Source organism: Mustela nivalis (genome assembly GCF_964662115.1).
Source record: "Mustela nivalis genome assembly, chromosome: 2".
In the NCBI taxonomy this organism is placed as follows: domain Eukaryota; kingdom Metazoa; phylum Chordata; class Mammalia; order Carnivora; family Mustelidae; genus Mustela; species Mustela nivalis.
In genome coordinates this window covers 48,330,477-48,443,450 of record NC_139021.1, presented here as the reverse complement: position 1 = coordinate 48,443,450, position 112,974 = coordinate 48,330,477, and the positions used below count along the sequence as shown (strand labels likewise).

Genomic DNA, 112,974 nt, shown 5'->3' with positions numbered 1-112,974 from the left:
CTCTTAAAAAGATTAAAGAGTATAAATGCTAGTATAGATCTCTCTTGTTTCCCACACATGTATTGGATTTATGTTCATTAAACATTTTGTATTTTAATTTAAGTTGGATCCAATCACAATAAAGAAAATGAGACAAACTTTGAACTGTATCAGGGACCCCCGTATATACAAGTCACAGAATGAGATTATATTTTTACACTTTTTTATATAGAAAATAATCCCAAACTCACAGAAAAAATGTAAACATAGTATATATTTTTATGAATTATTTGAGAGTAAGTCACCAACTGCTTTTGCTCTATCATCGCACAAACTTTAGTATATATTTTCTATGATTGTCCTACATAACTACAATATACTAAAACAACCATAAGAAGTAAAAGGCATCCAAATCATCAAGAAAGGAGTTAAACTTTCACTATTTGCAGATGACACCAAAAGACTCTATGTAGAAAACCCAAAAGACTCCACCAAAAAATTCATTAAAGTCACAGGAAACAAGATCAATGTACAGAAATCCATTGCATTTTTATACACCGGTGATGAACGAGCAGAAAGAGAAATCAAGAAATTGATGCCATTTACAATCACACCAAGAACCGTAAGATAGCTAGGAATAAGCCTAAGCAAAGAGGTAAAAGAGCTATACTCCTAAAACTATAAAATACCTATGGAAGAAATTGAAAATGACACAAAGAAATGGAAAAACATTCCATGCTAACAGATTGGAAGAACAAATATTGTTAAAATGCCTATACTACCCAAAGCAATCTACACATTTACAGCAATCCCTACTGAAATCCCACCAGCATTCTTCACAGACTAGAATAAATAACCCTAGCATCTATATGGAAACACAAAAGACCTTGAATAGCCAAAGCAATCTTGAAAGAGAAAAACAATGCTGAAGGCATCGTGTTTGCAGACTTCAACTTATATCATAAAGCTGTAGTGATTAAGACAGTATGGTACTTACACAAAAAGAGATAAAAGGAACAGAATAGAAGACCCAGAAACAAACCCACAACTATGTGGTCAACTAATCTTTGACAAAACAGGAAAGATATCCAATGGGAATAGGACAGTCTCTCCAATAAATGCTATTTGGAAAAATGGACAGCAACATGCAGAATTAAACTGGACCACATTATTACATCATATTCCAAAATAAATTCAGAATGGATGAAAGACCTAAATGTGAGACAGGAAAGCATCAGAATCTTGGAGGAGAACATAGGCAGTAACTTCTTTGACCTGGGGTGTAACAACTTCTTACTAGAAACATCTCCTGAGGCTAGGGAAACAAAAGCAAAAATGAACTGTTGACACCAAATCAAAACAAAACACTTCTGCACAGCAAAGAAAACAATCAACAAAATCCAAAGACCACTATCAAATGGGAGAAGATATCTGAAAATGATGTCTGATAAAGAGTTAGTATCCAAAATCTATAAAGAATTTATCAAACTCAACACCCCAAAAACAAACAAGCCAGTAAAGAAATAGGCAGAACACAGGAATAGATATTTTTCCAAAGAAGACATCCAGAGGGCCAACAGACACATGAAAAAATGCACTGCATTGCTCATCATCAGGGAAATACAAATCAAAACCACAATGAGCTAACATTTCACACTAGTCAGAATGGCTAAAAACAACACAGGAAACAAGAGGTGTTAGCAAGGACTTGGAGAAAGCAAAACTCTTACACTGTTGGTGGGAATGCAAACTGGTGCAGCCACTCTGGAAAATGGTATGGAAGTTCCTTAAAAAGTTAAAAATAGAACTACCCTATGAAAGAGCAATTGCACTGCTAAGTATTTATCCAAAAGATTAAAAAATACTAATTCAAAAGGATATGTGCACCCTGATATTTATAGCATTATCAACAATAGTCAATATGGAAAGAGCTCAAATGTCCACTGACTGATGAATGGTTAAAAAAATAGGTGGTATATATACACAATGAACTATTACTCGGCCATCAAAAAAAAATGAAATCTTGCCATTTGCTATGACATGGAGCGAGAGAGTATTATGCTAAGGGAAATAAATCAGTCAGAGAAAGACAAATACCATATGATTTTACTCATGTGGAGTTTAAGAACAAAACAGATGAACATATGGGGGGGGGGAAGGCAAACCATAAAACAGACTCTTAACTATAGAGAACAAACTGAGGGTTGCTGGAAGGGAGGAAGGTGGGGGGGGGTGTTAAATGGCTGATGGGGATTAGGTGTGTTAAATGGTTGATGAGCACTGGGTGTTGTATATAAGTGATGAATCACTAAATCCTGCACTTGAAACTAATATTACTCTGTAGGTTAACAAACTGCAATTGAAATAAAAACTTGAAGAAAAAACAAAGCAAAACAAAACAAAAAAACCCGTAAGATTAACATTGCATTATTATTACCACCTAATCCATTTGAGAATAGCTTGTTCATGCTGTCATGTTTCCTTCAGTTGGGCACCATCCTTTAGTCTTTTGGTTTCCATTACCTTGACATTTTTGAAGATTATAAGCCAATTATTTTATAGAATGCCCCCCCCTCCCCATTTAGGTTTGTTCAAGGTTTCCTTGTGAGTAGAGTCAGGTTATGTACCATTGGCAGGAATATCACAAAAGCAATACTGGATGCTGAGCTCTTCTCGTTCCATCATATTAAGCAACCGATTTTGATTTTTCCTCTTACAGAGACTATTCACTTCTATCACTTGATTAAGACAGTGTCGGGGTGCTTGGGTGGCTCAGTGGGTTAAGACAGTGTCTGCTAAGCTTCTCCATTGCAAAATTACTCCTTTAGCCTTTGTAAATTAACAAATAGTTGTGTGAGGATTTGCCATGAGACTATGTAGTTCCTCATTAAATCTTTAATTAATTTTTTTCTAGCATGGACTTAGCAATTCCTAATTTATTCAATGGGCTATAATCTGTTACCATTATTGCTATTATTACAATACCTCATTTATCAACTTTTTAAAAAAAGATTTTATTTATTTATTCGACAGACAAAGATCACAAGTAGGCAGAGAGGCAGGCAGAGAGAGGAGGAAGCAGGCTCCCTGTGGAGCAGAGAGCCTGATGCGGGGCTCCATCCCAGAACCCTGGGATCATGACCTGAGCCGAAAGCAGAAGATTTAACCCACTGAGCCACCCAGGTGCCCCATCATTTGTCAGCTCTTATTCACGATTTTTTTTTTTTTTAATTTGGTCAGTAGGAGCACTCTCAGGATGACTTCTGTGTCCTTTTGACATGTCCCTGTTTCCTGACTTTCTGACAGCAGTTTGATGTTCCTGGTTCATCTCAGTCTTTCCATACCCCAGGCTTGAGATCTACCATTTCTTCAAGAAATCCTGGCTTCTTTAAGTGGAGAATAGTATTGAGAAAACCAGTCTGGATACTAGATGATTTCATTTTTGTTGGAGTGTTACTACTCCTAAATCCTCTACATGGACAGAAGTTGGGAATGTGCACACACACATACACAAACATAGTGTGTATATACAGGTTCAACACCTATATTTCTATATTTATCGATATCACACTCATATGTCCAATTTCAATACAACACTTCAGGGTTCAGTCTAGTTCTTCGTTTCCATATATTTTTTAAAAAAGATTTATTTATTTATTTTAGGGAGAGAGAGGGAAAGCACGAGTTGGGGGGAGGGGTGGAAGGAGAGAATCCTCAAGCAGACCCTGTGCTGAGCTCAGGGAATGACGTGGGGCTTGATCGCAAGAGCCTGAGATCACAACCTGAGCTGAAACCAAGAGTCAGCTGCTTAACTGACTGAGCCCTCTAGGTGCCCCATCCTATTTCCATATCTGTAATTCCCTTTTCCAAAACTAAGAAACCAGACTTCCATTATCCTTAACACTTTACTTATCTGGCCAGTTCTTCTGCATGTAACCAGTATCCCATCACCGCCTCCAGCCTCTCACCCCCACATTGCTTGGATACCCTTCTCACTCAGCTTGGGCTGTAAGATCCTGTGCTGGGCTGTCTTGACTCCTGAAGAGAAGGGAAAGGAAGAACCTGGAAGGGGAGGGAACAGGAAGGAAAGAAAGAGGAAGAACAAGATACATCTTGAAATACTCACTGGGCTGTTCATAAGGAACTCCTTTATTTCTAACACAAGTTATTGAAAATGTAGCTTTACCTATACACATTTCACCATAAGTGGCAATGGAATAGAATAGTTAGTAAAAAAAAAAATTTAATACTTCAGAGTGGGGCTGCCAAAAATGTAAGCCAAGAAATAGTGGTCTTATTACAGAGGCTAGGAAGGCATCCTGGGCCTTGGATAACTACAACTTGCTCTCGATTCAAATCCTACTGAAGAAGATTAAATTTTTTATATTAAGATTTCAACACCCATCAAAATGCATACTCCTCTCAGAGGACAATTGTTTAAGTTGCCACCAGTCATTTGCACTTGAAGGTAACTGACTTTGGATGAGATAGTTTTTGGTGGGAATAGAGTCTGTGACAGAAGGAATGTTAACGTGATACAAGACAGCCAATTACCTGAGTGTTAGGATAATCAAGGTGAATTCCAACTACTTCACAATTTTGGCTACAGGTCTCATACTTACTTATACCCTGACACCTCACCCCACAACTGATGTGTAGCAAACCTATTGTGAATAGAATGCATTAGTTGATGTATCATGGCATTAGTGCATGTCGATGGGCATCCCAGTGAATTAAATGGACAAAAACAATTTACAGTTAACCATGAGGAAACTAGGATGATTAAGACATGGCTCTGGGGCGCCTGGGTGGCTCAGTGGGTTAAAGCCTCTGCCTTCGGCTCAGGTCATGATCCCAGGGTCCTGGGATCAAGCCCCACATCGGGCTCTCTGCTCAGCGGGGAGCCTGCTTCCCTCCTCTCCTTCTGCCTGCCTCTCTGCCTACTTGTGGTCTCTGTCTGTCAAATAAATAAAGAAAATCTTTAAAAAAAAGTTAAAAAAAAGACATGGCTCCTTCTCTTATCTCAAAATCTAAAATGAGTAGAAAAATAAATTGCAACATATGAAATGTTATTAAGTATTTTAAGTTCAGCTATCTGTAGAGTGATAAGGAAACATGGAGAAGATGGAAAAATTAATTCCGGATAAATTAATAAAGGCATGAAGATTTGCAAGTGTGATATTTTGGAAACTGGATTATCTAGTTCTCTGTGTAGATTTGCATTTGGCACTAGGGGGTGGGGAGATATTATCAGTGAAGACTCTTCTGTCTGAGAACAATAGGAACTCTAACACTACAGGGCTAAAGCAGTAATGTGAAGCTGGGGCTAAGATCAGGCCTCAATATCCCTCCCTCTTGGCTGTCTCTACCTCTGTGGGCTCCGTTAGCAATCAGGCTGTCCCTTCGTAATGGAGGGTTGGAAGCCTGCACCTCTGTACCTAAACCACCTGTAAATCACACCAAGAGTAAAGGAGACCTTCTTTCTTCAAAAACGTCAGAAAATGTTCTGGATTTCATTCCCATTTGCCTAGATTGAGTCATGTGCTCATCCTTAATTAAGACATCATGGCCAGCAGACAGAACGTCGGTTTGGGGAAGCAGGAGACATTGGCCCCTTCCCAAGCCACACAGACTAAGAACAGAGGAGGATTGGCTCCAGCAAAGGAAACTGGGATCTAGTACCTGAGAAAGGGAGAAAAGATTCTGGGTGGCAAAAACAATAAATGTCTAGTCTGTACTGAATGAATGGCTGAAGAGAAGTCTAAAAGAGTAAAGCTCACGAGCTCATTGAGACCTTTCAGGAAATCACCATTATCCACCTAAAAGAGAGTGAAATTTCTCAAGCCAAATGCAAGGTCAACATTTGAATAAGGGCACAAGATTTTTTAAAAAGTTGTCCTGCTAGTGCTTTGATACAATGATAAATCAATACTTCCCCACAGAAGTGAGGAAGGATGGGGATTGGCAGAGCGAAGGAGCCAACCTAGAACTGGCAAACCTGGCAGTTTCAGGGAGGAGGAGCTCCCTGTGGACCCAATTCAGTTCGGTGTTCCACATAGGGCTCACGCGTGGCCGTGGGATTCGGATCATTGTGGTCTGTTTGTTGCTGGCTTCTCTCTAGTTCCAAGGGGGCAGAGAGGTCTCTGTTAGCTGTTGTCCTCATCTCTCTCAGCCTTCTCTTTCTAGCAACCAATGTGGATTGATCATGCCTACGATTCACAGTGCCTCGGTCTTTACAGGTGACTCAGGAACTATTTGTTGAAAGCATTAATAAAGGAACATATGAGGGGCACCTGAATGGCTCATTCCATTACGCAGCCAACTTTTAGTTTCGGCTCAACTCATGAGCTTGTGGTCGTGTTATCAAGCCCTACGTGGGGCTCCACGCTCAGCAAGCGGTCTGCTTGAGACTCACTTTCCCTGCTCTGTCCTTGCCCTGTCTAAAAGAAATAAACAAATCTTTAAAAATAAATAAATAAATACAAACATGCATAAATAAAACATGAATGAGTATAAGTACTCTGATTACATGTAAAATTAGCACATCTTGGAATCCATTCTTTGATGAAATAACAAGTGTCCTTAGGTTACTCAAGCGGTTTGTTCCCTCAGGAAATGTTAGTTAGTTAGTTAGTTGTGAAAGTAATGCAAGACAAAAGGGGGTAGAGGTATATATTATAGTTGTTGCATTGTGATTAAATGGGCACGCCCTCCCTCAGGAGGGTCTCCAAACACATCATGCCCTTCCTTGTTAGGGCCACGGACCTTTCTTTCCTCTTCTTTCCATCTTCTAGTGCCGTCATCTGGACAACCAGATAATTTTCTTCCATAACCTGTGCTATGGACCAGTGAGGTTCAAAATGCTTTGCAGACCCCCATGACCCCTAAGACACTTCTAGGAGGTCAGTGAAGTCAAAATTATTTTATAATAGTACCAAAATATAATGGGGCAACTGGGTGGCTCAGATGGGATCTTGGGGCTGTGGGATTGAGCCCTTTGTCTGTCGGGCTCCTTGATGGGCATGGAGCCCGCCTGGGGTTCTCTCTCTCATTCTGTGCCTGTCCGCCATTGCCTTTTCCACGGCTTTGACATTTGCACTGATGGTTAAAATTGCTTGTTTCTTAGCATGATTGAGGCTGTGGCAGTAATGGTGACCGTAGTCATTTTTTTCTGTACCACCACGTACAGCTTTAAAATGCCAATTTTTCTTAAGAATGTCCTTGTTGTTAAGTAAAAATTATTAATTATACCCATATTATTGAAAATTAGGTTAACATTAATAGTCACTCTCAATTCCCGAGTACACATTCTTTTACTATTTGGTGTAACATAATGGAAAATTTGCGAGAACTTTTGCTGCAGTTTTCTTTCGGGAAAGCATTTATGCAAAGGTTTGAGCTGCAAATTGAGTTAGACATCCTTTTTTTTTTTTTCTTTTCTCTTTTAAGTAAGCTCTATGCCTAATGTGGGGCTTGAACCCATAACCAAGAGACCCAGACTCACATGTTCTACTTACTGAGCCAGCCAAGAGCCCAACACTCTTTTCATTGAGCATCATTTCTACTTAAAAGAGCGACTGACAAACTGGATACTCAGACTTGGATAAATGGCAAATATTTTCTTGGAAATGAGCAAAGTGAGCGTCTCATTTCAAGAAAAACAACTAAAGGCATTTGTTGGCAATCATAAAATTAGAACTTTAAAGGGAAAATTAGGATTTTGATAAACATATCTGCTCTTTAAGCATGCCAGCTTCTCAATGCTTAAAGATACTTTTGGTGAGAGCAGCGGTAATTTTTTTTAAATGTGATTTTTTTTGATATTGTATGATAAATTGTGCCAACACTTTGAAGATATGCATAACTTGGTGAACCAATATTTTCTAAATAAACAGTGCATGATGTTACAAATTCATGCACAGATAAAATATCTATTTGCAATGCAAGATAGACCCATATATTTTAGTAGAATAAAGTATGAAGAGTTTATTCATACAGTCTACTTTTATGTAATTTTTAAGAAAATATTTTAAGAAGATATTGTTAAATTTTGGTGTTTTACTAAAGAAGAATATCCACAATTATCCAAAAAGGCTTTTAATATACTCCTCCATTTTTTCTTTCTTTCTTTCTTCCTTCCTTCCTTCATTCCTTCCTGCCTTCCTTCCTTTCTTTTCTTTCTTTAAGATTAATTTATTTATTTGAGAGACGGAGAAAGAACAAGTGGGGTTGGGGGCAGAGGGAAAAGTAGGCTCTCTACTGAGCAGGGACCCAGATGCGGAGCTCAATCCCAGGCCCCTGGGAACATGACCTGAGCCAAAGGCAGACGCTTAACCAACTGAGCCACCCAGGCGCCTCAACTCTTCCATTTTCCAGCTACGAATCTGTGTGAAGCTGGATTTCCTTCAAGTAGTTCAAACATAACAGCTTATCATGACAGATTAAATGTAGAAACAGGTATAAGAATCCAGCTGTCTTCTATTTAGCCAGATATTAGAGAGATTTACAAAACTGCAAGTGGCACTCATTACATTTTTTGTTTTATAAAACATTATTTTCATAAAATCTGTGATGTTCACTTATTATTCATTATATGAATCCATCATCTTGAAATGAATAAATAAACACTTTTTAAGAAAGATTTTATTTATTTATTTGACAGACAAAGATCACAAGTTGGCAGAGAGGCAGGTGGGGAGTGGGGTCGGGGGGAACAGGCTCCTTACTGAGCAGAGAGCCTGATGCCGGGCTCCATCCCAGGACCCTGGGATCATGACCTGAGCTGAAGGCAGAGGCTTTAACCCACTGGGCCACCCTGGGGCCCCAATAAATACTTCATAATTTCTCACTTTTACTTCTAATACAGTGACTATCAATAGCTATAAGCCATAGTAACAAAAGTTGTTTGGGGTCTTCAGTAACTTTCAAGAGTAAAGGATCCCAAGACCAAAAGGATTTAGAGTTGACCCCGTGGACAATGCCATGATAGGGATCCCATCCTAAATAAAAAAGTAAGTAAGAAAGTTGTGATCAGATCTAGTAAACAATAGTTAAGTTCTATTAATGCTAAAATAAAACCAGATATGGATATGCATACATATTACTGAGATGTAAAAAGGTAAATTCTAGTCACACAGTCTCACATTATTTGACATGGGATTATTCATGCTACTTCAGGTACTTCCAGATGTCCTCCTTACTGCTCAACATCAGATCTAAGGCCAAGCAACTTGCACTCATTCCTGTTTAGGTGCTGAAGGAACAATGTAATTTCCTCTAAGTTTGGGTCACTTCTTGAATTCAAGTCCAAATGACTTACTGTAGTCACCTGAAGTCCCAATTTCATAGTTCCGTGGGTTCTGCTGATGGAAATTTCCTACCTACTCCTGCTGTCATTCCTCCTGCTATAAGCCCTCAGTTTTGAACAATTTCCGCTCAGCCCTTTGTCTTTTCCCTTTTGTGTATTATGGGATGGTTCTGACCATGAACTCCAGGATTCTTTATCCTTTCCCAGTTTCATCTTTTAGATTGATGGAACTTTCCCTTCCCCTAATCCCTTCTCTTCTACCCTTAGGGTATTACCTCCCTGCCTTCCAGTTCTTGCTTCTTCTCTTGGAAAAGAGCAATAATTTATCTTGGCACATGAGTTACAACGCAGCTTTCTTGCCAGGTCATAGCAGTGCAAGAGGGTATACATGGCTACATGTAGGCCAGATGGCTACTTTCTAAGGAGTCTCCTAAGTTAATATACCTTAATAAAGTTCTCCAGGTCTGGAGCCACGCCTTCAAAGTTAGAAGTCTACTTTGTTACTGCGATGAATTCCCTTTTCAGGTGCAGACTCATAATAAGTGAGGTCACAAATTTGACAGTATAAAGCAACAAAGTCAAGTTATCAATTTAGAGTGTTGTCTGCATCTCATACGAGCTGAAACACTCAGAGCACATGATTATAGTCAAAGAACATCTATTGAATTCCACTAGGAAGGTCACCACACAGAGAACACCAAATTGTGTTTGCTCAGCAAGTATGGAATTCGAGACAAAGAAGATAAATAGAAGTACAAGTCTTTTATCAGCAGACCTGGAATAGTTTTAACACAACCAGCTCACTAAAAGGGGTGATTTTCAAAGTGAGACGATAAAAATGGAATTTTGTTGGCTGTATCTCCTAGCCATTATTTCCAAAATATGGATAATTTTGTCAGGAGGACTAAAATACTCGATCTGTTGGCAAATGGTTTCTCAACATTGGGTCATGTTTGGATAAACCCTATTATTATATACCTTTGTAGTTTTCATTTTCTAATTTTTTTTGTGTGTGACAAATCAACCTTTTCCCTAGTTGGTACATCCTTTCTTTCAACGTGTCAGCATTCACCCAGTAAGAGTTTCAGATCTGAGGGTCATTCTGCCCTTTAAGAAGAGTCTTAAAATGTCTGTTCTTATCCATAATGTACAGATTACAAAGCCCAACACTTAGAGCTCTTTAGCTGATATACAGAATTTTTTTTTTTTTAATTTATTTGACAGAGATCCCAAGTAGGCAGAGAGTCCGACAGAGAGAGAGAGAGGAGGAAGCAGTCTCCTCCTGCGGGGAAAAGCCTGATGCGGGCTCAAGCCCAGGACCCTGAGACCATGACTGGAGCCGAAGGCAGAGACTTTAACCCACTGAGCCACCCAGGTGCCCCTGATATACAGAATTTTAAACTTCCTTTCCTTATTCTCAAGTTTTTGTTGGAAAGGTCCCAGAAAAACTCCCCAAGGACTGGAAATGGTATTTTCTACTCAATGAATGGATAAAAAAGAACACAAAGAAAGCGAGACAGCGTACCTACAAGAATTCAATATAGCCCTATAGTTTCTTTGTTTCATCCTGTTTCTTTTCATGGGAATTTTCTTTTAGGGAAACTTTGGCTTTTGATGTAGGTAGGTGCACTGTTTTCTCAGCCAGCTGGGACGAGAAGCAGAAGAACGAAATCAGGGATGCAGATAGTGGCACTGGCTGTGAGAAATATGAGTCAGACCCATCACTAATCCATGACGAAGCAGCGGTCGTGCAGTGATAAAAACTTCTGAAGACAATTTTCAGGGTTGTTACATAATGAAAATCTTTGGGATGCATGAAACTCCTGGAGCCCTGATCCCCAGGGGTCTCCCGAATATCATGTCCCTCACAGAGCCCCTTTGTCTTGGCACAGCGACTCTTCTGGCTTGGGTTTCTCCATCTGTTCCTTGGACATCCTGAGATCAAGCAGTGAAAAAACAGTTCTTAAATCCACATCTATTTGCTCCTTTTATTTGTTGTGTGGTTGATATACTTTCTGTGTTTTTCCCTGTAGAAACTGGAGCTTGGACAAACACAAGCTTGAAGTGCTCCTTCCTTAAACAATGGAGGGTTCTGTGTGCTTTGCAGCTACACAGAGGCACAGTTTAAGCTGAATTTGCTCACTGGTCACAGGAGTGTGAAATTTGAGCCCCAGTTATTCTTTTGCTTAAAGGATTCTATTAAGAAAACACAGAGCCAAACCTGACTTTCTAGCCAATATTTAGGAAGAAAGGAAAAGAGAGCTGTCTTTATTTTCCTTACAATGAGGATACATTTCATTCCTATCCAAGCAAGAACTCCTTGTCATATACAGTGAAAATGTATCTTTCTTAAAAATCAGTAAGATTGAGAAGGTTTAAATATTGAAATATTTTTAATAAAGGAACTCTCTCATATCTATTAATTGCTGATGTCCAATTACAGATTAATTCTTTAATTAGTCCCTATAACTGATGTTTATTATAAATGTGTCATTTTATCACCAGGTCAGACAGTATCTTTCAAATGTCTTGGCAAAATTTAATCACATGCTATTGTTCTGTAATAACTTCATTTAGGAAAGTTATATGCAAATATTCTCTAATTAAGTCATAAATCAAAGCCAACAAAATACCTTCTTCTCTCCTACCTTTCTTTATTCTCCTTTAGTCTTGGCGGCACAGAGTCAGAGAAATAGGGGCCCCTGGTTGGCTCAGTGGGTTAAAGCCTCTGCCTTTGGCTCAGGTCATGGTCTCGGGGTCCTGGGATCGAGCCCCACATCAGGCTCTCTGCTCAGCGGGGAGTCAGCTTCCTCCCCTCTCTATGCCTGCCTCTCTGCCTACTTGTGATCTCTGTCTGTCAAATGAATAAATAAAATATTAAAAAAAAGAATCAGAAATACTAAGTTCTTAGTTATGAATTTAATTATTTACTTGACATGAATACACTGGATAGTTACACATACATTCATACATAGATACATATACACATTCACACGTACACACCCCCCCCCACAGGCATGTACATGTATGTGTTTCTATCTCTTCACTTTTCTTCTGAGACATCCTTCCTAGTTTCTTCCCTCCTCTCCAGGTGCTTTTTTCACCTTCTCTTTGGGTGATTTTTTTCTAGTCCTATGACTTAAAACAACATTTAAATATACGGATGATACCCATATTTATATCTCCAGCCCCAACTTCTCCCTGAAAGTCTACTACATCCAACTGCCTAGAAGACAACTCCATGGGATTCCTGACACATCTCACAACGGACATTTCCACACAGATCCCTCGAGTCCACGTGCCTTCCCGTGTTTTTCCCTGCAACCCCCACTCTCCCAGGGCTTCATCTCATCTCTCTCCCTCTCTCTCTCTTTTTCTTTTTTAAAAATTTAATTATTTATTTGACAGAGAGAGACAGAGAGAGAGGGAACATAAGCAGGGGGAGTGGGAGAGGGAGTGGGAGAGGGTGAAGCAGGCTTCCCACAGAGCAGGGAGCCCGATGGATGTGAGACTCCATCCCAGGACGCCTGGGATCATGACCTGAGCCCAAGGCAGACGCCCAGCGAGTGAGCCACCCAGAAGCCCCTTCCCATCTCATCCCTTATATGGCACCACCAGTTACTCACAACAGAATCATCTCACTCCTCTCTTGAAACCATGTTAACGTGTTAGCAAGTGCTACAGACTCTGCTCTTAAAATACGGCTCCCCACTGGTGTCCTGGCTCTGGTCTTGCCCCCACAGTCTTCCCCATACAGCGGCCAGAGTGAGTCTTTGAAGAGTAGCTCTGAGGGCTTCATTGCCTTGAGCTCCACACTTCAGTGACTTCCTCACGCTCTGGATAACAGCCAAAGCCTGACGATGGCTCAGAGGGCTCCTGTGATCTGTGCCGGCTGCTGCCTTTGTCCCCTGCTCTCCTCCGGTGTCCCACCCCTTGCACTCCTGGGCAGACGCTGGCTATTTTGCCAACGGGCCTTTTCAAGCCTTCACATTTGAGATTCTCTTCACCTGGAATGGCCTTCCCTGATCTCTTCACAGATCACTTCCTTAATCATTCCGGTGTCACCTCCTCAAAGAGGCTTTCCCTGACCCTACTCTCTGAATTAGCCCTCTGTTACTCTCTTTCTCCTTACCTTGCTTGGCTGTTTTTGTCACTGCACTGAACCTACCATAATGGTATTTATTTCTAATGTCATCCATCCGCTGTTCTTTCTAGAATGTGCCCTTCCTAAGAACAGGGTTTTTATTTTGTTAGCCAGTGTTTCCAGCATCTAAATATTGATGCTAGACATGCTAGACATCTATAAATATGTATTTATAATTAATATGGCACATGCTAGACATCTGTAAATATTTATTCAGTGAACAAATGAATATATTTTCATGCATATTTAAAACAACACAGTTTGAAAAGTTAAATTTTTTTTAAAAAATTAAAAAATAAAATAGTACAGTTCATCAAAGTTTACTTCTGGAAGATAAATATGTTCTGGAGATCAAATTCACAGTCTAGTGATGAAAAGACAACAGGGCTGTATTTTACAACTTAAAGCTGCTTAAAGCTTAGACCTTGGGAGCCTGCTTCTCCCTCTGCCTCTGCCTGCCATTCTGTCTGCCTGTGCTTGCTGTCGCCCTCTCTCTCTGATAAATAAATAAAAAATCTTAAAAAAAAAAAAAAAAAGCTTAGACCTTAACTGTTCTCACCGCAAAAAAAGTAATGATAATTATGTAATGTGAGAGTGGCGTTAGCATATCTAAGGTGGGAATCATACTGCAATATATAAATGTATTAAGTCAACACATTGTACATTTCAAACCTTATACAATGTTACATCAGTTATATCTCAATAAGAAAAATAAATAAAATAACAGAGATTCACAATATAAAATTTGGTTTTCTGGATTAGTTTCGTGCTTCTGTAGAAAGCCAGGTGTAAAATTACATGTCAGTTTTGTTACTCTATATAATGTGCGTTCTTTCTTAGAGATTTTTTAAAAAAAGATTTTATTTAGTTATTTGAGAGAGAGAGAGAGCCCTGGAGAGAGCTTGAGCTGGGGGAAGGGCAGAGGGAGAGGGACAAGCGGACTCCCCACTGAGTGGGGAGCCCAAATCCCAGACCCTGAGGTCATGACCTGAACTAAAGACAGCTGTTTAGCTCCCTAGCCGACTGAGCCACCCAGGCACCCCAGAAAACTTTAAAAAATATATTGCAGTCTTCAAGATGTGAGTTGATGCAGCAACATACATATTCACAGACTATTTTCAGGAGTGCTTTAGTAATTCAAAAGGCTTCTAAAAGTTTTCACGCAGTGTTCAAAGGTATACATTTCCTGTCAAGTAGTTGATTCACTCAAAGACGCTCACTCAGTTTAATAGATGCCATATTTCCAAACTCAGGTGGGCGCTTTGCCCCGGACTCCGCATCTTCCAGAGCGCTGCCTGAGTGAGACACGAAGAGGAAGGAAGCACAGGAGAGAATGGTGAGAAGGGAAACGATGTTCTTGAAGTCAATGGTGTTTGAAAGGGAGAATACACAGAAGAAGAATGAGAGCATTTTTACAGGTATTAAAGAAAATCTAAACTAAAAAATTTATGTGAGGATAATCTCTGTAGTGGGTGAAATAGGAAGTTGGACAGCCATGAGTTGTTCCTCCTGTTAACCACCAGGTGGTGCTGCTGGAAAAGAAAAGCCGTTTTACCTTCCAGGGAGTGGACGGGCCAGCGCCAGATCTGGCACCACCGGTCTTTGAAACGCATAATCATTGCTTTACTTTCTTCTGCTAGTGCCGGATTCCAGTACTTTCCAAAGACTCCCACTCCTCCTTTACTTCTACGTGTTTCCAGGGAGTGTCTCGTTGGGTGCTCATGAATAAGACAGGTCGACTCATGCTGTCATTTCTTCTATTCTTAAACTTTTCTCTCCTACCCCAGGAGCATCTTCTGGCCACCATTCCCTCCGGGGGCATCTCTGCCACCTGCTCTGGATGTTGCTCAATCCTTTGGGCACCATACAGATTCCACTGGGCCCTGTATGTGCCGCTGCCAGGGGAGCGAAGGCTAAGGAAGTATTCACTAATAGTAAACGTTTTTGTATGCGCCCTCTGTTGTATACCTCTATTTAGCACAAAACCAGGGAAAGTGGCCGCAGCACAAACCAGGGAAAGTGGTGGAAGCAAATTTGGATGTAAATATCCTGGAGTCAAGTTTGCTTTAATGCTGGGTCACCCTTCTCTTCTATAAATATGTCATCGTTTCCTATGTTTTCTTTTTTTAAGATTTTATTTATTTATTTGACAGACAGAGATCACAAGTAGGCAGAGAGGCAAGCAAGAGAGAGAAGGTGGGGGAAGCAGGCTCCCTGCTGAGCAGAGTCTGATGCAGGACTCGATCCCATGACCCTTAGATCACGATCCAAGCCAAAGACAGAGGCTTTAACCCACTGAGCCACCCAGGTGCCCCTTTCCTATGTTTTCAAATGGGGTAGAGTCCCATCTGTGAATGTTGTTCTCCTTCTTTGCAAAGGAAATGGACTAGATTGAGGTCTTAAGCAATGCTTACGCTCTGTCAGTAGATGTGGAGGCCTTATTTATTAAAAGCGCTCTTATCAGAAACTTTCTTACAAAGGTCTCTTTGTCTTTTTTACCACACCCTCCTTCTCTTTCACTTGCCTCATTCTTAATGAGATTCACAGTGGCCTTTGGAAACAAGCTTATATTCTTTCTTCAATCCTCATTAAAGTCTAGGTTTTCTATTGGGTCAGGACTACACTGCTGCCTTCAAGGGTGGGAGATTTCATTAAAGACAGTCTACTGCCTTGTGCAGTTTGGCTTTCTTCCCTTAGATCACCTGTATAACCCTCCATCACCCACATGCTTCCATTCCTCAGAGGCTATTCCCACAATAAGGGGAATCCAAAAACACATTTTATTAAAAAAAAAAAAAAGTCATGGGAGCATGAACAGGATTTTTCTAGCTTTAGGATTCTAGAGAAATCAGGTTACTGCTTTCTTGTATAAGAACAAAGTAGGGGCGCCTGGATGGCTGAGTGGGTTAAGTGTCTGCCTTAGGCTCAGGTCGTGATCCCAGGGTTCGGGGATTGAGTCCCACAGTGCTGGGATGGAGCCCCATATTGGACTCCTTGATCAGCGGGGCACCTTGCTTGCTCCCCCGGCTTGTGTTCTTTCTCTCTCTGTGTCAAATAAATAAATAAAATCTAAAGAAAAATTTAAAAAGTAATTTTTTTCTTTGTCTTCCCTCAAAGATAAATATTTTTTTTCTTTTTGAGAAGCCTTGGGGTTTCTGGTCCTACCCTTTTGCAACTGAATCATCATGGTCAAATCTGAGCACTTTTTTCCTGCATGTTTTTAGATTGGTGGTGAAGGGCAGTGACCATGAAGGAAGGAAGGAGGGTGAAGTGCCCTGGCTTGTGAGCATGGGCAAGTGTCTTCACTTCTCCAGGCCTTACTTTTCTAATCCATGCACACGTGCACACATGCACATGCAGAGCTAGCATCAAAATAAACATTTTTGTGCGTCTTAGATGAGATTAGGCACTTAGAGGAATTATGAGAGGTCCTGGCATACGTAATAAGTCTTATTGTTTGCATGAGCATAATCTGTCAATGTATGAGATACAAGTATGAACCATCGAGCACTGCCAAATTCAGACACTAGATGTCGCTGCTAATGTACGGTACTTTTCATATGAAAGTTTTTTAAAAAGTTCTAAAGAAAAAAGGGGCAGGTTTGGGAGGGGGATCCAGAGATTGCTTTCTTGAAAACATAAGCCGGAAGCATTTTTAAAATACCATATCAAAAGTGAGTAGCTTTACAAAAATTGTTAGGCTTTAATCAACATATTTAGACACGAAGTAACGCAGTAGGGTCTGCTGATTAACTGATTGAAATTAATACAAAAATAAATGCTACTTCTGTATTTAAGAAGCTGCTACGCTGATTAAAGGCTGAAACACCAGAATCAGCCTTAGAAATTAGAGGCTTGGATGAGGAGGGTAGAGAGGGGACGTTAGCCAACAGCATCCTACTGACCTTATTTTTATATGGCAGAAGACATTTATGTAGATGCAGATCTTTCCTGCCCACTAAAGATTTGGTCAATGTACTTAAATATTGGAATCTTTTAAAAGTAGCTTCTCTGATCTGTGCGTGGACAGAGCATCAGAGTACATGAAAATATACAGCCTGAAGTAAATTCAGTATATATGCAAGAAGAATGGCACTTGAGGTGTGCTGATTTTGTGAATCACATTATAGATTCCAGAAGGAAAGAGCTATTTTTACCAAGTATGTAAGAAGTGGAGGCATAGGGACCTACACACAGTCCTCGCCACTGTTTTCTGGGATTTTTCCACAGCTGTGGAGAGCCTTAGCTCAGGGGCAGCCGTCTAGAGCCAGTGTGGGTGGGCATTTACTGTGCTGTGCCAAAAATCAAGCCGATAGACTAAATCTAAATTTTTCTCTTTTTCCCTCAAAAATGTTTACAACTGGGTTGCTGGAAGGACAGTATTACCACGGACAGCTAAAATTTGTATAAAACTTGTTCTGAGCACTGTATACAACTCATCTGAGGCTCGCAGTCACCCCACAACACAAATACTGTAATGATTCCCATCTCACAGATGGGAATGTTGAGGAAGGCCGAGCTAATTGCTTAAAGCCTTAGTGCTAATTGTGACTTTGATAAATGCCTTTCCACTAAGGAGAGGTGTAAGTTCCAAAAACAACCTTCAACAGAAAGGCCTATTATATTCATCTATACACCATCTTTCCAATCTTCCTGATTACCCACATTTATACAATTATACGTGTAGAGGTGTGGATAGTGTGGGTGTTTTGCACTCCTCCCGTTCAATGTTACTTTATACACATTGTCTCAAATATTTTGTTTATGTGGCTACACACTTATTTGTAGTGATGACGGAAAGGATGCCACAGTGGTTTTCATGTTGCTTCCCAGTGCCCTGTGAAGTTTTCAGAGGTGGTTTGGGGGTAGGGGCACAAACAAGCAGGCCTCCAGCCTACTTCTATTTCCTGCCTCACCTCAACTTCCTAGAGTAGTTGCTCTTTAAAATATTTTATTTTATTTTATTATTTTTAAAATAATTTTTATTTATTTATTTGATGGAGAGAGAGAGAGCACAAGCAGGAGGAGCAGCAGATAGAGAGAGAATAGTAGGTTCCCTGCTGACAAAGGAGCCAGATGTGGGGCTGGATCTCAGGACCCAGGATCCTGACCTGAGCCAAAGGCAGATGCTTAACCAACTGAGCCACCAGGCGTCCCATAAACTATTTTAAATCCATTGACATTTTTAGCTTATATCCATGAGCTAAAATATATACATATACATATATACTAGTTCAGGCCATATCCTAGTTCACTCATGTTCTCACTTCCACACCAATAACAACTCTGACCATTTCAACTTTTAGGGATTACAAAAAAGAATCTTTATTTAGTATATCTTGGTCTTACAAAAACCAAGGAAATGTTTCAGTGAAGACGGGGTCTCACTGTCTTGTCTAAGTAAAGTTTAAGTATCACAGATTATACCAGGATTTATAAATCCACTATTGTTGAACACTTAGGCTAGTTCCATTGCTTCTTAGTGTTGTACCGATATGAACATCTTCGTACATACCCTATCCCCTTTTTTGTTTCCTTACTTTAAATTTCCTGGTGTTGATTTAGGCCCAAAGGGCACGGAGGTTATAATCATTTCACACAGCATTGCCAAGCGACCCTGCAGGAGCCAATAATTTCCAGTGCCAAGGGTAATGTGAGCATACTTGCCCTTTGTCCTCAAACCACAAGTGACTGTTTGGGAAAAAAATAAAACAACAACAACAACAAATACCAAACAAAACCCAAAACAAACTGCGTGTTAAATGTGGCTGAGCTGGATTGGCAGCACTGAATTTCTTCTCACTGAGAAAACGGTGTTACTCTGAATTCCTATCCTGTTGAAGCAGAATTTACTTCATCCACAAAAGATTATGCAAGGACTGTGGAAAAGGTAAGAGGCCAGGGTTCTCCTGGAATTTGAGGGGCCCTGGCTTGGAGAACTGGACCTCTCCAGAAGAGATCTTACCTCTGAAAGTCAGATTGGGAATTTAATTGGGGCTGCTCATTCATAAAGTTCAATTAAGAAAATGTAATATATTCAACACATGCAAAGAGTGGCTTTAGAAAACCACTTATTAAAGACAAGAAAAATAAAGACAAGAAAAAAAATCACTCATGTTCTCACTTCCACACCAATAATAACTCTGACCACTTTGTCTTTTAGGGATTGCAAAAATGAATCTTCAGTATATCTTCGTCTTATAAAGTTTTGATAATCTGTTTTACTTTTTATCCATTGAATAATGTAGCAGAAAATAAAGGGAATCAGATAAGCTGGGGGGGGGTCACTTGATGCTTGTAAATCACAGAGTTGCAAAAAAAAAAAAATCACAGAGTTGCAGTAATTTACAATGTACTTTAGAGTATAAAGGGTAGTGTTTGTTTTCCATTCAGAAGCAAGCATTTATTTTCCTCGTTCACACATATAAACCCTCCAAACGGCATTTCTGCCTGCAAGCTCAGCAAAGAGGTCTAGGAGCAAGTGTGCCATAGCCTCAGCTCCAAATAACATCAGGCATTTTAAAGTGGTGGCAAATGGTTGAAGAATGTCACACTCTGCCCGATGCTGCTAAAATGTCTTCTCATAAAGCAGAGATAATTCAGTTTATGGTGTCACACAGATGCCAACATTAAGGTTGGAGCAAACAAAGACAAAATCCTTATTCAGGGTGTGTTTAAAGAGATGCCAGGATCTCTAAACTCTCAAAAGTCATTTGTTCACCTTTTGCCACAGAAAAGTTCATTTTAAGGTTGGCTTTATGAGCTGTGGTAGGGACTGGATGGATGAGACATAGAACACCTGAGCTCCCCCATTCAGACACAGATCCATGAATCTGGAAATGGTGTGTGTGCTGTGAGAGTCTCTGGAGGCTGGAACCCTTCCTCATATCCATTGTCCTAGTTCAGGCCATAACCACCCCCACCCCCACCCCAGCTTTCTTGCTTTCAGTCCAGCTGCCTCCCTGCTGTACTAATCATCTGTCCAAGATACAGTGGTGTTCTTTTCTGGCCATACACCTTGTTGGGGATTATGTGGCCAACAGAGTAGAGCCCAAGCATTCAAGAGCTCCTGCATTCAAGACCTTGTGCTCTTGGCCTTGACCCCCTTTCCAGTGCCATTTCCTGCTGCTCACTGGCTGGTCCCACCCTGTTCTGGTCTCTCCACACATCCTGGCCATTCTCCAAGCAAGCTCTGTTCTTATCCACCCTTGGTCTTGCTCAGACTTTCTTCATTTCCATTAAACTCCTTGCTCTATCTCTCTGCTCTTTAACGGCCTGCACAAATGTAACCTCTTCTCTGAATACTTCTTTGACCATCTCTCTCTCTTTGCTGGGCATGACGAAGGGCTTTTCAACTCTGCTCTCATGTATTTTGTTCACAGCACTGCCCACCTTATAATACAGTTCTTTGTTTTTGCCTCTTTCACACCTGGCAGACTGCTGCTGTACTTCATGTATTTTTAATTTCAAAGAAATTTCATTAAAATGTATTTGACATATAATACTATGCAAATTTACGATGTAAATCACGTTAGTCTGATACATTTAAGTGTTGTGACATGATTGCTGATGTAGTGAAAATTTGTCCATCTATCATTTCACATAATTGTTATTTCTTTTGTATGGTGGGGATAATTAAGATGTAACCTCTTTGTAGGTTGTATAATTATGAAACAATATTATTTGCTATATTCACTCTACTATGCATTAGATCTCTAGGACTTATTTTCTTTTCCTTTTTTTTAAAAAAAGATTTTATTTATTTATTTGACAGAGAGAGCGAGATCACAAGTAGGCAGGGAGGCAGGCAGAGAGAGGGGGGGAAGCAGACTCCTTCCTGAGCAGAGGGCCCTATATGGGGCTCGATCCCATGACCCTGAGATCATGACCCAAGTTGAAGGCAGAGGCTTAACCCACTGAGCCACCCAGATGCCCTCTCCCCTCTCCCTTTTTAAAATTGTATTGATTTATTTGTGACAGAGAGAGAGAGAGCGAGCACACAAGCCAGGGGAGTGGCAGGCAGAGGGAGAGGGAGAAGCAGGCTCCCCACTGAGCAAAGATTCTGATGAAGGACTCAATCCCAGGACCCTGGGATCAAGATCTGAACTGAAGGTAGATGCTTAACTGACTGAGCCACCCAGGTGCCCCTCCACAGCTTATTTTCTTTTAATGTATCCATTTCATGTTTTTATGCCCAGAGCTAACACAGTTTCAGAAACACAATTGTGCTTGTTAAATAACTTTGAACAAATTCATCTGTTTGTAAATAGGCTTAGTCACTGGTAAATTAATAAAAAAGTAAGTGATGGTTGTTTACCAATATGTATTATTTATTTATTCAGCCATCTTCTACCAGACCTTGTGGTGGGCACTAGTACCCACTGAATAAGACATTGTTCCTGATCCAAAGGGGACCACAGTCTTGTGAGGGAGATAAATATATAAGGTAATTTATGTTCATTTATTTAATTGGTAAAATAGAAAAATGTTCTTACATTTCGGTGTGTTTTCCATTATGACAGAGTGGATATTGGCATTTTAAGAGTGTAAGTAGCAAAAAAAAAAAAAAAAAAAAAGAGTGTAAGTAACAAGACTACATAAATTATATCTAATTTCTGGTCTGTTCTCCTCAGAAAAGGTATGTTTAAGAATGATTCCTTTCTTTGCCAACAAAGGTACAATCCTGGGTATTTCTGCTGGATGTAATGGGGGTTTTGATTCTCCCTTTGATTCCCACTGTGGACCATCCTGTCAGGGAGAAGAGCTGTGGTGTTAGAAATACAGAGAGAGAGGCTACTTCCTGCACTTCCAGACCCTGTTGAGACTCTGCTGTCCTAGGAATCCATAGCACTAGCAACAAAGCAAAGGTGTCTACAGAAACCTCCTTAGCCTTCCTCTGTAAAGTGAGAAGAGAAAGAGTTTAACAAGATAACCAGAAGAAAGTCTTGCATCCATCTTTAAATTTCAATATACACCTGCCTCATAGGCTTGGAGTGAGGATATACTGTGGCTTTCCTCTAGTCTGGACAAGTGAGACATTAATGAACTATGACATGGAAAGGGGACCACCTGAGATAGTCAACTAGCATTTTACAAAGGTCAACTTTTTTAGATTCCATCTACAAGTGAGATCATATAGTATTGTCTTTCTGTCTGGACTCTTTTACTTAATATAATATCTCCCAGGTTCATCTGCATTGTCACAAAGACAGGATTCCCTTCCTTTTTATAGGTAAATAATATTCCATTGTATAAATTATAGACCACATTTTCTTTATGTATTCATCATCCAAACATCGATGAATGTTTAGGGTGTTTCCACCATCCTGACTGTTATGATTAATGTAGCAATGAACGTGGAAGTGCAGGTATCTCTTTGAGATACTTATTCATTTCCTTTGGATATATATACCCAAGAGTGGGATTGCTGGATCATATGGTGGTTCTATTTTTAGTTTTGGGGGAAAGTTCTATACTGTTTTCCATAGTGGCTTCACCACTTTACCTTCTCACCAATAATGCACAATTTACATTCCCCTTAATAGTGTTCCAAACCCTCACCAACACTTGTGAACCTCTTGTCTTCTTGACAATAGTCATCCTAACAGGTGCAATGTGATATCTCATTGTACTTTTGTCTTGCATTTCCCTGAAGATTAACACCTTTTCATATGTATGTTGGCCATTTGTATGTCTGTGAGCTGAAAAGATGGAGGAAAGGGGCCATGAGCCAAGGAATGGCTCTAGAAGCTGGAAAAGTTAGAGACAGATTTACTCTTAGAGCTACCAAAAAGGGAACTTATCCTGCTAATAATTTGATTTTAGCTCTATGAGAACCATGTAGAATTTCCAACCCAGAGAACTAAAAGACAATAAATTTGCTTTATGTTAAGCCACTAAATTTGTGGTAGTTTGTTATGGAAGCAATAGAAAACTAATACAGGAATGCATTGTGACAATAAATATGAATACCTGACAAGAAGAGTTGAGTCTGACTCACAGAAGAAGGATGTAATGAGCAGCCATTGCTGTTCTTTATGGCAGCCATCTTTTGGCATGTGGCTTCCATTCAGTAGTGTAGCTCAGTTGGAGGGAATTAATGGCTTTGTTGGAAAAAAGAGAAAATAAAATCTTAGCTCCTGTCTAGGGAATCTGGAAAACATCATATAAATTCTCATGGGTTGAATTTCTTTATTCCTATTTCACCTAAGAAAAACTGCAGGTAGGAAGTTAAGAGAAACTAGAGGTTAGATGTTAAATGATCTATTCAATAAATGGAGGAAGAAGGATCATGAAGCTTCTCACTCATCCTCAAAACAGATGTATTGCACCATAAAGACTGAGTCATTCTTTTTTGGGTCTTATTCCATGTTCTTGAGTATTGAAGCACAATAAAGATTTCCTCCAAAAGTTGGGTTTTCTTTCCACATATAGAGCAAAACTGGCTAGGTATTATTTCCCTCAAGTGTTTCTGAATATATTTTTATTTTATTTTTAAATTAACATATAATGTATTATTTGTTTCAGGGCTACAGATCTGTAATTCATCAATCTCACACAATTCACAGCACTCACCATAGTACACACCCACCCCCTAATGTCCATCACCCAGCCACCCTATCCCTCCCACCCTCTGCCCCTCCAGCAACCCTCAGTTTGTTTCTTGAGATTAAGAGTCTCTCTCTGGTTTCATCTTGTTTCATTTTCCCCTATGATCTTCTGTCTTGTTTCTCAAATTCCTCAAATCAGTGAGATCATAGATAATTGTCTTTCTCTGATTGACTTACTTTACTCAGCATAATACCCTCTAGTTCCATCTATGTCATTGCAAATGGCAAGATTTCATTTCTTTTGATGGCTGCATAGTATTCCATTGTATATATACACCACATCTTCTTTATCCATTCATCTGTGGATGGACATCTATGCTCTTTCCATAGTTTGGCTATTGTGGACACTGCTGCTATAATATTTTTAATATGAAGGATCTGCTGTTATCTCAGCTTCTGGGTAGCTGATTTTTGCTTAGCTTCGCTGAGAATGGCTTTCACCCTGTCCCAGCAGGAACCAGCTCTGATGGAAACCATCAGTATCAGCTGTTGTTTCATTCAAATAATGTAAGTTTAGCAGCTACATACGGGAATGCGCACCCTTGTAAGTAAATATAGTCAACATGGAGCACAGTGCAGGTAAGGAATTTTTCTATACTACCAGGAACTATATCTAGGAAAAAGGAAAATAAGTCCCTGAAACATAATTCCAAAAACTATAAAATATATTTCACGTTTATTTGTGCCTTCTTCTTAACTATAGTAATTCAGATGCAGAGAGGGAGAATTTTTAGAAAAGAAGTTTAAAAAAGAACAGTTTTATTGAGCTCTCATTCATATACCATACAATTTACCCATTTAAAGTGTACAACTCAATGGTTTTTGGCACATTGCATTATTGATTTTTTTAAAATTATGATAAAACATATACATATATAAATCATGATAAAATTTTAAACCATTTTTAAGGGTACAATTCAGTGGCACTAATTCCATTTACAGTGTTATGCAACCATCACCACTATCTATTTCCAAAACATTTTCATCACCCCAAACAGAAACTCTGTAACCATTAAGCAATAACTCCCCATTCCTCCCTCCTCTCAGTCTCTGGTAACCTCTAATCTACTTTTTGTTTTTAACAATTTGCCTATTTTAGATAGGTCCTATAGTGAAGTCATACAATATGTGTCCTTTTGTGTCTGATTTGTTTACTTAGCATAACATTTTCAAGGTTATCCGTGTTGCAGCATGTATCAGACCTTCATTCCCTTTTATGGCTGAACACTATTTCACTACAGGGATACACCACATTTGGTTGACTCACTTATCTGTCGATGGATATTTGGGTTATTTCTACCTTTTGGTTATTGTGACTAATGTTAATGAACACTGGCACGTAGGTATCTGTTGAGTCCCTGCTTTCAATTCTTTGGGTATATACATAGTTGTGGATTTTTGGATCCTATGGTAGTTTTTTGTTCAACTTTTTGAAGGATGCCAAACCATTTTCCATAGTGGCTGTAGCATTTTACATTCCCACCAGCCATGTTCAGTGGGTTCCAATTTTTCTACATCCTCACCAATACCATCCTGGTAGGTATAATGTGATATCTCATTACGGTTTTGTATAAATAAATTTTTAAAAAATTTTAAAAAGGACTAGAGATGCTTGGGTGGCTCAGTCAGTTAAGCATTTGCCTTTGGCCCAGGTCCTGGGATCCAGCCCCAGCATCAGGCTCCCTGCTCAAAGGGAGAGTCTGCTTCTCTGTCTTCCTCTGTCCCTCCCTTATTTCATGCTCTTTCTGTCACTCTCAAATAAATAATCTTAAGAAAATAACCTTAAGAGGATTAAAAGTCAAATCCTTCCTGCCCATTAATTCCCCACAGTGTTGTGCATATTAAATCATTTTTAGGTGTTTCCTACCATTCTCCAAGTCACTCCCAGAACATCAGTGCTCTAGTTCTTGCCCTTTCTTAGTAGGAGCCAGGTCGTCTAGGAGGGGACTCAGACAGACTAAACTATAGATGGAGGAATTCTGTGTAATAAGGAAATGTGTGTGGAATGTAAAAGAGGGCAAGAAAGGAGTACATGTAGGAGGTATATCGTTTGTAAAGGATTATGAAAATTATGTAGGAGAGATAACATGGGTGTATTCATGGAAAAGTGCTGAAGAGGAAAGCAGTTGTACTCTGTGCCTAGAAGACATAACTGGAAGGTCCATGGTTCAAAGTTGCCATGTCTGTGACTTGAGACTTCACTGTAGAAAGAGAGAGAATGGATCTGAATTCCTTACACTCCATTTGCGGAAGGATGATCATGCTCTCCCATTTCCCCTAGGACAGGGGAAAGCTCTTGAAATTAAAGATGAGGAACCCATTTCCCGAAGGCGCCTTCAGCTGCCACCGATGATCAGACTCAAGTACATAATGTATTGGCCCAATGGACTGGCTGTGTTTGCTAAGGTGAGTCTGTGAGGTTTTGGAAAGCTAAAGTTTTCCTCAAAAGAAGGCAAAAGCCTTGTGTTATTTTTTTCCTAAGCGGATTCTCTTTATTAAACTATTAGATGCTTTTTTATCAAAATATTAGACCCCGTTTTTGGTTGATTGTTCCTGAGCAATGGTAAATGTGATTCCCATGTGGAAGAGCACTCCTCACTGTCCGAATGATACCACATCAGCCTTTCAGAGGAAACCATACCCCAGGAGTTGAAGATATGCACCCTCTTCCATATTTTGTAAATCCACACCAGGAAAAAAACATCGAAGCAGTGTACAAATATTTATGTACATGTTGTGCAAGATGATCAGCACAAATCTGCCTGTCAAGAGTCTATTGACAACAATCAAATGTCTAATTGTAAGGTCTTTATTAAACGAATTTGGCTCACCCTCCTGCTAAACTACTATTTTGCTATTAAATACTATTTTTTAGAAATGCATTAATTGACATGGGGGAGTATTAGTAAATGATTGACAGTCAAAACAAGCAAATTACAAAAGAATAAAGACTCAGTTTGTAGTATCTTCTATTTATCCTCCCCACTCTGGAAGACCACAGGTCACAATAGTGGTCTTTGGGTGGTAAGATTATGGGTAAGTTTTAGTCACTCAGTGGGGTCATTTGTATTTTATCATTTTTATACAATAAACCTGTATTGCACCCCCACATCCTCTACCCACACATCCTGGAAAATGCCAGAGGGTGGCAACTTCACAATTATATTTGTAAAGGGGGTTGCTTCTCCGGCACATAACCAGCATCATACCTTCCTGCCCCCCATATTTGGAAGAGTAGTATGGCATTCTGGGTCTTTTTAAAAAAAAAAAAAAAGAGTTCTAATTTCTTCTTAGAAAAGACCAATGAGATATAATTCTACAAGGCAGCAAATGCTGATGGGAAAGAAGTGGAGATGGTTCAGCAATGACGAATCTTCTGGTTTGGTCACAGAAAAGGAAAGTGTTGCCAGTTCCCGCTGTCGGGATGCCTTTTGTGTTCTGCATCTTTTTTTTAGCTCAGGGATTATCAGGGCAGGGTTTCCAGGCCAGAGCATTCAATACGGCTTGCCCACCCAGATTCAGAGCTCAGTGTGCTTACTACCAGCTTTTAAAAACTTTGCTAGATGCGAATTTCGCTCTTGCCAACAAAATCTTTCCATATGGATGACTTGTTTGTTCAGAGAGCCAGCAGACAATGCTGTGGTGACATTAGTGCACCACAAAGGCATTCACTCAGAGTTAATTTCAGCAGAGGATAATCTTACAGTTGCTTTGTTAATAAAATGTCCAAATCGTCTTTTTCCACATTGACACTTTACATACTTGGCTTGCACAGCCTATAGGCGTCATGGAGACTGACAAGACCAGATGATCTAATTACCATGTATGCTGTCAATAATGAAGTCCTAAGGTCAGAGCTCAGTATCTCTTAGTTCGTCTATCTGTTCATTTTTAAGATCTAAATAAAATACTAAAACTGAGTTTTCAAAATGTTATACCACAGAGTGAAACTTGTAGGCTTTTAAAATTAGTTTTTGAAGTTACTTCTGAAACAAATATTGGGCTGAGCAAGTGTTTGGTCTCTAAGTCCGTTTTTCCAGAGGCTTCCACTAACAAGGTCCTGAAGGGAATTATAACAAATCTAAAAACATCAGGTCACAGATTGAGAAAGCCATTTAAAAATTGAAACTATGCAGAGACAAGAGTTAGGTTCTTTACTCAATCAAGTTAAAAGTGTGCAAGAAAAGATGACTATCTTCATCCCAATAAACTAGAAAATGATTGAAGAGATTTTTTTAGGCAGAGTGATGTAGGGAGTTCATTAGCAAGATTTTTCAAGTTTTTTTTTTTATACCCTGGTTAATTATTTAAACTTGAGACAACTTTCTTTTTCTTTTTTTTCTCTCCTAGAAATCTCATTTCTAAAAGACAATATTCACCAACGTTGCTGAACCATTTCTACTTCTACCCTCCACTCCCCCCCACCCCGCCCCAGCATTTGCTGCCTTGTAGAATTGTATCTTGCTGGTCTTCTCTAAGAAGTTGAGGACTCTTTTTTTTTTTTTTTTTTTTAAAGGAGGCCCAGAGTGTGTTATGCTATTCTTCTGAATATGTGGAGGCAGGGAGGTATGATGTGGTGTGCAGGAGAATCATCCCCCTTTGTGAACAGAATTGTTATGGAATATGGGCTCTGCCTCTGGTTCTTTAATATTGGGTGCCTTGGGATACTCTTAAATCACTGTTGTCTCAGAAAAGTCTCAAAAAAAAAAATCACCAATTTGTACATAAGGAAAAGGTCCAGGGTGCCTGGGTGGCTCAGTCAGGTAAGCATCTGCCTTCAGCTCAGGTCATGATCCTGGGGTTCTGGGATTGAGCCCTACAATGGGCTCCCTGCACAGTGGGGTGTCTGCTTCTCCTCTCTCTCTGCCCCTCCCCCATGCTCTTGCTCTCTTAAATAAATAAATGGAATAAGAAAGAAAGAAAGAAAGAAAATAAGAAAGAAAGAAAGAAAGGAAAAAAGTCCAGAGGGCTGCTTTAATCTGCCAGCCAGTTGGGTTTTCCTCTTCTCGTCTTGTCTAATTACAACCCATCCCTTTCTTGCTGGTCATATTACTTCAAGTGGACTTGTCCCATAGAAAAGTTTGGGAATTTGGAAATTTTGGAAATTAAAAAAGAAAAGCAGTGTATTGTCTAAGTAAGCCTTGCTAGTGTGATATTAGAATTCTGGCAGACATTTTCTGTATGTTTCCATAAATCTGCTTTTCTTTTTCCCTCAAGAACAACAACATTTCACTCAGAACAGAAACAAAACACACTTGCCTTATTGACAAATGAATTGTCTGTTATCAATAAACAAATACTCATCAAGGACCTACTACATGGCAAGCAGTTGGAATGTGGCAGTGAAATGATAAGGAGCCTGACCTCATGGGAATCTCCGACGTTAATCAATAATTGTAAGCATCATGTGTGCTGGGAAGAAGGGCAATATGGGAGCTCTATTACGTTCTCTCTGTTCTTTTAATACCTTCCCTTAAAAATACATGCCGTCACTTGATCCTCTGTGATCCAGGACCTACGCTGAATACATGCAACAAATGAACTCTTAAACAGTAGAGCAGTGACTATATAAACAGTATAAAGTGTGCTCAGCCAATAGAAAAGCAACGGCCGAGGTATGAAGAATACATTCCATTTCAGGCACTGTGATTTCAGGGGTGGGGGGAGCAGAGGGGCTCTCTGACCCTTCTTTCTTTTTTTTTTTTTTTAAAGATTTTATCTATTTATTTATTCATTTTTAATAATATTATTTTTATTATAATAATAACTTTCTAACATTATAATAATAATTATTTATTATTTAGTCATTATTTATTTATTTATTTGACTCACAAGTAGGCAGAGAGGCAGGCGGTGGGGTCGGGGGTGGGAAGCAGGCTCCCTGCTCAGCAGAGAGCCGGATGCTGGACTCCATCTGAGGACCCTGGGATCACGACCTGCAGAGGCTTTAACCCACTGAGCCACCCAGGCGCCCCTACACTTCTAATTCTAGCATACATCCTCAACTTTTCTGTTGGTAAATTATCACTCTATTTCAGTACGAATCAATGGCATTTCTAGTATGATGTCACCATCTCGACCAAATCGACCTCTGTGTACGTTCTTGCATCAATAAGGCGAGTGGCTTATCATCTTCTTCTATGTATGATTCCTCCACTACCACTGCCTGTATTTCTTGTACGTTTTTCCAACTATCTTGTCTAGTTCAACCTGTGAGGGCAAAAGCAGCATTGTGCAAACTCCCGGGGGAAATGAACTTAAATCTCTCCCATTTCTGGCCATGTTAACAGGTACATATTATAAAACCGGTGCCTGACTATTTTGTTTTCTTATGAGATTATACAACCCTTGAGGGGAGAGGATGTCTCATGAAAAGTTTATAAACTCAGTACTATAAGACACCATGGGAACCCCCTCAAATGCTATGAAGTCACTTAGTAATACATGTCTATGATGCCAGGATAATTCTAATTTCATTCTTGAAAGGAGCATTAAAGCCATTGTCTCAGCTCCAAAAACAACCTGCCAGAAATGATTTTATTTCTTTTTTTCACCAGGAAAAACTCATGCACTTCCTGTAACCATAGAATAAATACCATAGTGCTCACAAAATACTTTAATATCTGAGGTCATTTAGGTGCATGTTGTATTTTTAAGGGCTAGTGACTTCTATTTGAGCTCATTGCTTTCAGTCATATTTAGCAATAAAATAGTTGATTTTTTTGATTTATTGCCTGCCAAAAGTCTATTGCTTTTTTGTTTAGATTCATAATACTTTTTTCCTTGAAATCTTTTTAGGGCATTATGACAATTTAAGAAAAAGTAAATAAAATTTAGCATTAAAAAAAAAAAAAAGTACTGTAGGGGTGTGTGTGTGGCTCAGTCAGTTCAGAGTCTGCCTTTGTGTCATGATCCTGGGTCCCTTCCCCTGCTCATGCTCTCTCCCCCTTGTTGTCTCTCTCAAATAACTAAATAACACCTTAAAAAAGAAAAAAAAAGAATACTGTGTTTACCCACAGGTACTTTTCCCCCTAAAGTCCTTGAAGCCTCAACTCTTTCAAATGTGAAGGGAGGATAATAACTGTATGTGATTCATAGGGTTGTTGTGATGAATGAGATGGTGTCGACTGTAACTTAAAGAGGTGTTCTTGAATTTCATTTAGGGATTTATTTAGTAAATACTGCTTCACGTGTAGCCACAGTTCTAAACTTTGTAAATATGACCTTATTTATTACTTTTAATCCTTCAACCCTAGTGACAACTGTATGAGGAGGGCACTCTTATGATTTCTATTTTATGGATGAGGAAACCAAGGGCTGAGGGGTTAAGGGAACTATTCTGGGTTAAAAGACAGTATCAGAGCCAGGATTGCAAATCTGGGCAATTAAGCTAGATAAATCCATGCTCTTAAACAATGAGGGCCTGTTTTATTTATGTATTAATTCAGCCAATTTACTTAACTCCGACTATGTGTGAGGAATTGTCCTAGGCACATGGGCTACAAAGCTGAAGAAATCTCTGCCCTTGAGATCATCGGTTAGTGGTTAACAAAAAAATTGGGAACAGATAATGACAATACAATGTTGTACTTCCATAAGAGACATAAATTCAGTAGCTGTGGGAGCCTCTGGCTCATTATTAACGCTTGGAGGACTTGGGAGGAGGTACAAATGAAGGTCCACATTCCATATGTTCAAATATCTAAACATTATAAATCAAATGTCACAAAGATATTCTTATAATGACAAAATTGAAAGTATGTGCATTTTTTATTACTAAGGGCTGGTACGATATCAAAGACAACTGAATTTAAATATTCATGGACATGTCAGTGTATCCCATTGAAGGGCTAGCAAGGTTTGGGTAAGTAATAAAATAACAATAAGCATAATTCATAAATAAAATTCATTTACCCATAAATATATTTTTTTGACCTTAGTGTTATTAAAATAACTAATTATGACTTTATAATCAAGATTTTCATATAATTTATATATTATTTTTTAAAGATTTTATTTATTTATTTGACAGATAGAGATCACAAGTAGGCAGAGAGGCAGGCAGAGAGAGAGAGGAGGAAGCAGGCTCCCTGCCAAGCAGAGAGCCCAATGTGGGGCTCGATCCCAGGACCCCGGGGATCAGGACCTGTGCCAAAGGCAGAGGCTTTAACCCACTGAGCCACCTAGGTGACCCCATATACTATTAATAGTAGTAACCTAAGTATCTAAATAGATGCCTACTCAAAAGTTTATAAAATTTGAACATATTTTCATCAAATTGTAAATAAAAACAAATGTGCCAAAGTTAAATTATTTTTATATTTTTTCTAAAAGTTCTCTTTATATAAAATATTCAGTTATTAAAATAAAATACAAAGTAAAACATTAAAATTTTTAAAAAATTAAAGCTGAAACTTATAATTCAATTTCTTGAATATTTAAACTGTATTGAATATATATATTTTTGAACATATTTGACACATAATATTACATTAGTTTCAGTTATACAACTGAAGTTATTCAACAACTTTACATGTTATGCTATGTTCACCACAAGAGTAGTTATACCATCTGTCATTATGCAAAGCTATTACAATCTCATTGACCATATTCCCCATGCTGTACTTTTTATTTCCATGGCTTATTCCTTCCAAAACTGGAAGCCTGAGTCTCCCACCACCCTTCATCTATTTTGCCCATCCCCCCATCTCCCTCCCCTCTAGAAACCATCAGTTCGTTCTCTATATTAATAGGTCTGATTCTGCGTTCTGTTTGTTTATTCATTTGCTTTGTTTTTTTATTTTTTTTAATTTATTTTTTAAAAAGATTTTATTTATTTATTTGACAGAGATCACAAGGAGGCAGAGAGGCAGGCAGAGAGAGAGGGGGAAGCAGGTTCCCTGCTGAGCAGAGAGCCCAACGTGGGACTTGATCCCAGGACCCTGGGATCATGACTTGAGCTGAAGGAGAGGCTTTAACTCACTGAGTCACCCAGGCACCCCTGCTTTTTTTTTTTTTTTTTTTTTTTTTTAGATTCCACTTAAAGTGAAATCCTATGATGTTTGTCTTTTTCTGTCTGACTTATTTCACTTAGCATGATACCCTTTAGGTCATCCTAAAGTGTGTTAAATGTTTTATACAAATAAAATGATTCTCAATTCTAGTTACCAATGCCCATGTAGTAGCACATTGGATTGATGAGTCACACATGTTCATCTATTTATATACAAATGTAAGAGTAATGTGAATTGTTAAAGGTTGCAGAATGTTCCTCAGTGGCCATGTGTAGCTGTTGTGGATCCTTGCTAATTCCTGAGCAGCTCTGGAACCATAAATTTGAGCACATACACAAACAAGAAAATGGGTATTTGGCTCTACTGGGAATAATGGTTTGTGTTGCAAGAATCTGTTGCGCATATGCTATTTGAAAAGCATGATTATTGTTGGCCTTCTCTTGCCTAAACACGATCACTGCTCAAATTCTCCCCACACCCTACAGCAGGGTCTGTCTCCCACATCAGCAGTGGCCTGACCAACAAACATTTATGTGGCCCAGCTGCAGTTGCCTTTTGTTTCAAGGACGTACAGCTAGAGATATAAAGATGTATTTCTGTGGAGTCTGAATCACGAGTCATGGAATAGATATTTAGGGTTATAAGTCTTGCTCTGCTGGTGCTAAACACCAGACCCTGAGAGAAAGAGGTGTCCATATGTTCTTTCATAAATTTATTTTTGTGTTTCTGATGTATGAGGTCCTCCAAAGTGCAGTGTCCTTCTTGCTTTGGTCTTAGGGTAATACTGTGTAACTACTAGCTCCAGGACCAAGGAATTTTTATATGAGACAGATATTTGGTTGAGTCTTGAAGGAGATGAGCACTATGGGACATTTCACTGACAGCATATGCAAAGGCACTGAGGCACTTAGTAGTATAGCCTGCTCAGTCAACTGCAGACATGTCTGCATGGCTAGAACACAGGAGGCTTGAGGGGAGAGGTGGAGGTTCACCCTGAGGTTCACTCACTTATAAGAGATAGGTGAGGACACATCACACACGTCTTAAGAGCCATTAGGTGTTTATCTTAAAACAAGGAAGAGGGGCACCTGGGTAGCTCAGTGGGTTAAGCCTCTGTCTTTGGCTCAGGTCATGATCCCAGGGTTCTGGGATGGAGCCCCACATCAGGCTCTCTGCTCCGCGGGGAGCCTGCTTCCTCCTCTCTCTCTGCCTGCCTCTCTGCCTACTTGTGATCTCTGTCTGTCAAATAAATAAATAAAATCTTAAAACAAAACAAAACAAAAACAAAAAAACAAGGAGGAACATTAAAGGGTTTTTACAAGGGAGGAATTGGTTTAGATTGAGTCCATGTTTGGAGAAGGGCAAGAACGTAGCAAATAGGATAGCAATTATCCCAGGGAGGAATAATGCTGACCCAAACAAAGTTGGGGTAGTGGTAATGGAAATGAGAGAAGTTGAGAGAGACTAGGAAAGTGGCAAGAAGCTAGATGGACAGGAGGACTTAGAACATTGTAGTGAAAGACCTGCGGATCCCCTTACCCAAGAATCCAACACTGCCACTGGATGCAAACAGCAAGAGGTTTATTGTCACGCAGGTACCGGCGGGTGTTCGGCAGCTCCAGCTAACCGAGCACACCGACCGGAGTGAAGCGGGGTCTTTTATAGGAAGGTACAAACAAGTTTTGGGTGGGGCGCAACTGATTGGTGGACAGTTTGAACTTTTGAAAAAGGCATACTTGGGTTTTTGCTGATTGGCTCTGAGGACCCGCACGCGCGCACGAAGAGAGAGGCGGGAAGGGGGAACAGGCTGATTGGTTCTGAGGGTCCTCGCGCGGGAGGAGAGAGGCAGGAAGGGGAAACAAGAAGGGGGAAGGTAGGAATGCCATCATGGCGTCTCTATTATTTCTATAAGCCAAGCAGTTACAGAAGGGCAAGAGAGCAATTAATCACGCAATTAATAACCTAATCTACGCCTAAAAGCCAGCGGTTCACAGAAAAGCAAACAAGCGGTTAGTTATCCTATCTATATTCTAGGGGAGGGGGCTTTTGGGGGAGGGGTATTTCAGTAGTTGTTTAAATGTTTGCTGAAGTGAGTTGTATTCCTGTTTCAATGCCTCCAGCATTTTAACTGCACTATCACATGCCTTTGTTTAACTGTGAATTAATTTGAATATATTGTTTTAATACTTGGAATTGCAAAGTGGGTACATTCTTACCAGAGAAAGATTGATACCAAAGATAGACATATCAAGTTCTCAGTTCTCAGAACACAACGATGTTCATTTCCAATAGGAGCCATTTCTTGGCTTATTTCACAGGTCCATCAGGTCATAGACGGTTGGATTATAATCCATATAGCTCATTAACAAGTTTTCTGTATATACCACACTGCCCTTCAGTTGGATTCTGTGTCTACTTTGCCCAGTGGGAAACGTTTGGAATCCTTGAGTTTTCTGAGTAGACTGTAAGTTTACAGAATGCTCCCTTTGTTCTTTAAAGTGCTGACTCATTTATTTGCAAATCAAGTTTAACCTAAAATAACTTTTTTGTTGTTGTTTGGTTGTGCTTTATTTGACTTCGGGTAACCTTTCAAAACTGATTGGGGACACATTTATAACAAATGTAGCTTGAAAATTTGGAAATTGGACAGTTGCCAACAATGGGGATCGTGCTGTTTTTCTCTTTAAAGGTCCCTTTTAATTCATGCTTCTTATATCTGTTTTTTCATCAGAGCTGGGTCCACTGGCTCCCCTGATGCTCTGTCCTGCTTGTCTCTAAAACTTACCCTGACTTTATTTTTTATTTGAGATTTTATTTATTTATTTATTTGACAGACAGAGATCACAAATAGGCAGAGAGGCAGGCAGAGAGAGAGAGAGAGAGAGAGAGGGAGAGAGAGAGAAGCAGGCTCCCTGCTGAGCAGAGAGCCTGATGTGGGGCTCAATCCCAGGACCCTGGGATCATGACCTGAGCCAAAGGCAGAGGCTTTAACCCACTGAGCCACCCAGGTGTCCCAGAACAAGCGGTGGGGAGGGGCCGAGGAAGAGGGAGAGAAGTAGACCGACATCTGAGCAGGAAGCGTGATGTGGGGCTTGATCTCAGCTCCTGGAGATCATTCCATTAGCTGAAGACAGATGTTTAACCTACTGAGCCACACAGGCACCTTAAAACTTACTATGACTTTAAATCGAGGGAGAAGTCCTGCCTTAACCTGGGTCTCTACACCTACTCAGGGCCACTGCTGCTAGTATGTGCTTTGGTTCTTGTAACTGCTGCTTCTGCCTGGGCTCTGTGTCTGGGTCTAGGCATCCATAGCCCACTTTCCCCAAGATATGGACAGACAGCAAGTCGCACTTAGCCATTTTTCACTTTACCCAGGAACGGAAGCCTGGCTTCTCAACTTCAGCTTTGATTTTGTGACCACATTCTGGATTTCCCAACTGGTCCCGGATTTCTTTAGGAAATGCCATTATCTTGTGCTTTGTGAGGTCTATTATTTTTTGTCTGCTGCCTTTACTCTTACATATTTTGCTTTGAAACCAAGACGGCTTTCCACTGAATTTCACTATTCTCCTAGTATATTCTTCATATCAGAACACAAGGTTGATGATAGATTTCAAACCCTACTATCGGGCTCCAACTTGTTGAAGTAGGTGGGTTGTGTCCTGAAAGACAGGTAAATTTGTAGCTCATACATGGGTAGGAAAACCTTGCTGGATAAATAGCAAGAAAAAGTTAAGATTAAATCCTTTTTCCCTCTGCCTTCCTATAGCATTTGATCACGTGTATATCAGTATAAATTTAATTCTATTTTGGTTTACAGTTATTGACATGGGTATGTCTGCCAATAGATTATCTCCTCTGTGATGGGGTCTATTTTTATCTATTTCTGTATTCCTAGTAATATTGGCATAGTGCTCTTTGAGTGGTAAACACTTAGCAAATGACTGAAGAAATAAAGGAATTATAAAACCAAAGTGCATAAGTGTAGTGCTATCTGTATGAACTACTTAGTATACATTTGAAATAATAAATAAGAATAGAACTAGAGTATCATTTTTCAAATGTCTGTGATAATTATTTATTGTTTGTGATTTTTTCCCTGCATACAAACCAGAAACTGCTGTTAGACTGATTGTGCTTAATTTTCTGAGACAATGTATTATTATTTTTTTTTTTATAGTCAGAATAGCTACATCTGGGTTCAAGTCAAATACACAAAGCACTCATTATATCCTCTAACTTTTTGAGTTCTTCAAAGAGATACAAAGATGAGTGATAAGATGGATCACTGCCTTCCTGCTTTTTTTTTCTTTTCATTTATTTTTTGTAGTGTTTATAGTCTGAAGGAAGAGCTCAATCAGGTAGTTAAGAATTATGAAACAAGACAAAAAAAGAAGAGTGTGGGGAGATGCTCGCATAGTGTTCTGTGGGGCACTCCGTGCTAGGGAAGGCTTGTAACCAGCTGTGGGAATTCCACCATTTAACTCTACTTCTCTACATTGAACCTAGTGTTTCATTACATGGTTTTTATTTTTTAATTTTTTTAAAAGATTTTATTTATTTATTTGACAGACAGAGATCACAAGTAGGCAGAGAGGCAGGCAGAGAGAGAGAGGAGGAAGCAGGCTGCCCGCAGAGGAGAGAGCCTAATATGGGGCTCGATCCCAGGACCCTGGGATCATGACCTGAGCTGAAGGCTTTAACCCACTGAGCCACCCAGGCGCCCCAGTGGTTTTTATTTATTTATTTATTTAAGTGGTCCCTACACCTAGCATGGAGCCAGCATGGGGCTTGAACTCATGACCCTGAGATCAAGACCTGAGCTGAGATCAAGAGTCAAATGCTTAATGGACTGAGCCACCCAGGCACCCCACATGATTTTTGATAATATTTGTTCTGGAACACAACTTTAGCATTGTTCATGAACAGACTGCACTACTTTATGCTCTTCCCAACAACGTATGACAGTTTTTAGTTCCTTGCATCATTGACAACACTATGTATTATTTAAAAAGTATTTACTAATTTTATATGTAAAGAATCAGAGAGTGTTGGGCACCTGGGTGACTCGGTCAGTTAAGCATCTGCCTTTGGCTTAGGTCATGATCCCAGGACCCTGGGATCGAGCCCCACATTGGGCTCCCTGATCATTAGGGAACCTAATTTTCCCTCTATCTCTGGCCACTGCTCTCTGTGCTTGTGCTCTCTCTCTCTCTGTCAAATAAATAAATAAAATCTTTTTTTTTAAATAAATAAAATCTTAAAAAAAAAAACAAGAATCAGAGAGTATGGTTTTGTTCTGTAGTTCTGTGATTACTAAGATTGAGAAGTTTTCATGTATTTATTGATCATGTCTTTTCTTTACTGATTGCTCATTCCTATCTTCCATTTTCTCTTGGGAATTTAATTATTATCTTTATGTATGAGAGCTTTTTCTACGGCAAGGTTGTTGTTCCTTTGGATAACATTACACTGAAAAAATTCCCCCATTTGTCTTAAAAAAAAAAAAAAAGGCTTTATTTATTTATTTATTTATGAGCGAAACAGAGAGAGAGTTTGAGAGAGAGCTCGAGTGGCAGAGAGGGGCAGAGGGAGAGGAAGAAGCAGCCTCTCTGCTGAGCAGGGAGCTTGATGTCGGGCTCGATACAGTACCCTGAGATCATGACCTGAGCTGAAGGCAGTCACTTAACTGACTGAGCCACCCAGGTGCACCCTCCCACTTGTCATTTTTATTTTCATTAATTTAATTTTTTTTTTTTACTATTGTTAGTTACCTAGATATTTAATTTAATTTTTTTTTTTTACTATTGTTAGTTACCTAGATATTTAATTTTTTTCAAAGATTTTATTTATTTATTAGAGGGAGAGACAGTAAGAGAGAGCATGAGAGGGGAGAAAGTCCAAGGGAGAAGTAGACATCCTGTGGAGCTGGGAGCCCGAAGCAGAACTCGATCCTGGGACTCTGGGATCATGACCTGAGCCAAAGGCAGTTGCTTAACCAACTGAGCTACCCAGGGGCCCAGATATTTTAAGGTTTTTCATAAGTTCAATCAACTATTCTGTTATTTCTTGGTTTCTACTTTTGGTGTTTTGAAGGTTCTTCAATCAGTTTTGAAATATTTACCTATTTTTCTAATATATGGAATTCACTGAAAAATTTAATCACCTTGAATTTATTGTGATGTATGGATAAGGGTCTTTTTTTTCTGAAGTAGCTAAATAGTATTCCTGCCTGATGTGATTCTGTCGTGCATGTTTGATTTTGCTGATAATTTAGGTCATCTGTTAATATGCTGGAAAAATAACACATCCAAATAGCTTAACATGTATCTGCCTCTAAAGGGTATTAAAATACTTATTAATGATTTGAAAAAAGTATATTCTTTAGTCTTTGAGGGGAAAAAAACCAAAGCCACTTAAACACTATTCCTCTCTCACATAATTGCTATTTCTACTTCTCATAGCAAAGGCATTAACATCCCAGATGCCATTGTGAGAAATTTCTAGCAAGGGCACTAGTGTTGGGAGCATTCTAACACCTTCAAACATGACCTTTTTGTCCATCAGTTCACTCTTAGTATGAAGATACTAAAGATACTTGTAAAGATACAAGATGTGAGTATGCATGTATCTTTTCCCCTAGTTTAGGGCTTTATTCTTTTTTATGCTTTAATTTTAATTGAATTATAACTGAAATACAATGTTATATTAGTTTCAGGTGTACAACACAGTGATCTGATATTTTTGTACATTACAAATTGATCATCTCGATAAGTCTACTTTCTATCTGTCATAGGTAACATTATTACAAAATGATTGACTATAGTCTCTATGCTGTGTATTACAACCTCATGACTTATTTATTTTATAACTGGAAGTTTGCTCCTCTTAATCCCCTTCACCTCTTTGGCCATCCCCCTGCCTCTCTCTCAGTTGGCAACCACCAGTTTGATCTGTGTGAGAGTAGACACATACATACCTTTAAGCATCTAAGTTATTCCCATGAGTAACTTCTCTATTGAAATCAAGATTTGTAAGCAAGAATGCTTATGGTCATTTCTCCTAACTTGTTTGTTTTTGTTTTGGTATATATCTATTCAAATCTCTTTTATTTTATATGTATTCTCCTTAGCTTTATAAATATGTCCATATAATTCTAGGAACATATAATGAACCGTATTCTTGTAGTAGATTAAATATCGGCATTTCTATTTTGTCAAAGTAGACCAGTCTTGCAATAACGCATTTATTTATTTATATCTATGTGTGTCTGTCTCTGCCTACCTACTGAGATTGAAAACAACCAAATCTAGTAAGAGTAATGAGGAAATCCTAATACAGTGTCTCACTGAGAACAGTATATAAATAAACATTTGTTATTTATGGTTAGTCATCAAGTTTATGCTCATGAAATAAGTATTTCTATATGTGTTAAAGGCCTTAGATACAAAGAATGCTGATGACTTTCAGAGAGATCGGGCTTATTATTAATCTGATGAGATCTTCAATTGAATTTTCTACACCTTTTGTACTCTCACATGTAAGCTTTTGTTAGTTTACCCACTAATAAATGAAAGAATTCACTAAAGTTTAATTTCTCTTTCTTTTTTATTATTTTATATCTCTTCTGCAATGGGACCCTATACCAACTCAACATAATATTTGTAAAAGAGAAAAACAACAAAAAGATAATTCATGAACTATACTAGATATATAACTCATTCCATCTAGAAACCTCCTATAAAGAATTACATAGAAAAGCAAGAATAAATGTTAAAATAGAAAGCAAGATCGAGAGACCTGGAGTCCGATTGTAGTTCAACTTATTTTTGTCGTTTAGAGCCAGAATCCTCTCGGTGGTCTAGGATTGACTTTGTAACGACAAAAGGAGAAAGGGGTTGAGTTTCTAAGTACTCTGAAACTCCATGCTAAATTTTGATTGTACCTAATTATTTACATTTTCAGGGGAGGTAGAGAGAAGTTTCATTGCTTTACTTACATATTCATAGAATCTGTGACCACAAAATGGTGAGGAACCACTGGATATAGTGTAACAAGTGTTATAAGAAATAGAAATTTCTTCCTTTGAGTCATGTACAAAATTAAATTTAAAGAATATGTTTGTTTCCTTTCCTTTCACTTTCCCTAATTCTGCCCTTGATGAATTTAATGTTCTTAGAGTTATTTTCCAAAACATACAGAAATGAACACTTTGGAAAATATCTTGGACTCACAAATCAGCAAAAGGATGCCATCAGTGTTCCGAACACCATTTCTGAAAGCAAGGGTAGGAATGTTGGGATGCATAAGACAGAAAATGGCAGGGAGTAGATGCACCTTTTTACCCTTGAGCCTGGTGCTGCGCCTTTCAGCTGTCATTGTCATTCTGGATGACTGGAAGAAGGTCAGCTGCCAAATGTCATGGAAAAATCAGAAAATCCCTGAAGGATGTTCAAATCTTTTACCTATGTTGGCAAGGGAAGAGGGCGCAGAGCAGGAGGGTGAGTCAAAGAAACATACGAGTTGCTTTCTCAGATGATCCAATGTCTTGTCCACGTATCTCAGCAGCTGTTTTCATCGGCTACTTCAGAGACACATGGAAAGCCCCCATAATGCACCTCGTGAGTTCTGCCAAATAAATGAAATTCTGGCAGAAGAAGTAAGGGGAAACATGCTCCCCAGTTGGCATTCAGCTTAGGGAAAAGTTTGATGGTCATCATATATCTTCTGTCACTTTGTTGTCTTCTCCATAGCATGACTTAGAGATTTATATTTAAATTCAAGAATCCATTTTAACTTTCTTAAAAATATACATATATATATGGGTGATGAATTTAAGTATTTTTCAGGCCCCTCCCTGTTGTGAAATCTGTTTTTTTAAGTTGCTCAATTTCTTTCTAGAAAATATTTCAAACACTGTGTGCCTTGAGTGGCTATATTTTGCAGGTATCTTTTTGTAAAAATTTTTTATACCTTTTATATCTTATGCAGATACATGTCTCAAATTAAAATCATACCACTCTTTCTTTGGCTCTCATGATGATTCTTGATAACTTTAGAATTAAAGTCCTTTCAATGTGACTCATGTGAAATGAGAAGATCATAGGACACGTGTAACTGTTTCAGGCTTTTTCAGTATCTGGCAAATATATGGTAATATACACAAATGACTTTTGCAAAGAAAGTATTTCCTATTTATATGATGCTTATGGGAGCAGGGCACAAGTATTGTTTGGATCTATTACATTTCAATAAATAGGATTCTTTAAATTCTGGGCCCCAGACCAAAAATTCAAAAGAAGTCTTTTAGTATGGTTTTAATACAACCTTTATAGAAAGGCTTCTTCAGAGCAATGAAGAACCTGCTTGATCTGTCTTTTTAAACTATGTTTATGTTTATTGAGAAGTTTTGACTGATTATGTAACATTAGACAACACTAAGATATTGGAATGTTTACTGCTTTGGTCTCTAATATGATATCTTATATTTAGTCAGGGAGGAGGAAACTAAACTAAATCACAAGACTACACACAAGACACAAGACCCAAGATTTAAATTTTGGATGTAGATATGACTTCAGAAACAACTGACTTCAGGTTAAGGGCACCTCTGACTAAAAGATTATATGATGTTTTTATATGATTCTAAGTCCAAATGACTCTATCATTTTTATAAACCATTCTCTGGTGAATATTCTTCAGCTTCTTCATTATAGATTCTCTAGTCAAGCTAACTTGTTATAATAATGGGGGGGGGGACCATTGGCTTTGCTAATGAGAAGGGAAAGTGGAAGCAATAACCAGAAGCAACATCTTCCCATGTAAGATACCATTTTTATCACAGAGAACACAGATGATAGCAATATTGGGCCAGTGTAATAATATTAATTACAGTTGTAATCTTAGCTGTATAGCTGCCTTCAAGAGTAAGAAAATTAATTTCTCAATATTTCATCTCAAGCTACTCTTAGGTTATTACATTTAAGGCAAAATGATATTACAAATAAGGCACTTAAGATTTTTGGAATGTACATGGGCCACTGATTATTTAACATTTAAAAAAATAGAGTACATACCAGACAAGAAAGGGATAAAGCTATTTTACTGGTTCAATAAAATGGAAACAGATACAAATCACTAAGAAATTATTTAGTATAATTTAATTGTAATTATAAAAAATTCCACAAAAATAAACTTGAATTTAAGGACAAGTTTTACAAGCTTATGGATTATTATTTGAATTAAACATTAAGAATAAAAATTAAAACTTTGCTCTACAGATTGAATTTGCAGCTATGCTGCCTTGCTAGTATTGAAATGAATGCGTTTCTTAAAAACTGCTTTACTGGGTTATGTCCGAAGCAGGGCAGTGTTCCTGGAGTAAGAAGTTCCTTCCTGGTCCCATCAGAATGAAGCTCTCACTACTCTGCTGTTCAGAGGCTGGGGTGGCCGGTTGTTGTGCTGAATGGGGACAGCTTTGTCACCTTCAACAGTTGATAGAAGGCTTCGGAACTGTGCCAGCTGGGAGGGAGGATGAAATATTTAAAGAATCAAAGGTTATTAAAGTTACACAGAACACTTTATTTTCAGTATTATTAATGCACTGATTTTTAGAAAACGGAGTTGCTGATTGCAACGGTCTCACCAGGGGGAAGGGAGGAAGTAAAAAAATACCTTCACATTTATTTGAACTAGGTATTTGGTTTAGATTATTAATGATGGGCTGGAATAGAACACCAACTTTTTCAGAATATCAGCTGGGCTACTTTGGGGGAGTGACATTCCGCTTGTTACCTCAGTTTCCGTATGATAAAATTACAATAACATTGCCTGTTTTCACTGTGCTGTGCCTTTTATTCCCATAACTTACTCATTTCATAACTGTACCTCCCACTCCCTTTCATTTATTATGCCCATCCCTAACTCCTTCCCATCCGGCAACCATCAGTTTGTTCTCAGCATTTATGTCCTATTCTGCTAAAAATCTAGCCTATTTAGAGTGACTTAAGTAAGCTATGGCTGAAGGCTTATTTTGTGGACCACAATGTGTGATAACTTATCAACTCTTACGATAATCACTTTGCCACCCAAAATATATTCCTACCTTTTACTTAAGACGTCACCTTACCAAAAAAACCTGTCATTTAATATAGACAGATTTTTAAGAGATCCACAAATACAACAACTGGCTTATAAAACTATGGAGATGTAAAAAGAAAAATCACTGGCTCCATCAAAAGTGAAAATAATGATTGCACCTGAAAAAAACCTGGCATGGCCTCAACATTTCAATACTAAGTATAGGTTTAATATAGGTAAGATTTTATATGGATAGTGCAGTACGAAGCAGACTCCCTAAATAGCTAATAGGAAAAAATATTAAACACTATCAGCTATTTACCTTGGGTTGTTGTGAAGATTAAATTGGTTAGTGCGTAAAAAGTTCTCCGAATGGTACTTACCATGCAGCATACACTCAGTAAGCAGCCATTACCAGTGGGCTACGTTCATTGCCTGTCCTATAGGTTTGTTATGAGAATTGGTTGACAAAACCTAGGTAAGGCACCTAATGAAGGGAGTTGCTCCATCAATGGTAGTTATTAATATAATTATAAACTATAATTAAAGACATATCTTGTTGGAGAGTTAATAACTAAAGCTTCAAAAAAGAACAACAACAACAAAAAAACCCTTTGTCAGCTCTCAGGGTATGAGCGTTGTGAGGCATAGTTCCCCAAATTCTTAGTAGAAGGTCCTGTGACAATCTTTTCTTTGTTTCTGAAACTTTTAGGATGACACTCAACAGAGTTAGATTTTTCCTTAATAAGGTGTAAAAGATAGTAGGACTTCAGAATCTCATTATTTTTTTCTATATAAAGTAAAAAGCAGTATTACAATGCACATTTCTTTATTATTCTTTAACAGACTTATGTCAGAAATGAATCTTTTTTCAGTAGGAATGGAAAACAAACTCCTCAAAAATCTATTTGAAATCATGACGTCCCCCATTAATACTAGGAACTGAAGTGGTGTTAGTGTTTTGCACTCCTAGTTCCCACTCTTCCATCTTTGATGTTCTACCTGCTCTGGGTTGATACTGATGCTGTCCTTGCAGATGATCCAGGTCACACTCTCATAAAGGGGAGGATGAGTCAGAGAGCCAGAGTAGGTCCAATAATCCAGGGATGAAGGAAGGAGAGTAGATGGGTCAAAATTTGTGAATGGGGCTCGTTTGTTCTGGAGGAAAAAAGAAAAGTAATATAATTATACCATGATATAAAATACATCATATACATATATGATGTCTGTGTTATATTATTTTGGCATATACACTGTCTTGAGATTTTAGCTAGGACTTAAATTAATTTTTCTACTATATAATATATACTGATGTGCTTGAAAATATAAACAATAAAAGTAATAGAAGACTGGGGTGCCTGGGTGGCTCAGTGGGTTAAAGCCTCTGCCTTCGGCTCAGATCATGATGCCAGGGTCCTGGGATGGAGCTCTGCATTGGGCTCTCTGCTCAGTGGGAAGCTTGCTTCCCCCCCGCTCTCTGCCTACCTCTCTGCCTACTTGTGATCTCTGTCTGTCAAATAAATAAATAAAATCTTAAAAAAAAAAAAGTAGTAGAAGACTGAAAATTTGCAACACTGACATTTGGCCAAATAATCTTCTTTCTTCCTCATTTGGTGGAACATAAACAAAGGTTAGATAGTTTTTAAATAATCTATTCTCTCTAAAAGATATTTCATTTCCAAAATAAAACCCTTATTGTTTATTAGGAATGAAGTCAGATACTGTTCCAGTGACAAATCTATTATTGACATGCTTATTGGTTAAGTTTTAGTCCTCTTCTATTTATTCTTATATTCTTTTTTGATTGTTTATGTGTGGCCTATTAATTATATCTCAGAATAATACCCTTAACTCCTGCATTTTTTGTACTGCTAAAGAAGCAGAGATCATTTTCTTTGTGAAATGGGAAAAAAAGTCACATTTTAGTTAGATATGTTTTTTAAAGAAAATTTGAATGGCTATGGAACCTGTTCTCCAAATTTCATGCTGCTAAAATAGATTAAAAAAAAAAACTGGGAAAAAGAAAAGTATAAAACAAAACAAATACCTGAGTGAGAGACCTTCTCAGAAGCAAGTAATATCTAGTAGTACCTTGATTTTTCAAATTGGTAACTTTTGCTCTAGTCTTCCTACTCCCCACGTCAAATACATAATCAAATGATTTCAATAGTTCTGTGAACTCTTATTCTCTGTTTTAAACCGATGTATCTAGTCTATTGACCTTGGTTTTAACTGCGTTTAGGGCAACAAGTACTTTCTGCAGTCTTGGGTTGGCCCGATCAACCTGAAGATTAAAAAAATAAATAAAATGTGAGTTAGATATTGTTATAAAGTCAAACTATGTTTAGCTAATTTTTTTTCAATTAAAAACAGTAACTGAAGAAAGGTAAGGTATTTTATCACTGTTTTAGGAGAAGGAATTTTGCTGGGCATATGTCCTTGTGGGCCCTTGTCCTCTATAAATTGTTCATAACATGTAACCCCTGTCAACCTAAAAACAAGAAACCAGCTCAAGAGGCAAAGTGTTTATTTAAGAGCAAAGAACTGCAATTCGTGGTGCACATGGTGAGGTAGAAAGCCAAATAACATTCCAATTACAGGACACAGACTGAAGGATTTTATAGAAGAAAAGGGAGATCATGTCAGTGGTTTTGAGAGGAGTTCATTGGTGCTGACAAAGAGGACGGCATCCGTACTTCACTGATGGGTCATGTGAAGTGGGCACTATGCAAAAGTTCAGTCTTATCAGATCTCTCAAATGGGATATTCTTATTCTTGCTGACTTCTCGGAACGTTGGCCGTTTGGCCCAGTTCAGAGGTTTAGAAAGCAGGGTGTGCAAGACAGTTCTCTTGGAAATGTTATTATGGCTCCGTTTTAAAATGGCTCTCTGTGTGTCATTTTTCATAGCACAGAGAAAGTGGCAAACAAAAAGCTCAGTTTTAATTTAATATGGGCAAGATGTTCAAGGATATACAAGTCAAAATCTAGGAACTTAGCAAAACTGTGACACAAAATACAACCTCTTACTTTTGGCCCGTTTTATTAGTTATAATTGGTACAGTGTATAATGTGTTGTAAGTGTCCAATAAAGGTTAACTAGAATTACTGTAATTCCAAAAGTTAGCCACCTAAGTGTGACATTTATAATAAGAAACATGTTTATGACACAGAGCTCCGGAGCCCTCAGGATTTCCTAAGCAATGAGAGCAATAAAGGTGTCTTCTCTTATGTTAATTAGGGGACTTAGGGACTGAATCTGAGGATGAGGGCTGGTCACCAGGAGAACCAACCATGTGATTAGAGGGTTGGAACTTTCAGTTCCACCCTCAGACCTTTGGGGATGGGAGAGGGCATAGGGGCTAGAACTTGAATCAATGGCCAATGGCCAATTGAGTAAATAATGAGTAAATTGACAATGAGTAAATAATGAAGTCACCATAAAAACCCACAAAGACTGGATATAGTTTCCAGATTGGTGAATTTGGGGAGATACAGGAAAAACAGTGTGCCTGGGCAGGGCGAGGAAGCTCTTTGCCTTTCCCCATACCTTTCCTTATGCATCTTTTCCATTTGGGTAATGCTGTTATATTCTTGTATAACTAACTAGTAATCTAGTAAGAAAAATGTTTCTCTGAGTTCTGTGAGCTGTGCTAGCAGATTAATCAAACCTCTTTAAACCCAAAGAAGAGGTCTCAGGAACCTCTGACTTATAGTCAGTCAGGCAGAAGAGCACCTAACAAACAGGGCTTGAGAATGACATCTAAAGCAACCTTTGTAACCTTTGCAAGTCTGAACCCTTAGCCTGGGGAACCTAATGCTATCTCTGTGTAGACAGTGTCAGAATTGAGTTGAATTCCTGAACACGCTGCTGGTGCCCAACAGTTGCTTGTTAGTGGTGGGGGAGGGAGGGGAAAACTGCACATTGGGATTTGGTGGATAGAACTCAAGAGGATCCAAGTATACACAATTTAATGAGAACTTCCCTACAAAACTTTTCAGGGACACTCACTCCCATAGAGAATTTAAGTAACATCTACCACTTTAAACATTAACTGAACTTTCTTCATGGAAAAATAATCCTCTTAATATTTTTCCCCCAATGATACATTAATTTGATAATAAGTTCAGGAAAGGGAATTTGGAAAATAGAAACTCCCTCCCACTCCACACCTTCCCATTCTTTCCCTACCTGAAAAACTTAATTCTCTCTTAAAAAGGGAAAGGCCAAGAGAAAACTGTAGCAAAACACCGTAAAATGGAAAATTTTTAAAAAGAAAGACTCAGATATCTTTCTGCCTTATTTTATGCTATTTTGATATTTGATTGGTAAGAAATAGTGTTAGCTGAGCTCTGTAACTCTCTGTAACTCACCTTCATCAAAACACCGATAATTGCCAAACCATCAGCCTGTGAGATAGCTTCAGCAAAGCTGGAGTACTTTGCAGAATTCCAGTGAACTAGGTGAAGCTAAAAATGATAATGTGGTCAATTAGTGATTTATACCATTGTGAAGACAAAAAATTATAAATTAACTTGTTAATATATGAAGATGTGTCTTGGCTTAGATAACATTTATGTGAACATTTATCTAGTGGATAGGAAAGGTTATCTTCTCACTTTGTGGAAGGATTGCGGACATTGCAGGCAATTTGCAATTTCCATGGAACCAGTGAGTAAAATTTCTTTTCCCAAAATATCATAACTATTCGATATACTCCTTTTTAAAAATTTCTTTTGAATGGAAAGACAAGGAATTCCAAATAACTAGCTTTCAACAAATCTGAAAGAATTTCTGTCAGGCAAGGTCCTTTTTTAGCAACTTTTTAGGAAGGGATTCCTGGACAGTCTAGGAATCTTGGCCAAGAACACATTTTCTTAAGAACCTCTAGACACCTGTCAAGACATTATCTTTAGCCTAAGCTCTCTATGGAACTCTAGATATGAATATCCAATATGTATGTTTGTCAACTTGTTATCTTCTTGATATCCCCACATGGATGTCTAACAGGGCTCTCAAACTTAGTAGGGCCAAAGTACAACTCTTGATTTCCTCCTTGCCAAACCTGTTTCATTTTCCCATCTGTGGAAAGGTACTACCATCTACCTAATTGCTCAATCAAAAAGTACAATAGTTACCATTAATTTCTTACTTTCCCCACTTATCAACAGCCATCTCTCAGCACATCTCATAGATTAAAATTCCTTGCTTGGTTCACGACTTGAAGTCTTTGCATTGGTTGCTGATTTTCTTTGGCATGTCCCTCCCCATAATCTGTCAATGACAGCCTTTTGTCTTGAATTAGGGCTGAACACAAATGCCACTTCTGAAAGAATCTTTTTCTGACCTCCCAATGTAAAGTGATCATCTGGTCCATCATATCACTTTAAATTAATTAATTCTCTACATACCACTTACTTAATCTCTTTTGCTCTCTCTCTCCCTCTCTCTCTCTTGCTTTTCTTTCTCTCTCCTCCTCCTCCCTTTGCCCCAACTCCTGCTCCTCTCCTATCCTCCCTCCTGTCCTCAGTTGAATGTTGAATTTTGTGGCTAAGTGCCTTTCTTCTCTAGCCGGGATTATTTTTTTTTTTAATTTTATTTATTTATTTGACAGAGAGAAATCACAAGTAGATGGAGAGGCAGGCAGAGAGAGAGAGAGAGAGAGGGAAGCAGGCTCCCTGCTGAGCAGAGAGCCCGATGCGGGACTCGATCCCAGGACCCTGAGATCATGACCTGAGCTGAAGGCAGCGGCTTAACCCACTGAGCCACCCAGGCGCCCCTAGCCGGGATTATTTTTATCTTTCTTAAATTAGGTGAGGAGATTTCTGACTAACACTTCTTAGGTGCAACCAGATATGCCTCTAAAAAGGTAGTATTAATTTAGGCTACCAACCCATTTGACTTTAGTCTACTTTCAATTTTTTAGGGAAAAAGGGGAAGAAACATTTAATGGATTTATGTAGTATTAAAAGTTATTAGCCAAGCTTTACAATGTAACATAAAGCCAATTATATTTGTGTAAAATTCCCAAATCTTCTATTAAAATAAAAAAATGCACATACGCTGTAACTTATCAATCCCTCTTACACAAACATCTGCCCTACTTAAGTGCTTTCACTAGTGCTTAAGGTATATGTACAGATACATTTGGTGAAGCACATTCTGGTAAAAGTAAAAAACCAATAAAACAAAAAGCAAAGAGCATGGTAATTGTCCATCGGTGGAGGCCAGTTAAATAAATTCCAATATATTCATATATTGAAATAAAATTAAAAGAATGAGAATTAAAAGAATGAGGTGGAATTAACTCCATTGACTTGGAAAATGATTATGATAAATTGGTAAGTAGAAAAAGAGGCACAAAACCACAATGTATTATACATTTGTTTTTGTAAAATTAAAAAACAGTCAACCTGTATATATGGATATATATTTATATTTATATTTAATATTCATACATATAAAGAGCAAAAATTCTTTTTTCAATTTCCCAGATGCTTTATTGATAGATTGATATAAATATTCTTGATTTTTGTATGTGTATATAGACAAAGTGTCTTGAGAGGGATCGCTGACTTCCACGGGAGGGCAATTCAAGCGGCTGGAGGTTGGTGACCGGCAGCAAGAACCCTCAGAGCCTCACTGAGGTGTATGCTACTCTCTGTGTCCATTCCTGTGATTAAACTTGCACTCTTTTTTTTTTTTTATATTTGGTAATTAGATTTATTTATTTATTTTTTAATAGTAAGTACAACCTTATATCAGCAGAATTTCACAGTGGACTTTCCAAGTATTTGATTTTTGGCTTATGATAATTACGTGTAAACCATTGCTTTGAGGGCTGTTTTCAACAATATGCAAAAATCACACTTGATTTAAGAACATTCATTTAATAATGAATAAACTTGCACTCTTGGTAGAGTCTGACTAAAGTGTTCCAGCCCGGCCACACCCATGCCACTAGTGTGTCTTAACTTGAACATTTGAATAAGAAGCAAATGGTATGTTTACTTTAGAGTTAGAGCTTTAAAGGAGAGCAGCACCTCCTCTTGAGGCTAGCCTAATGTTAAGACAACAGTTTTTTGAGTCATTTTGAAGACAGATGATTCCTGGGCTCAGGACATCAACTCCAGGTTACCTTTTTCACATGAAAAATTCCCTTCTATTACCAAACTTGGTATGTGTATGCTTGATTTTAATGGGGCCTGGGAATTCCTTATAGGGATGAGAATCCTCATTCCTTTGGAGCCATTATAAAGGTGACTTATGTAATAAAGCAGCTGCTTCTGAAAGTAATTCTCAGTGCATTTATCTCTTCTCACTTACTAAGTTACATTACCTCTCCAGAATATTTGACTCCATCCACTGTATGTTCAGAACCATAGTCATTTGTGCTGCCCCAGTGAAAATGGAACTGACAGAGCCTATAGCTTTCAGAAAGGGGACCACCTCTCAGTACTAGAAGAAAAAGGAACCATTATTAGTTTTATGATCATAAGCTCCTGCTTGTTGTTGCATTTAACATAAGCCAACAATAAATTGGATTAAGTAGAACTGAAAACAAACACCAGTGCCAAGGTTTTTTCTTGTTGGATTCCCCCCAACAACCATGATGATGGTGTTCATATGTACGGAGTGTCTCTGAGCATTGCATTGATAATATACAGTTCTCAGGACATGAGTTGTAATTTTATTGTTTCCTTTTTTCCTTTTTTTTTTTTTTTTTAAAGTAAACTCCACATCCAGTGTGGAACTCAACATGGGGCTTGAACTCACAAACCCAGAAATCAAGACCTGATTTGAAATCAAGAGTCGAATGCTTAACTGACTGTGTTACCCAGGTGCTCCTAATTTTACCTTTCCCTGCTGCCAAGGAAGTATACGGGAAGGTGAGTGAATTATAGTTTTACCGGCCTTACCTTGAATCTGCTTTAATGTGCAAGTTCATTTATTCTTTCAACAAAGACTATATAGACAATATGCATTAAGATCTTTAATAATTTATTTTGAGTAACAAGTTACACATGACATACTTTGTAACGAGTCAAGTAACTAGTCAAGACACAATAAGTATCTTGACACCTTTGTGGAGAATGCCTGTGCAGGAAAAAAGAGAAAGTGCCAGGGGGGCAATGGGGTCACTCTAAAAATTTCAACATTGAATGACTATGTCATTTTCAGGGTCTATGTAATCTTATGATTAATTAAACACTCATAACACCAGATCTCATTTAATATTAAAAAATGGACATACCCCAAGTTGCCTAAAATTCAGACTCAGAACCTTGTAGGAAAGAGGTAAAACAAGTTTTGCCTTTTGTCAATAGAGCTGTCTTATGAAATTGTCATTTAGTAAATTTTTCAAGAAACAGTTATGAAAACCTTACCATGTAGCAGGAAATGTGCTAAGCCTGGGGTATGAAGAATTCAGTCACTACAGTCTAGTAGGGGAGAGGGAGATAGATAAGTGTCCTTATGCACAGAATAAATCTTGCAAGATTTCTGTAAGCCTCATTTTCTTAGTGGTACCCAAGCACTTTACAGTGATAGACTCATTTTTCTGGACACAAAAAATAAATTCTTCAGTCCATTTGTCTTTCTTACTGTGTTCCTCCATCCTCATTCCAATTAGAAAATATTTGCCTTTTCAGTTTCTATATTCACTATGATGGAGCATTAGACCTTCTTGGAAAAAATACTGTTTATTCAAAAAGTATGAAGTGAGTATAAAGATATTAGAGACCAGAAGAGATAGGTTGGTGTCATGGATGAGAAGGGCTGAAAAAAGACAAAGCTGGGAGTTCCAAAAATCATCTTTACCACTTGGCGGTTTTCCAGAAGTCCAAAATGCTTCACCAGATTGCAGCAAATTTACACACATGCACTACGCATGTGACAGAAGACTGAGGATGGCATTTACGTTTCTTAAAGTCCTATTGTTTAAATTTTCTTAGTAGGGTCAAAGAAAATATAATCAGCAGGGTCTTTTCGCTCACCTGATTGGTTATCATTGTCCTCATAGTTTACATGGAAAGAATGCCCCACGTTGATAATTTCTTTGGCTGTGGCTGGATCATAGGAGATACTGATAGGTTTAAGAGAGGTGTCATGTTTCGTTTCGCTCGTTTTAATATCAATGGGAGATTGCTTATTTCCATTTGCAATGGGATACAGCTTGCCCCATTGTTCAGGACCTACCAAGGCAAACACATGCATACAATCAAAACTTCATCAAATGTTTGACTCCCTGTTTTATGACTCCCACTAAGCATTTGCTTATTAGATTATGATTTATTCAAGTATCTTAAATGGTATTCTTTTTTTTTTTTTAAAGATTTTATTTATTTGACAGACAGAGATCACAAGTAGATGGAGAGGCAGCCAGAGAGAGAGAGAGAGAGGGAAGCAGGCTCCCTGCTAAGCAGAGAGCCCTATGCGGGACTCGATCCCAGGACCCCGAGATTATGACCTGAGCCGAAGGCAGTGGCTTAACCCACTGAGCCACCCAGGCGCCCCTTAAATGGTATTCTGTTTAACTTAATATAAATTCAACATTTGAGAATGCATCTTTTCTATACTCATAAAATATTTGTCAACAAAACTATAACTATTTTACTATTAGTACTAGATTTCTAATATACATATAACATAAATATGTTGTATATTAATATATGTACATATATACATACGTTATATATTACAGATATATATATTAGTACTCTCTCTATAATATATCATATACTATATATATAATATATCTGTATATATATTAGTACTCTCTCTATATATATAGAGAGAGAGAGAGGAAGAGACAGAGAACGCATTTTATAGACAACCATATCCCAAAGGACAAGTGCTAAGATTACATGTAAAGTTATTATAATTATTCAAGTCAGGCCATTCTAACCATTAACCTATGACTATATAGTTACTTTATTTTATTTATTTTTTTAAATGCTCTATACCCTTTTTTGTTGGGAAAAGCAATGAGCTATTATTTTGATCTACATGAAGCAGAAGCACTTTACCATTTTTGTCGTCATATCCCCAGTTGGAACTCGCCATGATCTTCTACTTAGTTTTCTTTTCTGCAAAGATAATACCTGGAATAACTGCCTGCAAGCCAGCATGCAGTAAACAAGTCAAACTGCCACTTGTGGGTTTTTATAGGAACTTCTCTGCCTTTAATAGGCCACTATTTCATCATCTCTGCCTATCAGGAAGTATAGATAAGTAAAAAAAAAAAAAAAAAAAAAAAAAAAAAAAAAAGAAGAAGAAGAAGAAGAAAGAAAAGAAAAAAAAAAGAAAGTAGTACAAAAAGCCCACAGAGGTCAGATCAGTTCCAATTATTTTATTTTCTTATATTGTAAGGGAGAAATATCAAAATTGTAGGTTTTATAAAACCAAGCTCTATTTCTCTCATGTTAGTAAATGATATGGCTGAATATTATCATATATGAGTCTTTGGGTTTCCTAAATTCAAAATGGATTTGTGCACTTGATATTTCCAGTGTTACCCTTGCTTGAACTTAAGCAATACTACCGACTATTTTAGTAAGGAGAATAGTTCATACATTTACAGGATGATTGTAACTAATATCATGATGTTAATTTAAAATCAGATAACAAAATTACTAACTCTTTGTGATGTATATTATCCACAAAGTACATTTTCATAAAGTACATTTTCAGAGACCCACAGGATGAAAATAAAATATCTCATTTTAGAGCAATATTGGAATTCATAAGTGGAGACAGTTTTATTAATATTGAAATTGAATATAGCCTAATATTTATTTACACATCAAATTCAGCTCTCCTGGAATAGAAACCTTTCTTTTGTATACTTCTTCATGATTTTTTTTTCAAAGACTTTATTTATTTGACAGATAGAGATCACAAGTAGGCAGAGAGGCAGGCAGAGAGAGAGGAAGGGAAGCAGGCTCCCCACTGAACAGAGAGCTGGATGCAGGGCTTGATTCCAGGACCCTGAGATCATGACCTGAGCCGAAGGCAGAGGCTTTAACCCACTGCGCCACCCAGGTGCTCCTTCTTCATGATTTTTAAAGCAATTTCACCACCACCACACACACATACACACACAAATCCTATCGAGTAAGAATTACCATTTTGTAGTTGAGAGATATTGAGGGACTTCTCCACCACTAGCAAGAAGCCAAGACTTCCTCAGCCCAATGTCCAGTTGCTTTCTTCAATATACCCACTGTGTGAGCTATGAGATGGGTGATCCCCTAATTCTCCTCTTTTTTTTTTTTTTTTAAGATTTTATTTATTTGTCAGAGAGAGCGAGCGAGAGCGAGCACAGGCAGACAGAGTGTAAGGCAGAGTCAGAGGGAGAAGCAGGCTCCCTGCGGAGCAAGGAGCCCGATGTGGGACTCGATCCCAGGACGCTGGGATCATGACCTGAGCCGAAGGCAGCCGCTTAACCAACTGAGCCACCCAGGCGTCCCCCCTAATTCTCCTCTTACACCTACAGTTCTCTTAAGCCCAACCTAAGCCTGAACCAAGGTGAGAATTGCCACCTGGTGAGTGATAAGATCTACTGGGCTTTCCAAGTAGGCAAAGAAAACCAACTAGGATGTGTTAGACTCTGGCTAGGTCTACACACCCAAGGCCCTAAACATGCTCAAAGAAAATACAAGCAGAAAAATGAGCTTCCATAGTAATGTTTTTTTTCATACCATGGTAGTCATTAACTCCTTTCACGTTCTACAGTTGTCTGAGGTGCCTGGGCTCCCTGAAAAAAGAGGAAGATTCGGTGTCATTTTTAGCAAGGCTGACTAGAGACACCGTGTTTGTCCCTTTTTGGCTAATCATGGTCAGCTGCCCCAGACACAGAGTGGACTGTGTCTTGTGAACGTTCTGGGGAGAGGTCTAAGCTCCCGTTTTAGTAGATAGAAGGAGCTATTACTTAAAGGGAAATTTTTTTGGGAGGGTTACTATTTATTGAGGGCCCAGTATATCTTAAATGCTGTGCTGAAAACTTTACATGCATTAATTCATTAAATTCTCACAATAACCAAATTAGGCATTACAATCTGTCTTCTGCCTAAGAAGAAGGCTTTATAGAGGTGAAGACACATCTTAGGATTACAAATTATAAATGGCTGCTCACATCCCATAAGCCTAGAGTTTAAATCTAGACCTGTTAACTAACTCCAGAGCTTTTACTCTGTCTTTACTGTCCACTGCCAGTAAATGCCCAATGACCTCCACTTAATTCTATTTTCTGGATGATCAGATTAGTTGATCTTTTCTGGTCTGGCTCAACATGACCATTAGCCAGACTTGATTGTTGGGCTCACTTCATTCCAGACTGTGAGTATCAGTTTAGTCCAAAGTTGTAAAAGGCACACTTTGCTTTGTACTTGCTTCCTAATAGTTGCTATCTTGTTAAAGATAACTAAAAACAGAACTACCATATTGATCTGCATATTTGAAAAACATATTTGAAAAAGACGACCTCTTTTCATTATATGATTATGTGGTGATTCATCACATGGATATTTTAACATTCATACGGGATGGTAATTCCTTTAATGTTTTTGGCACAAAATTACTTTGAGCCCTAACTGTTAGGATCTTTTGTTCCAATACATGCCTGGGTGTGTTTGTGTACAAGGAGAAACTATACAGAGAAAAGATGGCAAACTGAATGAATACCCCTTTACTTTCATCCCCCTTGTTCTGCTTACCAGCTTTGCCTCTTTCAGCTTAATACCCGTACTCAATCCAAGATGTCTCATTTTGTACTCATTTCACTTTCACCTATAGCCTCCCTCCCCCACCAGTGTCCCATTTCAGGGTTGTGATCCTTGCACTGCTTTTCACACCAAGAGTTCAATCTACACAGCTTCTGCTCTTCTAAACTAACACTTTATTTCCTCAGGCCATCAAGTATTGAAGAAGACTATGTGTTTTTCCTGATAAAATACTCTAGATAAGCATAAACATACTTCAAAATGAATCTGGAACAGCTAGGCTGATGGAAAAATATTTTTTTAAAAAGTAATACAAAAGTACATAAGTAATTTTCATAGAGAATTGCTTAACTAAGAACATTAAGAAGTATCAAGTCATATGTCAATTATATCTCAATAAAGCTGAGAAAAAATAAAAATAAAAAATATTTTAAAACTTTAGAGATTTTTAAATGTTGAAAGTATGAGGCACAGAAGGTTTAACTTTAATAATTTATTGGTTCAGTTAAAAAATTTGATGAGAACGTACTAATGGGCTGCGGGGGAGAAAGGAAAGCTTTCCTTCGTTACCTTATGAAATGGAATTTTAGAGGCCAAATATTCTAGAAAAAAAAATGTAAAGATGAAATGTTAATTATCCTAAGGGGATCCACTCTTAAACTCTGTGCTACAGTTTTATCTCTTGACCTTCTTAATAAATAAAATTCATGCAATAAACAAACAGAAATATCAACTGTGCTGGAAGATTGACTGTTACTGGAAGAAGTGTTTCCCCGAGCACTCATGCTAGGGGTTAGTAGGCTGGCTAGAAAAGACTTTGTATAAAGAGCAATTTTCATCTGCCAAGTCTTTGAAATAATGACCTTCGATCCTCACAGTAGACCCAGTGGTTAAGTTAGTCTCATGTCACTTTTTTTTTTTTTCCCAAGATTTTGTTTATTTATGAGACAGAGAGAGAGAAAGAGCATGAGTGGGGGAAGGGGCAGAGGGAAAGGGGCAAGCAGATTCCCCACTTAGCAGGGAGCCCTACATGGGGCTCATTCCCATGAGGGGCTCTATCCCAGGGATCATGACCTGAGCTGAAGGCAGATGCTTCAGCAGATGCGCCACCCAGGTGCCCCTCACTACCTCACTCTTTTTTTTTTTTTTTTTTTTAAAGATTTTTATTTATTTATTTGACAGAGATCACAAGTAGAAAGAGAGGCAGGAAGCAGGCTCCCTGCCGAGCAGAGAGCCAGATGCGGGGCTCGATCCCAGGACTCCAAGATCATGACCTGAGCTGAAGGCAGAGGCTTTAACCCACTGAGCCACCCAGGTGCCCCCCACCTCCCTCACTCTTAAAGAGAAAAAACTGAGGGTCACAAAACTCAAGGAGAAGAACCAAGATTTTAACCCCTTTCTGATTACCTTGAAAGCCCCTGTGTGCTTCCTCTTCTCAATGACATCATGCCTTTAACAATCTGCCTATAAACATTTGCTTTAAAGTCAGCTAATTATTATGTTTATTTATTGAGCAACATCAATTAACTTTGATGAAGGCTTTTCAGTGCCCTGAATTGTTTTTTTAAAAACCAGCATCATTTCCTCAGTGTTTTACAAAATTTAGACACCATTTTTAGCTGATTTTACATTATATTTTAAAGTCTTAGCATTTCTTATTTGAACTTTTCCCTTCTTGTTTCCTAAATGACCATTTTCCTCTGATAGGTTCTTTAACATTTTTAAAACTAAGATGTAGGTGAAGAAATTGTAGGGACTCTCGAACTTAAGTTTGTGATTAAAAAGAATTCTCTGATGTAGAAGCATGTAAACTTGGGAAGATTGTACCTCCTATGGTAGAGATCTGCTAAATGTCCCTGGAAAGAAATTCCAAAAGGATATAGCTGTTCTCTAAAGCTTTAGAGTTCCAACAAGGATGAGTGGCTTCCCTGGAATCCCTATTTCCCCCCAAATAAGAAAATCAAGTGTCATTTCTATTTTTTAAAGATATTTATTTATTTATTTATTTATTTATTTATTTATTTATATTAGAGAGAGAGAGAGAAAGCATGGGTAGGGGAGGGGCAGAGGGAGACAGAGAAGCAGACTCCCTGCTGAGTGGGGAGCTCATCCCAGGTCCCTGGAATCATGACTTGAGCCGAAGGCAGACGCTTAACCACCCAGCTGTCCCTCAAATTTGGCATGACTCTCACATTGCTTTCTAACTTCCCTGCCCCTCCAGAAGGGGTACTGTTCAGGATGGCAAGATAAACCTTATATCTAGTGGAGAAGAGGGTCATGCAGAATGGTGATACTCGTTCAGATGTTTCTGCAGTAAGACAACTGGAAATTCTGATCTATCAATTTAAGTGGTTTATCTGGACTTCACAGCTATCATTTCCCTCAAACTGGCCTTTCTCTCCTCTTGTAACAAAATGTCTTACCAACTTTATTCTTTCCAGTGGATGTCTTTATTTTCATCTATATTAAGCCTGTTTAAAAACTTTTGCATCTGCTGTCCCCTCTGTCTGGATTGTTCTGTATCTAGACTTCCGCACAAGATCACCTCCTCAGAGACCATTTTTCCTGACCTCCAGATCCAACATATCTCTCCTCTTCTCAGTGACTCTGGTATATCATTCTGTCTCTTTCGTTGATAACACGTTTATTTGCATTCTGACACTGTGTGCGTTCTGAAATTTATTTATTTCCTTAGTGTCTATAACCATCTCTACAATGACACCTCCATAATGATAGGTCCGTTTTAGTTTTTAAAACCCACTGAATTCACTTACAACATGCCTGGAAAACAGTGGTGCTCAATAATATTTCACCAAAGTGAAAGGAGAATGATTAACCTCAGTTACTGTGTTTTTATAAAGACTTAGAAGGGCAGAACGCTTAGCAGGGACTGTGCCTTCCCAATGCACCATCTGACATGTCTCTGTCAGTCATTGCTGGGAGAGTGAGAATATTGGTCTTTATAAGTGTCAAATTTTTGGACATTTTGTAAGTGTCAAAACTTAACTCTTCAAATGTGGTTTGAACTTTTGATGTAAAAATTTCAAAGAACCATACTCTCTTTGCTTTTATTACTGTAATTAAAGAAAAAACTTTCAACCTTATGTTTCCTGTCTTGGAACATATATATATATTTTTAAAAGATTTAATTTACTTATTTGAGAGAGAGGTAGAGAGCACAAGTAGGCAGAGTAGCAGGCAGAGGGAGAAGGAGAAGCAGGCTTCCCACTGAGTAGGAAGCCCAATGTGGGGCTTGATCCCAGGATCCTGGGATCATGACCTGAGCCAAAGGCAGTTGCTTAATTGCCTGAGTCACCCAGGTACCCCTTGGAACACATTTTTGAGTGCAAATTTTTAATGCATAAGTCAATTTTTTTTATTAACAATCAACTCTACATCGGAATCAACTCTACATCGGTAACTATTTTAATTCACAGCAAACGGTATTTACAGTTTCTTACAATTTCATATTTTTAAAAACATTACATTTTAAATATATCTAGTTGACTGATGTGTTTATTGAAATTACAAGTTGGAAAGATATACTGTGTATATTAAGAACATGGGCTTGTGCATTTTTAAGCTAATGGTTAGGAAGCTCTTTCACTGGATGAGTGGGTAACCTGAGCAGGTTAATTGTACCATCCTTATATTTATTTTTATAGCTGACAAAGCACTATTTATGTCTTATCTCTTGTCATTATTTGGTGAGATTATTGAGCACTTTTATAACAGATGACATTTTAAACAATATTTTTCACCTAAAAATAACACGAATAATGCTTTGTAAACCATAAAATATCATGCAAATTTAATGTATGTAAATTTTTGCCTTCAGCCTCAAAAAAAAAGTTTGATTTTAGAAATGGCTGGGTGGCTCTGTCCATTAAGCATCTGCCTTTGGCTTGGGTCATGATCCCAGGTTCCTGGGATTGAGTTCCACATCAGGCTCTTTGTTCAATGGGGAGCCTTATTCTCCCTCTGCCTACCGTATTACCCACCCCCCCCCGCCCCCTTGTGAGTTCTCTCTCTAGCAAATAAATAAAAACCTTTTAAAAAGTTTGATTTTAACTCTCGGATCAATACCTGATTAAGTAAAAAAAAGTAGTTCAAGTGATTGCGTATGGCCTGAAATTCAAACAATTGCGTAACAAAAATCTGCTTGCCACAGATTAAACTAAATCCTACAGGTAAATATGAAAGAAGATAAGTTCTCAGAGGTAAATATTAAAGGAGGTTAAGGTCAGTCATATAAGTCACCTTGTCAAAATATCTGTCATGCAAACTTTTTTGGGACCATCTACGTAAATTTACCTTAAGATTTTAAAAAAGTTTCTGCCAATGCCCTTAACAATTTCATTAGCTCTTAAGCTCTTTCATTAAAGACTAGATTTTAAAATACATTTGTAGGGGAGCCTGGGTGGCTCAGTGGGTTAAAGCCTCTGCCTTCAGCTCAGGTCATGATCTCAGGGTCCTGGGATTGAGCCACACATTGGGCTCTCTGCTCAGCAGGGAGCCTGCTTCCTCCTCTCTCTCTCTGCCTGACTCTCTCCATACTTGTGATCTCTATCTGTGAAATAAATAAATAAATAAAATTTAAAAAATAAAAAATAAAAATACATTTGTAGCTGAATATGTCCTTTTAAAATAGTGTTTCGTCATGTATAGTCTGTAGGTCACCTGCCTTAAATTCATGTGTGTGAATTAAATTAAATGCATCCCTTATTTTTGTGAAAAAACCTAAGTTGATTTGGATGACTAAGAAGTATCAAGTTCTGTTAGGAAGTATTATAGGATTTTTTTTTTCAAGATTTATGTATTTGTGTGAGAGAGAGTGAGAGAGATCGTAAACATGGGAGGGAGGGGTAAAGGGAGAGAGAGAATCTCAAGTAGACTCCCTGCTGAGGGTGGAGAACTGAAAGGGGCTGGATCTCATGACCCTGAGATCATGACCTGAGCCGAAATCAAGAGTCAGAGACTTAACCTATTGAGCTACCCAGGTGTCCAGGTATCATTAGGCTTTTTAGATACATATGAGGGTTATGTGAATCTTGCTCTGCAATCTAATTATCAAAAGATACGTTTCAATGTGAGCAAGTCTCTGACCAGTCTCTCCAACTGTACATTCATGATTAGCAAACAGGCACAAAATAAGTCATATGACTTGTCTGTCTCACTGAGCACTTGTATGCCCAGTGCTCATTATATCACATGACCTCCTTAATGTCCATATGACTTCAGTCAAGAAGACCCGACTACAAGTGAGGCTCACCCACCAGCCACTCGTATGAAGGACTCACTCTAAACAGGCTTCAGTGACATCATGATGGGTGTACTTTGTTGTCGGATCAGGTGTCTGGGTCCACCGGGGCCGAGTGGGGCCTTCACTTACAAAATACATTTATGGTATTCAAATACTAGACTTGCCCATTAATATATCTTGTTTATGCAAGAGCTATAGGTTCAGCAAAATTTCCCTACTCAGTTACAAATCTGTTACCACTAATTTCATGGGCACAAAATTATGTCTAACATATTTTATAGTAAACTACAAGCCTTTCAGTTGATTCAGTTGCAAATATCCTGAGTAGCCACTTCTGAAGATGCCAGCGTCTAATTAAGACTCTCGAGCATTCCTCTTAAACATTAGATTATGTGAACAAATACATTATTTATGCTAAAAGAGTATATAACACCCGATGAATCAAAATCTCTGCATATGAAGCCCTGGAATCTGTATTTTTTGCTAAAGCTCAGATTTTATTAAATTTAAATATGATATGAATTTTATATGAACACATAACTTAAAATTTCTAGAACACTAATGAAAAAATAATTGCCTTAACGTTTTCTTTTCCAGACTGAGAAGACCCCTATTTTTCTTCCCATTAAGCTATCTGTAAACTATACCAATTTGGTTAAAGTGTTTCTTTACAACAAAGTTTGAACTATTTATCTTTTTCTCCCCACCTGATCCTCCAGAGTTCTGAAACCTATTAACTATTTTTATTTTTCATAACAATGTATGTATTTACATAAGTCTAGTAAGTATCTATTGGATGCCCAATACATCTAACCCTGCTTTTCTAAAATTGTAATTTTTAAAATTTAAATTCAACTAATTAACATGTAATGTATTATTAATTTCAGACACAGAGGTCAGTGTTTCATCAATTTTATATAATGCCCAGTGCTCATAATATCACATGGCCTCCTTAATGTCCATCATCCAGTTAACCCATCCCCTCACCCCTTCCTCCTCCAGCAACCTTCAGTTTCCTAAGATTAAGAGTCTCTTATGGTAGGTCTACCCCTCTGATTTCGTTTTGGTTTTTTTTCCTCTCTTTCCCTGTGATACTCTGTTTTGTTTCTTAAATTTCACATATGGGTGAGATCATATGATAATTGTTTTTCTCTAATTGACTTATTTTGCTTAGCATAATACCCTCTAGTTCCATTCAACTTGTTACAAATGGCAAGATTTCATTTTGATGACTGAGTAGTATTCTATTGTATATGTATACCATATCTTCTTTATCCATTCATCTGTTGATGGACATCTGGGCTCTTTCCATAGTTTGGCTATTATGGAGATTGCTGTTATAAACATTGGGGTGCAGGTATTCCCTCAGATCACTACATTGGTAGCTTTGGGGTAAATACCTAGAAGTGAAATTGCTGGGTCATAAGATAACTATTTTCAGCCTTTTGAGGAACCACCATTCTGTTTTCCAGAGTGGCTGCACCAGTTTGCATTCCCACCAGCAGTGTAAGGGGGTTTCCCTTTCTCTGCATCCTCAGCAACATCTGTTGTTTCCTGCGCTGTTAATTTTAGCCCTTCTGACGGATGCGAGATGGCATCTCATTGTGGTTTTGATTTGTATTTCCCTAATGATGAGTGATGTTGAACATTTTTTCATGTGTCTGTTGGCAATTTTTATGTCGTCTTTGGAGAAGTATCTGTTCATGTCTTCTGCCCATTCCTTGATTGGATTATTTGTTCTTTGGGTGTTGAGTTTGGTAAGTTCTTTGTAGATTTTGGATACTAGCCCTTTATCTGATATGTCATTTGCAAATATCTTCTCCCATTCTGCCAGTTGTCTTTTGGTTTTGTCAACTGTTTCCTTTGCTGTGCAAAAGATTTTTATCTTGGTGAATTCCCAATAGTTCATTTTTGCCTTTCTTTCCCTTGCCTTGGGAGACATGTCTAGGAAGAAATTTCTGTAGCCAAGGTCACAGAAGTTGCTGCCTGTGTTCTCTTCTAGGATTCTGATGGATTTCTGTCAGACATTTAGGTCTTTCATTCATTTGAATCTGTTTTTGTGTATGTTGTAAGGAAATGGTCTAGTTTCATTCTTCTGCGTGTGGCTGTCTAATCTTCCCAACACCATTTGTTGAAAAGTCTGTCTTTTTTTTTTTTCCACTGGATATTTTTTCCTGCTTTGTCTAAGATTAGTTGGCCATAGAGTTGGGGATCCATTTCTTCGTTCTCTATTCTGTTCTATCAATCTATGTGTCTGTTTTTGTACTGGTACCATGCCATCTAGGTAATTACAGCTTTGGAACAGAGCTTAAAGCCCAGAATTATGATGCCACCAGCTTTGGCTTTCTTTTTCAACATTCCTTTGGCTATTTGGGGTCTTTTCTAGTTCCATACAAATTTTAGGATTATTTGTTCCATCTCTGTGAAAGAAGTTGATGGTATTTTAATAGGGATTGCATTGAATGTATAGATTTCTCTAGGTAGCATAGACATTTTAACAATATTTGTCCTTCCAAATCCGTGAGAATGGAACGTTTTTCCATTTCTTTGCGTTGTCCTCAATTTCTTTTTCTCATTTATTGTCAGAGAGAGTAAGAGCACAAGCAGGAGGAGTGGCAGGGCAGAGGGAAAGCAGGCCTCCCACTGAGCAAGGAGTTTGATGTGGGACTCAATCCCAGGGCCCCAGGATCGCAACCCAAGTTGAAGGCCGAAGCCCAAATGTCCTAAGTGTCCCTGTGTCTTCCTCAATTTTGTTTTGATGAGTGTTCTATAGTTTCCTGAGTACAGATCATTTCTCTCTTTGGTATCTTGTGGTTTGGGGTACAATTGTAAATGGGACCAACTCCTTAATTTCTCTTTGATCTGTCCCATTGTTAGCGTACAGAAATGCAACTGATTTTTGTGCATTGATTTTATATCCTACCACTTGGCTGAATTCCTGTATGAGTTCTAACAATTTTGGGGTGGAGTCTTTTGGGCTTGCCATGTAGAGTATCATGTGATCTGTGAAGTTTGACTTCTCTGCTGATTCGGATGCCTTTTATTTCTTTTTGTGGTCTGATTGCTGAGACTAGGATTTCTAGCACTATGCTGAAGAGCAGTGGTGATAGTAGACATCCCTGCCATGTTCCTGACCTTAGGGGAAAAGCTTTCAGTTTTTCCTCAATGATAATGATATTCGCTGAGGGCTTTTTGTATATGGCTTTTATGATATTGAAGTACGTTCCCTTTATCTCTACACTATGCAGGATTTTAATCAAAGAATGCTGCATTTTGTCAAATGCTTTTTCTGAATATATTAAGAGGATCACATGATTCTTGTTCTTTTTTTTACTAATGAAGTGTATCACATTGATTGATTTGTGGCTGTCAAACCACCCTTGTAGCCCAGGAATAAATCCCACTTGGTTGTGGTGAATAATCCTTTTAATATACTGTTGTATCTAATTGGCTAGTATCTTGGTGAGAATTTTTGCATTCATGTTCATCAGGGATGTTGGTCTGTAATTATCCTTTTCGGTGGGGTCTTTGTCTGGTTTTGGGATCAAGGTAATACTGGCCTGCCTCATAGAAAGAGTTTGGAAATCTACCTTCCATTTCTCTTTTTATGAAATAGCTTTAGAAGAATAGGTATTAACTCTTCTTTAAATGTTTGGTAGAATTCCCCCTGAAAACCACCTGGCCCTGGACTCTTATTTGTGGAATTATTTTGACTACTGCTTCAATTTCCTTGGTGGTTATGGGTCTATTTAGGTTTTCTATTTCTTCCTGTTTCAGTTTTGGTAGTTTATATATCTCTAGGAATGCTTCCATTTCTTTCAGATTGCCTAATTTTTGGCATATAGTTGCTCATAATATGTTCTTACAATTGTTTGTACTTCTTTGGTGTTGGTTGTGATCTTTCCTCTTTCATTCATGATTTTTTTTATTTGGGTCCTTTCTCTTTTCTTTTTGATAAGTCTGGCCAGGGGTCTATCAATCTTATTAAACCTTTAAAAGAACAGCTCCTAGTTTCATTGATCAGTCCTACTGTTATTTTGGCTTCTATTTCATAGATTTCTGCTCTAGTCTCTATTAATTCTCTTCTCATGCTGGTTTTAGGCTTTATTTACTACCTTTCTCCACCTCCCTTTGGTGTAGGATTAAGTTGTGTTGAGACCCTACTTGTTTCTTGAGAAAGGCTTGTATTGGTATATACTTTGCTCTTAGGATCACCTTTGCTGCATCCCAAAGGTTTGAACCTTCCATTTTTTCATTTGTTTCCATGAATTTTTAAAAAATTCTTCCTTAATTTCCTGATTGACTAATTTATTCTTTAGTAGGATGATCTTTAACCTCCAAGTATTTGAGTTCTTTCCAAATTTCCTCTTGTGATTGAGTTCAAGTTTCAAAGCATTGTAGTCTGGAATATGTGGGGAATGATTACAATCTTTTGGTACCAGTTAAGATCTGATATGTGATCCAGTATGTGATCTACTCCAGAGAATATTTCATGTGCACTCAAGTAGAAAGTGTATTTTGTTGCTTTAGGATGGAGTGCTCTGAATATATCTGTGCAGTCCATCTTGTCCAGTGTGTCATTCAAAATCCTTGTTTCCTTGTTGATTTTCTACTTAGATGATCTGTCCATTACAGTGAGTGTGGTGTTACCCTACTATTATTGTATTATTTTTGATATGTTTCTTTAATATCATTATTAATTGGTTCACATAATTGGCTATGCCCATGTTAGAGGCATAAATGTTTACAGTTGTTAGATATTCTTGTTGTATAGATGCTTTAATTATGATATAGTCTCCTTCCTCCTCTCTTATTATAGACTTTGTTTAAAATCTAATTTGTGTGATATAAGGATTGCTACCCCAGCTTTCTTTTGATGTCCATTAGCATGATACATGGTTTTCCGCCCCCTTCACTTTAAATTTGAAGGTGTCTGAAATTACTCTCTTGCAGACAGCATATTGATGGATCTTGTTTTTTTATACAATCTGATACCCTGTGTCTCTTGATTGGGGGTATTTAACCCATATACATTCAGAGTAACTATTGAAATATATGAATTTAGTGCTATTGTATTACCTATAAAGTCACTATTTCTGTATATTGTCTCTGTTTCTTTCTGGTCTATCTTACTCTTTGGCTCCCTCTTGAATTAAAGGACCCCCTTTAATATTTCTTGCAGGGCTGGTTTAGTGATCACAAATTCTTTTAGCTTCTGTTTGTCCTGAAAGCTTTTTATCTCTCCTTCTATTTTGAATGACATCCTTAATGTATAAAGTATTCTTGGATGCATATTTTTATTATTTAGTACACTGAATATATTATGCCAGTCCTTTCTGACCTGCCAGGTCTCTGTGGATATGTCTCTGCCGATCTAATGTTTCTACTCTTATAAGTTATGGACTTCTTGTCCCAAGCTGCTTTCAGGATTTTCTCTTTGTCTCTGAGATTAGCAAGTTTCACTATTGTATGTTGAGGTGTTGACCTATTTTTATTGATTTTGAGGGGGATTCTCTGAGCTTTCTGGACCCAAACACCTGTTTCCTTTCCTAGAATATCAATGTTCTCTGCTGTAATTTGCTCCAATAGACCTTCTGTCCTCCTCTCCTCTTTCCTCTTCAGCTGGGATCCCAATTATTCTAATATTGTTTGGTTTATTTTCTGACTTATTTCTAGAATTCCCCTTTGTTATCCAATAGTTGTTTATCTCTCTTTTCCTCAGCCTCTTTATTCTCCATCATTTTATATTCTATATCACTAATTCTCTCTTCTGCCTTATTTATCCCAGCAGTTAGAGCCTCCATTTTTTATTGCATCTCATTAATAACCTTTTTGATTTTGACTTGATTAGATTTTAGTTCTTTTGTATCTACAGAAAGGGATTCTCTAGTATCTTCTATGTTTTTTTCAAGCCAAGCTAATGTCTTCATAATCATTATCCTGAACTCTTGTTCTGGCATCTTATTTACATCCATACTGATTAGGTATGGCCCTAGAAGTCAGTACTGACTCTTGTTCTCTCTCTCTCTAAGATTTTATTTATTAGAGAGAGAGAGAGCATGAGCAGAGGAGAGAAGGCAGATGGAAAGGAAGATGCAGTCTCCCCACTGAGCAGAGAGCCTGACTCAGGACTCTATCCTATGACCCTGAGATCATGACCAAAGGCAGATGTTTAACTGATTGAGCCAGGCTCAAATTCATTGAGATGAATTTTTCTGTCTTGTCATTCTGTCCAGAGAAGAATATAAGAACAAAAGAACAAAATACCAAAATGGCAACAATGACCCAGAGGAATATACACTAAACATATCAGAACAGACCTGAAAACAGAAAAAAATATGTGTGTGTGTGTGTGTGTGTGTGTATATATATATATATATATGGTTAAATACAATGAAAGGATACATAAAGAGGAAAATTTAAAAAGACTTTAACTAAAAAAATTAAAAATGAAAGAAAGAAAGAGAGAGAGAGAGAATATGAATATGATCAGACAGGTGAAGAGAGTAGAGCCATACACTGGATTCTGGGTGTATTTTGTTCTGTTTGTTAAGAAAAACTGCATCCCAGGGCGCCTGGGTGGCTCAGTGGGTTAAGCCTCTGCCTTCGGCTCAGGTCATGATCTCAGGATCCTGGGATTGAGGGCCACATCGGGCTCTCTTCTTGGAGGGGAGCCTGCTTCCCCCTCCTGCTCTGCCTGCCTCTCTGCCTACTTATGATCTCCGTCTGTAAAATAAATAAATAAAATCTTAAAAAAAAAAAAAGAAAAAGAAAAACTGCATCCCAAAATTATAAAGAAAGGAAAATTTACACATATATATAATTAAATACAATGAAAAGATACAATGTAAGTGTAAAAATGAAAATTAAAGCAAGATTTTAAAAAAGAGCTGATAAAATAAGAAATTGGTTGAAAAAGGAAAGAGGAAAAAAATTAAAATTGAGACTAAAGAATTGTGGGGAAAAAACCATGAATTCTCTATACTATTTTCCCCTTGTGCTGGAGCTTTGAAGTTCTTATTGATGGGTAGACTTGGTCTTGGCTGATCTTCTTGGGGAGGGGCCTGTTGCTTTGATTCTCAAATGACTTTGCCTAACAGCCTTCCCCCACCCATGGAACTGCACTGCCCTTTGCAGGGTGCCAGGCTGAGTAAGTGGCTCTGGATTGCTCTATGTGGCTTTTGTTCCCTGAAGGCTTTCTGTGCCACTTTAGAGGATGGGAATGAAAACGAGGGCCTCCTAGTCTCCAGATCTGGAGTTGAACCTTGGATTCCCACTCTTCAGTGTTCCCTAAGGGAAAAGCAGCCAATCACTCTTGTCTCCCTGGTCTCCAGCTCACTCCATGCTCCCTCAGCCTGTGACCCAGCATTTCTATCTCAGGCATGCGACCCCGTCTGAAGTCTACAAACCCTGCAGACTCCTATGTGCACACCCATGTTGTTCCTCTCAGGGGAAGGAGAAAGGGAGGTTCTCATTGTAGTTCTGCCTTGCTTGGAAAGCAGTTGCCAGACTGTGCCACTGTTAACGGTATATGGCAACCCCCAGCAGAGACCGCGTTCCTAGGCTCACTGATTATAGCTGGCTTCTGTATTCTGATGCCTGATGCCTGTGACCCTGGGGTTACTGAGACCACATTATCCCACCTAGCATTCCGCGCCCTCTTGCCAATTGGGCACTTTTCAGGCAGAGGTGTCTCTTGCAGGAGTAGACTTCTAAAAGTTCTAATTTTGTGCTCTGCTGCTGTATCACTTTCAGGTAGCTGGCTTATGGAGCCTCCTCACCGCACAGTGGGCTATCTTCCCATATATCACCTTGGATTCACTTCTCTGTACCTCCTACCTTGCAGAAAGTGGTCATGTTTCTATTTGTAGAGTTACAACTATTCTTTTCTTAGATCTCTGGTTGAGTTTGTAGGTGTTCGGAATGATTTGATAGCTACCCACCTGAATTCCAGGGACCAGAGGAACCTAAGATCTCCTACTCCTCTGCCATCCTGGACTATCTCTGGAATCACTATTTTTAAAACAAAAATTCCCAGGTGATATATATTTTTCAAAGATTTTATTTATTTATTTGACAGAGAGAGATCACAAGTAGAGAGGCAGGCAGAGAGAGATAGAAGCAGGCTCCCCGCTGAGGAGAGAGCCCAATGCGGGACTCGATCCCAGGACCCTGAGATCATGACCTGAGCTGAAGGCAGCGACTTAACCCACTGAGCCCCCCAGGCACCCCCCCAGGTGATATTTTTAAAAGCATTTAGATTCTTTTACTGACACTTTTTTGAGACCCTGAATGCTGTTTTCCTGACATGCCTTTTCCTTTAGAAAAATACTAAATATTAGTGTCTACTTCAGAATATACTATTTTATGAATTAGTCTTTTTTCCCTGCAAGATTTCTTCAATCCTTTAATGCTTTTACTAGTATGTAACTCCAGGAAAGAATTTTTTTTTTTTTTTTTTCCCCCTAGGGACATCTGTGTTGGTTCAGCAGGTTGAGTATCTGCTTTTGGCTCAGGTCATGATCCCATATTCCTGGAATCAAGTCCCACATCAGGTTCCTTGCTCAGCGGGAAGTCTGCTTCTTCCTCTGCCTACCCCTCTTTCACTAGTGCACTTGTGCTCTCTCCCTTGCTCTCTCTCTGACAAATAGATAAATAAAATCTTAAAAAAAAAAAAGAAATCCTTTTTTGTTAATTCACTTTTTTTTTTTAAAGATTTTATTTATTTATTTGACAGATAGAGATCACAAGTAGGCAGAGAGGCAGGCAGAGAGAGAGGAGGAAGCAGGCTCCCTGCGGATCTGAGAGCCCGATGCGGGGCTTGATCCCAAGACCCTGGGATCATGACCTGAGCTGAAGGCAGAGGTTTTAACCCACTGAGTCACCCAGGTGCCCCTTTTAACTCATTTTAACTGTTTTATCTGTTGGGTCAACTTGCTAAGTACTGAATGGTGAACTTCTCTACAGCTCTTTTTTAAATTAAATGCTCAGATCAGATCCATGGTAAGTAGAGACAGGTACATTAACCAAAATGCCTTTTAGTAGTGGAAATTTTCATTACTGCCGACATGGGTTTGTTTTTTAATTCACTCTTAACTAGTGACTGTCCCAGTAGGTCTATAAAAGGAAAATGGCAAGAGTACTGATTGCACCAGTGGTTTGCAAAATGACTCATTCAAGGGCAGAGTGCACAGAAGTACATTACAGAGACCCTCTTTATTGATCTCAATAGAGTGAACAAAGACACCTAATGGGGTGAAATAGTATCTACAATGCTCCTTCAGTTTCAAAAGACTTTCTTTTCCTTTGCAGCTATTTTCAGGTGTTAGCATTAACTATAAAATCCCTTATCCAGGCACCCCAATTTATTTGAGTCATGCTCTTTCTTTGTTGTAAACTAGGTTAATAATAATACTCACCTTGAAGTTTTTTTTTTAATGATTATTAGAGATAAAGCCATATAGCAGATACACAGTAACAAAGAGTTTTTTTTTTTTTTTTCTTTTTTAACTGAATGTACTACTAATAATGGAACACTGCATGGGCTGTGGTTAAATAGGATGAGAGAGTCAAATGCTGGGGTGAATTGAGGACACAGGGCTGGATCAGAGTTTCTAAGACTTTGATTGATGAAATATATTAGCTAATCAGCTTTGAAACCATGAGACATAAATGTCCCCAGGGCATTTTCTAAGAAATGAATAAGGAATAAAAGGAATGTTTACAAGTGCTTTTCAAGAAAGAGATTCTTTTAGATTAGCTGCCTAGAATGGGGGCTTTTATGCATATGATCTTATTTATAAATTTTAAGACTTTTGTGGGTGGGGTAGAACCTGTTTTAGTATCTTCAGTTCAAAATGAAGAAAGAGGTTTTCATGAATGAGGAAATGAAACTATGTATCCAAACTCCAAAGTAAGTGTTAGAACTGGAACACTGAGTCTTCAAACTCTGCTAAGTGTTCTTCCCACAATGACAAATTGTAAAATCAAATTAACAGCAGCTTTCCTTCTATCACTTTTTACTTCATTATTATGAGGGTTCACTGATATGGTGAGCTCTTACCCCAAAACAGTCAGTATAGTTTCCCTAAATAGACCCAATAATGTAGGATTTGGTTTTGTCTGAGGGGGTTCAGGGTGTGATAAGGACCATCATCGCTCCTGAGTAAATGGAAGCTGTGGTTTTTTGCATTTCTACAACCAGTCTAGTTAGGCCCATAGAGTCATCCCACACACCCTTCTCAGACTCTTTCAATGCCCACCTTCCCTACATTTCTCTGGAGAAGCCGCGCTACATGTGATTCAAATCCCCTAGTTTCAGTATAACTGGTGAATGCTTATTTCCACATTTCTACAAAAATTTACTTTATTTCTTCTAGTCCTGGGGGTGAAGCATCAGAGCACAGGATAGAGCATAACAGCTCCTCTTCCCTTATATTTCTAGAGCTGGAAGAAGAAAACAGTAAATACATATTAGGCTACCCAGAACAAGATTTCAGAAAAGATTCCTGTCCTTTTAGCTGAAGATGAAACAGCAAGCTCTTAATGAAAGTCCTTCCTGAACTTGTCTCTTTTTATACAAAAGTTTACTTGGGCAATCGATTTAGCTGTTAGAGGCCATATGTCTTATTCTGAGTCTCCTCTATTTTTCTTTTAAGATATTTTTTCAAGTTGCTCCAGGCAATTGAGAGCTACCTAAATATACAACTTACACTATGCTGATATCTTAGATGAGTTTGGCTGTAAATGAAGAATTTTAAGGACTTCTAAAGTCTAATTCTTCCTTTAGCAACAACTCCATAGAGAGAGTGCACAGGGTTTCTCCTATGCAGTCTGAGGGCTCCTTCAGTTTCTGGAATCAGAAAAGAGTAGAGAGGTTGCTTGAACTGTGGCCTCAGACCTCAAAACACCAGGGGTAAGAGTGAAAGGCTATTGAAAGAAAACCTTCTGGTCGCATTCCCTTATACCTAGTTTCTCTGATCCTGTGGTGGAATTCTTTAACATGCAATATTTGGACATTGCAGTAATAGTCCTAAATCCTTTAAGACTGCCCCAGCCTCTGCATTTCACTAGTTGGTAAAGTTCCACATAACATTTGGCCAAGTGCCCAAGGATTACAAAATGAGAGGATGACATGTTGGCAAGTGCCTTAGTTTTCCATCATCACCCAGGAGGCAGCCGGAACCAGTCTGGTGAGACAGAACTCCAGGAAAAACACCTCCTCAGGTTCATATCAACAATGCTTTTACAAATGGAGACCCAAAGAATCCAAAGGAGTCCTTAAGAGACATTGTGACTGAGAAACAAGCTCCAGTTAGAATGAAGCTTGTGAATTTGGACTTCCTAGCACAAATAGAGTTGATTTTATGCAGTGATCTGATCTGGAGAAGATGAATTCCTGGCAGTATTATCAATTCCTCCTGTTGGTAATTCCTGAGGGTGCTAGCTAGCTAGGTTTACATTCAGCGTTCTTTCACTGTGATCTTTCATTGGTCCTGTCTAGGCTCCAAGAGTTCCCATGGCTTGCTTCCCTGCAGAGTTGGATGAGATTCTACTGTGTGGTTGCTTGCAGCTGGCATCAGCTGGTCATACACTTTTCTATCCTAATTTTGCATTTTGGTTAAGATTGTGTCTCTAGTCCTCCCTCAGCTTTTGATACCACCCATATAACCCCAAGCTCTCTGCTGGTAAACATGATATTGTTAATAAAGTCCAGTGGCTTCTTCCAAAGGAGCCTTGACTATAACATAAAGTCACTTCTGGGCATGGGGCTGACTGCCATTTGTTTTGGTTACCATAATGGCTTCAAAGGAATTAGTGTCACTTTAAAATAAAAGGTGACAAATAAAACTTTTCCTAAGGTTTCAAGTCCTTAAAACATAAAGTTGGAGTGTTGAGGAAGAAAGGAATCATTTTTAGTAGCAGGTAGACATCATGAAGTTTGAAGAGAAGAAAGATAGGGTATCTTTTATTAGATCAGATATTAGCATCATGTTCTGGCATGATGAACATACCTTCTGTATGAGATGAGTATGACATACACTCAAAAAACAGCCTAGAGAGGAGAGAAATGCCAACGATAATAGATGTGACCTTTCAGTGCCTTGGCCACTGGCATGGCGTGAAGGTAATCCTAGATCCCCCATTTTTCCATTTGGATGTAGCAGAGACTGACAGGGCAGGTGTCCTGCCCAAGGCAACTGATGTATGATTTGCCTTCAGTCTCCTTCCTATTTGCCTCTTGCAAAGCGAGCTTGAAAATCCAGTTCTTTCACTAGCTCTGCAGAGAACCTACGGGTGAGGACCTGATATATTATCTGTTTCTTGGCTGCAATTTTCCCAATGAAAAGATTGATGATAAATAGAGGTACCTTAGAGATTTTTATACCGTTATTCAATTCCAAAGGATTGAAATGCAGCTCTGACAGATGACTTGAACTGCAGTGTCTAGATGAAGCTAAATTGAGCACAACTTAATCCCTTCATCATAATATGAACAAGGAACAAAACAAATGGCACCATGGCAGTCAGGCACTGCCTCAGGCACCACAAGTCTGGTTATTGAAATTAGCTGTGAATTTATTTTAACTCACAGTTATTCACCTGCTGTCACTGATGTCACCAGCCTGCCTCATTAAACCTCAGGGCTGCCATCAAAATTATTCAACCCAACTCCATGTAGGGATGGGAAAAGTTTGCTGGGAACTCAGTGACCCATGGCTTCCTTGGGGATAAAATCAGGATAAACAGCACTAAATGTAAGAGGGGAGAGCACCACATTCTGCCCTATTGTATGTTACCAAGCAGCACTTATAGAATCTTCCTTCACTCTCTTATCTGTCCCCACCAGGGAAAATGTTTAAAAGCAGGCCAGGGGGAATGTTATCATTCCATTCTGCAGTGACTGTGTGTGAACCTATCTTTTCTGGAAGCTGGACTCTGTTTCTGGTGCCTAGCTTGAGTCAGGCCTACACCGGTATGCTTGGTTTTAGCTCTGTCTGGTGCCGTCTGGAGCAGCTTTTCTCCCTGGACTTCCGCCCCAGTGTTCCCACATGGACTCTAGCCTTGCCTTTGACTTGCGGTAGATGTTCCACCATGAGCACTGATGGCGACCTGCCTAAGGACTCATGCTCCTGCCCCACCCATCCCTGCCTGTCAGCTCAGCCCCTCTTCCAGCCAAGGATCCTCTTCTACCCAGTTCTGTGACTTGATACCAACCATTAGTTGAGCTCAGGTTCAGGTGACCGGAGGCCGAGAGGTTAGCCCAGAGAAGAGTTTAGGTCTCAGGAGCGAAGAAACAGGAGAAAATACAGGTTTCCATGAGCCGGGAACAGAGGCCAGTGTGAGCTCTCCAGTGATCAGAAGTGTGAGGAAAAATGTCTTGCCTAAATGAGAAAAAAGTGCAAGTAAGAAGAACATGAGCCATTATTGATTATGTGCCACACTAATGACTAACACGAGGCTATGCATGACTCAGCTAACTTGGGTAGCATTTACGTTTTGAGTTTCTCCACATTGTGAAAAGTCATTTATGAATATTTTTATTTATAAATTTCATTTTGGGGAGTAGTAAGTTCAGGTGGTTCTAAAATCAAGGATATAAAAGAGTACAACATTAAAAAAGAAAAAAAAAAAAAACCCTTTCCCATTCTCTATCCCAGAGAGAACCAAAGTTATCAATTCTTTTTGTACTCTTCTAGAGATACTTGATGTAGATATGTGGAGATAATTGCATATATTTTCTCTTTTTAAAGAATACAAGTAGTGTTATACTAAACGAACATTTTTGGCCCCTTTTCTACTTACTGTGTTGGAATCACTCTGTAAAGAATATTTTCTTTGGGCTTTTCAATATTCTGTTGCATGGACTGTCATTGTTTATTTAGCCATTCCCCAACTGAGAGACATTCAGATTACTTCTAATCATTGTAAACTAGTAATATAATTATGTTATAATTGTATAAAGTCATTCATAAATATGACTTACTACAGATTCCTGTTGTTTGTATGAAACCCTTGGAGCCACATGTGTTTTAGAATTCAGAATTTTTCAGATCTTTTAAGAGCAATACATTTCAGATAGTATATAAGTAATGGGGTCTGGAGGAGCATCCTATAATTTAACACATTACAATTTTTACAGCAAAATGTATGAATAGTCATAGTAAGTGGAATAAATAAGGACCATAAGTAGCATCACATCGGTTCAGGTCAAGTTTCGCTCACACAAAACTTGTGAACAAGTCAGGTCAGGTTTCTTGCAGAAAAAAATTTGGTTTTCAGGAAGTTTTGGATTTTAGGGATGAAGCGAGGCATAGTGGACCTACATTTTCCTCCCTTATGTTGGGTGTGTCACCACAATGGCAATATGGATGGAGGAAGATGATCAGATTTAGACTTGGGGAGACTGCCTTGGGGACAATTTATTCCTTGTGTGACATTGTAGAAGTTGCTTGTATCTTTAAGTCTCTGTTTCCTTGCCTGAAAAATGGAAACAAGAATTCCTACTCAGTAGGATTGTAGTGAGGGTTAATGATACCATGTTTCAGGTGTCTGGCCTGGGATGCCCGCTCTGTTTGGTAGTTGCTATCATTCTTCATGGCGGAGGGTGTCGAATATCAAAGAATTATGTCATTTTCTGCCATGAACATTTGAAGATAGCAGGAGGAAAAGACAGGAATTTTATATAAGATTCCTAGGAGAGTTTTTAAGGAAAAAGGACCAATACCCCAAACTTTGTCTTTATGGTTTAAGTTTTTAAAAATCTTTGGGCTGGACAGGGCAGGGCTGACCTAGGCTCAGAGTCAGGGAAATTCCAAAGACCTTTGAAAATAAAACCTCCAGAAAGAACCTGCACAGTGGACTGGTCCCAAAACCAACAGGAGTCTGGGCCCATCAAGAACTGGGCCTAAGAACCTATTCTGCTCCAGACATCTTGTGGTCACACTTCCAGTCTACGGGACTTACTATTTTAGTTTAATTTTTTTGTCACTTAACAATTATCATTGATTATCATTGAATAATCACACGAGACTACTCAAGAAATTTACAGACATGGCCAAATCTTTGTAGGCGTAATAGTTTATTGGGGACTTATAAGAAAGAAGTAAACAACAAGCAAATCACTGAAAACTGTAAATTCTCTAAGGGAGTAAATTAAGTGGGAAGCAACAGGGGCAGGAATGGGCTATTGTAGATTAGGCAGACTGAGAAAGTCTAGGGAAAGAAGTGCTCTTCAGGTTGAGAGGAGAAGGCACCAGCTATGCACAGAGGCAACCAAGGAGGAGGAGGGGGCAGTAGGGCAGTGGTAGAGGTGTGTGAGCCATTTTTTTCTATCTGGAACACTCCTTGCCTATAACATCACATGACTGGTTCTTCTCATCTTTCCAATTTCAGATCCAGTGTCATCCCCTCAGAAGGCCTTCCTGACCTCGCTAAACTTAACTTGTCCTCTTTTGCTAGTCACTTGCTACCATCCTGATTTATTTCTTCAGAGCTCTAATCACCACAAAAATTTTCTTGTTTAGTTTTGGATTTGCTTATTGTGTGCTTTTTCCCTTTAGAAGGAAAACTGCATGAGAGCCCTGAGCATTTTGCTCAGTATCTGTGGGTGTCTAAATACTTGTTGAAAGAATAAAGGAAGAAAGTTATGCAAAGATGCTAAGGTAGAAAAAAAAAAATCTCACTTCACTCTGGGAAACAAAATTGGCCTTTGGGTCTTGTCCCATGCATGGCCCTCAGTGAACCCTGCTTCCTGGTATCCATGCCCTAAGGTAGCCCCCTCCCATTATTGGCTTTGGGCTTAACCTTGTGACTTTTTTGTCCATTGGGGCCTCACCATAACACAAGCACAGGCTTGATATGTGCTTATTTAGGACAGAGAGGAGCCACGAGGAAAGTCCTACCTGGTTTTGTCTCCTCCAAATAGAAATATTACTTGGAGAGCAAAGCCTGCTCATCCCAGAGTCCCAACTGAACTTAGTTGCCTGCCAATCCTCTAACTAAATACAGCTGCATGAATGAGTCCAGGCAAAACCATTAAACCAACCCTCCTATTCCTTTTACCCCTCATTGCCACTCCATAGAGTCATGAAAAAAAAAAGGTTGTTTCAAGTCACAGAGTTTCTGGAAGTCTGCTACATGCAAAAGAGCTGAAGCAGAGCTGAGACATAGTTGGGCGGGGAGTGGTTTGAGGTGAGTTTAGAAAAGTGGACGGGAAGCGATCACTCAGGGTCTCCCATATATAAAGTTCGTTTATATTAAATGTGGTGGGAAGTGTTAACAGTTGGAAGGAAGAAATTATTTCTGAAGAGATGAGCTAGGAGGTTATCTACTGCTGCTTCAACAAAGAGGAAAGTCTCTGCACCAATTTCAAGCCTCAGGCCTTGAAACTGACAAGTTCTTTTTCTATAAGACCCTGCTATTATCTCTTACTCCTCACAACAACACTATAGAGTAATAAATAGTATTCTAATTTTAATGGATGAGAAAAATTAAGTTTAGATGGATTATACAACTTTGTTTAAGCTTTCATAGAGGTAGAGGCAATATTTTAACTCAGATCTGCTTAATCCCCAAAGCAGACTATTTTCACTATAAGAGATTGGATGGACTCTTGATTGACCATAAAGGGGGGTTTTGGTGCCAGGAAAATGAGGAAGTAAAAAGTTGTGAGACTTAGGGAGAAGATAGGAAGAAAGGAAGGGATGACCCAAGAAAGCAACTCTGTCCTCCTACTGCATTTCTCCCAAACTCTACCCAATTATTGTGACCTTGAGCAAAAACTAAAACTATGATCTCTGAAGAACAATACTTCCTCATTCTAAATTTTCCACACTTACAAATGTTTCACATCCCTTTACAAGCAAAAACAAAATTATTGAAGCATTTCTATAGTAGTTAATAGCTAAAACTTTCCTGGAAATAACTTAAATATCAACTAACAAGAGACTAGACATACATTGTGACATTATCATATGAGGGGATATAAACAGAACTACATGTATCAACACATAAATCTTAAAAACATAGTTAAGCAAAAAAAGTTAAATTGAAGAACAATGCACATAGTATAATACAAATTGTACAAAGTTTAAAGCATGCATAACAATGCAACATATAATTTATGGATCTGTACTATGTAGTAATCACAAAGAATATACTTGAGAAAATATACATCAATTTCAGGTGATTGTTGTCACTTTTAGGAAGGAAAACAGGGAGGGAATGGGAGTTGTAGATTAAAGACTTTAACTATCAACAAGTTCTTATTTTCTTAAACAACAACAACAACAACAAAATACAAAAAACAAATATGGCAGGTAAAATCAAAGGGGCTATCTTCAAGATGGATTTTGTGAGATCCACAGGGCAAAGCAAAGTTGGTTAAGGGTCCAGGTGACAGACTGCAACAATTTGGGCACATTGAGCCCATCAGGTCACAAAACACTACATAGAAACTTGAACACAGTGAGAACTGAAAGAAGTCAAGTGTCACTAGATACCTTGAAGTTGGGAAAGAACCACCAATTATACCCCTAGTCAGGGGAGTAGCCTTCCTGGGGGATTGCCAGTAGCCAAGGTGGTGGGGTGGCACCTCTTTCAAATTGCTTTCAAACTGAGTTAACTAAGGCCACCATAGGAACAAGAGCAGACATGTTTCAGAGCATCTGAAACCTCTTGAAGGATGCCAAGAATGAACAGGGATGAGGTTTCGATTGGCATAGAAGGGTGGGGGAATCTAGTCCAGCAAGTCAGAGCAAGGGACCAGTCACTTAATTTGTCCTTATAGGTTGGTGGGTGGAACCTGGGGAAATATAAGTTACACTTAAAAATAAGAAGACCTGGAATAGCTAACCCATAACCAAAAATGAAGTTCAACCAAATGCTAATGCTAACATCAGGATTTTTCTTATCTTAATTGGTGGAGAAGGTTTGAAAGGAGAAAGACACTACTTGGAAATTGAGGTGAGGCAGAAAGGAAAGCCTTTCAGAAAGGAAAAGAACAATTTTTTAAAGGGTTGTTTTCTGTTTCTCTTCATCTGTGCAAAACCCCGTGGCAGCTGCTTGCAGTGGTACTTCTCAGCTTGTGGACAGCTCAGTGGGAGTTGCAACGAAGCTCATTCAGCCAAGGCCCATGATAATGTGAGCACAGGTAGTATCTCTGAGCTCTGGCCTCTTTTAGATACCTCTTTTAGATACCCAGATTCTTGGAAGAACGAGTTCCAAGATAAACATAACTGGCTTGAAACCAGTTACTGGTATTATATATGATACACCAATAAAACAAATTCCTTGAAGAAATGTGGAAGTGTGTGCTGATGTTCCATACACAATATGTTTCCTGGTTGTAACATTTGATTAAAAAGAAGAAATCAAAACAAAACAAAACAAGAGATAAAGATACAGAAAGAACAATTTAGGTCTCCTGACATCCCATTACATCAGCTAGTCTGGGGGACAAATCCCATAGCCATTCTTTCATAAATCCTTCCAGAAAGATTAAAAAAAAATTATGGGATTTTGAAAATTTTATCTTCTTTAACCCTATAATAATTCTGAGGCTTGGGTCCCTGGAATCTGAACCCATGATTCTCCTACTGAGCCAAGTCTCACAGGAGAACTGAGCTGTTTGCTGATGGTCATTGGCTACTGACCTCTCTGAAGGGAAGATGGCATAATTTAGGACTTCCACAAATAACAATCAAATAATGAGCTCACAATTTAAAGATCATTAACACTCATGAAGACAAGCAGTGGACACCTCAAAGGTATTTAAAAAGATAATAAAGAGAAAAAGCTAAAGAGATAACATGTGTAAAGCATTTAGCACAATACCTGAAATGCAGTGGGAGTTCACTGCTAGAAGCTCCATTCGGATTCCATTTCCTTTCTTCTCCCAACCTGCACTCTTAGCACGTGTTCTCCAACTACTATCACCCTGAGGTGAGCAACTGATCATGCAAATTCCCTCTCTCTGAACAGCTTTATGGTCCAAGGTTTGCGGCAAATGATACCTAGAGGGAACATAGAAGTTTCCTATTGGTGCTGCAACACATAGCAAAAATTTATTGGCTTGAATCAAAGCAATGGATGGAATTTTATTCTCTTAAGAGTTCTGATGGTCAGAAGACTGAAATGAGTCTTGGTGCTAAAATCAAGGTGTTGGCAGGGCTGTGTTCCCTCTGGAGACTCTGGTGGCCTTCTGGTTTCTTGCCTTTTCTAGCTTCTAGAAACTGCCTGCATTTCTTGGCGTGTGACCCCTTCTCCATCTAAGCCATCCTGCTGGCTTAAAGCATCTTCTCTCTCTCTGCTCTTCCCTCCTATATGGAAACTTGGGATTTTATTAGGCCAACCTGGATAATCCAAAATAATCTTCCCATCTCAGCATCCTTAATTTATTATCACTTCTGCAAACTCTCTTTTGCCCTGTAAGATCACAGATTCATGGGTTCTGAGAATTAGGGTATAGGCATCTTTGGAGGTCATTACTCAGCCCAAGGTAAGTGGAGGCAGAGAGCACTTTTCAAGGAGTCATTAAGTAGTGGTGGAGATTGGTGGTGGTAGATGGGGCTCTGAGGAGGAAACTGGATAAATGGGAATGAATTTCAGCCCTGGGCATAACTGGATTGGCACATTTAGGAAAAAAGATTCAGGGAAATTAGCTTCATCTTGAGCTGAAAAAGATCTAGGGATTTTGCTTTTTAAAGTGCCAGTATAGGGGTGCCAGGGTGGCTTAATCGGTTAATTGACTGCCTCCAGCTCAAGTCATGATCCCAGAATCCTGAAATTGAGCCCCGCATGGGGCTCCCTGCTCAGCGGAGAGCCTGCTTATCCCTCTCCCTTTGCTGCTCCCCTGCTTGTGTGCTCTTTCTCTCTGTCAAATAAATAAATAAAATCTTAAAAAAAAAATAAAATGCAGGTGTAATTTTGTGTGTGTAGCGGGAATAGGAAGAGAGGGAAGAAGAGGAAGTTGAAATAATATTATAAGCTAGTAGTTTTATTATTACTGTGAAGTATATTGTCCTTTGGATATTCTTCAATTGATTATGGTTGATATAGCAGAAAGAAGTGGATTTTTCCACACTGTTATTTTATCTGGTAATCTTACTGAATTTTCTAAATTCTGATTGGTCACCCACTGATCCTATTGGATATTTTAAGCAGATAACATGTTGTATATTATTTTGAAGAAAACGTCAATCAGTGCTGGTGTCAATAATGGACACACACACAAAAAAACAGAGTGATTGAGAAGAACTAAGAATGTGTGGTTTGGCAAAAAGATTACCAATAAAATCATCCATGGGCACGGTTCACATTTATTCCCCTGTGGCACAATACCATGAAAGTGAGTCAGACTGATTTGGATGTGAGTCACATTTAATAAGAGCTATTAAGTCTATATTGATTTGCTAAGTCATTATGATTGGTACTTTGTTGCCCGTCTATTCTCTCACAATTAGGAATGAAAGTAAAGGGAACATTTTTCTTTCTCGACATTTTTCTTCAAGTTGTCCCTTGTTGCTTTTACAACTAATGAAAAAAAAACTCCAGTTTCTTAACTTAAAAACTAACCTTTGCCCATCTTTTTCCAGCCCCGGCAGAGTCCTATGCACAAAAGCACAGCACAATAAATATTTCTGTTCATGCAGATAATAGATGCTGTCAAATGTTCTATCAGCTGGTCATTTAAGAAATGCAGATTTACATACTTTCAAGTCATATATGTGGAAACGTTACTGTGTTAACTAAAAATTCATCTCGTCAGTCTTTCTGCTAAAGCATCGGCACTGAGTGACTTGCTGGTACTCTGAGCTCTTCTGTCTTTCAATGAACTCATGACTGTTCCTCCTGCCTCCAATATGGCAGTTAATATCGGTTCCATCACTGAGGGGCAGGGTCTAAGCCCACTAGTGTCTGGCCACTAAATGGTAAGATTCTAGAAATCTTCCACTACTTTTAGCAGATACTCAATCATACTCAATAAATAGTTGTTAAAAGTTGGGATAGATCAACAAACGAGGTGAGTTTATTCATTTATTTCCATGTATCACTTGTGATACTGTGAACAAAGACTTGGAGCCCACCAGAATAAGCCCCACAAAGAACTGGAATAACAGAATTTTCAATCAAGTAAGACTGCTCTAATATGCACGAAGCTATGAAATATCTCATCTCTGGAAAATGTGCCAGAATCTTAGTACACCATTTTCGGGAAGAGATATCATCTCTCTACCTAAGACTTGGTCTAATCTTAGTACCAGAAACTTGAAACCTTCTAACTGGAGAATAAATAAGTTTCAATTTTTAATAGATCATAAACTGTGACAGAGAGTATCAAATTAGCCCAAGCATTAGCTACTCTGCAGTGGCAGCAGAGGGGCCTGTGGATAGAGAGCTGCAGAGAAGCCTGGGAAGGAGGTGTGTGCTCAGTGTGTGCTCATGGGACTGGCAGCAACAGCTGTCCCTGGGCTTTGTAGGCAGCCCTCTGCCCTCCCTCTAGGACCAAAAGATGGATGAGAAAAGCTCCAACAGCTCAGAAGTCCAAGAGGAGATGGTGGGAGGGCAGATGGGGCAGGGGCTTTGGGTGAAGCAGGATAATTAGATCGTCAGTCTATAAAACGGCAGGGATCTCTGAATTGAGTTACCGTATCTGCTTGAGAGTCTCATTGACATCAGTTATGAGAAAGGATAACTCCTATTATCTGGGGAGTGCACTTACTGGTGCATCACTTCAGAGCAACATGAAAACATGACGGGCACATAAATCTAGAATTAGATACCTTCAGCTCCACCATAATGGTTGATGAAAGGTGAGATTAAGTGATTCTGAAACTTTGCCTGACCTGATAAACCTCCATGACTTAAGAAAGTGAACCCTGCTTGGCTGGACACAGCCGCCCTCATATTATTATGGTAAAAGGAATTTCTCACATTGCAGCCTGGGGAAGCCAAATATGGTCTTCATGCCGCAGTGTTCTGCACGCATCCGCACACAGAACTTTCAATTGAAGATTTGCAGTTGGAAGAATTGGTACAGCACTTAATAGACTTTGCAGGTGTTTTATTCTAAATAAAGTTATAAGCGTTGATCCACTTTTAATATTTAAATTTTTTTCTCTTTTATCTTTAGTATAGCCTGGACTTGTTAATTTATTTTTTAGCTCATGGAGAACAACTGTGGCCATAATCTCTGAGCACACAGATGGAGAAAACTTAGATATTGGGAAAGATGACAATCTGATTGCATATCCATGAGCCCTCTCCAGTTAAGCCCAGTAGATCCCCCTTAGTCTTTGGAGAGAATATGCCTCTGCCATCTTCCAGTGTGCAACCTTCAACTCCATCAGGCCCAGGGGAGAACTGCAACTCTGAGCTGCACCTGTTAATCCACACAGCAGAGGAGGGAAGAAGCCTACCATCCCTTTCTTCTCCTGGAACATACGGAGGTCACCCCTTTCCCCCTTTGCCTCCAAAAAGAGACTTTTTAGGCCCTTTGCTCACCAATGGCCCCTAGTATGTGAAAAGATATTCTACGTGATCATTGTGTAGGAAGATGAAAATCAAAACAATGGAAGACCACTAAGATGGGGGAAAAATTCAAAACCTAGGTAGTATTCTTTAAATACTAAACATGAAGTGCTCGAATCATTGGTTTAGAATATTTATTTAAATTATAAATGGACATAGAATTGGGCCCCCAAATCTCATCTTCAGATGAGATTTCGGGCTACTGAAAAACTAACAGGAGAAATTTGAAATATAGGTACAAGGATGTTAATTGAATCAGGGTGTATAAAGGCAGGCATTTTGAAATAACTTTAAGGTAGATGGATGAAATAATGACACTAGGCAGTTGTGTTTATATTATTTTAGATGTTAAAAAATGAATGGCAGAACAGCAGCACCATATGAGGTTGATTTTGTATATAATTTTTTTTATATATACACATGGGTTCAGTGAAGAGTGAGAGGAAGGATAAACCCCAATCTCATATCATGTGTTGCCTCTAAGGGAATATGATTGAAGGGGGGAGAGATGAGAGAGGCAATGAGCTTTTATTCAGTTTACATGTGTATTATGTCTATAAACATTAACTACTTTTGTAATAAAATTATTTAATAATTTTTAATTAAAAACCTCATATTTAAAAATTCACAAAAGGAACAAGAACCATTTCTGCAGTTTTCCTCCATCCACAGACACATGTGAATCCAGCCAATGTGCTTTCTTCTGAAAACTGTTTTATCACCTTAAAAAATGGGGAATCTCCTCACCAGATGAACACTTGGAAAGATATTTTATTTCACCTGATCGACATGACAATTACACTCTTAGGTGAGAAAAAATGTCTTTGAAAAAACCAAGGTGAAAAAGTCCCACTCAGCTCCATGGCATAAGAAGAGAAAACATTCATATTTAGTGATTAGGGAAAAAAAAGGAGTCATAGTTCTGCAACACATAAAATCTTTGTTCCATGGTTCCTTTACATCACTGGCTCAAAGGTTGGCATGCATCAGAATCACCTGGAGGATTTATTAGAACACGGATTGCCTGGCCTCACCTTCAAAGTCTCGATAGGTCTGGGGCGGAAGCTGAGGATTTGCATTTCTAATGAATCCCCAACTGCTGCTATTGGTGTTGTTCTGAGAATTACACTTGGAGAACTGCTGCTTTAAAAATATCCCTTATCTGCCCTTTGTCAGAAATGACTGAGATCTCCAGAAGCAAGAACAGAAATAAAAGCAAGAGATACACAGGTGCTACCTGATACTGGATTGGAAAATAGGTATTACCCGCCGTTTAAAAAAAAAACTATACTGCGGCTGAACTCTCTGTTATCCTGCATTTGTTGTGATACTACAAATGCACTTAACAAATCCAAAGCATGCAAGCAAAATAGAAAGTTACTTATATGTCATCAAGTTTTACCTATTTTCTCTTCATTGTTTTTAAGAGAATATGAATTGTACGGTTTCCAGCTAGTTAGTCACATTAGAAAATTAAAAAACAAAACAAAACAAAACAAAACCAGAGCATATTGGAAGAAAAGAAAAGGGAGAATATTTGTAAATTGCACTTCTAATTAAAAAAACTTCTGTCTTTTGTTGCGGTATTTAATTCCTTTAAGCATATGGAAGTATATTTTCCCATTTTCTTTGCATAAAACTAACCATTAATGCCTTTTTGATGATTGCATTTCACTGTGACTGAGACACTTGACATGCACAGTGTGTTCTCTTGGGTTTCTCTACAATTTTTTCAAGACCAACCCTTTGTCTTTCTTAAAATTAAACTGTATTGAAAAAAAGAAAAAAGATGTTAAATATAATTTTGAGATATTTTGGGTGGCAGCATGCCATCCCTAAGATGTTGCAAGAGCTATGCCTTCAAGCCAAGAGGTTCCAGACTTGTCACCATCATGTCAATCTTACAACTTTCCCAACAAGGTCCTGCCTCCCAGAAATGAAGCCAGACTTTCTCCCCGGACCAATACCAAGTCCTGGACAGAACTTCAACGGGAGGGCTTGGGGTCATGGGTTTTCTCCAAGGAGGCTCAAAAAATGCTTCCCTTGCAGTTGGAATCTGAAACGTGCAGCTCAGTGGCAGACCAGGACACCTACGGACATTTTCAAGCAAGTAGCCACTTTCCTTCTCCTTGAAAAGATTTGTACTCTGATCTCGGGCCCTTCTCCCTAAGTTTCTGTCCTGTTGCAATTAAATGGTACATAATAAATTGCATGGCCATCTTAGATACTACTTTAAAATAACATTGTGAAAGCTCTTACTCATTTTAGGGGAAAGCAGAGGTCAAGATTGCCGTTTGTTAACAGATCTGTGAATTATCCATTTTCTCTTTCATGGTATTCTCTTTTATAGGTTCACAGATTCCTAACGTTACCACTTGGCTACACTACTTTCGAAGTCATCCCAGATTGCCTATAATACATCTCTTACAACTTCCAGCCCATGTCCAAATTTTTCTAACCTTGGTTAGTTAGCCATCTTGAAACAAATTCACAAATTCTGTATTAATGACAGAAAATAGTTTAATAACCATAATTAACTTCTCCCAGTCACATCTGTGTTTTACATGGTGATTTTAAAGTGAAGAAATACATGTAAACAAAGGAATGTCATGAAACAGTACAGGACAGCAAAGAAGAGATTTTTGGCCAGAACATCTTCCCAGGATCCCTCATTCCAACTTGACATGCTGTAAGAGTTGTACTTAATAGGAAACAAATGAACATCCTGTATTCTTAGTCTCTACCTGAAGGGCACTCTGCACTCTGATGGATTGATCTTTTTAAAAAAAAAAAAAAATTATTTTATTTATTTTTTGAGACAGAGAGAGCACAAGCAACAGTGAGGGGTTAAGGCAGAAGGAGAAGAAATCCCCGCTGAGCAGGAAACCCAACACAGGGCTCAGTCCCAGGGCCCTAAGGTCATGCATGACCTGAGCTGAAGGCAGATGCTTAACTGGCTGAGAGCCACCAGGGCACTCCGTGTGATGGATTGAGCTTGAGGTCCTCCATTCGTCCTCAACTCCTGTAACTCATGTTAGTGTATTCCTTACGATTTGCAAGTTACATTTGCTTATGATTAAGAAACTATGATAGTCTTTGACCTGTATTAGAGGTCAGGATTATAGTTCTATAAGTAGCTTATATATGACCAGCTAACTAACTTATATATGACTAAACTTAGTATCTTTATATGACCAGCTAAGCTAAGGTCTCTGGGTTTTGGCTGCATAGATGTTGAGGTATCCATTTCCTGTGTGGTAAGAAATCACACGCGCTGATGCTTTTGGAATTAGACTGAGAACTGAAAGGCAAGGGAGCTGAACCAGGTACCTGTGATGTACCTTCCTTAGGGCTAGATGGTATGTAGAAGGGGTGAAGACTATGCTACAGAATGAGGCATGGTTGTATGTGAAGTGTGTTACAAGCCCATCAAGACTTGTGTTTCATGTTCGTTTATGTTTTTTCCCCTTCTTTTTGAAAATCCCTTCCTAACTCAGGTCTACAGGGGAATAAGTTGAAGGTAAGCTTTGTTCAGACTTCACTAAGGTTCCTGCAGAAAAGAATCACAGTGACAGTGTTACCATAGGAAGAGCGAGAATCAGAGGAACCAAGTCAAAGTCCTCCAGACTTAGAAATTTCTCTTCTAGGACAGAAGCTTCAGAAGTTCTTTAAAATTTTAAAAACAAAAGTTTCTCTTTTTTCCATTTTATTTTAATTTTTAAAATAAGGCTGATGGAATCCTTATGGTCACTTTGGGTAATTTTATTGTAGTTAGTGAAACATCTTCACTTATTTCTATAAGCATGGAACTCAGAAATCATTTCTCGGTCTATTTGGCTTGGCTTGCTTATAAAAGTAGAGCTGTTTGTTACTTATACAAACTAAATAGAAAGTAATTTCAGCTTTCTAAAAACATTAAGTACTATCTCTATAATGTGTACAGATACGCTATTTTTTTTAATGTCTTAGGATTTTTTCCTTTTTTAGTCAATACTTATTTTTTGTCCTTTTCCAGAAGTTATTTTATCAGTCCTATATTAAGGATGCACAATGTCATAAATCAATGAAACAGAACAGAAAGCCTGGAAATGGACCCACAACTATATGATCAACTAATCTTCAAAAAAGCAGGAAAGAATATCCAATGGAAAAAAGAAAGCATCTTCAACAAATGATTTTGGAAAAATTGGATAGCCACATGCAGAAGAATGAAACTGGACCACTTTCTTACACCATACGTAAAAATAAGTTCAAAGTAGATGAAAGACATAAATATGAGACAGGAAACCATCCAACTCCTATAGAAGAACACAGGCAGTAACCTCTCTGACCTCAGCTGTAGCAAGTTCTTACTGGACATGTCATTGGAGGTATGGGAAACAAAAGCCAAGAATGAACTATTGGGACTTCATCAAGATAAAAAGCTTCTGGGGCGCCTGGGTGGCTCAGTGGGTTAAGCCGCTGCCTTCGGCTCAGGTCATGATCTCAGGGTCCTGGGATCGAGTCCCGCATCGGGCTCTCTGCTCAGCAGGGAGCCTGCTTCCTTCTCTCTCTCTCTCTGCCTGCCTCTCAGTGTACTTGTAATTTCTCTCTGTGAAATAAATAAAATCTTTGAAAAAAAAAAAAAGATAAAAAGCTTCTGCACAGCAAAGGTGACAATCAACAAAACTAAAAGGCAGCCTAAGGAATGGGAGAAGATATTTGCAAATGACATATCTGATGATAAGTGATTAGTATCCAAAATCTATAAAGAACTTATCAAACTCAACACCTCCCCCCAAAATGATCCAGTTAAGAAATGGGCACAAGACATAAATAGACATTGTTCAAAAGAAGACATCCAGGTGGGTAACAGACACACGAAAAGATGTTCAACATCACTCATCATCAGGGAAATACAAATCAAAACTACGATATCACCTCACTCTAGTCAGAATGGCTAAAATTAACTACACAGAAACAACCAGGGTTCGTGAGGATGCAGAGAAAGGGGAACCCTCTTGCAACATTGATGGGAATGCAAACTGGTGCAGCCACTCTGGAAAACAGTGTGGAGTTTCCTCAAAAAGTTAAAATTAGAACTATCCTACGGTACAATTACACTATTTGGTATTTACCCAAAGGATACAAAACTATTGCTTCGAAAGCATACATGCACCCCAATGTTTATAACATTATCAACAATATATATATATTATATATATATATATATATATATATATATATATATATATAAATAGTACACAGTACACACACACATATGCACACACACACACTGGAATATTAGTCATCAAAAAGAATGAAATCTTGCTATTTGCAATTATGTGAATGGAGCTAGAGTGTATTTTGCTAAGTGAGGAAAGTCAGGGAAAGATAGATATAATATGATTTCACTCATATGTTGAACGTAAGAAACAAAATAGATGAACATATGGGAAGGGGGGAAAACAAATGGGGAAACATACCGTAAGAGACTTTTAATGATAGAAAAGAAGCTGAAGGTTGATGGAAGAAGGTGAGTGGGGGAAGGGATAGATAGGTGATGGGTATTAAGGAAGGGACCTGCTGTGATGAACACTGGGTATCATATATAAGTGATGAATCACTGAATTCCATTCTTGAAACCAATATAGCACTATATGTTAACTAACTAGAATTTATTTATTTATTTATTAAAGATTTTATTATTTGACAGAGAAAGAGACAGCAAGAGAGGCAACAGAAGAGGGGGAGTGGAAGAGGGAGAAGCAGGCTTCCAGCTAAGCAGGGAGCCGGATACAGGGCTCAATCCCACGACCCTGTGATCATGACCTGAGCCAAAGGCAGACACTTAATAAATGAACCACCCAGGTGTCTCAACGAACTGGAAGGTAAATAAAAAATTGAAAAGAAAAGAAAAGAAAGATGAACAATTTCAAATTGGATCTTATCAGATCGAAACACAAAAATAGGTTAGTTATGTCATGAGCGATAGATACAAATAAAAGCCTTTTTCATTTTAATGAATGTTAGAGGTATTAAATTTAGTTTTCATACTATTTTGGATACTTTTGGAATTTTTAATTTGACGTCATAATTTTATGATAATTGGTTTCCTGCATCTAACATATAAAATTTCAGGTGAGTGTGATTCCTGCTGCCTTTTTGTATGGCTGCCAGCTATTATGACCTAACTACCACCTTTCGGATTGATCTGCACGCTATGGATCAAACTTGTCTGTAGGTAGAGGGAGTTCAAAGGAGACTTAAATTATCCTTGGAACTGGTTAACTAATTCTATGGCTTAGTCCTCATAATTGGGGTTCTATCTTGTATAAGACCTGAACCTATATCACAATTTGTATAAAGATCTGGCTTTCTCTCCCTAAACTTATGGCTCTGGCTTGATCATGGATCTTGTGCTCCAGGGCATCCAGATCTGTCATGCTTTTTTTTTTTTTTTTAAGATTTTATGTATTTATTTGACACAGAGAGAGAGATCACAAGTAGGCAGAGAGAGAAGGGGAAGCAGGCTCCTCGCTGAGCAGAGAATCTGATGTGGGGCTCGATCCCAGGACCCCGAGATCATGACCGGAGCTGAAGGCAGAGGCTTTAACCCACTGAGCCACAGAGGTGCCCCTAGATCTGTCATTCTTAATCTTTTTTGGTCACAAACTTCTTTGAGATTATAAAAGATGTTGTATCTTTGTCCCCTGAAATGCATGTATTTGCAGATACACAGACATAGACATACACACCCCAGTTTTAGGTACCATTTTAGGATTTTTATGAACCTAAGTCCCACCTAGGAATAGGGTATTCGAATATTGCAGGCTTTAATGTCACATGCAGTGGACCTAAGTGGCAATCAGCTCAGCTGAAGCAGTATCTTAAAGCCCATACCATTAATTCCATCTTGAACTTTGAGCACCCAAATCTTGCCAGCCATAGTCAGGTAGAGTCCACCTAGGACAAATATTTGCTTAAAGCAATACCCAGAAAGAGTTCTTCATTTACAACTTTATGAGAAAAATAAAATCACTCCCTGAGCATGAGAGAACATTAGAGAACAATAAAGACTGTACTATATTGATAAGAACTTAATTGCACTCAGTGAGTTACAGAGCATCAAAGTTCTGTTATATGCATTCAATTCTTCTAAACTTAGGAACTTTGAACTCCTATATTCACAGTAGCTGAAAGAACTGTAGACTGTGGTCTGCAGATAATTTAAAGCTCAATAATCAAATATTTATTAAACACTGTGTGTTAGGTCCCCAAGCTAGGTTTTGATTATAAGAACATGAGTGAGGAAATTAAATAAATAATAACAAAGTTATTTCCACTTTCTCGGTATCTACGCCATGTTAAAATTTTCATATATATTATTTCACCAAAGCTTCAAAACAATTCTAGAGACAAGCTTATTTTTAAATTTTATTTTATTTATTTATTTGACAGAGAGATCACAAGTAGGCAGAGAGGCAGGCACAGAGAGAGGGGGAAGCAGGCTCCCCTCTGAGCAGAGAGCCCGATGCGGGGCTCGATCCCAGGACCCTGAGATCATGACCTGAGCTGAAGGCAGAGCTTTAATCCACTGGGTCCCCCAGGTGCTCCAAGAGAGACAAGCTTATTATTACCCTATTTTACAAATGAGGGAATAAAAAGCATAGAGAAATTGAGTAAATCAACCATATAACATGGCGAAGCTGAAATTCAGACCTGAGTCCAGGGAAAACCAGGTTTGGGGGCTTTTCTTTGGGGAAAAAAAAAAAAAAAGAATACACTTTGCCCCCATTAGATGGATATTATTATTATTTTTTTAAAGATTTATGTATTTGAGAGAGAGCATGAGCTGGGGGACAGGCAGAGTGAGAGGAAGAGAAAGGGAAGGAGACTCCTCCCTGAGTGGGTGGGCTCGATCTCAAGACCGTGAGATCATGACCTGAACCGAAACCATAAGTAGGATATACTTAAGTGACAGAGCCACCCAGGAGCCCTTAGGTGGATATTATTCAAAGCAAAGCAAAGCAAAGCAAAGCAAAACAAAACAAAGCAAAACAAAACAAAATATACCGCCCCCCCCAAAAACCCTAGAAAATAACAAGTGTTGACAAGGATGTGGGAAAATTAGAAGTCTCTTGCCCATTGTTTGTTCGAATATAAAATGGTGCAGCTACTGCAGGAAATGTATGGTGATTGCTAATAACTGCACATAGAACTACTGTATGGTCCAGCAATTCCCCTTCATATATACCAAAAATAGTTGAAAGCTGGGCCTTGAATAGATATTTGTACATTCATGTTCCTAGTGGCATCGTTCACAATAACCAAAATGTGGAAACAATGCACATGTCCCTTGTCATAATAATGGATGAGCAAAATGCGGCATGTACATATAATGAATTATTATTTAGCCTTCAAAAGGAATGATACATGTTACAACATGGGTGAACCTTGAGGACTCTGGTAAGTGAAAAAAGCCAGACTTGAAAAGCTAATACACATATGATTCTGCTTATATGAGACACCTTAGAAACTTGAAAATCGCAGAGGTGCGAAATGGAAGAGTGGTGAGTGGTGACCGGGGGCTGGGGAAATGATTTGGAAATCTGTAGTACTTTGAAAGTCTAATGTTATTGTCATGTTTATTCACTAATTATTTTACTAAGCACTTACTATGTACCTGAGGGCTTACATGTGCAATTAAGGTTCAGATGGTTTGGGGTTTGCCTAAGATCAAAGGTAACATAAGAGTTGAAGGAGTTGGTGTCATAATTCAGGTCAAGGCCTTTTGATTTCACAAATTCCATGCTCTTTTCCTCTCTTACCTCCTTCCATAAATGGTAGAGAAGGAGTTCTTGAATTAGACAGAGGTGGACTTAATGACCTACAAGTTTTGGGACTGTGTTCTGTGAATAACATCACTGACATGCTTTGACTTTAAATAATGCTATGATGGCTTCTGACCCTCTTGGACGGTCCATCCAGGACACCTGTCTGCAAACACTTTGAAGATGGAGCAGTTGTTCTAGAAAGTTTCTGAAATAACTGAGCAGTGAGTATAAACTTTAAACATGCACAGGGAATGTTTTAATATTCTGTTCTTATATAAATGCCAGGATCAGCCTGGCTGAAGGTCACTTCAGAGGACACATAGCTGGACTGAGAGAATCTGACCTGGGCAATATTTGAGAGCCATAGACAACCTGTACTACTCATGGGGGTAATGGCAATGCATTGGCCTGGAATTGCAGAGACTCAAGGAAAAAAGGTCCAAGGTCAAGACACTAGGAGTCAGCAGGGGATAAGCATAGAGCTCCAGGTTTACTTTAACTGATCTACAGATAAGTAAGTGTGTGTGTGTGTGTGTGTGTGTGTGTGTGTGTGTGTAAGACAAACTAGATTACTGATCAGTTGATCACCAAAAATGATAAAAAGGGCACTCTGTATTGATTTTCCTCATAATTTTTCTTAAGTCATTTTCATTTTTATTTTTTAAAGGGGAAGTGTGTGCTCACTAAACCCCAAAATGCTATGATTTTATTTAAATTTTAGAACACAAATTTAAATATACTCAAAGAAGAAACCTCTGTAAACTTTTTTTTTAAAATCAGAGGATAACAAGCATAGGTAACAAACATGAAAACTTTATAAATAACTAGAGTGCAATCGTGTTCAAGTTCTTTTCTTTTTAAAAATCATATGCAGTTTTCTTCCCCATTACTTTTTTTCTCATGCAGCTTTTAATAACTGGCCAACAGGTTTATAGGAGAGACATAGAATCTAGATAATTTGTAGATTCTGTGTTCAGCTTTTACTTTAGTTTAGAATTGGTTATGAATGGCTTAGGGGTATTTTATTCTAACTTTTTTTGTTATTATAATATCTTAAACATGCATTATTGTGGAAAAAATATTAAACTCTTTAGTGTTCATAAAAGCTTCTGAGTCAGTCCTGAAGTTAGAGTGACACTAAAGCCAGATAGCATTTCTCTGTAGGTAAGAAAGTGTCCCCCATAAAGTGTTTTCTATAAATCTCAGAGGAAGGAGAGATGAATGTTGATTACCTTGTCATCATTGTGAAAGCATCCAAGTCTGCAAATGTACAATCGGTCCATCTTGCTCTTAGGTTCGTGCCATGACTGTAAAATTCAAAATGAAGCTCTTTCTGATCTCAGAGTTTAATTGGCCATTTGGAACTGTCACTCAGGGACCAGGCCTCTGAAGCTGGAATCTAAAAATCCTTATTGGTGACGATGACATTTCTCTCAGCAGACAAGTGGCTCCACCTGAAATCCAAGTCTGGCTGAGGCTATGTTTAATGTCCGGTATCATATCCTTGCTGGCTTTCTCTGACTACCTTGCCTTTTGGAAAGGTAATTTTATATTATGCAACACTGAGTTTGCTTCTGACAAAAAGGAAACCAGCGAAAAGAGATCAGCCTAATCTCTTAGAAGATAAATGATTAAATAAACAATCAAAGATAAATGTTGTGGGGACGCCTGGGTGGCTCAGTTGGTAAAGCAGCTGCCTTCGGCTCAGATCATGATTCCAACATCCTGGAATCGAGTCCCACATTGGGCTCCTTGCTTGGCGGGGAGCCTGCTTCTTCCTCTGCCTCTGCCTACCACTCTGTCTGCCTATGCTCGTGCTCTCTCTCTCTCTAACAAATAAATAAATAAAATCTTAAAAAAAAAAAGATAAATATTGTGGTAAAATGTCCCTCTTTTGTATATCTGACTTTACATTACTTTATTCATATCATGCACTATATTGGTACCACATTGGCAGGTATCAATTATTAGGAGCCCTGCTGTGTGAAGTCTAGTCATCTGTCAGAGCGATGGGTTCCACCATGAACCAGTCATGACTGTGGGTCTTTGATAAAATTCCCAATATTTCATAGATTAGTTTTTTTATCTTTTAAAATAGTGGTTGTAAATACCAACTGCATAGGATGCTTGTAAAGCTTAAGTAATAAAACATCTTAAAGTACTAAGGCAGTGCCTAGAATTTAGCAAGTTCTCAATAAACTGTAGCTGCTATTACTTTAAAAAATACAAAAATTTTGGGGGCGCCTGGGTGGCTCAGTGGGTTAAGCCGCTGCCTTCGGCTCAGGTCATGATCTCAGGGTCCTGGGATCGAGCCCCGCATCGGGCTCTCTGCTCGGCGGAGAGCCTGCTTCCTCCTCTCTCTCTTCCTGCCTCTCTGCCTGCTTGTCATCTCTCTCTGTCAAATAAATAAATAAAATCTTTAAAAAAAAATACAAAAATTTTGTATATTTGTATGCATAACTTTTGAGCTGAATTAGATTTTCTATCTAAAATGTTTGATTAATAATAGCCCTTTTTCATGAATAATTACAACTCCGAGCCTGGAGTCCATTTAAAGATTTAAAACCTCCTACATTTTGATTTGTTCATTTGTAAATGTAGTGGTCCTCACTCAATTTTTTTTCTACCTTCACCAAATCTTCTGAAATCTAACATGCTACATGTAAATAAGATATTATATATTTCTAGTGTAAGTAATGATAAGAACTGAATTATAGTTATAATCCTAAAATATGCATATTATGCACTATTCATGTTAAATTCTCTTACAGCTCTTTCTATAAGATTTTTTTTAAACTTTTAGGTGTTAGTGACAGGAAAAAAAAAAAACACAACAAACTTTGTGTCCCCCACTGAACTGGTAAACTTTCTCCTTTCTGGAAATTGGAACTGTCCAACAGATCATGTTTTCCTTTCTGGCCCTGGCTTCCATATGCCCAACTCACTATTCCTTAATCCTGATTTCCCAAGTCTATTTTCTTAAACTCATATCCATACAGTTTAATGTGAGCAATTTTCAAAGTATTGGAGGATTTTATAGTTACTATCAATTCAGTAATATAATATGGGCTTTTAGGGTTTCCAGGAAAATTTCAAGGTTTTTAGGACATCTGGGAGAAGTCCTACTGACTTTCTCCTCCTCTTTCTCTCTCTCTTTTTTTTTTTCTTTTAAAAACAGCTCCATTGGCTATAATTAGCACAGTGTGGTACTGGCACATGAATAGGCAATTTAGTGAAATCAAATAGAAAATCCAGAAATAGACCCAAATACATGCACAAATTTAGTGTATAATTAAGGTGACATCTTAAATCACCCAGAGAAAAGATCTACTTTAAATAAATTTCTGGGTAAAGAGGAAAACCATTTGAAATAAAGTTATGGTCAGATTAATACCTCATTCCTCACACAAGAATAAACATCAAATGGATCAAAGATTTAAGAAAAAGAAAGAGAGAGAGAGAGAGAGAGGAAGGAAGGAAAGGAGGGAGGAAGGAAAGAAATGAAATGAAACATTACCTTTAATTTTTCTTATAGATACTCTTCTTTGTTTCATAGGACTCTCCCTCAGGAAAACAGTTTTTGTAATAATTAAAAATGAATAGTTGACCACTCTGGAAAACGGCATGGAGATTCCTCAAAAAGTTGAAAATAGAGTTACCCTATGACCTGCTTACTGCACTAATGGGTATTTACCCTAAAGATGCAAATATAGGGACCCAAAGGGGCAACTGCACTCCAGTGTTTATAGCAGCAACGTCCACAATAGCCAAACTATGGAAAGAACCTAGATGTCCATCAACAGTTGAATGGATAAAGAAGATGTGGTATATATACACAATGGAATACTATGCAGCCATCAAAAGAAATGAAATCTTGCCATTTGTGACGACGTGGATGGAACTAGAGGGTGTTGTGCTGAGCAAAATAAGTCAATCGGAGAAAGACAATTATCATATGATCTCCCTGATATGAGGAAGTCAAGAAGCAACATGAGGGGTTTGGAGGGTAGGAAAAGAGTAAATGAAACAAGATGGGATCAGGAAGGAGACAAACCATAAAGGACTCTCATCTCACAGAACAAACTGAGGGTGGCCGGGGGGAGGGAGGTTGAGAGAGGGTAGTTGGGGAGGGTATGTGCTATGGTGAGTGCTGTGAAATGTGTAAACCTGGCGATTCACAGACCTGTACCCCTGGGGCTAATAATACATTATATGTTTATAAAAAAATATGAATAGTTGGACAATAGTTGGAGGATAGAACACAAGAGGTCATTAGCAAAATGTATCACTTTCCTCCACTTTATAACATAATCTTATTCAGAATATTGCAATGATCGATAAAAATGTTCTTTTCTTAACATTGTATTTTTGTCTCAACAGAAATATATTTATAGGAAGGAAAGTTACAAGGCCTCACTATGCTGTCTGATGTATTGGTATAAGGGAGGTCTGAATGATACCAACATTTTGGGTTGATAAAATTGAAAAGGGTAAGAAAGATACTTTTCTTTTATAAAGTGAGAGATGGTCAATTATGAAAGTGGAAACAAGAAAGGGTATCAAAGTTTTCAACCACAAGAGCATTCTTAGACAAATGAGTATTAGAGAAAACACGCATTGAATATAAGGATCTGGAAACTGAGACCTTTAAAACTCATGTCATTGAACTTACTCCTTGAATTATTTTCATGTGCTCCTAAGTCCCATGTACTCCAGCTGGAAGACATGAAGCCATAATACAATTTGTCAAACTTTTCATATAAATTAAAAAATAACTTACAATAGGAAGGAGAACATAGATTGGAAATATTGCCTCTGCTAGTAAATTACTCAGACTTCGGGCAAGTGACTCTACATTCCTAGGCCATGATAGCTCATCTTCGATAAAGTTGCAAGTGATATACCTAACTCCCTTACAGGTATGACATAGTTATATACATAATTCTGCATGGGCAAATTTGTTCACTTAAGAGGTCTGAAAGGAATCAACTCTTTTAAACAGAGGCATCAGAGAGATTATAGACATGGCAGGTGGGCACAGAGCTGTAGATAATGCATTACATTCAAGAACCTTTCAAATTTGCACAGTTAAAAAGCTGAAGGAAAATAGTATCTAGACCCAGAGTTGAGGCAGTAGACATATGGCTATCAAAAAAACAGTAATTTAGGAGGGAAAATGAGAGGACAAATTCTTATTTTACTTATTGTATGTATGAACTCTTCCGTAGTTTGTCTATGTTTGCCTCAGCTCAAGATGATTACTCTGATACACGTTTGCAGTATTTGTATGTCAGCTCGTTTTACAGGACCATAGGAATTTATATCTGACTTTTGTTCTCTCTTAAAGCTGAATTAGGAACCAGTAGTATGCTTCTCCAAAGGGATCTGAAAGTACCAATTCGTCCAGTTCTTTCTTTCTTATCCATCAGGCTTCTTCTTTTTATGAAAACCCATTGTTTGTTCCCTTTTTCTGATACTTTCTTCTTGTATAATCCTTATTCAGAGAAAAAAGAGAAAGTGCTACATTTCCTCATTTAATTCACTATAATTATGAAAATAGAACTGTACTAAGGTACTAAGTATTCTATTTTTGGATTTATGAATAATAAAGCATAGTCTTTAATCAATTGAATAAAAATCGAATTGAGAAATGATTAAGTAATTACCAGGAATTATGTCTTTTTTTCAAATGGTGAATTCCGTTTTTAAAAATATGTTATAGTTGGAGAAAAATGAATTTATTATTTTCCAGGCGTTTTTAGTGCAAAGCAGTTCATTTTTATGTTTTTTGTTTTTGGTTAAGGAAAATGGAACTTCATTGTATTCACTATGAATAGTTGCTAAAATGGCTAAATTATTTGCCTTATCCAAACCAGCTATGCTTTGGCCTTAGTTTCCAAAATATACATTACTTACTAGGTATTTCAATGACAGGTTACTGAAGACAAAACACGTTAGTTCAAAGGTTTCAGTCTGTTTGTTCCTCTGAAAGTGAAATACTGTTGAAACAATGATTTCCAGCCTTACCCCACAGTCTTCAAAATACTAATCTGAATTCTAGAACCTAGGCATATATGAAAACCTTGTTATTTAAAATCTGTTTAGGTCAGAAACTAACACTTCAGTTTATAACTTCTATTCAGGGCATTATAGCAATATAGATTTTTCACAAAAAGACACCTTCTGGTCCGTCTTTTTCCTTTCCTTTCTTTTCTTCCTCCCTTCCTTCCCTCCTTCCTTCTTTCCCATTTTCCTTTATCCTTTTGCCCTTCTGTCCCTCCCATGCTTCCTTTTTAAATTTGTTTCCCAGAGTAGAACTCTACTAATTAGACGTTGGTCCTTGGGTAAGATCATATTTTCCAAGTGTTTCTAAAAATAACACATCTTAATATCACCAGAATATACACATTTGTGAAACAGAAGTCCCATATCCCCCCTCAAATTTAGTATATCTCACACCCCATTTTTTGCTGAACCCTAGTTTTGCTGAACACTGAATTTTTCTGAAGTGTCACTTCCTTGTCTACTCATCTCTTAAGAATTTATATATTTTTCTTTGCCTATTAAATTAAGTCCTCACTCCTCAGTCTCATTAATTTTGGGTTGATTAATTTGAAGGACCTTAAATATAGGGCAACACAACTTCAGTACTTGTGGGACATACATTTACACTTTAGTAGTGAAAGAACTAGAAACTGAAGTTGAATATAGGTGCTATGTTCATTTCTCCTCACTATTGCTGCTTGTGAATCAAGTTAAGCAACATTTCTTTCTTTTTTTTTTTTTAAAGATTTATTTACTTATTTGACAAAGAGAGACAGTGAGAAAGGGAACACAAGCAGGGGGAGTGGGAAAGGGAGAAGAAGAAGGCTGCCCACTGAGCAGCAAGCCTGATGCAGGGCTGGATCCCAGGACCCTGGGCTGGGTCCCAGGACCTGAGCCAAAGGCAGACACTTAATGACTGAGCCACCTAGGTGCCCTAAACAACATTTCTTATTGAAAAGTGTATAGAGAGCAGCTTGGAAATTGAAAGACCAAGAATGTGGGAGAAGTCAGTATGGCAAAGTTAATGGGTTAAGTTGCTTTTGGAGATAGTCATAATTCTTGGAACTGTCTTAGCAAACTGGAAGAGAGGCAGAAAAATCACTTCTTTTTGCTATCTTCTGGGAATCCATGTGCTAAATTCTTCATCAATTACCTCTTTTAAACCTCACAACAAGCTTGTGGAGTAGGTACTCTTACTGCCCTATTTAGTGTATGGTGAAAGCAAGGTTAAACAACTTGCCATAGTCAAACAGTTAGAAAGTGGTAGAGTTGAATTCAAAGCAAGGCAATCTGACATGAGAGACTAAACGAATACTTTGTGTAACTAGAGAAGGCTATGAAAGACCTCCCCAACCTGGATAAGACACAGACTGGTTATAAAGTATTTACGAGTTTGGGAAACTGGTAGGATTTGGAAGATTTTCCTGGTATTTTTCACTTTTGCAGCTAAAAGTCCCAAAAGAAAAATTTTAGATTCTTATGTCTGGTAAAGACCTTGAAAATTATTCAGGAAACTGAGACACAGAGAGGAATAATGATTAGCCCAAATCGCCAAACCAGTAGGTTGAAGAGCTAAAACTAATGAAATGTTCATTTTTGGGCCCTCTTTCCACTACTTTCACCTGCTTAAATGTAGTATACTTGAAGCACCAGATGGCACAGGAAAAAAATATAAAGGAGATAGTTCTTACAAAGGAGCATGATTAGGGCTCAGCTGGGGAAGGGAAATGCGTTATAAACACAGTCTTGAAGAACGGATGGAATATATATTATAAAAGGGGAAGGGAATAGAAGGGATTTCCAAGCAGGAGAAATTTTCCTTTTCTCATGACTCTATCCAACAGACTTATAATATAATCATTAATATTGTCTATAAATTTCCATTTCCATAACCTTGTTTAGTTTCTGTCACTATATGGAAAACTCTTACTCTTTTTGTTAATTCAAATCCTGTCTCTTCGGTTCCACCTCAATATTCTAGACATGAAACCTTGCTCAGGCCAATTGAACCCTAACATGGGTTCTTTTCCTTCTCTGGAATTCCTTAGTCCTCATTGTCAAAATGGACAGAATACTGTCTTGGGCATGACTACTTGCCTTACAGTAACTTTCCAGTTATGCAATGTATATGATTCTTCTCTACTCAGACTTGAAGGCAAGAGTTGTCTTGTCTACCTTTCTTGCATTTTCAGAAATTTTTACGTAAGTGTTCACAAACCATTTATTAAGTGGCTTCTAGGGATCAGGCAGTAGGCTGGGTGCTGAGTATACAAAGATGAGTAAGCGCCAAGCTGACCCTCAGTGAGGGTGCAGAGTCATGGAAGTGACAAGAATGCAAACGAATGCTTATAATTCAATCATGAAAATTTTATTATGGAGATATGTTCCAGATACAGCAAAGAGAAAAAAATGAGAATATAGCCAATCCTATTATTTTCTGCAACTCTCTCATTCAAGATGTGTTGGGACACAGTAAATAAAATAAGCCAGATGCAAATGATTTACATTGTGAATATGACTATGAAGGGCTCCACCAACTGAACAAAGTATAATATTGGAAGACTTTTGGAATAGTGCTCATAAAATTGCAAAATTTGTACTCTAAGTCCTGCCAAAACTAATCAATCTTTTTCATTTCTCTAGTTTCGGTCCTCTTGAGCCTTTCTGTGGCTGACAAGGTGCCAATCAGTCTTTCAAAGTTCCATTCATTTAAGTATAGTTCCATAGGTGGAAAAGGATGAGAATGAGCCCCACCTCACTCTATCGAGAAAATATAGATCTGTTTGCTTTTCCTAGAGAAACCAGAAACAGAAGATTTTTTTTCCTCCATTTACACCAGGGTAGTAAGAAGAGGGTAATGAATCCATTCAGGGATACTTGGGCTCAGACTTGAAAGTAAGGGCAAAGTTCTGGGCACACAGTAAATGTTTAATAAACTTTTGGTCCATGAATGCCCTTAAAGCACATGACCCTTAGAACTCTCTCTCTAGATTATAATTTTTAAAAAGGCTATCAGTTATCTTAACTCTCTGGTTTAGGAGTGCCAAGGCTTGTAGGTTTAAGCTCTATTCTAACATAACCTGCAGAGCATGCTCCAAAGTATCGGCACAAGGATCAGCTTTGTACTCTAGGAAGCTGTCAGCACAGAGTGTCATAGAGGTTGGAGAAATCAGATTTGTAAAAGGGAAAAGGAACGTGCTAGCCCTGGAGATCTTTCAGAACCACCCACAGTTGGCTGTCAATGGCTATATAGGGCATTGTGAGGGTGAGGAGGGACAGAGAAAAATCATCTAACTACACAGGACGTCTCCATAAATGACACATGGAACAGAATCTTTCCTCTACTTTGGGATCGTGGAGGCTCACGGAAAAGGAAAAAGTGATGTTAGATCCCTATATCATTTGTTGTTAAAGGAACCATCAGCATGGATGCAGTGTATAAATATCATAAATATGGATAAATGATAATGCATAGGACATTGTGAAAAGGAGTCATTTCTACATTTCTTATAATTTTTTGAAGTCAATGTTTTGATTAATACAGGGAAATATGTGAATGTATTAACCTAATGTGTGTACTGAAAGAGGATGGAAACAAGATTAAGATCTGAGAGAAACACTTGTAACTTTCTAAATATTATGTATTGAAATTTTGGGGTAGCTTGGCCCTGAAAGGTGAATCTTGACACTAATAGTTATGATTCATGTTGTACAAGAAAATATCTAAACATTAACAACTAAACATGAGCAATGTTGAAGAATTTAAAGCCATTCGTTCATTAATTCAAGTTTAGCACTGGAGGAGAAAACATGGTAACATATGAGAAAAGTGCAAAATGAGCTCTGCTGTTGTAAAGATATGCCCTCCTTGCAATGGAAGTACCTACATCTGCTTGGGAGTGGAGGAAGATAAGTAGGAAGACAAATGAAATTTAGGACTTTCATAAATGGCAAAATGGGAAAGGCATGAGATATGAGAGAGCACGCTGAGTGTACTAGGCAGGATACTTTGCAAGCAATAGAAATTGACGTTAGTTAGTTGAAGCAGAAAAGAGTTAACTGAAAGAATGCTTGCCTAGCTTCCAGAATTCTCAGGAAGTCTAAAGTACTAAGCTCAGACTAGAGGAAAAACCAGGGGACACCGGGTGGTTAGAGCTGACACTGTTGGACTGTGGGCACCCCCACCAGTGGTCTGCCATTCCTGGACCTGTCATTGGTTGCCATCACTGCTTCCTTTAAGATCACTCACTGCCTCTTGACATTGGACTCCACTGCTGCCAGAGCCACACCTGAAATGAATTCTGTGCTGTCCCCGCTTCCACCTCTCATTCCAGGGATAAACTCATAGGAGGCACATTAATTTGTATGAACAGAGATGCTCTAGTTGCAGAGAGCTCAGAGAGATGAGTGCTCTTCCCCCTTCATCCTTCAGAGTAAGAAGCAGAGGCTCCACTTCTCATCATGAAACCATCAATTCCATGAGGAAATTGGCATTTCCTCAAATAGGGACGTTGTCTGGATGCCAAGTACTCAGCTATTGTCCTTCCATTCTTGCTTATTGGTACTGGGACTAGGACTCTGCAAACCACGTTTCTCCATTGCTGCCTGGACTCCTGATAGATTAAAAGGCCAAGGGAGAGAGAAAGGGCTCTTCCTTCCCCTTTTGCTCCATACTCCTGTTGGAGTCATTCCAGAAATAGTTATTAAACCTGAAAGGGACAGTCAGTTCCCATCTTGAGTTTGTTACCACACTCAAGGAATCACCTTATAACCACCTGCCTCCTGCCCTGAGATGCCAGCTCCAATCAGCCAGTGTGCCCTCTTCAGAAATCTGGGACTTAGCTTGGTGGGGACTCATTTCTGAACTACTAAAGCACCAGGGGGGCTGAACCTCCTGCTAAAATACCTGGATTTCAATTCTCAGGACCCTTTCCCTTAGTTTCCAGTTACCACAAACCCAACCCCAGGTGCAGGACTGGCCTCTGCCTCTTGCAGCTACTATTTTTGTATTACCCAGCTAACTCTTTTGACTTTTCAGGTGCCAGAAGTTACTGGATGAGACCAAAGGGCAGGGGTGGGGGATAAAAATTGGGAAAGAAGTTAAAACCCGGCACCAAAAGCAACTGGAATAGACCCAGAACAAGGCTGAAAAGTATTCACTGGACTTTGCAGTTAATGAATAACTGCTGACCCTAAAGAATACAGATTCAGTGGAATAGGCATGCAAAATTCAGCAAGTGCAACACTGAATGGTAAGAGAACAGGTGTGTTAAGGGGGTAGACCAACTGCTCCTACGGGAGAAACTGAGAGGGCAAGGGAGAAGACAGGGTAATTGGTGGCTTTTAGTTTTGTATGTTGTCAGATGTGAGTAAATCAAGTTTATTTGCCTGCTGAGAAGATATAGGTGAAGAGGAAAGTGTAGAAGACATAAAAGGAAAACTGAGAAAAATATGTGGATAGAGTTGTGGTTCAGAGCTCAGATAAATGGAGTGTGTGTGTGTGTCTGTGTGTGTGTCTGTGTTTCTGTGTCTGTGTGAAAAGAAGGTAAGGAGGGAAATACTGGGCAGGTAATTTTGCAACTAGGAAGTGTCAAGTAGTTGGAGAGGCTCAAGTCTGAAAGCCTCACCTCTGAACCGGCCATCTTGGATGGAGATGGGTAATGGCTAATATATGACCATTGCAACAGTGTTGTAAAGAAAAAAAAAAGGCAAAAGATTTTTATATAGTGATTAGAGCACAGTTGAGTCATTTAAAAAAAAAAAGTCTATCTAGCAAAAAAAAAAAAAAAAAGTCAACCAATTAGGATCTTAAAAGTTCCTGTTCTCTTTAAAACAAAGGTTAAGTTAATGAGTATGAAAAGCTCCAAAGGAATGTAAATTTCATCCTTCAGTCTTATGCTGACACAACATTGTTTTCCAAAAGAGTGAGATAGCCAATATCAGGGCTGGCCCATAGCTTCGGAGCAGACCTGTGGAAAGCTCTAGACAAAGGTGAATTTGAATTCAGAAAAATGATGCATATCTGTACACTGACAGAGGAGACTAGAAGTTGACTGGCTACTCTGAGAGATGCCATGAGGGAGTCAGGCCAAAGTCATGAAAATTTTAATTTTGATGTAAGCAGAGAGCTCAGGGCAGAGAAGCATAGAGTAAGTAGTGGTAGAGAGCACCAAGGTAGGTGACTGGAACAGGGTTAGGGGCAGAACATAGGGACTGTTGTTGGCGATGGGACAGATCATATGGTTATCACCCTTCCAGTTTCCTTCTCTGTAGTTGTCCTGTAGTTGTTGTCCTCACAGTTTTTCAAATAAGGATCCTGTTGGCTTTAGTCTTGGTATCCTTACAGTTACCCTCCTTTGCTTGAGCTATATGGATGGTCTTTATTCTACACATCCAAGAGAACCTGCTTACTGTGGGTACCTTAAAAAAGGAGAGAACACTGGGGTGCCTGGGTTGCTCAGTCGGTTAAACATCTGACTCTTGGTTTCAGCTCAAGTCGTGGTCTCATAGTTCTGGAGTTGAGCCCATGTAGGTTCCATACTCAGCAGTTTGCTTGAAGATTCTCTCCCTCTCCCCACACACGTGCATGTACTCTCTGTCTAAAATAAAGAATTTTTTTTTTTTTAAAGAAAAGAATACATTGTGATAATAGAGCAAATTTAATCCACTGCATAAATTTATCCGGTTATGTCTGCTAGCCAGAAGTATGGTCTTTGAGCAGGATATATTATAAATTCATTTGCCAAGACAGAATTGCTATTCAGTAAAAACATTTTCTCCTTCATATCTTCCTTCTTAAATGTAGTTGTTCCAATAAGAATAGACCTTTTGGATTTTGAACAAAATAAGGATTTGATAAATCAGAGCATTCCCATGAATCTTTATGATGACCTTAACCCATCTCTTTTATAAGCTCAATTATGACCAACTTTGTTTCCTTAATGCTAGCACAGTGCTAACACATGATTGAAAATGAACTTAAATATTGTCCTCGTGCATATTGTGTAACATTTCTATGTTTTTATTTTGATAAGAAACAAACGCTTAGTAGAAAATAAATACAAAAAAAGAAAGGAAAAAAGGAAGGAAGGAATGAAGGAAAGAAAGGAAAAAAAGAAAATAAATACAGTCATGCAACTAAAATGTATGGATCTGTCTTTGGCCCTGGCTACTGTAGAATGAGTGGATTTCTCTCCCTTCCCAAGGAGATTTACAGTGTAGTGGAGGAAATGAAAATGCAAATTAAGTTCAATATAAGGTGACAACTGCTAAAAGGTAGATAGGTGCAAAATGCTAAGAAGTGTGGAGAAGAGAGTAACTCTGAGGTAAGGGAGAGAAGGAGAGGAAAACAAGATTGTTGAATCTGGCAGGGGTGTTTTGAATTGGAAGATGTGAAAAACTAAGTAGGATTGGGGCACCTGGGTGGCTCAGTTGGTTAAGCAATTACCTTCGGCTAGGTTACGATCCTGGGGTTCTGGGATTGAGTCCCGCATCTGGCTCCCTGCTCCTTCTCCCTCTGCTGCTCTGCCTCCTTGAGCTCTCTTGCTCTCTCTGTCAAATGAATAAATAAAATCTTAAAAAAAAGAAAAAAGTAACTAAGTAGGATTGTTCCTAGCTGACAAAAATGGGAGATGAATGCTAGGAATGGAGGTGGCCTATACTGACTACGGACTAAATTCAGACTTACTGTAAACAGAGGGAATATTATCTTTAAAAATAGTGAAGGCAATTGCACTACTGGGTATTTACCCTAAAGATACAAACGTAGTGATCAGAAGGGGCACGTGAACCCAAATGTTTATAGTAGTAATGTCTACAGTAGCCAAACTATGGAAAGAACCTAGATGTCCATCAACAGATGAATGGATAAAGACGATGTGGTATATATGCACAATGGAATACTATGCAGCCATCAAAAGAAATGAAATCTTGCCATTTGTGATGACATGGATGGAACTAGAGGGTATCATGCTTAGCCAAATAAGTCAATCTGAGAAAGACAACTCTCATATGATCTCCCTGATATGAGGAAGTAGAGATGCAACATGGGGGGTTAAGGGGGTAGGAGAAGAATAAATGAAACAAGATGGGATTGGGAGGGAGACAAACCATAAGTGACTCTTTTTTTTTTTTTAAAGATTTTTTCTTTATTTATCTGACAGAGATCACAAGTAGGCAGAGAGGCAGGCAGAGAGAGAGGAGGAAGCAGGCTCCCTGCAGAGCAGAGAGCCGATGTGGGGCTCGATCCCAGGACCCCGGGATCATGACCTGAGCCGAAGGCAGAGGCTTAACCCACTGAGCCACCCAGGTACGCCCCATAAGTGACTCTTAATCTCACAAAACAAACTGAGGAGGGAGGGAGGGAGAAGGGGGGTGGGGTTATGGACATTGGGGAGGGTTTGTGCTATGGTGAATGCTGTGAAGTGTGTAAACCTGGCGATTCACAGACCTGTACCCCTGGGGATAAAAATACATTATATGTTTAAAAAAAATAGTGAAGGTATTAAAAAGTGTTTGTGTTCAGGAACTAGAAGGAGTTTGGTATGTGTATCAGTTACCTTTGGTCACACTAAAGCTGTGTAACAGATCATCCCCAATTCAGCAGCTTAAACAACAACGCTTTATTATTTATCATGAATCTGTGGGTAGGTTCGCGTAGGAGCTGGCTGCATTCTACCATCTAAACAGGGTTCCCCCTTATATCTGTGATCAACTTCTTGTAGCTGGGGGCTAACTGGTCTAAGAGGGCCTCAGGTTGATGAAGTATCCATGCTATGTGACATCGCATCCTCAACCAAACTGTCCTGGGCTTGTTTATGACAGAAGCAGTGTTAGAGCAAAAGCACATCAGGCCTTTTGAGAGCTACACGTGGAGCCAGCACACCATCCACATTCAATAAGGCAATGGAGGTCACCAGGCCTGGTAAACCTGACAGGGGCATAAAACCCAAATCAGCAAAAAATCAACCTGGCGCCCATTCTGACTTTGAAGTTACGTGCTCACTTGTAAAGTGACTACCTTACTGTATAATATTTTAGAGACCCCCATCTACTGTGACTTGGGAAAATTCTTTAAATTATATATGAAAAGGTCGCTCTTCAAAATCCTGTCACCCAGCTAAAACCTTAGGTTGACTTTTAGAGGAAAAACGATCCTTGTAGTTATCAGAATTGTGGGGACCAGATGAGATAATAACCATCTTCTTGGACACTGCGACAGCAGCATTATTGCTTGGAACTTTAACCATTTTAGAGTTAGATCCTAAAGAAACTAATTGGTCCTCATCCTTTTTTCATTTTTCTTTTTTCTTTTTATTTTTTCCACCTTCATATATCACTAAACAACTAGTTTCTCCCTTTTGTCACTTCCCATTGTGTATTTTTCAGAAGTACTGTATTCAGATGCCAGCCAATAAATTGTCACATAATGGAAAATGATACGCCACAACATTCATTGTAAGGTCTAATAAAATTAAATTTGCACCCAAAAAAAAAAAAAAAAAAAAAGGGCCAGCGCAAATTCAAGGAGTGGGAACGTCACTAGGGGATACAGAGTCACAGAGCGGAGTGTGGAGAGGCAGGAAAGGAGTCTCATTTTTGCTATTGATTTATGTTATTGTATAGGAGCAGAAGGGTGGTGGGAGAGGAGTCTGGGAAGCTTATATACTCCAGGGCTTGTAAACACAGACAAGAAATGGGAACTGGAGGGTCAAGTGAGATGTGGAAGGGTTAGAGGGACAGCGGCGATAGGATCACTTGTCTCACTTTAGGAAAATATATCTGGCAGCAATAAAGAGAATGGATTGGAGAGATCAGATCTTTTCCTTGTAAACAAGTATCTGAGATGGAACTCTGTGGACTTACCTATTTATTTATACCCCACCTCATTCCGGAGAAGATAAGATGCCGCGACTCTTGCCGCAACTTGCCGTCAAAATTATATGGGTTTATGCCTTGTCTACTTCCAAAAGGAATTTGAAGCAGCTCTAGTTGAATTCTGCCCAAAGGCCATCTTAGAAGTGTGTATGAACTGAGCTTCCAGTAAATGAAACCCCAGAGCTTCTAGCCAAAGAATATTCCTGGAGGTGAGATAAACAGAGGTGAATTCGGCTGCTTGAAAACACATGTAAGTTCTCTATTTAGAACTCTGATTCCATGATGCCTGAAGAGAAAGAAAGGTATGGCAGACAGGGTAAGTTCAAAAAGAATAGTTACCATTCCAGTCATCTTAGGAAACGCTGCAAGAATTTCTGCTTAGCAGACACAAAAATAGACTGGCAAAACTGAGAGCCTGCCTGTAGAATGAAGCTGAACTAACCAAAAACACTGCAGAGATGAAACAAGTAACTGGCCAAGTTCAAGTTGCTTTCAGCCTGTTGTTCATGTTGGAACTTGAAAAGGGCTATTTTGCATATGAAAGCAAAATAAAAGAGCAGCGAGGAGGAGGGACAGGGGACTTTCCCAGGAGGTTCTTTCTGAAATTCTATCTGTTTTGTTTTTAGTAGCCAACGGGAAAATTCATTTCTTCAGTTCAGCCTCTGTCAAGGAGGAAATCCTTTAGCTTCAGGATTAGGAACCTAGATCCTACGGCTTCCGTTCACCTTGTATACTTGAATTGAAGATGCGCTGTGCAGCTGTGTACTAAATACTGGGGCTGCAGAGATGAGTTAGATACGATCCTTGTTCTTCAGTGGCTCGTGGAGAGACACGGAATAAGACAAAAGAGCCATAGATCTCGCTACCTATTAGTACCTAAAAATGCTGTGAGGCCATACAAAAGAGGGCCTATACCTTGGTTTCTCTGCATTACTGCCCCTTGGTCTCCAGTTCATACCCTTGAGACAAGAGGCAAAGGAGAACTGTGCTCTTGCTTGCTGTACCCTAACATGCCCAGAGGTGCATTTAATCACGAACCTCTGTTACCTAGACAATAGACTATGCTTCCAGCTGGTACTAACATGTAGACTTCTTTCATCCGAAATGGTCTCAGAGAGTTGGCAGCACTCCGCGGTGTGGATGTACCATTTAGACGTTTGTCCTCTTCATAGAGATGATGCTGCCAACTAGGATCACAGACGTTCCCCACTGCGTGCGACCCCAGTTCCTACGTGCTATCCCAGAGGATTGATAAGAACATCCCCCTCAAAAGCGTACCGGCTTGGATGATAGATTATATGGTCACCATATTAATTCTAATGACAGATCCTCAGTTGAACCTGAGCAACCGAGCTGGTTTTTTCCAGAAGTGATTCTTTTTGGTGGATTCCAAGTTATCCACAATCTCTTGCACAATGCCTTTTCTGGCTGGGGATGTGAACTTTCGTGATGTCTGCCCTAGTTTAAGAGTGTTGTTTGTGCTTGTGCAACCAGTTTTTCCTCAGGGCAGAGGTGGCTACTCTGTGTGGAGATCATGACCATGGGGGACCCATCACTGCCCTTCAAGGGGAAAGCTGGCTCCAGTAAGGGCTTGGTAATTGCAACCTTGACAAATGAGACACTCCCTCAGTATACTTTGCACCTGAATGAAAATTCACACACCAATCTTAAAATTTCATCACTGTGTTATTTTAATGCTCGCATATTTGTTATATACTTGTCATGCATCCTCAACTATGCTGAAAATAAAGATTTCAAAGAGAATTTTTAAAAAGGCAGTAGGACAAAACCTTTTCTGCCGTGTGTGGGTTGGTGGAGGGAGAGCTTGGGTAGGAATTTTGGCCTCTGTTTTCTTTTTCTGTCACAAATTATGCATCAATTTTTCATGGCAATTAGTGGCTCAACAATGAACTATCTTTGGGCACTTTACAAATTGGATGTGACTCATCCACTTTTTTTGGTCTAGTAAGCTCTTATGGTTAGAATTTATATAATAATTACTATCTGGTATGAGCCTCGCTTGAGTTCTATTATTACATGAACTACTGGAAAGACAGACTCTGACCTTTAGACCAGTTTGAGTAGGAGCTTAGCCAGCTTATAAATGTGTGACCCACAGTAAGGGATTTTAGGGTCTAGGTGCTTTGTTGTTGAGAGGACCATAAAAGGGTTTTACATCTAGTAGATGCTTAAAAAACAATAATTTCTTTCTCTTTGCACCCTACTAAAGAAAATATCTCTCCCAATCTTTGACCCTACAGTTTTATGGATTTTTTTTCCTTATCCCAAGAAACAACCTATAATTAAAAAAATTCTTGATTCACCTGGTGGCTCAGTCAGTTAAGCGTCTGCCTTCAGTTCAGGTCATGATTTCGGGGTCCTGGAATCGAGTCCCGCATTTGGCTCTCTGCCCGGTGGGGCATCTACTCCCTCTCACTCTCCCTCTGTGCTCTTTCTTTAAAAGAAAATAATAAATAAAAATAAAAAAAATTCTTTGATTATAAGTACCCTTAGATAAAATGAATATCCTTGGAGAAATAACACCAATGTTTCTTCAAGGCTTCAGATTTGGGGGACTCTTTTGCTAATGCAAATGAAGATGTCTATCCTTTTTTTTTTTAAGATTTATTTATTTATTTTAGAGAGAGAATGCATGAGCAGAAGGAGGGGCAGAGGCAGAAAGAGAGGGAGAGAAGCAGACTCCCTGCTGAACATGGAGCCCAACACAGGGCTGGATCTCAGGTCTTGAGATCATGACCTGAGCAGAACTCAAGAGTCAGATACTTAAAAGACTGAGCCACCCAGGCACCCCTGAAGATGTCAATCTTAAGAAAATAAGAAAAACTGGCAGGTTACTGTCTATTTTTATAAAAAAAGTATTGGATTTAATGTTTTTAAATTAACATAGCTTTTTAAAATGAGCTGAAATTATTTTTTGTGGAAATTTCTAGAACACACAAAAAGACAGGTTGCTCTAGTAATAAAGAATCATTGTCCATATGCAAATAATAGAAACTGGCACCTTGTTCTGGAAGAAATACATGACAATATATGAGGAAAATTTAGAAGGGTGAACTTAGAGTCCATGTCCAAAAGGAGAAATTCTTTAAAGTACATGTATCTATTATGAGACGCTCATGATAAAAGTTAAATGCTTTTTAAAAATGCCATTGGAGGAACAAATCTCTCTTCTGCTGGGAGGGCATACCCTCCATAGTAAGCATTTTGGAAAGCTATCTGATGAGGGCTGGAGAAGGGACAAGTATGCATGGAGGTGTTGGAGGAGGAAGAACAGGGCACACAAAAACAGGGGGCATGTTTTCCATGGGATAGAAAGGTAGGGCTCCTTGTCAAAGGGAGGCTTTGAAGGAAGACACATGTGATAATACCAATTTGAACAGGGAAACTATATCACAAAAATATCTACTAGTTGTTTGTGCACAGGTCATCTTTGCAGGGAAGAAAATGAACACCCATTGTGAAATCATACTCTTACATCTCTGTACTGTTAGCCTCACACTTTTTTCATTTTTCTCCAAAGTACCCATCACATTTTAAAATGCTATACAATTCAATTCATTGTG

General features: G+C 38.6%; 1 protein-coding gene and 1 long non-coding RNA gene across 4 annotated transcripts; one reads left to right on the top strand and one right to left on the bottom strand.

Moving 5' to 3' along the window:
• Positions 1-26,325: 26,325 nt before the first annotated feature.
• On the top strand, positions 26,326-97,538 carry LOC309858984. 2 transcript variants are annotated; one of them, XR_014308476.1, is made up of 3 exons: positions 26,326-26,446; positions 51,866-52,024; positions 97,026-97,538. It is a non-coding gene; the product is annotated as an uncharacterized lncRNA (long non-coding RNA). The 2 variants fall into 2 exon arrangements; XR_014308477.1 differs by lacking the exon at positions 97,026-97,538 and adding an exon at positions 88,669-89,235.
• CA1 (carbonic anhydrase 1) lies at positions 40,647-54,321 on the bottom strand. 2 transcript variants are annotated; one of them, XM_082719353.1, is made up of 7 exons: positions 54,164-54,320; positions 53,132-53,329; positions 51,475-51,593; positions 48,509-48,604; positions 46,358-46,420; positions 45,139-45,294; positions 40,647-43,578 (listed from the first exon to the last, which is right to left on the bottom strand). In XM_082719353.1, the coding sequence occupies exons 1-7, from the start codon at positions 54,198-54,200 to the stop codon at positions 43,462-43,464; spliced, it is 786 nt and encodes a 261-aa protein (XP_082575479.1). In that variant the 5' UTR covers positions 54,201-54,320; the 3' UTR covers positions 40,647-43,461. The 2 variants fall into 2 exon arrangements, with proteins under 2 accessions (XP_082575479.1, XP_082575480.1); XM_082719354.1 differs by lacking the exon at positions 48,509-48,604 and having other exon boundaries at positions 54,164-54,321.
• Positions 97,539-112,974: the final 15,436 nt, after the last annotated feature.

Excerpts from the sequence above, each read along its gene's own strand:
- CA1 (XM_082719353.1), bottom strand. The coding sequence starts at position 54,200 with ATGGCGAGTTCCAACTGGGGATATGACGACAAAAATG. Across the intron at positions 53,330-54,163 it reads GGGATATGACGACAAAAATG|GTCCTGAACAATGGGGCAAG; the intron begins GTAAAGTGCTTC and ends TTGCCTTGGTAG. Across the intron at positions 43,579-45,138 it reads TCAGTATCAACCCAGAGCAG|CTGGCACAGTTCCGAAGCCT; the intron begins GTAGAACATCAA and ends CCTCCCTCCCAG.